At 38.1% G+C, this 144179-nt stretch overlaps 2 protein-coding genes across 4 annotated transcripts; one reads left to right on the top strand and one right to left on the bottom strand.

Annotated features, from left to right (window-relative positions):
* The first annotated feature begins 143 nt into the window (after positions 1 to 143).
* Pou3f2 (POU class 3 homeobox 2) lies at positions 144 to 1724 on the top strand. Its single transcript, XM_070010069.1, has one exon. The coding sequence runs from the start codon at positions 388 to 390 to the stop codon at positions 1717 to 1719; it is 1332 nt and encodes a 443-aa protein (XP_069866170.1). The 5' UTR covers positions 144 to 387; the 3' UTR covers positions 1720 to 1724.
* A 38660-nt stretch (positions 1725 to 40384) lies between these two features.
* On the bottom strand, positions 40385 to 111121 carry Fbxl4 (F-box and leucine rich repeat protein 4). Of its 3 annotated transcripts, none has more exons than XM_070011070.1 (9): positions 110975 to 111121; positions 93747 to 93864; positions 92513 to 93094; positions 86752 to 87097; positions 83289 to 83533; positions 75404 to 75566; positions 52855 to 52926; positions 48356 to 48668; positions 40385 to 41337 (listed from the first exon to the last, which is right to left on the bottom strand). In XM_070011070.1, the coding sequence occupies exons 3-9, from the start codon at positions 93022 to 93024 to the stop codon at positions 41174 to 41176; spliced, it is 1815 nt and encodes a 604-aa protein (XP_069867171.1). In that variant the 5' UTR covers positions 93025 to 93094; positions 93747 to 93864; positions 110975 to 111121; the 3' UTR covers positions 40385 to 41173. The 3 variants fall into 3 exon arrangements, with proteins under 3 accessions (XP_069867171.1, XP_069867172.1, XP_069867170.1); XM_070011069.1 differs by having other exon boundaries at positions 40386 to 41337; positions 75404 to 75617; XM_070011071.1 differs by lacking the exon at positions 52855 to 52926 and having other exon boundaries at positions 75404 to 75617.
* Positions 111122 to 144179: the final 33058 nt, after the last annotated feature.

Genomic DNA, 144179 nt, shown 5'->3' with positions numbered 1-144179 from the left:
GGAGAGAGCTGGGGAGAGCAGCGCGAGGGGGGGAGCGAGCGCGGAGCGAGTCAGAGTGAGCTGGAGCGAGAAGGAGGGAGAGGAGAAAGAGAGCGAGGGCGGGCGGGCGGGAGGCAGCGGTAGCAGCAGCAGCAACAGTAAAAGCAGGAGCAGCAACAGAAGGCGTCGGAGCGGGCGTCGGAGCTGTGTGCCAGGGGAGAGAGAAAGAGGAGAGAGAGAAACAGTGCGAGAGAGGAGAGAAAGCGAGAGAGAGGGGAGAGAGAGGGAGAAAGAAAGAGAAAGAGAGAGAAAGAGAGAGAGAGAGAGAGAGAGAGAACCCGAGGCGGAAAAGTAACTGTCAAATGCGCGGCTCCTTTAACCGGAGCGCTCAGTCCGGCTCCGAGAGTCATGGCGACCGCAGCGTCTAACCACTACAGCCTGCTCACCTCCAGCGCCTCGATCGTGCACGCCGAGCCGCCCGGCGGCATGCAGCAGGGCGCGGGGGGCTACCGCGAGGCGCAGAGCCTGGTGCAGGGCGACTACGGCGCGCTGCAGAGCAACGGGCACCCGCTCAGCCACGCTCACCAGTGGATCACCGCGCTGTCCCACGGCGGCGGTGGCGGCGGCGGCGGCGGCGGCGGCGGCGGGGGCGGGGGCGGCGGCGGGGGCGGCGGCGACGGCTCCCCGTGGTCCACCAGCCCCCTGGGCCAGCCGGACATCAAGCCCTCGGTGGTGGTGCAGCAGGGCGGCCGCGGCGACGAGCTGCACGGGCCGGGCGCCCTGCAGCAGCAGCAGCAGCACCAGCAGCAGCAGCAGCAACAGCAGCAGCAGCAGCAGCAGCAACAGCAGCAGCAGCGACCACCGCATCTGGTGCACCACGCCGCCAACCACCACCCCGGACCCGGGGCATGGCGGAGCGCGGCGGCCGCGGCGCATCTCCCGCCCTCCATGGGAGCGTCCAACGGCGGCTTGCTCTACTCCCAGCCCAGCTTCACGGTGAACGGCATGCTGGGCGCCGGCGGGCAGCCGGCCGGGCTGCACCACCACGGCCTGCGGGACGCGCACGACGAGCCTCACCACGCCGACCACCACCCGCATCCACACTCGCACCCGCACCAGCAGCCGCCCCCGCCCCCGCCCCCGCCGGGCCCGCCGGGCCACCCGGGCGCGCACCACGACCCGCACTCGGACGAGGACACGCCGACCTCGGACGACCTGGAGCAGTTCGCCAAGCAGTTCAAGCAGAGGCGGATCAAACTGGGATTTACCCAAGCGGACGTGGGGCTGGCGCTGGGCACCCTGTACGGGAACGTGTTCTCGCAGACCACCATCTGCAGGTTTGAGGCCCTACAGCTGAGCTTCAAGAACATGTGCAAGCTGAAGCCTTTGTTGAACAAGTGGTTGGAGGAGGCAGACTCGTCCTCGGGCAGCCCCACGAGCATAGACAAGATCGCAGCGCAGGGGCGCAAGCGGAAAAAGCGGACCTCCATCGAGGTGAGCGTCAAGGGGGCTCTGGAGAGCCATTTCCTCAAATGCCCCAAGCCCTCGGCCCAGGAGATCACCTCCCTGGCGGACAGCTTACAGCTGGAGAAGGAGGTGGTGAGAGTTTGGTTTTGTAACAGGAGACAGAAAGAGAAAAGGATGACCCCTCCCGGAGGGACTCTGCCGGGCGCCGAGGATGTGTACGGGGGGAGTAGGGACACGCCGCCACACCACGGGGTGCAGACGCCCGTCCAGTGAACTCCAGCGGGGGAGGGGGGGGGTAAGAGGGGGGAGGGGAAGGGAGGGGAGGGGCAGAGCGCGGGGCTTCCCCTCTCCCTTGGTCCTCGGTCCTTTCCGGGGACCACTGTTCCCTCTCTAACTTCTGATTGTTCTTTTATTTTTTAATTATTACTTCCCAGTCCCTTAAGAAGAAAAATAATTAATAATAATAATAATAAGGAGAAAGGAAAGCAACCAAGATACTGGACTCAATCCTCTAAACCTTAGCAGATGTAATGAGGTGTTTTGACCTTTGCAGGCGAGTACCCAGGCAGAGTAGAGTGTCTCCTTGGTAGAGTGAAGTGTGTGTGTGTGTGTGTGTGTGTGTGTGTGAGAGAGAGAGAGAGAGAGAGAGAGAGAGAGAGAGAGAGAGAGAGAGAGAGAGAGACAGAGAGACAGAGAGAGAGACAGAGAGAGAGACAGAGAGAGAGACAGAGAGAGAACTAAGATAAATACCTGGCAAAACTAAATAAATTACCAAAAAGACAAAAAATCCACCAAACCGCAATAAACACAGAGCTGCAGCTTCCTGGTGCTTCAAGTTGGCACATGCTGCTGTGTTTATTTAATGTGGATTCCCCATCGGGAAAGGGGGGGGGAGACACACACTCTTTGGATATAGACAAAAATTTAACCACACAAATTGCACTGCAAGAAAATTGAAGTTTACGCCAACAAATTTGTAAAACTCTATTTCTCTTGATGCCCACCGTTGATTTTGCATTTGCCATTTGGGGTTGTGTTTTGTTTTTGCTTTCCTCAGCAGAGAGCTGGAAGCCAGCTCTGGGCAGCTCTCCATTTCCAATGTTTTTGTGTTGCCCCTTGTTCTTGTTGTTTGTGAACTTTGCTGCGTACCCTCAAATGTCCCATACAGTGATTGGTGTAACATTTATTTACTCCTTTTACCAAAGCAAAACGATTGGCCCCATGCAAAATAAATAAGTGTTTGCTTTCAGGAAATGTGTATTGTCTACCCGCTTTATCCAAGGCAAGGATCTAGTTTGAAATATTGAAATAAGAGGCAAGCATTGCTTTGTTTTGTTATCACCTACCAAGTAAACTTCATTTTCAAGCAGTGTTTCTGGGGGATGTTATAGAGGGATGAAAAAGAAAAATCGATAGTGAGTGACTGCTTACTTCATTTTATCAGACGAGCCTATTGTGAAACAACTCAGAGGAAATATGGAGATTAAATTTATTTCCAGAATAGTCCAACTGAAAGAAAGTGGCACTTTGAAGAGAACTGGGGAAATATATATATATATCTTTAAATATCCCTGTATAGTTCTCTGCCTTTAGGTCTAATAACTTAATTAAGAGGAATTATTTGTGCTGACAGCAGTGGTTAAACTTTGTTCCTATAGTAGATTTTTTCCTAATATAAAGAAAATAACCCAGAAACTTAATGATGCATAGACTGTGTTTCTTAGCACACAAATACTCACATGCATCCATAGGCAGTAGGCTGGTTTTGTCTTCTCTGCTTCATTTGTTTATCAAGTCATATTTAGGGTTTCATACTATCTTCTCCCAGAATTCATTACAGAAAATATCAGTTTGACTTGATCAGCTCTGCTCTCCTTCGTTCATTGAATAAGCCAAATAAAGTGTGTGTGGGGTGGGGGTGCCATTTTCAATCCTTCCTTTCTCCCCTTTGTTAATAGTTTTAAGTGCATTTTTTGACCTTATCTTGATGGGAAAAAAAAAAATGATTGGCTCCCAACACAATAGACTCTACTGGGAAGTGTAGATGAAAGAAGAAGAAGAAGAAAAAAAAAAAAAAACTTGTAACTGTCTTGAAAATAAACACCACCAAACTGTGATGAGTTACAATTTTAAAGATCATAATCAGCACAAAAGGACACTATAAGGGAAGACAATTTTTTTATTAACCTTTGAAAGTTGTGGCATTTTTTTCCTGGTTAGGTATTAGCTAAATGTTTATTTTAAAAAATTAAATTCTTACTACCCTAAAATTATGGGTCAGAATCAGATTAGCACTGCACTCAGTAGGTAAGGTGGTATGGAATATGCTTTATACAGTATTGTATCTTTCAAACACCTGTGATTGTTTCATTTTCGCTGTTTTGGTTTTGTTTTGTTTTTTGCAAGATAAATGGTGACTTATCATGGGCATGGGCATATTTATTTGCCTGTTTTCATTTCTCCCAGTGAATGTCACAAGGAGATGGACATGGAGCTGCTTCAGGGCGCATCATACTGCCTGTTTCTAAGGTGTAGGAACTGGTCTTCAGTGAAGCAATCCAGAGCAGGGCAAATAGCCAATGAATGGTAAAGGGAGGAAATGAATTTTCAGATACTTATAACCAAGTATGTAAGGTCAGAAGCTGGAGTTCAGGGGATGTGTCTACAGCTCCCCAACCTCTCCTAGGTTTACTAAGATAAAAGTTACCGCTGAACCTTACCACTATGTATATATGTTTAATATATGTCTTTTGAAATGCAGAAATAGTTTAAATGTTTCTTTGTCTATTTTTCTTTTTTTTAATGCTACCCAGGGAAATATTTTCATATCATTTTTAAGTGGCCTGCCTCAATGTATATTTATTTCTTTTGAAGCAAAAAGGTTCTGGAAACTGTTTTTTCTGTAGCTTTAAATGAGTAGGTGAGCAAAATCTATATGGGATGTAATTTTTTTGTTCAGTCTCTTTAAAAATACTTTGTTTTGGTACATTTGGTTGTGCTTGTGGGGAAAATAAAAACGCAGAGATCCTTATATATTTATGTTAAAGTAATATTTTATTATTACATAAAACAGAAATGCACAATACCTTCATAGTTTGTTCTAATTATTGAAATATCTTTATTTTATTTTTAAAGATAGTGCCAAGTTTTAAAGGGGGAAGAAACCCCTAGACCTTATACTGACTGAGTTGAGTTGTGTGTAAAACACTTCCCTTCCTTTATACTTTATAAAGTTTTGGAATAAATTTTATGCATACACTGCCAGGTTTCATGTTTATAACTTTTTTGAGGCTTTTTGTTTTGTTTTGTTTTAAATGAAGACTACTGCTCTGACTTACTTTTCTTTGAAAAAGCTATCATCACTCTCAAACCTTCCAGTCACCATGCCTGTCTCAGTAAATCGAAATGGTTATCAAGTTTGAGCTTCAAGTTTGTTTGCTTCTTCTAGGTCCAACAGAGATGTTTGCCTTGTAAATACAGTCAGATATTCCTGCATCTTCCTTCTAGGTTAACTGTACTTTCTCCACTTGGACTCATAGAACATCAGTGCAATTAGATGGAGTTTAATCTCTACCTACCTGTTTTCATATAATTTGGGGTTTGCAGAAAAGCGAGGCTCAGGCAATTTATTTACATACTTAATACATGCCTTTCAACAACCACAACAAACTCAGCAATATGTTATGAGCATTTACCAAATGATTAGAAATAGAGCTTGATCCTTACATCTGTAGGTTTCTAGAAAATGATAGATTTTATAGTGGCTTTTATAATGATGCCTTTTTCTCATTTTTTAAAAAAAATCTCCAAAATAAGAAAGGAAGGGAGAATACATAGGAGAGACTCAAGCTATAATTTGAATAGCAGATTGTCTGAGACTATCTTCGATGGAACACTGCCCTTATACAAATCACTCCTAAGGTTAGTGAGAATCCCAGACAATGTTGTGTTAGTTTACAAGTTTGCTGATGTAGTTAAAGTCCTCCTTGGAACACTGGCTTAAGTATAAATGTTCATTTAGAAGGGTACTTTCTGGGCTTATTACATGTGATCATCTTTTCTAACTCCTAGTCAATATTACATGGGTCCCAAACAGATTCAACCAAATGATCTTATCAATAGTCTGAACGAGAAGTGACAGAAAGAAGAAGTGCTTTGTGACCGCAGACATGCTGATGGGTAAAATGTTTAAGCTAGGTATAGATTTGAGTCCTGGGTCAATATCCCTCCACTGTAGGCAGAAACCAAGCAGCATCTGCCCTCTGCAGGGCATTTCAATGGACCTTGAGAAGACATTTTTGTTCTTGGCCAAAGGGGCTACTAACTGGTAAATACCACATGTGAACCAAACACTCCATGTTCTTGTCCTATGCCTGCAATTCTAATTCTAAAGCTCCTCAGGTAGTTTCCAGGCCAGTTTTGGAATATATTATCCACTAACGTGAAAATCTCCTCATAGCTACCGGGGAGAGAGCTAGCTGTGAGGCAGTTTTCCCTAAGATTTTTGTCTTAGCCACAATGACAAACCTTCCCTTTCCCCTAAAGACAAGGACTCAGATTGCAGCTGTCCTGATCGAGCGCTTGTGTTTCTTCAGCATGTGCTGTATTTTAGATTTATGATATAAGATGGGAGAGAAATGATCATGTGGGAAAGAGTTATGCGAAGGTCATAGGAAGGGAATGGCCACAAATAATATTATGCTCGGCATTTCTAAACATCCTCGGTTCCCACAAAATAACTTCCTTTATATTTCAGATGGCAGCAACAAAAGCACTCTTCCTCTCTTCTTCCTGTTACTGCCAGGAGAGATCACACATTGGCAAAATTTTCTGATGAAATGGCTTTGATAAGGGTATTCATCTTCTTATTTCTTTAAAGGCACCAACTAAAGAGATGCAACAGCCACAGTAAGAGGGAAGGTACTTGGTGTACTGGGTACCTATACATAGGATGCTGCATTTATTTGTCTTTTATTTTCTTTGTTATGGAAGCATCTTGGATAGGGCTGGGGAACAGGGTGAGATGATCTTTTCCCACTCCTCTGTGTGATTTGTCTTTTGTTGATTTCTCAGTCAATTCATGGAACTCTGTTCTAGATCCTATTGAATTCCTACACAAGTTAAATAGTGAGATAAAGAATGGAGCTTGTAAAGAAAAGAAAGGAGGATGAAGTGAGAGTGGCTTGGAGTCTGCTTGGATATTTCAGAGGAAAAGGCCAAGGGACAGTGTTTGTGTAAAACACAGATGCGCCTGGAAATACAATAGGACTAAATGAGATGTATAGCTAAGTTTTCTATAGATGTTTTCCTAGTTTAGGAAAGTTTACTTTTTTAATGATGCATCATCACTTAATAATGGACAGTTGTGATAAAAAGGGAACCAGGGCTTCTGAAATCTATTCTAACTACTTGACTGAGGATGGGAAACAATGTGAACATGGCAGGGACCTGCCACCCAGTTAGCAAATCCTGGAATCACCTGACCTTGTGTTTGCAGAACTTGGACCAGCATTATTTCCATGCTCCCTTATCTAGAGATGAGTACTGGACTGGCACTAAGTGTTGTTGTTGTTGTTGTTTAATGTTTCACTTGGTGATGGAGATAAATTATCAGAATATTTTTACATTGTTCTGGTGTTCAGTGGGAAGCAAGGAGATTTATTCCTGTCTTTAAAGTTAACTTTATCACGCAGTACCTTTCCTTTACCTTAATAACACCTCTCTGCTTGGCTTAGTTGTTAGAGGTTTTAGAAATTATCAATATCCCATCAAAACAATCCTAGACTCTTATTGTTCCTAGACTCCTGATTGTTGGAAACATTGAGATGTATTTCTTTTTCTAAAAAAAATGTCTGAAATGTCATTTAATACACCAGTAAAAGTGCATCTATATCTTAAAGTTTACTTCTTCCACGTCTTTTTGAGTTTTTATAGCTCTTTGTCTGGGACTGGGGTGGGGGGGGGGGCAGGGGGCGGTGGAGGACTTCCATATGCGATTTGTTCGTGAGGAGCCGGGCTCTGGGTGTCTGTTATTGGCGGCAAACAGCTCTCTGCTCTCAGAATGAGGAATTGTTGTATAGTAAAAGAAGGAAATAAAGGCCCTACAAATACATAGTTTTCGCCGATTTTAGAAAGACAAGAGAGCGTTAGGACCCCGCCTGAGAGAGAGAGAGAGAGAGAGAGAGAGAGAGAGAGAGAGAGAGAGAGAGAGAGAGAGAGAGAGAGAGAGAGAGAGAGAGAGAGAGAGAGAATTTGATTGTTATGAATTAACTCTTCATGTGCCAAATGTCAATAGGAAATCTTGCCGTGGAATGAATTTGAACCTGCGCCCTTTTAAAAACTGGAACATATATTTTTCCTTCCATCAGTGTTTCCTCTAGGATTGTTTTTTTTTTAAGCCACACACCAAAAATATGTGGCGAAAGAGTGGCGAAAACCAAGTTTCTTATGGGGTTGTAACACAAACTAGCCACTGTAAATCACTGGTGTTAAGATCCCAAATCTATGTGGAAAGTGTAAGGAGCTCTTTTCCTCCTGTTTAAGAAATCGTCTTCTGTCAGAGGAATTTTTATGTGCTCTTTCACGTCCCACAGCACATGGTTCTGGAGAGAATTATTTGACATTAATAACTTTTTGTTGGTGTTGTTCCCCTAACAAATATTTCTTCCGCGTTAGCACAGGGACTGGGCAGGCAGGTGAAGGTGCCACCGGCGGGCACCGAACTCCTAGCTCAGCTGCCAGGCCCTGGCCGCGTGTCCCCCACCTTGGAGAACCAGGACAGCTTTCCTGCAGGCGGGGGAAGGGGGGGAGGACCGCTAACCAGCTTCGGGAAGGGAGAGAACTAAGAGGGGAAACTCTCAGCCTTGGCCTGAGCTCCAGATTGCGCCTACCTAGTTTTCAGGTATTCTCTCTGGCATCCAGGCTCCAAATCTCCAGCCCCAGTTGGAAGAGTCCACAGGCCCCATGTGGAGGTCTATTTTAACTCTTTCTTCTCAGGAGGGGTGGAGGGGCGGGGATGGGGAGTGGGCTGTGTGAACGATTGGCAGCTTGGCCGGGTGAGACTGGGTGTAGACGCGCGGGGCTCCAAAGAGGGCACTGAGGTCTTGGGCCCGGCGCCCTGAAGACAGGAAATGTAGGGGCAGAAGTGGGCAGGCAGGGCCCCTCGGGTGCAGCGCTTGGTTAGGACCCGCGGGTGTCGGGATGAGGACTCAGAGGACAGCGAATCTCCGAGCTCCCTCACTCTTTGCTACTTAAGTCTCCAAAGTTAGGCCCAGGCGTGACTCCCAGCAGGAGGGAAGCAGCGGCGGGAGAAGGTGGCCCAGGAGAAAGGTGGCGGAGAAAACGCATTGGGGTCTGAGGAGTAGACTCCCTGGGCTTTGCCTGGACTGTGGAGGAAGACACTGAAAGGGCGACCGCCCCCAAACTTGGGGATAAACTTAACGAAGCCGATGCTCTTCAGCACCCACCCATCAAACTTCTGGCTGTTTCTCTCCCCAGTTCCCCAGTTCTGTTGGAAAGGAACCCTCTCTCTAAAGGTGGAAGCGTAGAGAAAAGGGGTTTCCTCCCTACCCCCCTACCCCCACTCCTTTCAGATCATCCCCTGCTGAGCCCAAAGTCAGTTTGGGCTGGAGGAAAGTCTGTGCCCTGGACACAGGCGCCTACGAGGCCCTCTGGGCAGTGGTGGGCACAAGGTAGAACTGAAAGCGGCCAGCAGTATGGGGTCCCGCCCAGGAGCAAGAGGCCCGATCTCCGCTCTGGGGCGCGGACACCCGAGGTGGGGTGGGGGGAGCAGATGGACACCCTCACCCCGGGAGAAGTCCCCCCAATGGCGAGGGGTGGGGTGGGTGGTGGGGAGCAGGTCTTAAAAGTCTTACCAAAGGGCACTGGGAGTTCCAAAGGGGACAGGATAGCTTGGGGCCTGGGGTGCACGGCGGGACCGCGGAGGCTGGAACTAAGCCGGGCGATGGAGGGCAAGAAGCAGGGCGCAGGTCTGCGCTGGCGCGGGGCCGGCTCCCGCCGCGCCCGCCCGCGGGCCGCTCACCGGGCCCCGGGGCCGGCCCGCAAACAAGGATGCTTCTATTTACTCGCCTCTGTCTGTGGATTTCTAAGACATTCAGCAGGCACAATCATTAAACTAATTTGTATTTGATTGTTTGGGCGGACGGAGGGTAGTTTTATTGCGCTAAGCATTCAAGCAGGCACGCATCGCTGATTACCAGTATACATTAAATAAAGTTGTTTGTACACATTGTCTTACCACATATAGGCAGAGGCTTATTATTCTAATTACTCTAATTAGTGCATTGAAATGTTTTCTACTTGATTTGAGGAGACAGTGATTAGTTCTATTACTTCTTTTAACTCGTATTTTATGGAAAACTGTTGACGCATGTTCAAATCACTTTATTTTGCCCTTAGAATATCACGCTGACCCCAACGCAGTGAACTCCACGGCCCTTGTAGGGGGCCCCCAACTTTGATGTGGGCCTCGGCTTTGGCAGAAGCGCCCGTTATTTATTATTTTCCTCCCACCGGTGCAGCCTCCTCCAGTCTCCCAGCGCGAGGGGGACCCCGCTCCCCCACACCCCACCCTGCACCCCAGACGCGCGCGCTGGCCCTGACCTAGGCTCAGCAGATGCGGATCCCAAACCCTGGGTCCCCCCGCAGCCCTGGCCGGCCGCCCGGCCAGCTCCCTCACTGCCATTACTTTTTTTTTTTCTTTTAAAGACTCCCTTAAGCATATTTTCCGTGAATCTGTTTCCTGAGCTTTAATGTTACTATTAATTGATAAGATCAGCTCATCAAACATACTATTTCGATAGGGAATTGTAATTAAAACCTTAATCCTGTTTGAGATTTTTCCCCCCTTTAAATTCCTTTTTCTTATAGAAGGGGTACAAAGTTCACTATAAAAAGTATTATAACAGGAAGATTAATTCGTTATCTAAATAACAATCTCTGCTATTGATCCAACGTACTTTCCGCCACCTTTTGTGTTAGTCTGGGGAGGCCCTTTAAAAAAAGAGAGAGAGAGAGAAAGAGAGTAGGACAAAGCAGAAGATTTGGACCGCGACTCGCAGGCTGCGATCTACTGGAGAAGACCCGGGGTCTGAGGTCCCTCCGCACCCCGGGAACCCGGGCGGAGCAGAGTCTCGAGGCGGGCCCTGGCGGCCCGGACGGCGCCCCCCTGGAAGCGCGGCGCCCGGGTCGGCTCGGGGCCTCCTCGGAGCTTTCTCCTCTCGCAGAGGAGATCTGCTCGGGCTCTAGGTAAATATTCCACTGGTTCTGCTTTTACGCTTAATATTTAAACTCGGATTATCCAGTCTCCAAATGCGCGTTCCTAACCTTTGCGGGTGGCTGGGATTGTAATAAACCCTGGGCGGGCCGGCGGGCGCGCTGGGCTGGGCTGGGCTGGGCTGGGGCTGGGCCGGGCTGGGCTGGGCCCGGCTCTCCGCCTCGGCTGCGCTCGGCCGCCGCCTCCCGCCCCGCCCCGCCCCCGGCCCCGGCCCCTCCGCCCCTCGCGCCCGCCCGCCCGCAGCAAAAGCCGCGCGGGAATGAAATGAGCGCCTCCCAGCAGCCGAGGGCTGAGCAGCCCGGGCGCTTGCAGGGGAGGGGATGGGGCGGAGGGGGGGGGGTGGGGGGGAGGAGACCGCCCTTTCTCCTGGCTGTAGAGTCCTGGAGTGCGGAGGGAGGGGGGCTGCCGATGGAGACGTGCTACCCCGCGGCGCCCCGGAGGAGAAAGACCCGAGCTTCCAGGAGTTCCCCCTCCACCAGGCCTCGGAGAGGGGGGGGCGAGGGGATATGGGGGTGGAGGGGGATTGGACAGGGTCTGCTGTGTGTGCGTGTGTGGTGCGTGTCGGGGGAGCAGACACTGTCTACACCCACATCCTCTCGTGGTACACACACACCCTTTAAAAAGAGGTCGTGGCCCCCGTTTGAGGAGAAGCCAGAGCCTTTCTGCAGCGAAGAGGACCGTGGGTGCGCCCGGGTCAGCCGAGGAGTCCAAGAGTTTCTTTTTTCTAAGAGCTTTCCCCCACTCACACCCTCCTTCTGCCCCGCTAACAAAGTCTTCTTCCCCCACGCACAGACTTGTTATGTAACAAAGTCTCCCAGGCTAGTTTAACTGGAGAATAAAGGACACCCGGGCCCCACCCCTCTTCCCCCCCCCCCCCCCGCCCGGTGCATCTGTTCTCACCCCCAAGAAGGCTGCACACTTTAACCGAGTAGAACTTTGGCGCCCCACAGTGGCATCAACTTGAAACGACTCTCTGATTTTAATAGTCAAGTGGGTTCACATGTTTTGTTTCAGATCACCCCCCACCCCCACCCCCGTCCTCCTTCTCTTCCTCCTTGTTTTACATCCTTTCCCCAGTCCTTCCCAGCCAAACGACTCTACAAAGGTGACTCTATGGCTGTGACTCAAACAGCAGTTTCAAATACATCCAGCCTTAGGTGCTTTCTGAGTAGAGATCTGAAAAGTTTCACCAGAAGGGGAACCCTACTAAACCAGCCAAGTTCCCAGTGAAAGGCGGGATGAAAGATTCTCACCCCCAGTCCTTAGTTCCCACAGCTTGGGACTGTAACAGGCAAATATTTTGCTTCTTCAAGATCCCCTCCTTCTCGTGGGCATCAGAGCATAAATGACCAGTTTAGAAGCCTTGGTTAACCGCAGGAGGATACTTTAAATTATGAGAGCACCAAAATGCAGTATTTTAACCCAGTCCCGGCTTTATTAGACTGCTTTCTGTAGAGTAGGTCTGTCCAGTTCAAAAGTGACGGCTTTCTTTTTTTAAGTGGTCAATTGAACAGAGGATCTATGGAAGAACTTCTTAGAGTAGGGAAGACATCTCCACTGGAGCTGCTTTTTCCCAGATCCTGGGGAATTAGTCCTTCTCCCATACTACTTCCCATAAGTAGTGTTTCCTTCCTTCTGTTTTTATCCCAAGGGGGGGGGGAGAGAGAGAGAGAGAGAGAGAGAGAGAGAGAGAGAGAGAGAGAGAGAGAGAGAGAGAGAGAGAGAGAGAGAGAGAGAGAGAGCACAAGACTGGACTGGCATTAGGCATTTCTTCATGTGCAGAACATGGGAATACCACTTTTTATTCTCTCCACCCAGGCTGCAGTGAGGCTGTAGTGAAAGCATTAAGTAAGGCACACATCTAAGGGAAGGTGTTGTGTTGCTAACTCTAGTAGAGTGACTGTCCAGCAAGAAATGCTTTGTTTTGTTTTGTTAACTTAAAAACATCCATAAACCTTGTGTCCGCCCCTGTGGGCAAAAGGACATGCAAAGATAGCCATCTCAATTGCATTATCCAAAGAGGCATCCAGTGAGCTTTAAAATGGGGCTGTTACTCACAGTCGGTATTTTAGGCTGTTCTGGTCTTAGCAGGTAGATGAAATCGTCATTAGGGCCAGGGACGCCCCCCCACACCAGGAATTGTCGTTGGGCTACTGGGCAACGAGTAGCCCAGAGCTCTGCAGAGCGCTCCATTTCGTTCACATCTTCAGCCTCTTGATATTGACAGCATCCTTCTGCGGGTGTCATTTAGAGCAGCCTGCGGTGGTCGAGAAGAGAACCCCGAGATCGCACACTCAAAACCAGCCTCGCCCGCGAGACAGCCACGGCAGCACCAGCTGCGCAGCCCAGGGCCATCCCTGGGGGCGGGGTGGGGTGAGCTGGCCGCGTCTCAGGCCCTCGCCACGGAAATCAAGATGGTTCTGATCCGACACGGTTCTGGAGCTCCTGCCAGAGACACAGTGGTACCTCGGGGATGCCCTTCACACTAAGTGCTTTCCATGCCACTGAGCTCCCCAGAGGCCCTTCGGCGGGCTGAGCAGGGGATCCTGCTAGAGGATCTGGCTCGAGGAACAATGACCCAGGCCAGGCCAGTCCCTCTCTTGCCTGGCCTGCGCAGGGAGGCCTTGGAGCCAGCACGGCATGGACTCCCCCGACCCCGTTCCCCCCACCCCACCCCCGCCCCGCGACCCTTCCTCCTTTCCTTCCTCTCTTTTTGTGTTGGCAATCCGGGCCGGCTGAGGCTGTGCTGGGATCAAGGTTATAAAAACCATCCTGTGTCCTCAGAAGTACCCGTGGAGGAGGGAAAGGCCGTTCTGATGCTCTGCGCCCCGAAGTCCTCTCCCCCCCCCCCGCCCCAGCCAGGGGGTGGGGTGTCCTGAAATGCCACCTGGAGAAGACCGCAGCAATCCTACTGCAAAGGGATCTGCAGCAGCAGCGCGACCTCACAGCACCCGGTTTCAGAGAGAGGGGGTGGGACAGAGGGAAGTTAAGGCAGGATCCAGAACGTCCTGGCAAACAGTTCCACCTTGAGCCAAGGACTTTGCACTAGAGGATGACGGGGAAAGGTCAAACCATTCCTTCCCCACCCCCAAACAGCCAACTTGCTCTGCTCCCCGCCTTGACCAGGCCTGGGCGCCTCACATTTGAACCCAGCCTACTCCAAAGGATGCACCTGAGTTCAATTGCTTGGGTTGTTTTTTTTTTAAATTGGGATAAACAGAGCTCAGAGGGGGGACTAATTTAATAAAAAGAAGAAGAAAAAAACATTAAAGAGAACGAATTCTTTGGCCGAAAGAATTGAGCGGTCAATCTAGGTAGAAGGGAAACGGGCACCTTGCAAGGCAAGGCACAGAAGCTGGGAAAGGCAGCGCAGAAAGGTGAGCAGGCTGAGCCAGGGAACACGAGCTGGCGCCTGGCAGAAAAAGGCTGCTAAAGGGAGAGCGCATGTGGAGTTAATTGGTAAGTCTTGAAGAAGTTTTAATTAGATTCAGAAAGCAATGAAGAGCATTGCAGAGGACAGATCCAGTGAGAATAAGGCGTTGGCACAGTGCGTTGGATCGTGGGAAAAGGTTGGGAGGAAGAACGCATCGAGCTGAGGGAGGAAGGAAGCCGCTGGCCAGCACCTGACTCAGGGTGGTCCCTGAGGACAGTCTGAAAAAGGCAGACAGGCTCTAGACTAGGCACGGCAGTGCTCTAGGGGCTGCAAAGAGAAGTAAGACTGAGGAGACCAGGATTACATCTGGGGGTAATCAAATGAACAAGGACAGAGTAGAAAAAAAGGGAAGTGGAGAAATGGTGCTCAATTTTACATTTGTTATCCTCTCTCTCTCTCTCTCTTTCTCTCTCTCTCTCTTTTTCTGTCATACACACGCATAGCATAAAGCTATCAGGATAACAGGGTTACACAGTATTTTTTTCATTAAACTTACTCCTAATAAAAAGAACTTATTTCAAATCGGTCTGTCTCTGTCTGTCTCTCTTGCAGTACTGGGGATTGGTCTCAGAGCCTCACACTTGACAGTCACACCTCCCACCCTGCTACATCGATAATTTTCAAGATAGGGTCTTACTTTGTACCCGGCAGGCCTGAGCTTCCATCTTCCTACTTATGCTTTCCTGTGCCACTAGGAATAACAGGCACAGGACACTTTGCTCATGTATTGATGGAGGTGGACACTTGGAAACTTCTTTTTATTTGGGCTAGCCTAAAGCCTCAGTCCTCACAGTCTGTGTCTCTCAAGTAGGAGGGGTTACAGGCTTGAGCCACCAGGCCAAAGCAGGGCAGTTTAGGAAATAAAATTTTTTTTATAAGGACCTACCACGTTGATCCCTGTCCAATGTCTAGTCTCTACAACAGAGAATCTGAAGGAAAGGAAAATGCAAGCGACCCAGAAACCATGCAGTTTCCACACCTAGGAGGCAATACCCACAATATTGGGATAGAAGAATCACAGCCAGGCTTCTGATGACTTCCTATGGAGCCTGCTTGAGCCAGATCTCTACTTTTTTTCCAGTTGTCTGCTGCATGTGTTCTGTCTAGATCTTTGTTTTCAACCTTTTTTTTTTTTTAGAGCTGGATGTGGTAGCATGCACCTAGAATCCTAGCTACTTAGAGGAGATTGAGGCCAGAAAATTGAGATTAGTCTGAGCAACATGACTACTAAACATTCTTTCAAAAAATGTTCAGCTAACTAAAAGTATGAGAGTTTAATTTGAAGAAAAAACATTTAGGGTTGATGTTAAAACACACACACACAAAGCTCAAGATTTTCTAGTGTTTAAAATATAGGAATTGTATCCAGGCACTGGTAGCTTATGCCTATAATACTAGGTACTCAGGCAGGAAAATCTATGAGACTCATATCTCCAATTAACTATCAAAAAGACCCCTAAAAAGCTAGAAGTGGTCTCATGGCTCAAGTGTAGAGTAAAAAAGCGCTCAGGGAGAGTTTCTAGGCCCTGAGTTCGAGCCCCAGGACTAGCATAAAACTATATATAAACTGTATACTGGATCATTTTGAATTAGGGATAGGAAAAGGAAAGTAGTTCACATAGAAGGCAGCTGAATATAAATGTGTCAGGATAAGTAACTTATGTTATCTAGGTTTGAATATAGAATATGAGAATAGGTGAAAGCTTTTCTTCTAAAATTAGGAACACATCAAGTATGCCCACTCTTACCATTATATTTGAATGATACTATAAGTCTTAACCTAGACAATTAGGACACCAAATTAAAAACTAAGTTTAAAATTCTCTGTAGATTATATGGTTTTATTTATAAGAAACTTTAAAGACTTCACTAAAGAACAATTAGAATGAGTAACAATGCATTAGTGTTACAAGATATAAATCAACATTCCTAAATCTATAGCATTTCTATACACTAACATTTTAAAAAGAAATTAATAAAACAATATTAAACATTAATATAAACAGCATTGTTTTATATTATATTCATAAAACAATATATAACAGTAAATATTTAGGATTACATCCAACCATTAAGGTAAAAGATCAAGACTGAAAACTTCAATATTCATAGAAGTAATTGAAAAATACTCAAATGGAACTGGGTGCCAGTGGCTCATGCCTGTAATCCTACCTACTCAGCTGGCTGAGATCTAAGGATTGATGTTCAGGCCAGATCAGGAAGGAAAGTCCATGTGACTCTTATCTCCAATAGATTATCAAAAACAAAACAAAGCTGGGAAGGTGGCTCATTGGTAGAGTGCTTGCCTTGCATGCATGAAGCCCTGGGTTTGACTCCTCAGCACCACCTAAGCAGAAAAAGCTAGAAGTGGTGTTGTGGCTAAAGTTGTAGAGAACTAGCCTTGAGTTGAAGAGCTGAGGGATAGCGCCCAGGCCCAGAGTTCAGGCCTCACGATCAAAAAAAAAAAAAAAAAAAAAAAAAAAGCTGGAAAGAATAGCTGCAAAATAACTAAATAAATAAAGACAGACACAAATGGAAGTATTTCTTATATTCCTGTGTTAGAAGAAATGATGTTGTTGAACTGTCCATACTCTCCAGTAAATCTATTTATTCACTGAAATCTCTATCAAAATTCCAATAATATTGTGTGGGGGGAGAGGGGGTGGGCAGGTCCTGGGGCTTGAACTCAGGGCTTAGGTACTCTTCCTGGTTTGTTCTGCTCAAGGCCAAAGTTCTACAACTTGGGCCATAGCTCCACTTTCTCTCCTTTTTTTTTTTTTTTTGTCTTTAATCGGAGATCAGAGTCTTAGAGTCTTTCTTGTCCCAGGCTGGCTTCAAATCATGATCCTCAGATCTCAGCCTCCTGAGTAGCTAGGATTTCAGGCACCAATGGAATTTTTGTAGGAAAAAAATTAATTTATGTAGGATTATGAAAGACTCTACATTAGCCAAAGCAATCGAGCAAAAAATAAGTTTTGTATTTCTAACTCTGAGTATACAAATAGCATAGTACTAGCATAAAAAACATATAGACTGATGGAATAGAATAGAGATCTCAGAGATAAATCTGTGTATTAATGGTCAACTGACCCTCAATAAAATCACCAAAAAACACAAGAGAAGAAAAAATATCTTCAATAAATGGAGTTTGAAAAATAATATCCATCATGGAGAGGAATGAAATTAGATCATTATCTCATATTATCCACAAAACTCAGTTCAAAATGAATCAAAGACTTTACTGAAAAGGGTTGAACCCACAACCTTACAAATACTGAACAAGCACTCTATCATTAGACATTATAGACCCAGCCCTTGGACCAAAGACTTAAAAATAAAACCTGAAGCAGTTAAACTACTAGAAGAAGATATAATGAGAAAGCTTCTTGATGGTGGTGTTTAAATACCCTTAAAAACATGTCAACAAAACAAAAGTGCACTAATGAATTTACATCAAAAGTTAAAAACTGCCATACAGAAAAAAGGAACAATAAGCAGAGCGAAGAGACAACTTATATAATCAAAGAAAACACTTAGAACCCCGATATTTGAAAAGGGATTACTATCCAATATACATAAAGAACTTGAACACTTGTTAAGATTGTTAAAAATGGGCAAAGGATATGAACAGATATTTCTCAAAAGCACACATACAAATGTCTGACACATACATGAAAACAAAAGCTCAGGATCACTAATTATCAAGAAAATGCAAGTTAAAACCACAGAGGGATTTGTTAAAATGGCTATTACCAAAAAAATTAAAAGAGTTAGGCATTGGTGACTTATGCCTATAATCCTAGTTACTCAGGAGGCTGAGATTTGAGGATCATAGTTCAAAGCCAAGGCAGGCAGGAAAAGCTGTTTCTCTAGATCACCACCAAACAGCCCCAAAGTGGTCCAGTGGCAGAACACTTTCTTGAGTAAGTAAAGCTCAAGGACAGTGCCCAGGCCTTGAGTTCAAGCCCCAGGACCTACAATTATTTTTTTTAATGTCTAAAGATAATAAATGTGAGAAGGACATAATGAAAAGGTAACCCTTGCATACATTTGGTAGGAATTTAAATTAATTCAACCACTATGGAAAATAGCATGGAGTTTCCTTAAACTAAATACATGCATAAACAAAAAATACATGCATATTGCCAAAGGAAATATAGTTGGTACATTGCAGAAATATCTTTCATCCCATATTTATTACTCACAATATTTGTTATGAAATCAACATAAGTGTCTCCTAATGGAGATGAATGGGTAAAGGGAATATTATAAATGCTCAAGTTTAGTTCTAATTTGTTAAGGAAATTGAAGAATTTGGGAGTCACTGTGTAAGCATTTTTTGAGAGATACACACACTGCTTCTCTACACATTTTATGAATGTACTATGTTAAAAAAAATCCAAGTGAAATTCTGGAGAGGCTACTGGTATGAATTAGAAGTTATATGTCTGTAGGGGAGGAGTCATCAGATGCTGCCTGCCTTTCTTCTGGCATTAGAATAACCTTTTAAATTGGAAGGAAGAGAGAAAGGTATTATCAAATAAAACCACCTGGAGGCTGAATGATGAAAATTATCTAGATAATATTTTAAAATCCAATGCAAAAGTTTCATTTCTGAAAGATCTGTATGTAGCATAGATTTGAAAAGTATCTGAACCAGATGAAAAGTACAAGATCCCTTAGACTTTTGAAGCATTTAACATGAAAAAGAGGTGAAGAAAAATATGACAATGTTCTTCATGCCTAACACACAGATTAAGAACTAAAACATTGCCAACACGTTATTCCTCCTGCTTTTGAGAAATGTCTGTTCATATCCTTTGCCCATTTTTAATAATCTTAACAATTGTTTAAGTTCTTTATGTATATTGGATATTAATCCCTTTTGCTGTACAGCAGTTTTTACTTTTGATGTAAATTCATTAGCGCAGTTTTGTCTTGTTGACATGTTTTTAAGGGTATTTAAACCCCACCAGCAAGAAGCTCTCTCCTTATGTCTTCTTTTAGTAGTTTAACTGCTTCAGGTTTTATTTTTAAGTCTTTGGTCCAAGGGCCAGGTCTGTAATGTCTAATGATAGAGTACTTGTCCAGCATCTGTAAGGTTGTGGGTTCAACCCTCTTCAATAAAGTTTATAGTTCCTGGTTGGTCATTTTCTCTCTTCTGTAACCACCTGAAGGGGTTTTCTTTTGTTTTGTTTTCTTTTACAATTTCCATGCATTCCTTATATGTTCACATATAGATCTGTATTCTTAAACGTCTTCTATATTTTAAAACCTTATATAAATGATATAAAACTTTTTTTAGATCAGTTATGGGGCTTGAACTCAGGGCCTTAGTATCACCCCTGAGCTTTTACTTTCTTTCTTTTTTTTTTTGGCTCAAGGCTAGCACTCTACCACTCTGAGTCACAGCTCTACTTCCAGTTTTGTGGTGGTTAACTAGAGATAACAGTAAACAGACTTTCCTGCCTGGGCTGGCTTGGAACTTCAATTCTCAGATCTCAGTCTCCTGAGTAATTAGGATTATACATACTTGGCTGATATAAAACCTTTAAGTAAACCACACTTCATAGAAAATTAAATTCTCAAGTGCAAAAAGAGAAGCACCTATACTGCTATGCTTACTAGACTTTAATAATGCAATATTTTGGTTCAAAAACTGGTGTTTTTTTAAGGCACTTGTGTATTCAAAAATTGTAATAGAGAGCAAAACAAAAATAAAAATGAATACTAATCATAATATTTATGTTTTGTCTTTTTTGCCATGTGGAGGATTGAACCTAGGATATACTTACTTATCAATAACTACATCCTAAAATCATATCAGAAATATTTAATTCCCAATGAAAAGTATGTGTGTGTGTGTGTGTGTGTGTGTGTGTATTTCACAGGTATCAAATGGTTAGAAAGAATTATACAACAGAATTGGGAATCAAATGGTGTATTCCTTTCTTCTTCCAATTATAAAAGACATCCAACAGTTTAATAGCGTGTTCCCAATGAAAATCACATGTGTCCCATCCTGCATGTTTCTTCCATGAGTTTTATCACTCCTCCCATCAAGTGGTTAGGCTATTTCCACCCTCAGAAGTCCTGCCTAAGTCTTTATTTTACTAAAGAAAATAGAGCTGTGGAAATGCACTTAGACAAGAAAAACAAGAAGTGCCAAACCCCACCAAATTATAAAAAATATACATCAATTTTTGGGGGGGCTCCGGTCGTGGGGCGTAAACTCTGCGCTGGGCGCTGTCCCTCAGCTCGTCAGCTCAAGGCTAGCGCTCTACCACTTGAGCCACAGCACCACTTCCAGCTTTTTTCATTTTGCTTATGTGGTGTTGAAGAATCGAACCCAGGGCCTCAGGCATGCAAGGCAAGCACTCTACCACTGAGCCACCTTCCCAGCCCCAACATCAATTTTAACTGTACAATTTGATTCAGTTACAATGACAATAAACAATCTAAGTAACATGTGAATAACTTTATGCTATAGAGATGGCATATTTGTACCATAGGCAAAATCATAAAGAAATTTTCAAGAAAAGAAGTCTTACCAGGAACATGTCATAAAGGTTCTTGGAGTGCTGTCCTCAGCCAGCTTAGTACTCTAAAGCATGCCAAATGTGAGTGAAGGACTTTACATTGAATAGAAAATTTCTAAGATGAGATAACACTGTTTGACACTTATTGCTAAGTGTCTGGGAAATGTTGAATGACTGTGATTATCAACATTATGTATAATTGGTACAAGGAATTTAAAAATCCATGAACATAAATACATACCAATTTTCAGGAGAACAGAAGTATTTGAATATTATTTTTAAGGTAATTTGGTGAAAGGTCTTAGTTCAAGGAGAATTGAAAGCTAAAATAAGTAGTATAAAAAGGATCTGGCAGTATTTACTAAAATGAGGACGAAGACTGGCAGGAAGAAGTGTGATAGCACTTTATGTATGGAACAAATGGAAAAGACAAAAGAAACTTGCCCTTTATAGAAGATGGGTAGGAGGAAGAATTAAAATAGTAAAATATGAGTCATGGTGGTATATGTGTATAATTCCAATACTTGGGAGGTTGAAGCAAGACAATTGAGAGTTAAAGGCCAGCCTGGGATACAGCCTGGGATAAAAAGTTGTATGTAATAGTAATGATGGTTAGGGCTCTTGTATTTTCAAGTAACCCAAACAAAAATCCAACACCTTCACATGCAAAGCACAGTGAAAAGCAATTCATTGTATGATAAAGACTTCTGATGAGACTTGCTCTAAAGGACAATGGAATCATGTGGCTGTAATCTCTTTTATCTCCTACAAGGTAAATTCATTCTGGTGACCTGCTTGCTTGATGGTATAAGAGGCTCATAAGAGGCTCATATTATGTACATCTAGCAGCTCCAGATTGAAGAATTTCCCCAGAGACCCAGAATTAGTTTTATTGCCCATCTCTTTAAATAATCACTGTGGGAGGGCATTATTGTTGCTGTTGTTGTTAATGTTCATGGTGGTAGTAGTGGTACAGTGCTGTTTCTGCTCAGCCAATTCACATGCCAACCCTGAGAACCAATGAATCAAGTCACGCTCACGCAGCACAACCTGTGAGTCAGAGAGAAGGGTTTTCCCTAAGAAAGTCAGGATGGTAGTTCAAAAATATTAAAACAGCTGAATGTGGAAAATTAAAAACAAGAGGAAAAAGGTTGACTTGAATTTTCTTTTAATATAGTAATACATATATACACACATATATACACACACACATCTCTAGGCTCAGACCTAAAACAAAAGGACTATTTCTTACTACAGAGGTACTATACCTTCCTCTGAAACTATTCCTAGAAGACTAAAAGCTTTTAGCTGAAAAAGTTGATTTACTTGAAAATTCCACAACATTCTTAACCAAAAAATACTATCTGCATAATTACATTAAATGGCTTTTGAAATACATTACCACTAATGATGCTAATAGAGTTAGTCCAGATGCAAACTATAAAAACATCCATTATCTTTTGTCCTTGAAGGAACTTCAAAAATTGCTTTTTTTTTCTTGTAGAAAGCCTACTTATGCAATACTGTGATTTCTTTTATTTGTAAACAGCTCCATAGAGCCTCAATATCTCACAGAACTTTCAGAAATGGCTAAAATATACCATTTTGTACTTTTTCCTTTGGCCCAGTTTATTGAATGAATGTGATGACCAAAATATTTAAATCTTTTATTTTCCTTCCTAGCTTGATACTCAGCCTACAGATATTATACACAAACATACTTTCTAGAAGAAATTAAGTTTGCATTACTGGAAATATATATTAGTTTTATTGTACATCAGTGTTATGTTAGCTTATAAAGTTAAAATAACTGCAGTGATAAAGTATTTAATTGAAATAACTTAGATCTCAAGTTAATCAGAAAACAAAAGTGCTACAAAAGGACAATTATTAAAAATTAGTTGTTTGTAGCAGCACATTTAAAATCCAACGGTAAGGTGGCTTAGTGATAGAGGCGTAGCCCTGGGTTCAATTCCTCAGTACCAGAAAAGGCTGGAAGTAGTGCTATGGCTTAAGTAGTTAAGTGCTAGCCTTGAGTAGAAGAAACTCAGGGACAGTGCCCAGGCCCTGAGTTCAAGCCCTAGAACTGGCAAAAACAAACAAACAAACAAACAAACAAAAAATCCCCAATGACTGGTACATCTCAAAGACACAAATTCTTTTTACCTTTGAGTGACCATATGACATAGGATTAGCCGTGCCATGTATTTTGAGTCTAGACATATAATGCCTTTATTTTTCCTCATTATAATTTGAAATTCATATGGTTTAAAAAGATCTCTGCTAGCAATTGTATGAGCTAGGGCTCTTCTGAGAAAGAGAATCAATAGGATGTATATGTTGGAGATAGATACTTAGTATAAGGAATTGGCTTATATGACTATGGAGACTGGCAAGTCCAAGATCTTCAGTATTAGTGGGCAGGCTGGAGATCCAGGAAAGCCAAGCCAGTAGCGCTGTTTGAAGGCAGGCAGGTTGAAGAGCAAGTGTTCCAACGAGAGTTGGGAGGCAGTGTGCTGTAGAACTAGGAAGAGCAAATGAATTTAAAGGCAGTATACCAGAGGAATTTCATCTTGCTCCAAGAAGGCCAGTCTTTGTTGTCTATGGTCTGGCAAAAGATTGTATGACACCCAGCTATTTTATGCTCAATCTGCATTACTCACAATCTGCTAATTTAAATTTGTTGTTGTTGCTGCTGTCTGTCTCTTTTGAGACTGGGTCTTGCAGCAGTACCAAGTCTAATTATCAAATGCTCTGCCCACCTCAGTCAGCCTCTTGAGTAATGAGGATTTTAAGTATGTGATCATGCATGGCTCAGCTGAAATGTTAATCTCACAGAAACACAGAAACATCCCAAATGTTTGATCCCAATATCTGTATATTTGGTAGTTCAGTCAAGTTGAAAAGTAAGATCAATCACCCCAAGTTCACCCCTTGTCAAGCTTCAAGAAATGAAAAAAATGTAGCTAATGGGTCACTAAGAGTAATGTTAGGGATGCTACTCCCATTGTCATCCTTAGTTCCTGGGTCTGAATCCTAGGTATGGAAAAAATAACACCAATATTGGACACTCCTTCAGAACACAGACAGTTTCCTACAGAATCTTGCCCCAGAAATTCAGTGTTGCCTTTCTGCTGGAGTTTTAAAAAGGCCATTTCAACATACTAGCTACTTCAGAATGGTGCTGAAACATGAGAAGACAAGTAAATCCCATGACCCCAACACCATGTGCTGTGAAGTGAGTTCCTTGATCAGAAGCATATTATGTTGTTATTGTGGTGGGCGCAAGACATTCTGTAACTACAGGTGCAGAAACATTGTTATAGGGGAGGTAAATCCAGACCTGGAGTAAATGTTTATTCCATGTTGGATGGGTCCAATGTCATCTACAGGCCATCAGGTATAGTTACGCAAGTAACAGCTGGGGTTGTTCACAGTAATTTAGAATACGTTTACTGGGTATAGAGTGTGATGAGTACCAATAAGACTTGGGAGAAGTAGACTTTTCTTAGATTAAACTGAAGAGATTCCACAACCTTTAAATAAATTTGACTTTAAATAAGTTAATGATCATTTACAGAATCTTCTGGGCCCATGACTGAGTGTTTGGTATTAAGCTTAATTCCTTAGGAGGGGTGTTTACCTAACAAATCTGAAAGTCATTGGACAGTCTAGTGACACATGGGGTACTTCTATATAGTGTGTAATGAGTAGAAACATGTAGGTCAGGAAGACATGGCCAACTGTTTTAAAGAGCATACTCTTATGTTCAACACTATTTTTTTTCTTAGTTTCAATTTATATGGTATAAAAACCTCTGTCACCATCTATTGTTTTAGAGGGCATGTATCAGAGGATGCTGAGGAGCAAACGGTCCTCTCACTGTGCTTTTAATCAAGAGCAAAGGTATGCTTTTCAAGAGGAAATCCTGAGTTATTACTCATTTGTATACCTATCCCAGATGTTTGCTCCATGAAGGTAAGTGCCAGTTTAACAGGAATGCAAATCGAATGTCTTTCACTAACATGGAATTCATAGTAGGAGTTTCATATTTCAATTAAGTAATTAAAACTTGTTGAAATTAAATGTCAACTTTAAATTGCCATAATTCAAAATAAAGTGTTACATATAATTGAAAAACAGACTAGGAAAAGATGGAAAGAATGGAGTTTGTGGAAAGGATGATAAATCTGAAAGTAATAAAATGGCTTTCAAAATTGATGGGAAGTTAAGGGGAAATAAAAGTACCTTTAAAAACATTGGCTAAGTTATAAAACTTGGGTTGTAATAGTCTTGACGTGTATTGGGGATAGGCCAAGCTGTAGATAATCTTCAATAGCTATCACATGCCAGGTACTAAGTTAAGCCCTAGCAATCTGTGTACTAAACAAAGTCTTTGTGTTTATATAGCTTAATATAGAGAGGTGGATAAAATGAACACTCAATGTTTCAGAGAATCCTGAGTGTTCTAAATGAAAAGATAGCAGGTTTTAAAAACTAGTGGTTGATGCATAGAGGAGAATGTGCATAATATTGTCATAAATATAGTCATGTTGACTAATAAACAGAATAGAGGATACTCGGAAATGAAATTAGGTAGCAATTAGAGCCATCTAATTCTTGACAAAATGCCAAAAACATACACTGGAGAAAAAACATCCTCCTCATCCCACCATGCCGGGAAAGCTGGAAATCCACAAGCAATACACAAATAAAAATGGAACAAAAACCTGTCTATTCTTTTTGCCTGTACAAGAACTGTTCCATATTTTCAGCCATGAAGAAAATCCGAACCAAACCTGAATTGTGATCTCATCTCACCCAATCTATCATCAAGAAAACCAAAACCCGGGGCTGGGAAGGTGCCTCAGTAGTAGAGTGCTTGCCTCGCATGCATGAGGCCCTGGGTTTGATTCCTCAGCACCACATAAGCAGAAAAAGCTGGAAGTGGTGCTGTGGCTCAAGTGGTAGAGCACTAGCCTTGAGCTGAAGAGCTGAAGGACAGCGCCCAGGCCCAGAGTTCAGGCCCCACAACTGACAAAAAAAAAAAAAAAAAAGAAAGAAAACCAAAACCAGTCAATGCTATGTAGGAGGCAGGGACAAAGGAACCTTACACACTATTGGAAATATAAATTAATGCAGCCAGTATGGAAATCAATATGGAGGCTCTTCAAAAAACTAGCACATGATCATCTGTACTATTCCTGAATATATACCTGAAGGAATCAGAAGAACATGCAAGAGAGTTATCTGCACATTCATATTTATTTCTACACTATTCACAATAGACAAACTATGGAATCAGCCTAGGTGCTCATCAATAGATATATGAATAAAGAAAATATGGTATACATGCACAATGAAGTATTATAAAGAAGAACAAAATCATGTTGTTTGCAGGAAAGTAGATGGGAATAGAGATCATCATGTTAAGTAAAATAAGGCAGACTCAAAGGACAAATATCACATTTCTCTTATATGTGGAATCTAGATCTTTACAAAAGGATGGGAAGCAGAAAGAAGACTTGCTGATAAGAGGAAAAGGGACCAAAAGTCGGAGGGGGCAAGAGAGAGTTATGGGTAGAGGACATGATCAAAATATATTTTTTATTTAGTATTATTATATTTAGTACAATTAATGTGCTAAAAAAAACTAACCTGAAAAAACAAGTAGTTTTATGGGCTAGATCTAATACCAGATTCTCCAAGAATTTATAGACTAGAAAGTTATATTGTCTTCCAGGTTAACACTCTTACAGGTTATTCTTACAAATAATGATGTGACCAAACTTCAGGGTAACAAGTGTAGTTTGGGGATTTGTATGTTTTGAAGCCTGGTTAGGTTGAATATTAAGATTAGAAACAAGTATTGTGCCCTACTACATTATCTCAAATCTACTTTTAATAAGGTGGGACATGAATAAAGGAAAATTAAAATTCCAATGCACTGTCATAATTCTACGAAAAACAAGGTGTTAAATAATCATAAAAATTGAAGGATATGATTTAATTAAATGCCAATAAAGCTGCACTACAATGAGATCTGAGACAGTATGGGAGACAAGTTTCTTATTTTACAGATGAAGAAATGATGACTCAAAGAGAAATAATTTAAGTAGCACACCTTAGATCATTGTGCTACATGTTTCCCATCTATCCCTTCTTTTGTAACATTACCAATGACTAGCTTATTTCTACTAGTTTTTCCAATTTCTCATTTATTACAGAATTAGGTAATAGTGCTTTTTTTTTGTTTTGTTTTTTTTTTTTGGGTAAATCATGGGGCTTGAACTCAGGGGCTGAGCACCATCCCTAAGCCTTTTCGCTCAAGCCTAGAGCTCTACCACTTTGAGCCACAGCTCTACTTCCAGTTTTTTGGTGGTTAATTGGAGATAAGAGACTCAAAGATTTTCCTGCCAGGGCTAGCTTTGAACTGCAATTCTCAGATCTCAGCCTTCTGAGTAGTTAGGATTACAGGCCTAAGTTCTCACTTTAGGAAAATATTTTTATTTCCTACAAAATCCAAAAATTAAAGACCCCTCTAAAACTTCTAATCTTAAACCAATGTAATCACTAATACATTTCATTTTTTAAAATGAGATGTTATTTCTTTACATATTTTTTTGTAGTACTTTAGCAGCACCTGGGGTATTACTGTTCAGACTGATTAGTTCCCAAAATCTTTGGTTGTTTCTTTCAGTAGCTCCTTATAGGAAGAGTAGCCTTGCTCTGTAATGACTGGGTTTAGCCACATAATTTCTGGCCAACAGAATGAAAGCACACTCGAGGATTGTATCCAAGCAGACACTTTTCAACGTAGTTCATGTTGCTGCCAGTTCTCAGGCTCACTGCCCTCTGCCATCAGACAGGCACATGCCAGAGTAGGCACATACCAGAGCCTTTCCCTTCAAATGAAGTCCTGGATAGAATACACCTGAACTTAAACCACTCATCCCATGTTGCATGACTGACAAAGACATGTGGGATATCACTAATGTTTCTGTAAATGGATCTGCATCTGGGTCAAAACTTTGCTATTAAAAAAACTCTGATACTCTGATATCAAAAGCAAGAATTGTGAAGTTCCCAGCCAGACCTTTCTCATAAAAAAAATGTGTAATTATCTTATCAATATAACTGTGATACTTTAGCACAGAATGTTTACATATAGTTTAGAGCTCAGAACACAATACATATTTGAATTATGGTCATTTATGTTTGGGAAATAGGTGTAATGAATCTACATGACAATTTCATAATGTAAAATTGTGCCAATGTATATAGAAAATGTCACAATTTATCTGGGGATATAATTTTCAAAGTCCATGAGAATATAGGGGACTTAAAAATCTGTATGAGCCCACATACAATGTTCTATCAACTTACATGATTTATGTTAGATTTACATCAGCAAAAGCATTTTACTAGTGTTTCAAAGCTTTTCTTCCTAATTCTCTTCTTTTTTCTACATGTGTAGCTATCTTTCTTGTTCTTACATAACATATGTAGAACTCATTTTCATTCTTATAATGTTTCTATTGGCAAAGAGGAACTTTACAGGTTTTGAAGAACTTGATTTCAGATAGTATCACCACTAGAGGTAAACTAGATATACTATGAATCTTTTTTTTCCCCAGAAATTATACGATCAATGTTTCATAACCATCTGGCAGTGGTTACCTAGAGCCAGTTCAGGCCAAATCAAAGAAGAAAAAAGTGTGCAAGTCTCATTCCAATTTCAAATTAAATGACTTTACTTTGACAACCTCAAATCATCCATGGTATTTGCATAACAAAAACTGGAAAACAATACAAATCAACCTTTTTGTCTCCCATAATGAGTTGGTTAAGCACTTATTGGTGTACCACGAGGCTGAAAAAATTCACCTTCTTTAACATTGGTTTAGTGTTTAAAATATTTTAAAACAATTTGGATTATGATGGAGGATTTATAGTTATGAAACTGAAACTAGTGGCTGCTAGTAGTTTTAAACGGTCTGGCACGGAGAATCTGACATGTTGCCAGAGAAGCTATTCATACTTTCTACTCATAGTCTAGACCCTTGTAAAGTTAGGGCAGGAAATCAGATCTCAGCTTTTGGTAAGGAGTGTTTGTAGATCAGAAAGACATTTGGTCAGCCAGAAACAGAAGAGTCCCCTGCCATTCTAATAGCATTTCTCCTTTCTGGGTAATTGCATATGGTCATAGTTGTGATCATACTTAAGGACACACATGGTCACATTGAGAGTGAGGATAACATACACCAGGCACATACATTGCAAGATTGTAAATATTTCTAATTTCAAAAAAATTAGGAAATTTTATATTTTTAGCTCCTTTCTTTTTCTTTTTCTAGTGCCGGGTAGGAAGCCAGAGCCTCATGTTTTTTTCAGCTTGCCTGGTTGGCTGTCACTCTATGACTAGAGCCACACCTTTAGCCCTGCTTTTTTCTGGTTACTTGGAATCCTCCTGTCTCAGTCTCTTGAGTGCTGGGATTACAGGCAAGTATCATCAAGCCTAGCTTTTTTTTTTTTTTTTTTTTAAAGAACTATTAAATGAAGATACCAACATTAAAATCTACCCATCCTTCACTTGCGGTTTCCCTCAGGTAAAATATTTCAGGTAATAAAATGAGTCAGAGTTCGTGTATTAATGGTTTTTGCTGTAATCTTCTCAACAATTTATAGATATTCTATAGAAAGCTTTGCAGAAATAGAATTCCTCACTACAAACAGCATAACAGAACAAGCATGTTTAATGGAGACACTGAATTAGGTATATGTAATTACATATATTCAAATTGGGGTCACCTAAAAGTATTAGAAGAGGATCACAAAGGCTCAATAGCTATGTGAACATGATCATATAAAATGATGTGTATCAAAATGAACTCCACACTGGGCACCTGTAATCCTAACTACTCAGAAGGCTGAGATCTGGGGATGGTAGTTTAAACCCAGCCTGGGCAGGAATGTCTGTGAGACTCTTAACTCCAATAAAGTACTCAGAAAACCAGAAGTGATGATGTACTTAATGCACTTAATGCACTAGCATTAAGCATAGAGAGACTGAGGGACAGAACCCAGGCCCTGGATTCAAGCCCTGGGACCAGCAAAACAAACAAAGAAGATAACCAAAACAAATTCCAAGAAATGTAAATGAGGATTTTTGTTGTTTGGCTTTTTCCCCCTCTCCTTTGTTGCTGTACCTTTTGTCTTTTATATAACTTTGTTTTGGGGATGGCAAGGGGGAGCACAAAAATGGTGGGGACAAAGGGTGAACAATGCAGCATTGATACTGACTAGACACTATGTTGAAAATGAACAATACAACCTGGGGAGGAGGGGCTGGGTCAGGAGGGAAAAACTGGGAGAAAGGAAGGGAAAGGTGACACTGTCCAAAAAGAAATGTACTCATTACCTGACATGTAACTATTACCCCTCTGTACATCACCTTTTCAATAAAAATAAAAAGAACAACAAAAAAAGAAGAAAGTATCTCTTTCTTTGATTCATAGCCTCTAATGAAGCAAATACTAGTTATTGTTACTATACTTTAAAAACATTATTGCCCCGTATTGGTGGCTCATTGGTGGCTCATTAAATCCTAGCTACTCATGAGGCTGAAATCTGAGGGTCACAGTTTCATCCAGCCCAGGCAGGAAAGTCCATGAGACTCTTTTATCCAATTAACCACCAGAAAACAGGAAATGGTGCTGTGGCTCAAAGTGGGTAGAGCTCCAGCCTTGAACAAAAGAGCTCAGGGACAATGCTTAGGCCTAGAGTTCAAGCCTCCAATGGACAAAAATAAATAAATAAAAACACATTATATGTTAAACATTTAAAAATAAGTCACTGGTACCTTTTCACTTTTACTTTCTTTTCTTTTTTTTGTTACTAGTCAATAGATCATTTGAATAGTTTATGGGCTAGTACAACATATCAGAAAGTGACAATCATCAGATGCCACAAGCAGCTCCTATATTACTAGACTCATTTTAGGTCACAACATCTTAGGATACTAAAAAATATACACATACTTTAAAAATACTTGAGTAAAAATTGGCCATAGCTATTTAGTGAACATGAAAAAGCAACCACGCTCAGCTTTTTTTTTTCCCTTGGCAGGGATTAGACTTGTCTTCCAGTACTCTACCACTATACTGTGCTACACCCCAGCCTGGACATAATCACCAACGATTTCAGCTCTTCTGAATATCTAAAGTTTTTTTTTATTATAAACAAATTGCAATGTACTGTACAATATTTAGCAAATATGCTAAAAGTAACCCTTATGAATATATCTTTTATAATATGGAATAGAAGGCAGGTTAATGGTATTTCCCAAAGTGTGCTCAGGACACCTAAGTTTCCAAGATGCCAACAGCTATTCCACAGAAGTCTAAGCAAGCAGACAAACTCTAACTAACCCCATCTTCATGGTGCCTACTACTATCTTAAAGTCTAGAAGTTTTCAGCTGTAAATGTAAGGTCCATTCCTGGACGACGAACAGACCTCGCCCAGTACCTGCGTTACCTAGGCAACTGGGACACCTGGAAGAGGTCACATCTGCATCCGCTGAGGTCACATCTGAATTTGATGTGGCCACACCTTTCCCTACCCATACCCTACATAAGGGCTAGCCCAGGCCCAGACTCTCTCTTTTTTTCTCTCTGTTCGTTTCTAGCTCTTGCTGCTCTTTTCTTGCTCTCTTGCTCTCTCTCTCTTTCCCAGCCACGTGGAGTGCCAACCTTGCCTGGTCCCAGCAGGTCTACCCCTTACCTGAATACCACGTGAGTGCTACTGTTCTTACCCCTCTCTCTGCTCTTTTCTCTCTCTTTCCTCTCTTCCCAGCTCTCTCTCATCCCCAGGCCTTTCCCAGCCATGTGGAGTGCCACCCTTGCCTGGTCCAAGCAGGTCTACTGAATAAACCTACCCCTTATCTGAATACCACGTGCGTGCTGGTGCAGTTCTTACTCGGCTACCTCTTTTTAAAAACCTAACAGTAAAGACATTAGCCTTTTGTTTAAACTATTCTATAGGATGCTTTTTTCACTCGTTGTTTTATTCCCCCTCTCTTGCTTTTCTTGTTTTTGGTTGGTCTTGCGGCTTGAACTCAGGGCCTAAGTGCTGTCCCTGAGCTTTTGTGCTCACGGCTAGCACTCTACCACCTTGAGCCACAACTCCACTTCCAGTTTTAGGTAATTAATTGGAGATAAGAGGCTCACGGACTTTCCTGCTACGGCTGCCTTCAAATCACAATCCTCAGATCTCAGCCTCCGGAGTAGCTAGGATTACAGTGCCCTACTGCTCTTCTCATTAGTAATTAGTTGCACCCAGGAGTGTCTATCTATATACACACTGGATCTTGGTCAGTTAACGCCTCCATTCCAAGCTCAGCAAGCATCATTATTGCTTTTGATGCACAAATAAAAGCATTTGACCTTATATGTCCTCTTTCACCCTCTTGTTTACTCACCTCCCTCCCATTAATATGTAAACCCCAAGAATGACATTTCAACTTCCAAATATTCATTTTTCCTAAAATATGTTAATTAGCAAGGATTTCAACATAGTTTTTCAATAAATCATAATCAGGCTGGTCATACACACATATAAATGTATACATAAACACATAAGGGTTTATATGAAGATTATAAAAAGTATATAAGGTATTTAAAGTATATATAAAGTATATAAAGATTGAAGTATAGTGTATGTTTACACACGTTATCTGAGATTTGGCATCTACATGAGAGAAAATATGACTTTTTTCCTTCTGAAACTTGCTTAGTTTAAGAAGATGGCTTCAAGATCCATCTATTTCCTTACAAGCAATGTAAACTCAATTCCTTTTTTGTGACTGTTTACCTCTTCCCTCATTTAAATGAGGTGGTGATATATTTGACTGGGACTCTGTAACTGACTCAAGAATATCTTTATATTTTTCTTTTAAAGAAGGCAAAATTACCTGGAACACTTCCCTGACCCTTTCAGGCAGAATCACCTTGTGTGTGTGTGTGTGTGTGTGTGTGTGTGTGTGTGTGTGTGTGTGTGTGTGTGTGTGTGTGTGTGTGTGTGTGTGTGTGTGTGTGTGTGTGTGTGTGTGTGTGTGTGTGTGTGTGTGTGTGTGTGTGTGTGTGTGTGTATGTTCACACATATATGTGATCACATTTTCTTGATGCATTCATCAGTTGTAGGGCTTTTGGTTTATTTCAACAGCTTGACTATTATGAACAGTTTTGCAGTGAGCACAGGTGTGTACATGCCTCTATTATATCCTGTTTTGCATTCCTTTAGATGAATGTCTAGAGTGCCATCACTGGATCATAGAGTAGTTCTGGTTTTTGTTTTGAAGAACTTCCATTCTTTCCTCCATAAAGGATGTACTAGTTTATCTTCTTATCTTCTTACCATGTGTTCCTTTTCCCCACATCCTCTCCAGCATTTGTTGCTGTTTGTGTTCTTGATGATGGCCTTTCTGGCTGAAGAGAAAAGGAATCTCAATGTCACTTTCCTTTGCATCTCCTTCATGAACAGGGATTTTGAATTTTTTTCATGTATTTATTAGCAATTTGTACTTCTATTAAGAAGTATCTGTTCTGTTCTCTTGCCCATTTATTAATAGTTATTGATTCTTTAGTATTTTTTGGAGTTCTGTATTCCTGTTGTCAATCCTTTGATAGATGTATATCAGGCAAAGACTCTCTCCCATCCTGTAGGCAATTGCTTCAGCCTAGTGACTAGTTCTTTTGTAGTGCAGAAACTTTTTAGCTTGATACAATCCCATTTGTCAGTCCTTGCTCCTGTTTGCTGAGCTATTTTCTTTTCTTTTTTGAGGGGTAGTGATTTGTGGGGCTTGAACTCTGTCCCTCAGCTCTTCAGCTCAAGTCTAGTGCTCTACCACTTGAGCCACAGCACCATCTCCAGTTTTCTGAGTGGTTTATTGGAGATAAGAGTCTCACAATTTTCCTGCCTAAGCTGGCTTTAAATTGTGATCTCCAGATCTCGGCCTCCTGAGTAGCTAGGATTACAGGTGTGAGCCACCAGCACCTGGCTGCTATTTTCTTTTATTCAGAAAATTACTGCATGTGCCAACAAATTCTAGTGTTTTCCTTATTCTTTTCTGTAGTAGTTTTAAAGTTTCAAATTTTACATTAAGATCTTTGATCCTTTGAATTGCTATTAGTACAAGGTGAGAGACAGAGGTCTTCATTGCTTTTCTTCTAGACACATTTCAATTTTGTAAACTGTCTGATAGGTATTGATATTTATTCTCTATACCAGATTCTTCTACCCCAATCTGTACCCATTATAAAACTATCAATATATTTTTGCTGTCACTATACAGACTAAATAGATGGATAAATCCCATTGAGGCCAGTCATTCTTTCCTGGATCACCAATAGTTTGGGCATGACTAAGAACTGTGGAACCACCTGTAAAGACAACTGGTAATGAAGAGTCTGGGTTTTAAGAATATTTATCTTGCCCATGTAATTGTAACCCCTCTGTACAGTATTTTCACAATAAGAAAAACATTCTGAGTTTGAGGAACTTCAGAGGAAAAAAAAAGAATATCAAATATACTTTGTATAAAAAAAGAGAGGAAAGAAAACATTGGGTCAAACAATGATAACACTAAGAATGTGGAAAAGTGTTTTGTTTTAAAGTTTAATTGCAGACTTACTTTAGAGTTTAAAATGCATGCAAGCTGATGTTATTTTTATAGTGTATAGATGGATTGTTCGGGTTCTGCACTTAAGACCATGGTGAAGCTTATTCTCATCTTGTCCACAGCAGCTGTGATAATCCTGTTGTCCCAAACCTTCTATTCTATGCAGCAGTATCCGAAATAATCAGTTTTGAAAGTGAACTGAAATTCTCAATCTTATTATTCCAATGTACAGAATAACACGGACCATAGAAGTCATTATACACTGAATATTTTATGCCAATCAGATGTAAAACCTATTTGTTTTTTGTATGTAAAAGTCTTATTTGTAACAAAAGAAACTGCTTTATCTTTGGCACAGTCTACCTGATTATATGACTGTGTTGTTTTTACATTTTTCCTTACTGCTTTTACAGCTGTGTGTTCTTTCATTTACTTTACAAAATGTACAGATTAAAATCTCCCTTGGAAAATGTCAATTTTGACAAAGCTATTTTTGTCCTTTCAAAATACAGTCAAATAAATCACTAATCATATTTATACATATACAAATTTAAGTCAAAAATTTACATTTATAGGCCAACATAAATGAGTATATTTTCTGCTGTGTGCCATGGAACACAGCCCCTCCTCCCCAAACTTTTGCGGACAGTTTTTTTTCATCTGTACATATTGGCTTAAAACTAGCCACCCTATAGGAAAGACTACTGATTATCTATTGTGCATATTTTAAGATCTTATTCAAAGCAATCTATACTGAGACCATTATGCTCTCAAAGAGGGTCAGGGATAGATCTTTTCTATTATTAGGCTCAAGAAAATAATTTACCTTAGCCAAACACCAATAATTATACACAAATTTAAGTCAGTTATGTAAAAAATGAGTCATTTGGCTCAGATTTTAATGAGAAGCCATATCAATCGTTTCTCATTATGATAAATTCCTTAGTTTTCTGTAAGACTAAAATACTGTTCTTCACTTTAAAAGCTAAATAGTAAAAGGGAAAAAGTGATAGGTAAGGGCAGGTTTGAGTCTGGTTTCTAAAATTAGAAGTAGACAAAACTGAATTTACTACCTGACTTGAAAATAACCAAGGACTAGGGTTGTAAATTTGGCCCACAAGCCAAATCCAGGCTGCTACTTTAGAGCTATATTAAAAAAATACTTTAAAGCAAAGTAAAAGAATAATAGCATTTTATAACACATGAAAACCATCTGAATTCAATTTCCAGTGTCCATAAACAATACTCTACTAAAACATGGCCATATCATCCATACACTGCCTACGACTGCTTTCACAACACAGTGAGAGAGAGAGAGAGAGAGAGAGAGAGAGAGAGAGAGAGAGAGAGAGAGAGAGAGAGAGAGAGAGAGAGAGAGAGAGCGAGAGAGAGAGAGCACCAGCATCTCCCAGGTGCAAGTTATACTCTCATCATCATTCTGCTCTCCTGTTTGGCAAACTACAAACTGAAATGATGGACTGACAGCTACGAGAATTTTGGCTGCCATCTATATTGCTAAAGCACACTATTCTTATTTTTTACTATGCCCCAACAATGTCAAAACAGAAAAAAAAAAAAACAAGAAAACTAAACTTCCAACTAGTGTGTTTTATAAGGCACAGAAAAGATTATTTTGTTATGAAAGAGATGGCAAAATAAAGGAAAGATGTAAGATTATCAGAAAGAATATTCCTTATCCATATTTTCAATTCATAGGAATTCAGTGCCTAGAAAAACAAGAAAATTCAAAACAAGATAACTTATCACAGAATTTGCAAAATGAAAAAAAAAAAACCCACAATCAAATTAAGTGACTCATTTGTTAGCCAAGGGAAGGAAGCCTTTTACCAAGAGTAAGTTAATTAAACTGTGTTTGATTGCATCAGTGGAAGAAATGTATCCAGAATAAACTGGCTTATGACTATTGAATTACTCTTTTGGCAAAAACAGTTGAATTAAGAACATCAATAGTCAATAAAATAATAAAAGAAAGGTTGTCATTGGCTCTTGTTGAGTCAACAAGTATTGCTAACTTTCCCTAGTTATTGTTTATTTGATGACTCAATGCCAAGGCTGAAATGACTAAAAAGTTAAGTTCCTGTTAATTATTTGTGTGGAGCATTATAAACAAGAATACTTTCTAAGGGAACCATGAATATCATTCAGACTGCTAAGATGTATTATAAATTAGGTGGCAGTAAAAATGTGTGCAGAAAAGGCTCACTCACCCTAGTTAAACTTATGAAGCCAAGTTTATGAAAATGTAGACATTTAAAACTTATGGTTATTTACTTCATTCTTCTTTTTTTTTTTTAATCGGTCATGGGGGCTGAACTCTGGGCCTGGGTGCTGTTCTTCAGCTCTTCAGCTCAAGGCTAGTGCTCTACCACTTGAGCCACAGTGCCACTTCTAGCTTTTTTCTGCATATGGTGCTAAGGAATCAAACCTAGGGCCTCATGCATGCGAGGCAAGCACTCTACCACTGAGCCAACTTCCCAGTCCTTCTGCATTATTCCTTAGTAAGTACCCTGTAGACTGCAAATCACTGAGTCTAGTGTTATCAAACCAATGAACTCAGTAGTGAACTTCATGTGCTCTCCCTGACGTAATCATCATCAGCTCCTTTATCTTTTGTTAGACATGGACACTAAATTTCCTGATTTACCCTCCATAGAGCAAATATAATTGGCTTAGAGGTAGTAGGTTGGTCATGAATTTTTGAACTCAAGGTTGACCCAAGAATGGCTTTGGAATTTCATCTTTGCTTCAGGCTTGACAGCATTTTGTAATGAATTCAACCAAAAATTACATAGCAAAAAGAAGTGTTTATACGTGAACACACTGAAGCACTGGGTTGACAACATGGTTTGAATTACAAGTGCCATTAAGATTCTTTATAGCTTCCTGTCTTCTCAAAGGGAAGTCAGCAGTAAGATTTCCACTCTCATACAAATTTTCCGTTGAAACTGCAGTTCCAATTGCATATGAGGGCCTCAATCCAAGTATTAGTATTTATGTCTGGAAATCCATTTAACCTAAAATTGAAGAGCTGCCACCAACCCTTCAGCTGGAACCTCTATACCACTCAGCCATCTCTCTAGACCCTCTAATTAGCCTTTACGACAGGAAACCCGTTACCCAAATTAAGAGAGATGTTATCCTCCTCAATTCTTCTCATTCTTAGAGCCACATTACAAAGTTGTTCTCAATTATCATGTTTTGAATTTTGTCATAAAAACATTGTGAAACCAGATACTGAGGGCATATATCTATAATCCCTGCACTAGGGAGGCTGCAGCAATGGCTTAAAAGAAACAGGCCACCTTGGACTACATATATAGCAAGTACCCCATCTCTCTCTCTCTTTCACACACACACACACACACACAGACAGACACACGGTAGACATTGGTTTTCTCTCATTATTTCAGTAACTATATGATAATCTGTTTTGCCTCTTAGTCCCCAAAGCTTCATATTGACTATCGTGTCTTTTGAAAAAGACAATTTCTGACCTGTGATCTAGAGCCAGAAGCCATCATGACAGACAGTTAAAAGCACAAGTCAAATACCCTGTTTCTCAAGTTAGATGGCCTAGGTTTGCATGCTTACTCTGTCTGTTCTTTGCAGCTAATTTGGCTATCAGCACATCTGTCAATCTTTCTTTGCTTCATTTTCCTCACCTGGAAATTGGAGTAAGTAATGGCATTGATATTGTAGTGTCACTGTGAGAACTGAGCACAAAGTAAGTATTTATCTAATGTGAGCTGCTAGTTTGATATGAAAGTAGACATTATCTAGTCATCATGTTACATATCTCCCACCAATTGAATAAAGCCTGTTTTCAGGGATGAAAAGCCCAGTGCATGAAGATAGAGAACACTCATGCCCATATCCAACGGCTTGCTACCTCTTTCATCAACCAGAAGAACGGGTGAGGCCTACAATGACCAGGACAGTCATTCTCATACACATGCTTTATGTGGAAGAAATTGTATTAATCTTTGAACATTTTAAAACTTTAAATTTTTACATATTTATGTTTATAAAAGAATTAATACACTGGTGCTACGAATAATTTATAACAGTCACTTGAAAAGTGTGACATATGACAACTCAATAACAGGTACAAATAATATATTTTTATTTATTTGGTAAATATGCACCAAACGTTATGTCTAAATTTCAAGCTTAAGAACTCAAGTACTTTCACATGTGCACTATGGACAGATCCCTCAGAAACTGCCTAAAGCTATATGTTAACTGCCTATGTGCTTTTCCTTAAACAAATATATCTTATACACTGGGAATTTAAAAGTATTTCTATCTAAAAATTGCTTTCTGCAATGATGGAAATGTTTTATATCCACGTGTTTAAAATGCTAAGTACTAGCTGGCCTCATGTGACTACTGAGCAAATTCAAGTGTAGCTAGTACAAACTAAGAAATTGCATTTTAAATTAAATCTAACTAAAATTAAACAGCCAATTGGATAGCAGTTCTGCATTTCACTGTAGGGCATATGGATGTGGAAATATAACATTTTTGCCTTGAATGGAAAAATTAACTTTATTACACTACAAGGTTAATATCAGTTTCCTATTCAAAACAGACTTGCCTTTTAATGTCACAAGGTATTTTCTAATAGCAAAATTAGTTCATTCTTTAACAAAAAATGTTTTTAATGTTTCATCCATCTCTTTATGAAGAATTCTAATTATTTAAGGCATTGAGGCACAAGACAACACATTAAATAAAAGCCACAGAAATAATTTTTATGTATAAAGATACATACTATTCGGAAACTTTAAAACTTTCTCTTATGGTATTTTTCTTCTTTTTTTTTTTTTTTCCCATGCTGCTCCTAGGGCTAAAACTCAAGGCCTAAGCCCTGTTCCTGAGCTTTGTACACAAGGCTAGTGCTCTACCACTTGAGCCACAGCTCTACTTCCAGGTTTTGGTGATTAACTAACTGGAGATAAGTGTTTCATGGACTTTCCTTCCCAGGTTGGCTTCAAATCATGATCCTCATATCTCAGCAACTTTTTAAGGCATCTGTCTAACACTTGGAAAGCTACTCCAATTAGGAGTCTAACTTGTCTTTGATTATGCCTATATATTTTTTTATTGTGAAAATACTGTACAGAGGGTTACAATTACATGGGCAAGATAATGAGTACATTTCTTATCAAGCACTGTAGCCTCCTCTTTTGTTTCCCCTTCCCATTCCTTCTCATCCTCCCCCCCACCAAGATTGTAAAGTTTGTTTTCGACATAACGACTTGTACATCTCATTGTTGCAATGGGTCCACCTGTATCCCTATTTAAATGATTTGTTTTTTCCCTTCCCCTCCACAAATTATACCAACATCAAATACAGTGAAAGCAGGGGTTATACTGTGGGGGAGGGACATACAAAGCAACAAAGAAATCATCTTATAAATGTGTTAGAAACAATTGCATGAAAGAAAAAAAAAACATCTGAATACATCTCTTAGGGTTCATTTCCCTAACATCAACTTATCTGACCTTTTCTGCTTGACTCAGACATATACTAGATATTGCAAATAAGGGAAACCATGGGACCTATGTTTCTTTGGGCCTGGCTTACTTCACTTAATATAATTTTTTCCAAGTCTTTCCATTTCCTAACAAATGGGGCAATGTCATTCTTTCTGATGGAGGCATAGAATTCCATTGTGCATATATACCACATTTTCTTGATCCATTCATCTACTGTGGACATCTGGGTTGGTTCCATATCTTAGCTATAGTAAATAATGCTGCAATAAACATAGTCGTACTGGTAGTTTAGTGTGGTCTTGTTTGTGAACATTTGGGTAAATGCCCAAAAGTGGAATTGCTGGGTCATAGGGGAGCTCTATGTGGAGTCTTCTGAGGAACCTCCATACTGCTTTCCAAAGTGGTTGAACAAGTTTACACTCCCACCAACAATGCAGTAAGGTTCCCTTCTGTCCACATCCCCTCCAGCATCTATTGTTATTAGAGTTCTTGATTATAGCCATTCTAAAGGAGTGAGCTGGTATCTCAATGTTGTTTTGATTTGCATTTCTTTTATTATGCCTATATTTTTTATTGGTATTACCTAGTAGTAAAGTAGATAATACTAATCCACATGGGAAGACTACTAATTTTGCAGTTGGACTTAAAATGTGTTATTTTAAACAGACAATTTTTGATGGTCAAACAAATATCTGGCCTCAATGAGCTTTTAAAATATTTTACCTGTGGTGCTGGAGGTTGGCCCTAGGTCCTTGTACATGATAGGCATATGTTCTAGCTCTGCACTAAATCCCCAGAGACTATCTCACCCCATCCAAACACACCAAGAACACTGACAATTCTCATATACTAAACACAATACTTGCCAGGCCATAAAGTTTAATAAGGCATTCTTACAGGGAGGCATGAAAAATCAACTTTATTCTTGCACAAATATGACACTTTATTCTTCAAAGTATTCCTTTAAAAATAAGTTAGTTTTTCCACATTATTCTTTTATTAACATATAACTATTGATCAAAACATAATATCACTGATTCACATAATGTAAAAGTACTAGCCATTTAACACATTGTTGAAAAGTACTTGCAATATTTTATGAGAATATTTTACATTTTTACTAAATTCAGTGGACAGTTTCCTATTTTTCTTTAAAATCTACAAATGTCTTAATTCTCACATTACAAAAATTAAATAAAACAAAAACAATAAAATCCTACAAAAGCACACTGATTTTAATGACAGGACATATATGAAATCACTGTGTAAAGCTCTTTTTAATGAACACTTTTGGAAAGCTTGCATTGAGTTCGAGAACAGACCTGTTATCAATCTGTGAACAGAAGGACACGTCAAGTAAGCAGAGATCTTTACAAGACTCCAGCAGTTTTCTTAAAGATGCTGGACTTACCATTCTTGTTCCTGTTTAAAAACAAAACAAACACAAACTTTAAATACAGAGTTTGTAAAATGTTCTAATGAGTCCCATAATCATTTACTTGAAACTAAAAAGAAATGGTCTTTTAAAGCTTAAAAGCTAGTGAAGTAAGCCAGGCCCAAAGAAACATAGGTCCCATGGTTTCCCTTATTTGCAATAACTAGTATATGTCTGAGTCAAGCAGAAAAGGTCAGATAAGTTGACGTTAGGGGAATAAACCCCAAGATAAGTATTCAAGTGGATTTTTTTTCTTTCTTGCAATTGTTTGTAACACATTTATAAGATTATTTCTTTGTTGCTTTGTATGTCCCTCCCCCACGGTATAACCCCTGCTTTCACTGTATTTGATGTTGGTATAATTTTTGGAGGGGAAGGGCAAAACCAAATCGTTTAACTAGGGATACAGGTGGACCCACTGCAACAAGGAGATGTACAAGTCGTTATGTCGAAAAACGAACTTAACAACTTTGGTGTGTGTGTGGGGGGGGAGGATCGGGTGGGGGAAGGGGAGGCGTATAGGAAGGGATGGGAAGGGGAAACAATGAGGAGGCAACAATGCTTGATAAAAAATGTACTCGTTATCTTGCCTATGTAATTGTAACTCCTCTGTACGGTATTCTCACAATAAAAAGATAATAATAAAAAGCTTTTTTTTTTTTGTCTGTTGTGGGGCTTGAATTCAGGGCCTGGGTCCTGTCCCTGAGCCTCTGTGCAAGCCTCTACCACCTGAACCACAGGGCCACTTCTGGTTTCTGAGTAGTTAATTGGAGACAAGGGTCTTATAGGGACTTTTCTGCCTGGGCTAGCTTCAAATCCCAACCCTCAGATCTTAGCCTCTTGAGTAGCTGAGATCATAGGTGTGAGCCACCAGCTCCTGGCTGCACATTTCACATTGAAATAGCTCTTAAAAATAAATAAAAACTGAACATTGCCAGTATATTTGGCAACTGAATCTTGTCAACTCTCTACCACTCTATCACTTTCATTCCTACCTCCCGCCCTCCACATTTGCTGGTTAACTTCAGGCTTCCCTACCTCTGTTACTCAGTGTGAAGAATGTTTCTCACATTTCACTTTTCCTCAACCTACAAGTCAAATTAGACAACCATGCCTACAGTAATTCAACTTCTAATCCAATGCAAGTGTAATTACCAAGCAACTAGTCTGCAACTAGTACTGAGCATCTATTTTAGGTACTGAAGATGCAAAGATGAGTAAGACACATAGTTGCCTTAAGGAATTGAAGGGCTGAAAGAAAATAAATACAACACAGTTTGAAAAGGTCTATGGTGAATGGTAGGTATAAAATGGTATTACTTGAAGATAAATGATGGACAATTTAGCCATGTTAAATTTGAAGTAATTAAGGGATATTTAGTTGGAAGCTAAATTAAATAAATTATATAAAGCAGTTAGCACAAGGAAAAAATAAGTACAAAAAATCATTTGATTCTAAGAGATTCTCTGTTATAAAAGATACATTGCTTTAATTTCAGATTTTCTGGGGGTGAAACAATCACAAAATCATATCACATAAGCAGTGTAGAATTAGGATTCTTCTCATTCTCTGAGAAGTCCTTTCTTTCCCCATCTTTGTTATGGGCTCCAGAGAAGTAACTATAGTGTCAGCCTGTCTGTCTGTGACTGGTCCCAAACAACACTAAAACTCCTCCAGGGAATTTAGAATTGGAATTCAGCAAAGCTTTCAATACTCATAAATCTCTGGCTGAGGATATAGCTAGCTTTTGAACTGTTGTGCTCAGAAAAGCAGAAGTAGTTATTAGGAGAAGAAAAGAACCAGTAAAACAGGAGAGGAGTACTGGATGATGAGATGGATGTGGTGGTGCCTATCTGTAGCCCCAGCTATTCGTGATATGGAGATTGGGAGGATCTTAGTTCAAGGACAGTCTATGTAAAACTCTAGCAAGACTCTATCTCAACAAATAAGCAAAGTGTGGTGGTTCACTCTACAGGAGACTGGTAGAAAATTCATAGCCTTAGGTTAGCCTCAGGCAAAAATTCCAGACCCTATTCAAAAAATAACAAGGAAGGAAGGGGGCTGTGTCTCAAGTAGTCAAGGAGCAAGCACAAGGCCCTAGTTCACTGCAGTACTGCTCCCCACTCCCACCAAAGAAAAGGTGTTTGTGACTGACTATACAGTGGCAAAGGGTAGGGTAGGGGAGAGGTGCAAGAGCAAGTATGCAGAACAGGAAAAGAAAGACTTTCTGAGATCTGCAGTTTCTACTCATAAGATCTGAGAAACATACCTGTCTTTATAACAGTTCTAGTTTCTTTATATATATATATATATATATATATATATATATATATATATATATATTCATTGTAAAAATACTGTACAGAAGGGTTACAGTTATATGAGTAGGGTAATGAGTATATTTCCTATGGAGCATTGGTACCTCCTCCTTTGTTTTTCCCCTACCATCCCTTCCCTTCCCACCTCCCCAGCTCCTCCCTCCTCCTCCCAACATTGTAAAGTTTGTTTTCAACATATGGGTCAACCTGCATCCCCATTTAAGCATTCCATTTTATCCCTTCCCCTCCCCAGATTACAAAAATGTATATACAAGATGTAGACCACCGGAATCAAATAGGGTGAAAACAGGGGTGATACCATGGGGGAAGAACATACAAAAGAAACAAAAGAATCACATAGTGCATTGTAAGTGCATTAACAACAAACAAGGAAGAAAAAAACCACTTATGTCCCTGTCTTGGGGTACATTTCGCTTAACATCATCTTACATGGTCATACGTACATAGCCTTTGACCTTCTCTGCTTGTCCTAGACACTTACTAGTCACTGCAAACAAGGGAAACTACAAGACCAATGATAACAGTTCTATTTTCTTTATACTATCTTTTTTGTTTGTTGTTGGTCTTCCGGACTTGAACTCAGAGCCAGATATCCTCGAGCTATTTTGCTCAAGGCTAGCACTCTAAGGAGTAGATACAGTTCCACTTCCAGTTTTCTGGCTGTCCACTGACAGTTGAACCACAATCCTCAGACATCAGCCTACTGAGTAAATAGGATTACAAGTGTGAAACACCAGCGTATGGCCCCACTAAGTTACCTTCAGTTATCTAAGTTACAAAGTAAGATCAGAGAATCTCAACCTAGACACTGAAGATATTTTTTTTAACCTAAGGTTCTAATTGCTTTCTATTTGCTAGTTTTGCCCACAGGAATATCTGAGTTTCCTGGTAAGTTACGAATTCCTTAAAACCCAAGACAATGGCTGTGAAGGGAATCAGATTGCAAGAGAAACTTGTCTGGAACTCCCCTGTCCAGTGCTTTGGAGCTACTGTACACTTCCCTTTTGTTACCACTATTACACACACAGTCAGACAGCTTTCTCCTTCATGACACAGGTCATATCTACCTTTTTCATCGGTATTTCTAATGCTTAGAACAATGCCCAACACAGTGTATGCTCAATAAATGTATACCATGTGAAAGAAAGTGGGGAGGATGATTGGACCTTCATTAAAAGAATTACACATAATATAATTTTTTCCATGTCTTTTCATTTCCTTATGAATGGGACAAGATCATTCTTTCTGATGGAGGCATAGAATTCCATTGTGAATATATACACCACATTTTCTTGATCTACTGAGGGACATCTAAGTTGGTTCCATATCTTAGCTATGGTAAATAATGCTGCAGTAAACATGGTTGTGCTGGTAGCTTTAGAAAGCCTTGTTTGTGGTCATTTGGGTAAACGCCCAGAAATGGGATTGCTGGGTTATAGGGGAGCTATATAGGAGCCTTTTGAGGATCCTTCATACTGCTTTTCAGTATGGTTGGACAAGTTTACCATCCCACCAACAGTATAGTGGCAATCTCTTTTGGTCACATCCCTTGTAGCATCTGTTGTTATTGTATTTCTTGATAATGGCCATTCTAACTGAGGTGAGGTAGAATCAATGTAGTTTTGGCTTGTATTTCTTTTATAGCCAGAGATGTTGAATAGTTCTTCATGTGTCTATTGGCTATTCTTATTTCCTCTCCTGAGGAAATAAGTACATTTTTCCCTCTCTTTTTAATTCATTAGCCCACTTATTAATGGGGGTGTTTTAGGATTTGTTATTGGGGTGGTAATTGTTTTAGCTCTAGGTATATTTTTGATTTGAAGCCTTTGTCTGTTGTATAATATCAATGTTATTTTGATTTGTATTTCTTTTATGGCCAGAGATGTTCATGTGTCTATTGGACATTCTTATTTTCTCTTTAGAAAAGTCCCTTTTTAAGTCTTCAGCCCACTTGTTAATGGGGCAATTCTTTCTTTCTTTTTTTAATGGGGCAATTATTTCTTTAAGGATTTGTTTTTGAGAGATTGAATTTTTTGAGTTCCAAATATATTTTAGATATGAGGCTCTTGGAAAAAAATCATATTAAGTAAGCCAGACCTAAGGAAACATAGATTACATGGTTTTTCTCATTGGTAATAATTAGTATATGTCTAGGATAGTCCTAGCAGATGAGCAGAATAGCTCAATAGCTATATACATATGACCATATAAGATGATACTAAGGTCTTTAAGGATAGAAATGTGCTTTTACTTGGCTTTGTATTAATAAGCGGTTTTGTTAATGTGAAGCAGTTATGCCACTAGACACTCATAATCTACCAATGACAAAAGAATCACTACTAAACTTAACAAAGAATTCTCCTTTTAAAAAAAAGGAAGATTCTAATCCTATGAAACTAGGAACACTGAGGGAAGGATGGGAAAAAAAAGATGAAAGAGGTGATATTGATCAAGATGAATTGTACATATAAACAGATTCATTGAATGGCAGCCCATTCATACAACTACTTAAAGATATAAAAGTATAGTGTAAAAAAATTAAGAAGAAGATTCTTACACTTAGGAATGAAGGAAAACAAATAATAATAAAAGTAAAGAAAATACAGTATAGTGGTTAGAATAGATTGAGGTTCACATCTAGACTGCAGCCTGACTAGCTGTGACCAAGTCAGCAAATCTGAGCCCATTTCTTCATGTGTGGTAATAATCAGTTGTGAAGGCTAAATCAGTTAATATGTGCTCAGAACATATAGCATACTACCATGTTTCAGTTATTGTTATTAATTAACACTGATTGCCAATGCTCACTGTGCTCTTACATTTAATATGAAACATTTGTATATATTTGCATGGTGGTTGACTTCTATCAGCAATTATTTATCACATAATAGAGAATGACACTTCCTTGGTCTTATCCCCATCAAGGCTGCCAATGTTTATAAAAAGAGTCATTATTCTTCTTATTTTTTCTTGATGTCTCTATGAAGCCATTCTTAAATTTCATAGGACAAAGTTGGGCTGCCTGACAGTCTATTATAGTGCTTCTCAGTTCTGAGCAGTGTTTAGAATCCATGTTTCTCAACAGAATGGTGAAAGGACAAGGGGGGAACCAATGCAACAGTGATACTCACGAGACAATATGTTGGAAATGATCTGTACAATTGTGTGGGGCTTGGGATGGGGAGAGAAAGAGGGAGACAAATGAGGGTAGGGGTAAAAGTTCGTCAAGAAATGTACTTACTACCTTATAATTGTAATCCCTCTGTATACCATCTTGACAATAAAAAAAATTAACAACTACAGAAAAGAATCCACAAATTCATTCATGGTTCTTTAGCATCTCCTCCTGACACTGACTACTTTTCATATTTAATGTGACTATTTTTTTTGAATTGGGAAAGAGTTATGGACTAGACTTTAACCACAAATGGCACTATCCTCTGTAGGGAAACTCGCATCTATTTTAAAAGGTCTTGGTCACTTTTCCTTGTTCTTCACTTTCATAACTCTTTCTTAAACTTTTCAAAATATATCCCTCCTAAGCAGTTTAGGATAACTCAAGAACGAAGATCGCTAGAAAAAAGAGAAATCATCAAAGTAAGTTTTTTAAAGAGACTGATGGTAGGACTGAAACCTTAGATTTGAGCTCTTGTTCTGTCCTTTTAATAATGGCAGAGACACAGTGCTTTCACCTATAAAAATGCAATGAGACCACTCCCTGAGCTACTGTACATCAAGTAAAATACAATACACATTGGTATTCAGTCCAAAGTGTTACATATCATAAGGAAGAATTTCTGGTTTAAAGTGGCTTGAATAAGTCATATGCAACTACATACACACCATCTACACATGTATTGTAAACCTGAATGTGGATAGATGTTAACTAAAAATCCAACCCAGGTATCGAAAATCTTCAAGTTTTTCTTGGGGTGAATGTTTAGGATATAAAAGTACTTTATGGACTAATGTACTAGTTCTAATATATTATCAAAAACTATAGTTCAAGTGATATGAGTGAAAAAGTAGCAACTACATGGCCTATGCCCACAGTGGCCTCACTGGTACTTCTGGCTAAGGTGAGTGAGTCATTAAGTACCAGAGTATTTTAGGCTAGTTAGTACAGAAATAACCCAAGAAATTTAGGACTGTGAAACATTTCAACACATCTGTCTTGGAGTAGATTATTCCTAAAAGCAGAATTATTGCAGATGGAGATTTCACAATAACCTTCATCAAGAGTTTAACATTAAGAAGCTTAAGAAAACCCTAATTTGAATTCATTATATAAATGGATTCATTTCTTCTTTTCTATACTTAATAAAAATGAAAAAAAACTCATTTAAATTCTTACTTTTCTAAGTAGACTGGTAATTATTATTTAGAGTTTTTGACAGTTTGAACTATAAAGTTATAGGACTGTCCTCATTATATTACATATGTATCTAACATATGTAACATAATACATGTATATACATATGTATAAACACATGTAAAATGAATTCCTATGCCAACTGATCTGTCTTGCACATTCTATCAAACAAAGTAATCTTATCAGCACAAATAGTTTATTGTAAGCAGTTTTGGTTTCCTTGCAAAAAGTGAGAGATTAAGTTTTATGTCAGGAAATAGAGTTTAAAAGAAATTTATACATTGCATCCTTACCTAATATGTCCAGTTGTCGTAATCTGGTACAATTAGATGCTAGCTCTTCAATATCTGTGTCACACACAGACCTGTTAGCTGTAAGAAAGAGTTTCTGCAAGTTTGGCAGCTGGCGTGCTAGTTTAGTGAAGCACCCGGTGCTGCTCTGTAGAGTGGGGCACCAGCCAAGGTCAAGTTCCTCCAGAAGTGGACACCCAGAAGCCAGTTCTGCTATTCCATTCTCCGTAATGTTCTTACACCTCCACAGATCCAGGGTCCGAAGCTTTTTACACTTGGCTCCTATCATGCTAGCTATCACATCATAGTCTTCTATCTGGAAATGAAAACAGTTCCAATCTTTTATGTGGTATGCACAGAAATGGAAAGTGTTCAGAGCAAGTTAAACTCTCCTAGTCATCTTATTCTTTTCTTCCATGTAAAAATACCCATCATTGTTCAGACAGATTTGTCCACTCAAGTCACTCATCTCATTATTTCCTAAAACAACAAAGGACCACTTACTTTAAAATTGATGTAACAAGCTCAGAGAAACAAAGAGCTCATGTTTTCTCTCATATGTGGAAGCTAGACCTAAAAAAATACTAGGACATAATAAATTATACAGATCTCTAGGAATTCACATACAATGAGACCAAAGGAGGGCACTCTCAGGAGAGAAACGGAAAGGTACAATGCCTATGTACACCTGATCATACAAAATAATATTTATCAGCGACAAAGGAGAAAAAAAAACAAGAACAAAATAACAAAAACATCTTGCTTCTGTTTCTTGGAATTCATCTAGATAAATATCACTTTATGTATCATATGCACATAGCTATTGAGCCTTCTGAGCCTCTCTCTTTTGTGTTGTATGTAAATTTATCTGCTTTGAGGAAGGTAAAGAGCAAGCACAGAAATGGAGAGACAAAATGTGGAAAAATGCAGCAGTGATACTCACTAGACACTATGTTGAAAATGAACTGTACAACTTTTGGAGTGGCTTGGAGGGAAAAACTGGGAGAAAGCAAGGGAAGGGGTGACACTGTTTAAAAAGAAATAAACTCATTACCTGACTTAGGTAACTATAACTCCTCTGTACATCACCTTTACAGTAACAATGAATAAAAAATAATAAAATAAATAATTCCTATGAACCAGTTAAACCATAAAAAAGAAAAGATTTATTGAAATGAAATCCAGGAAATGGAAACTATGGGTATTTTTGTTAGTGTTTATTTGTTTTTGGTGTTTTTGTTTTGTTTGTTTATATGTTTTTTGGAGTATAAGGAGGAAGCACAGAAATAGAGGGACAAAGGGTAACAAATGCAGCAACAGTACTCACTGGACACTATGTTGAAAGTAAACTATACAATTTGTGGGTGGGATGAGGGGGAAAAACTGGAAAAACTGGGAAGGGGTGACATTAAAAGGAAATGAACTCTTCGTTTGACTTATATATAATTGTCACCCTTTGTTTTTAGAATTTAATCCAAAAGAAGTCTGGTCTTCAGTCTCTCACAAACAGTTGAGGATTATGTGCTATTCATTTCTATCATTTTGATTTTGCTATCATTTTGATGTGACTCTTTGATAGGATATAGTTTTTCCTATTTTATCAATGATTAATATATTTAGGTAGATACGTAATATATCTCTGATAAATCTATATGCTTTGGTAGTCTCTAAAACTGTGTGGAAATGCTGTGACAGTGCTAATTAGAATTGTCTGGGATTGAGTGAGGCATGTACAGACTGAATACACACCACAAAAATAATTTTGCTTTTACTATTTTAATCACTGTCAGTATTGGAGGTGTCCAATTAAGGACATCTCCTAATTAAGGATTAAACATTTCTCTTCTTGGCTTTGTGTGCTTTAATAATGTTTAATGTTTAATAATGGTTATTTCAAGAGGTTCATTTGGTTTTTTTCTATTAGGTATGAGAGTTGTCACCAGAAGTCAAAAGAACAGAAAATAGCAAGTATTTACAACTACTTTTTCCCTTTGTTTATTTGCTTATTCAATTTTCAACAAATATTTATGCACCTACTATGTACCAGAACCATACAGATAAAACAACAGCAAATCAAAAAGCAGACAATTTGTTTACATTGTTGGAAAGATGCGGAGTAAATCAATGAGCAAACATAACCCAGAAAGCAGCAATCAGTGTGAAAATCTTAAAGGGGTTACACAGGAATGTCAGGAGTGGTCAGATAGATGGTAGTTGCTGGGATCTCCAGGAATGAGCTTGGTGCTCTAAAGAAACAGCAATGAATCCACTCTGGCAAGGGTGGTGAGGGAGAGGACAGGCTATGGGGGCAGAGTTATACAGGCACCTGGAACCAGTTTTTAAAAAATGGAACTGAAGTTTTAATTCCACATAACAGGGACGGCAACAGAAGGTTTTAAACAAAGGTGTGATATAATATGATTTACACCAAAAAAAAAAACAAAAACCTGTCTGGTTTCTGTTCAGAGGATGGCTAAAGGTAGGTGGGAACATCACTAACTATAGATCTGATTGGTGCAGCCAGTCAATTAGTGTCATAAAAACTTAAGAGCTAGGGGCATGATGGTTCAAGTGATAGAGTGCCTCGCTAGAGTCCAAATCCCAGTTTAAATCTATTTATCTAAAAACTATCTATCTATCTATCTATCTATCTATCTATCTGAGAGAGAGAGAGAGAGAGAAAGAGAGAGAGCAAGAAAGAGAGGGGAAGAAAGGAAACAGAGAAGAGAGAGGAGAGAGAATATTAAAATTTTTGAAACTCATGATTGCAGTTATGCTGAATTTGTACCAGGACAATCTTGGTGGTATTCTTGCCCAATATACTATACTATATGAATTAACTGCAAGAATTTCTGTGGTTTTTTTTTATGTTTTAGTTTTGGCAGACCTGGGGTTTGAACTCAGGGCCTCAGACTTGTTAGGCTAGCACTACACCATATAAGCTATTAATCTAGCCCTTCTTTTTGCTAGTTACTTTTGATTGAACATGGAATCTAAGAAACTTTTCTGCCGGATCTGGCTTTACATTATAATCCTTCAAATCTCAGTTTCCTAAGTAGCTAGGATTATGGATGTGAGCCGAGAGTTTTTTTTTGTTGAGAACTTTTCACAATATTATTAAACACATCAAGCCTAAACATATTCAGAGCTGGGAAAATAAAAATCAAACCACATAATTTTTACTGTAGTGATGGTGACCTGTCTTTCTTTTATTAATAACTCATTCTTAATTATAGAAGTTATATAGAACTTTTTCCCTTAAAAAGAATACATTAGATACATTTCTTACTTATTATCTTATTTAAAAAAATGACAACTGTCTCTGTGTAACTATACTCAAGAAGTTAAGTGACTTGATTAGGATCAAATAATTAGCAGGAAACCTAAGAAAACATAAACAAGGTCTTATAATTCTCTAGTTAACTTTTAAATACTTGAAGAAGCACTACATAATACAAATCATATATGGAATTAAAATTTTTCTGGTTACATTTTAAATAGTAAAAAGAAATAAGATGAATTATCAATCTTTTTTTGTTGATAACACTACAATTGACACATTGTAAGTTTTAAAATTATTGCAATGTTTTGCATATTTTTTTTTTCCAGTCATGGTGCCTGAACTCTGGGCCTGAGCACTGTCCCTCAGCTCTTCAGCTCAAGGCTAGCGCTCTACCACTGGAGCCAAGCACCACTTCCAGCTTTTTCTGTTTATGTGGTGCTGAGGAATCGAACCCAGGGCCTCATGCATGCAAGGCAAGCACTCTACCACTGAGCCACCTTCTTTTGTACTAAGCATTCAAAATTACATCTCAATTTGTGTTAGAATTATTTCAAGGGCTCAGCTGCCACAGGTGGTTATCAACTACTAGACTGGATAGCACCATCTGAGAAGCTAATTATGAAGTTAATGTACTTCAGGAGGTTCCTTGATTCTTTCTTTTAGACTATCAAAGGGATCATTTAATTGTTTTTTCTTTCCCCTTCCTGGGACTGAATGGTTAGCAATACAGAACTCAATTCAATAAAAGTAATTTTATTGTAAATTTTGCTTGAGCACTTTGCTTTCAGACTACAAAGTCTGTCATATGAGTAAGTGCTAGATAATAGGAAATATGCCTCAAAAAGCATTACAACCTCTAGAAAGGGTCCTCAAGGGAAGATGGTATATCTTCTATCTTCTGCTATAGCTTGACTGAACCATGAGGCAAAATATGTGACTGACATTCTTTAAGAAAATTTAAGCGTGGTAAATGGCTTGTCTGAGATAACATCTGGCTGGGGCAGAACTGAACCCTTTTCATTACATTTTACTTTCCTTGTTCTCATAGATAAAGGCTCACTCTCCAACTTAAGAAAAAAAGTTTAAATGTGGGAGACAATATTGTTAACCATAAATCTAAGAATGAGTAGATGTGGATCATAATGGGTCAGCACAAAATTCACTCAGGGGAAGCAAACAGAACAAGCAAGCTGAGTGTAAAGGACTTTCAGATACTAACCATTACACAGCTGCCCAAACTGAGGTGCTGCAGCTCCGAGCAGAAGTTCAAAATGCTGAGCAGTGCTGTTTGCTGCCATCAGGGACCACATCACAGGCGGATAAGGAAGGTGAATGAAAGTGAAGCAAAGAGAGGAGGTCAATTAGACATTAAAGGCTGTCACTGCTTTTTCTGAAATATAGCTCAAAACCGAGGCTACAGATTCCACAAATGCCACTTAATGAGTCCCCAAGTGCCCACCATTGATTGGCTTGGAGTCAAGATAATCATTACTAGTTTCCATGTAGCTTGTCATTTTGTATATGGTTTTGCATACAGTGAATATACCTTTATTCCTATAGGATCTCTCTGTTTATTTCTCAGAGGTAAAATTTGAAGGTCTAGTTAAGAAGACAAGTTAACCTACCCTTCCTCAAAAAAGAAACAAAAATGGAAAGAAAGAAAGAAACAAAGAAAGAAAAGAAGAGAAAATAGGAGAAAGAGAAACCAAGACCTACAGGGATTAGTGACACTCCTGAAGAACAGTGACAGCTCTAGCATTCACTGATCAGCTGCAACCTGATGGAACTGCCAATAGAGTCACCCCAAATCAGATCTGAGCTTGTGACTTTAATGTCAAAGGATTCTCTTTGCTGACAAGGATACCAATAGTCATTGAGCACCTGTCAGTAGCAACATGCTGGCTGAAATATACATAACATGCATTTTCTACTCATGTTCCTGCCATTTAAACCTGTCTACCCAATGCAATGAGAACGGTCTCACCACTAAAGAAACCCAAAGGCATAGTGCATTACAAAGTCAAGACAACTATTTTTATTTAGATACTGGGGATCGAACCCAGGATGTTGCACTTGCTAGGCCAAGTGCTTTGCCACTGAGCTACATCCCAGCCCGCAACTAGTTTTTAAATAAGTATTTTTTTATAAGTCCTCATTTTATTTGGTTACACAACTGACACAAAAAACTGTAAAAGATAAAACAATGTAAAATACTATATTTCCAGGTTTTTCTTTGATCAAGCTGAAACTATCCACTCACATGCAAAACGTCTATCTGAACATGTGAAATAAATCCTGCTTAACAAAATTTAGCTATTATGAAACCTCTGTTAAATCTTCCAAGTATTCAGAAATTGAAAAGTAACAGTTGAAAGAGGGGTGAGCGAGCAGTATGCCAATGACAATACAAAACATCTGGCCAAATCTGAGATAAGATTCTCACTGGGAATATAAAGTAATGAAGTATTTCACATAAAATAAGGTTATTTAAAGCAAAAATAAAATAACTGTTACAATGGGCCCTAAAGGATACTACTAGACTTCAGTTCATTTCTCCACTGAGCACTTCTTTAAATTTAAGGGAAAAAGCCCCATGATTTTATTGATTGTATATTTAAATTTTAACATCATATAACATGTATAAGACAATGTAACTCTCAAAAAGTGAACATCACAAGGATATATAAGTCTAGTGAATTTTGAGATTCTCCATAATAATATGTAGCTATATTACTAATAGCAGCATAGTACTGGGTTTATTTTTATTAATGTATCAGATCTTCATAAAACCACTTCCTAATACTTTCCTATAAGCAAGATCTAAGACATACTAGAGAATTTTTAAACAGCACCCACCACGTTCTTGTAAGAAATCCTAAATGAAATTGGCTGTAGTTTGGTGATAGACTGCCTACCATGAGCAAGGACCCTGGTTCCCAGCACTGGAAAAAATACGCTCTCTCACACACTTAAATAATTTATATAAATTGCCTGGTAAGTTATTTGAAATTATTTATTGAGGCATCCCAACTATAAGGGTAAGTACAGGATCCAATATGATATTCATATGGCTAACACCAGATGTTAATGGCAGGCCACTTCCAGTATTAGTTAATTTTGATAGTGTTATGTATCAGCCTCAGTGGGCTCCAGGGTTTGGAGATGCTTGGCCAAAATATTATTCTGACTGTTTATGTACAGGTGTCTTTGGACAGTATTAACATTTAAATCAGGAAATGGATTAAAGTACATTTCTCTCGATAATGTGTCCTACTCTCATCCAACTCAACAGATCAACTAAAGGCTGATCCTTCACCAAGTAAGACAGAATTCCTGCCTGATGGTTTTCAAATTGGAAATAGGCTTTTCTCTTACTGAACATCAGCTCCTCCTAGGTCTCTAGCTTGCTGTCTCAATCCTGCAGACTTTGAGACTTGTCAGCCTCATTCCACATGAGCCACTTTTTATAATACATCTTAATAAGATGTCTTCCATTAGCTTTGTTTCTCTAGAGAACCATAACTACCTCAGCTATAAAAAGGTTATATTCCCTGTCTTGGCTACTCCCCTTCCTATTTTCACTTGGAGAAAGGCAGCTGCCATGTCATGAGGACACTAAACCACCCTATGGAGACTCATGTAGAGAAAAAGAGAGGCCTCTGGCCAAGATCTCAAAAACAGCTCTGCCAATAGCCATATATGAGTAAGTATGGAAGAGGATCTTCCAGAAATAGTCCTGCTTTGAGATACTGGAACTCCAACCTTCTTAGAGGCCTTTTTGGTCTCCTTAGAGCTAAAACACCCATCTAAAATAATCAAGATTCATGAATTACAGAAACTGTGAGATACTAAATGTAGTTTGTTTTAAATCACTACATTTTAGAGTAATTGATATAAAACAAGAGATAAATGATACACTCACTAGTATATATAGTTAGTGCTACATAGGCATTAAGTAAATGAAGAGCATTCATTTGAAAAGCCTATTAAGTACAGACATTTGTAATATACACACACATACACACACACACAAGCTTATGGCAGTGCCTGGCACTTACAACCTTTACACACTTGAATATACTCTTCAAATTTCTTTTCTAATTTAGCTATTCACTCTTTCTGTTTAACTTAGAATTTATCCCATAAATTGACACAAAATTCCAAGGAATTTAATTCATTTTCTAGCTTTTAATAAGTTTTTATTAACTACTTGTTTTGTTGGTTAGTCTACTTATGTTCAATTGTTGCTAGTTGTTTTTTAAAAATATGATTTCTTTCACTTCCTTGAACATACACCACCTGATCCCACACGCTTTATTCATCCCTGTCTAAGGGTCTTACAGACCTTTTCCAGATCACTCTGCTCAGGCCCTGGGGATACTGCAGAAGCAGTAGAAGGCTTACCTTAGTTCTGATCATGAGGCACAACCAAGATCAGCCAAGTCACTATGTCCTTAGTGGTTTATCTACCTAGGCCAAATCCCTCCTTTCTCTAATGAGTTTCATTCAAACCCCTGGAATGACCTAGACAGCCATACAATACTAACAATTAACTCAAACTGTTTATCCATTCCTAGGTTCTCTTGATGTAGTTTGAGATGAATTCATTGATAAGTCAGTATTTCTAATTGAAAAGAAGACCGAAATATTTCTTGTAAAGAATACCATTATTAGCTTTCCTGGACTGTACTTCAGAGGAAGCTTTTCTGTTCTTATTGTCTTTCTTAAAGATTGTAACTTTCAAGGCACAGGACTAACTGCATGTCTTCCTCACTCATGTTTGAACTAAAGGTCTAATCAGTTGCATCTAAAAAACAATGAAGTAATAATAGGTGTATTCTTTCTCTAGGAGAATTTTTAGTTAAAAAAATACTTTTTTCATACCTAAATACATTTACACTGGAAAGTATTTAGAATAAGTTAGTCTTTACATTAAATTGAGAATTAGATAAATAATAGTCAAGAGAATTATATTTTTTATTCCTATCTTAAAAAAGAACAAAAGAATATTCATGATAAATGACATTACTCATCTTTGCTGACTAAGAGATGAGAGATAAAATGAATGGATGTGATGGATAATGGAAGAGATGCTATGAGAGGTGTAACAGAATCAAAGGTAAATAAAAGGAGTGATGGGTAGTACTGAAATGAACAATTATAACTTACAATTGTTTCATGGCTTTTTCAAGTAAAGCTTATTGGTTAAAATCCAGAGACCACCAGAATATCCAGTTTAAGAGAATTATATTAAGTGAAGTAAGCCAAGCCCAAAGAAACATAGGTCCCATGGTTTCCCTTATTTGCAATATCTAGTATATGTATGAGTCAAGCAGAAAAGGTCAGATAAGGTGATGTTAGGAAAATGAACCCTTAGATATGTATTTTAACGTTTTTTTCCTTTCATGCAATTGTTTCTAACGCATTTATAAGATTATTTCTTTGTTGCTTTGTATGTCCCTCCCCCACAGTATAACCCCTGCTTTCCCTATATTTGATGTCGGTATAATTTGTGGAGGAGATGGGGAAAAACAAGTCGTTTAAGGATACAGGTGGACCTGTTGCAACAATGAGAAGTACAAGTTGTCATGTCGAAAACGAACTTTACAACTTTGGTGGGGGGGGGGGGGGAGGCTGGGAAGGGATGTGAAGGGTAAACAAAGGAGGAGGCTGCAATGCTTGATAAGAAATGTACTCATTATCTTGCCCATGTAATTGTAACCCCTCTGTACAGTATGTTCACAAAAAAATACAAATAAAAATTAAAAAAAATAATAAGTTCAATTAACTTACAGCAAAACCTGGAAAAAAAAAAAGAGAATACCCATATATACACCTATGATATCAGTTGCTATTCCTCTAAACCCAGTTAACCCATTTCCTCTGTGGGGGCTTGAATTTTGGGCCTGGGCTCTGTCCCTCAGCTTTTCAGCTCAAGGCTAGCGCTCTACCACTTGAGCCACAGTGCCACTTCTGATTTTCAGATAGTTAATTGGAGCTTAAGAGTCTCAATACTTGATAGGAAATGGATTCATTACCTTGCTCATGTGACTGTAACCCCTCTGTACAGCATCTTTACAATAAAAAATATATACTTAAAAAAAGAGTCTTATGGATTTTCCTGCCCTGGTTGGCTTTCAACCATGATCCTCAGATCTCAGCCTCCTGAGTAGCTAGGATTACAGGCCTGAGCCACTGGCACCCAGCTTTAAAATATTTTTGAATATTTATTCTCTATGCAGTTATTGATCACAATTAAGGCACTGCTAATGATACCAAAGTAAATATAAGAAACAATGAAGAAACAAGGTATTCCTTTCCAGGTATAAAACAGCCTGATTTTAGCCGGGCGCCGGTGGCTCACGCCTGTAATCCTAGCTACTCAGGAGGCTGAGATCTGAGGATCGCGGTTCAAAGCCAGCCCGGGCAGGAGAGACTGTGAGACTCCTATCTCCAATAAACCACCAGAAAACCGGAAGTGGCGCTGTAGCTCAAGTGGTAGAGCGCTCGCCTTGAGCTAAAGAGCTGAGGGACAGCGTCCAGGCCCAGAGTTCAAGCCCCACGACCGACAAAAAAAAAAAAAAAAAAAAAAAAAAAAACAGCCTGATTTTGTTGAGGCCACAGGCTCAATAGATCAGAGCAGGAGTTGGGACAAACGATGACTCATAAGCCAAATCTAGTGTACTATCTATTTTTTTGCTTTTTGAGACTTCAATTTATTTTTAACATTTTAACATGGATTATTATTATTATCCTTAAGTAGTTGTACAAAGACATTCCCATTCTACAAAACAGTATATGAATATAAGGTTGTCTGACAACATTGTCACCCATTATTCCTAACCCATCCCTTCTCTCACTCTTTTTAAAAGTTGAGATTAGGTGATTATACAATCACCTAAATTTCACATATTTCATAGTATTATGGAATAGTGACACTTAGTTAAAGTCACAAGCACATTTTAACCTTCACAAGGCAAATTGTCATTATCATGGTCTATAAAGTTTGTGAATTTTATGAGATTTAACAATATAAATTATTTCTTCCACATCGGGTGATGTTTACATTTCTTTCCTTTTGCTTAGTGTAAGCTGTTCCCTCTTTCCCTATCATTCCTCCCTTCCCATCGCTGTCTTTGGGTTGCTTAGCTCTTTTTCTTCTATGTCCAATGCAGCTGATGGGACCCTCTGTTGTATGTTTTCCCATTTACCACTTTTTCTGTATCCTCCTCTTGGCTTCCCTCCATTGCATGCTTATATATTCCATATATATGGTCAAGAACAGGGAGTCATTTAGTAATGATATAACAAAATGAGTGGCTGTCCTTTGTTTCTCTAGTCCTGTTTACTTTGTCATATCTTCTTGGATTTTTGGCTTTAGCATCCACCTATCAGGGAGACCATGTGCCGTTTGTCTCTTTGTTCTTGGCTTACCTCGCTCAAAATGATTTGCTCTAGTTCCATCCATTTCCTGGCAAATGCCATTATTTTGTCCTTTCTAATGGCTGCATAATATTCCATTGTATATAGGTACCACAGTTTTTTGATCCACTCATCAGTAGTGGGGCATCTGGGTTGTTTCCAGATCTTGGCTATTGTGAACAGTGCTGCAATGAACATGGAGGTGCATGTGCCCTTCTACACTGGTTCCTGTTGTTCAGAGCAGATGCCTAGGAGTGGTATGGCTGGGTCATAGGAGAGGTCTATATTTAGCTTTCTGAGGTACCTCCAGACTGCTTTCCAAAGTGGTTGTATTAGTATACATTCCCAACAGCAATGCAGTAGGGTTCCTCTTTCTCTGCATCCCGTCTAGCATGTGTCATTGGCTGAATTTAGGATGTGGACCATTCTGGCTTGGTTAAGCTGGTATCTCAGTGTTGTTTTTATTTGCATTTCCTTTACAGCCAGGGATGATGAACATTTCCTCATGTGTTTCTTTACCATTTCTATTTCTTCTTCTGAGAAGTCTCTTTTAGCTTCCTTGCCCATTTCATGATTGGTTTGTTAGATTTGTGAGGGGTTAGTTTCTTGAGTTCCCTGTATATAATGGATATTAGGCCCTTATCTGATACATTGCTGGTTAATATTTTTCCCCAATTAGTTGGCTTTTTTTTCTAGTTTGGTTGCTATTTCTTTATCTGTGAAGAAACTTTTTTTTCCCCCAGGGCTGAGGACCGAACCCAGGGCCTTGCATGCCAGGCAGGTGCCCTACCCCTGGTGTAAACCCCCAGCCCCCTGTGCAGAAACTTTTTATTTTAAGGTAGTCCCATTTTTCGAGTCTCTCCCCAATTTGTTGTGACCCTGGGACTCTGTTTAGGAAGTCCCTGTCTGTGCCTATAAGTTCAAGTGTCTCTCCTATGCTGTCCTGCAGTTGTACTATTTTTACAAAGACAATTTTATTAGAATGTATTCAAATATTGTCTATAGCTGATTTTGAACTTCAACAATAGAAATGAGTTTCTATGACAGAAACCAACAACGTTTAGAGTATTTACTCTCTGGCTATTCACAGAAAATGTTTGCAGATCCCTACTTAAGCAAAGAAAACAATTCACTATAATGAGCACTTGTAACACATGTATAACACAAATATATGAATTAAACTGTATTAAGTGTACAATGAAAAATTCACTCCAAAATTGAAATTAAAACTTCATAAACCTCTTGTTTTAGACTTTTTTAGGTCCCCAAGTCTAAAAATTCTACTGCATAGTTCTGTGAAATTTATTCAGTTGGAAGAGTAGTACATAATTTAGTCAATATCTTTTGTAATGTAAGGCAGCACATTTTCAAATGAGTTTGTAATTTTCAAATAAAAACCAGTCTTACCCCCACTCCCACAAGAAATGTACTCATTACCTTACTCATGTAACTGTTACCCCTCTATACAGCATCTTTACAATAAAATAAAATAAAATAAAATAAAATAAAATAAAAACACAAAAAAGTTGTACTCAATTATTTTAGGAAGAACTAAGGAATGACAGGATACACGACAATTTCTTCAACTATACTCCAGTTTCAAAATACATGCTAGGTGTATGCTGCCATCTGGAATAACGGAGAATTATTTTATGTTCCACTTAAAATCTACCTACTAACACTTTCAGCAGCTTCAACCCCAATGGATAACTATTTGTAAAAAACCATCCAATGTTCCATCCTCCCCATGGGTAAGGAGGAAGACAGGGCTTTTAGCCAGTACCATACACATAACTAAATGTTTAACTGTCAATCACATGATACTCAGCCATACTCAGGTAATGAGATACCAAAACAATTGAAGGAGTAAATGGCAATATAACAGCTTGTGAATAGGGAGAAAAGCAAAAGACAAGCTAAGTGTGAGTGATTTTGCAATTAGGAAAAAACAAAAACAAAAACAACTGCAGAAGCATATATTTCAATGGTTATAAAAAGGAAGAAGACTGTTTCAAGCTCTGTTCATAGTGGCCTTTTTTAAAAAAGTAATTTTCTCATAATGTCCTTATTGATGCTGCCAAATACTCAGATGCTATAATGACTACTTCTAAATTTCAACCTTGTAACAGTGTGATGGACAAGAAATGTGAAAGTTTCGGGTAAACAGGTAAGAAACATCATTAGTTACTACTAATATTTTTTCTTGTTACGAAGAATAGGCAAAAAGGTATGAATTCAAATGTCCCCTGAAAGTATTTTAAAGAAATGCTACCCATAAACCTCAAAATTTCCCATCCAGTAGACGTCTAAAGTCCTAAGCATAAACACTAATTGATATTTAGTATACTCACATATAACTACTGAATAGTCCAGAGTTTTGCTTTAACAGTTATTTGTGTATATTTTATAATATACTAATATCATGTATAATCAATGTACATGGTACACTTTGCTTTCTTAAAATACATTTATAGTTGTTATACCTAGTTTATAATTTGTTTTGATCACTGTTAAAATTTTTAGTTATCTCGAATAAGGAGTGAAACTTGTAATTATATTCTCAATACAAATGGTTGGGATCCCAGGTTAGTATTCTCTAATCTAGAGCATGATTTCTTGAAAGGATATTGACACAGGGACCTGTAACAAGTTTATATATTATAGTCAATCTAAAATATGACCAGTGGTATCATGTGAGCACAAACAAATGTAATTTCACTGATCACAATATATTTCAAACATGAGAGAGCACTATCTCCAAGTAATAATTTTATAAAAGTATATTCACTAAGTGAAAATTCATGAATTTAAGTAAAAATATCTCCAAAGAAATCCTACAAATTGTCATTCAACTATTGGAATTTAAAATATACCCATACATATGAAATATTTCTTCTCTCATAATTTATATGCCCTGGTATTATAATTTCAATAAATATGTAGAAGAAACAGCATAAAAGCTGACAATTTGGAGAACTATTTAAAGTACATAAACTAATCATATGTAGAATAATCATCATTCAAGAATATTTAAGTGATTATTTTACAAAGATATGCTATGAACCATCTATTGCAAAGTGTACATATATAATACTGTACAGATTATGCACTGGTGCCAAATCACAACTTGAAAATATTGTTGCTTACAAATTAAAATTTAAGACTCACATTGAGTTGGAAAATTTAGGATTCTAACTTTTGTCTAAAATGACACAAGTAAAGCTTTTTTAAACATGTCTTTGAGGGGAAAGTAGTAGTTAACTATCTAAAGTTAACTATAGATGTTTTATAAGTACACTACACCACAGACCCAGACTGTTAATTCTAAAGTACCAATTTCAATATAAAGTTCAGATACAAATTCCAATAATGCATAAGTGTAATGAAACAAAATCTAAGACTTCAATTTACACCCTTGCCTTGCCCTGCAGTCTCATTTCAGAACAGATTTATTTCATGGTTACATCTCTCCTACAATAATAGAGTTGACTGCATCTCTCCTCACAGATGACTAGACTGATCAATTTCTTTAACAAGCCATATGGATGGTAGCATGGATTTGTAGTCAAAGAGACACTGGCAGTTTACACACCAGCTGGACTTGTCAGTAACCTTATTGAATGTACAAAGGAAGAATGCTTCTATCAGAGGGGTAAGGGCTAAGCTGTCATAGAAGCATGCAAGAGAAGTCTGAGACATACGCTGTTTGACACAGTCCATCTAAATGATGTCCAGCTCAGAAAGTGTTCTGGTCTGATTTCTTCCCAAAGCACTTCTTGCCTCTCTGGTAAGATGATGGTATCAACCTGTTTTGTGTTGACACTTTTAAGCATTTCAGTCACATAACTGATTCTCAGTGCTCTCATTTATGTTCACCCAATTCTTGTAATTATAATTTGGCTGCCCTAGGACGTGGCAACAGTGAGAGGATAAGTTACTTTGCTATCTCTAATGTACAGCATCCTTCCCATGTGGATATCTTAAGCCTAATTCACACATCAACGTTATGACTGCAGTTGGTAATGAGTCTACCTCCTGAGAGTGACAACTTTGCTGACAAGTCAGGTCCTGTGACCCTGATGGAACCACGAACTACTCACTGAGGTCACACTCACCCACTGCCACCAAAAGCCAAGGATTTCCTATGGAACTCCTACAAGGCCAATCAGGACAGAGTAGCAAAGAAACATATACCAAAAACTGTAAGAAAGTTTATTTGATCATATGTTGGTACATTCAACTTGGTTGGTTATTCATCTTATGTCTAAGAATAAATTCATTACAACATATGTCTATCTTATATGTTCCCTAGCTGTTTTAATCTTTTAAAAATAAACTAAAATAATAAAATGACTGCTAATGACAGACTGAATTAGACAAAGGAGGTGACTACAGTCAGTTCTTCCCATTTTGTTTCTCCTCTTGGTCTTAATAATCAGCATTGGCTGTTATGAAAGAAGCCATTCCCTTTCATTTGGTCTTACAGTCTCAGTTCATTACTTACATTGGCTCTATTAAAGCACAGGCCACCACTGTAACTGCACAAAATGTGATTTTTTTTTTTTTTACATCAAATAAGAAAGCAGTAAGGAGACCACCAACCTGAATCTCAGAAAACAAATTCATGGCATGAAATTAAAAGACAGTTTCTATCTTTTGCTGGAAAATCTAGGTACTCTCATCAATAGACAGGGCTGTGTGAATGTTTGCTTACTTATGCATTCTGGAATAAAACAAAAACAGGAGTTCTGCTCTCCAACAACAATGAAGATCCCCTGCTTTTGTCATGTGCTAGCTCATGAAGATTAAGGTAAGGGGGGACTTGAAACTGTCGTCACAGCCTCTTAGGACAAGTAAACACAGTTGCTGAACCATACTTGTGGATTACTGTCATATACTAGGCCCCCACAATACCTATAATCAGTTTTTTCACTTCTTCAGATTCTTTCAATTTATGCTCTATCATTCTTGAAGTGAGGCAATCAAAACTGGATGCAGGTGTTCCATTTGTAACTCCAACTTTTAAAAAACACTCTTGGTTTTCTTGTCTGCTGCTAAGCAACAGAATGACATTCTCACTGAGATGCTTGTCACGCCCCACTCTCCCTACTCCAGACATTTTCCCCCCCCAAACAAAGGTAAACAAGAATCAAACTTCTAAGACTAACCCAGACTGTTCTGGTAAATACAGAGGACTTAATCTTTTTTTGGGGGGGGGAGGGGGTCTGGTTGTGGGGTCTGAACTCTGGGCCTGGGCGCTGTCCCTCAGCTCTTCAGCTCAAGGCTAGCGCTCTACCACTTGAGCCACACCACTTCCGGCTTTTTTCTTTTTGCTTATGTGGTGCTGAGGAATCGAACCCAGGGCCTCATGCATGCAAGGCAAGTGCTCTACCACTGAGCCACCTTCCCAGCCCAGAGGGCTTAATCTTAAAAGGCACTTCTTCCATGCTTTGTTAAAAAGCAATTCTTGTGCCCTCCTTTAAAAGCTGTTTCAGTGTGCTAGGGCAGCCAGGTAGGGATGAGGAAATTTAGGCCCATGGGCCATATTAAGCCAGAAAAACCATAATGGGACAGACTTGTAATATTTCCAGACAGCTGTCCATACTTGACTGCCTGTATTCATAATTGTATATACTATGCAAATAATGTTATCAATATTCAAATGGCCATTGGCAGAAAAGTTTCCCCACCTCTGTAACAGAAACTTATTTACTTTCTCACCTGGGAGACAAGAAGTGTGAGATCAGGTGTAGTAGAGTTGTTTCTTCTAAGATCTTTCTTTTGGGTTTGCAGATGCCATTTTTCATGGGTGCCTTCACTTTGTGTGCCCTGTGTTTGTCTGTGTCCTAATCTCTCCTGACACAGACACCAGCCATATTGGATTACAACTCACCCTGAGGACCTCATTTAACCTTAATTACATCTTTAAAGATCCTGTCTCCCAGTGCAGTCACATTCTGAGGCACAGCAGGTTAGTACTACAACATAGGAATTTTAGGGAGTTACAATTCAGCCCATTAGACACTAGTTAAGAATAGATTGCAGATATTTGTCTATTTAGGGGTAATTTATGTTCCTAAGTAAAGGGTCATTATGTTTCCAACTTATTTTCAAATGGTTCAGAAAAACAATTATGCTTATAGTGGGGAAATCTGGGTAAAAGCATATGGGAAATGATCTCTCCCTTTGTCTCTGGTTTTCTTTTCTTTTAGATGAAGTCAACTTTTTTGAAAGTCTGAAATTGTTTCTAAATAAGGTTTTTTTCTTTTTAAGATTTTCAGAGTTCAATGAATTACCTTAAATAGATGAAATGAAAGCCTTCTTTCATGAAAATATATCATCCTAATGGTTCAAGAAATGTTTGCAATCAATTTTTATCATAATAAGAATGTTAAGAATAAATAATGACCAGAGAGATGGAATCAAAGTTTGTAATTATTTCCCTCTACAAAGTAAAAGAAATCACAACTTTTTTCATATCTCTTTGAAATTTCCATCTTTTCCTAGTTAGTCACCGGAAAGGACCCACAAAAATCAGTTAAAACAACTAAAACAAAGGAACACAATAAGCAGAGTCTAAATCTCAGCTCAAGGGCTTCCCAGCACAGGACATCTTCTAACTAAGCACAGATCCGAGGTGCTTCTGGTCCGGCATGCACTTGGAGCTTAAGTACCAGTTCACTCTCTGTCTTATTAATGTAGAAGTATCTTTTGTTCCTTATTAGGCATACATTTACTACTTTGCAACTGCAGGAATTAAAAACTCATGCCACTAATTCCGTCAAAAGTTTAGGTTTATTTCTGGGTTCTCTATCCTATTGCACATTGTGTGGTGTGTGTGGTGTGGTGTGTGTGTGTGTGTGTGTGTGTGTGTGTGTGTGTGTGTGTGTGTGTGTGTGTGTGTGTGTGTGTGTGTGTGTGTGTGTGTGTGTGTGTGTGTGTGTGTGTGTGTGTGTGTGTGTGTGTGTGTGTGTCTATCCTATTGCACATTGTGTGGTGTGTGTGTGTGGTGTTTGTGCACGTGCATACTAGTACCTTTTTTTTTATATTTATTTATTTTTAACCATAGCTCTGTAGTATAACTTGTGATAGGGTACTATGGCATTTCCAGGATTGCTTTTTTTTTTTTTTTTTTTGCTCAGGATCTCTTTGACTATTCAGTCTTTTGTGCTTCCATATGAATTTTGGGATTATATTTTACTAGTTCTGTGAAGAACAATATTATACTTCTAATGAGGACTGCAGTAGCTTGCTTTTGTTAATATGGCAGTTTCACAATATTAATTCTGTCAATCCATGAAGGTTGGATGCATTTCCTTCTACTGGCTTCTTCAATTTTTTTTTCAGTGTGTTACAATTTTCATTATAGAGGTGTTTTTTTAATGTTTTTTTTCATCTTAAGTTTATTCCTATTTTATTTTTTGGTGGGAACTATTATATACGAATAATTTACCTGAATTCTTTCTCACTGAATTTGTCAGGGGTCTTGTTACTAACATTCCAGAGTCCTGCTTATTATTAGAACTAACCAAACAAATCCTTCTACCAAATGAGAACAGCCATAGACCACCCTTTAGGCTGTATTTTATACTGGATAATAATGTGCAGTACATTAGTTACAATGTTGTATTTCCTTACCAATTGCAAATTAGAAAATGAATAATAGCAAGAGAATTCACTGTATTAGACAGAGGCAGCCAAACTACTACAATATCATTTTTTTCTATGATCTTAAAAATTTTACAATTTTAATTACATCACCATAGCCAGTCTAAATAGGGCTCTGTGCCCACTTGACAAATTATTACTCTTTTGGCACCTTAATTTCAACATTTATAAAATAAGAATGTTATCTATTCTCACTGGACTGGTTAAAGAATTAAATAATAATGCAAAATGTTGAGTTTCAGTAAGTTTGAAGCTTAAGTCTAAAATTTAGGTCTCTAAAATCCTCTACAGAATTAAAAAAAAATTATTTGGTGATACTGGGTATGAACTTGGAGCTCACATGCAAATGTTTTACCACTTGGGCCATTCTTCCAGCCCTTCAAAGTCCTCTAAATCATTTTTCATTATGCACACAGACTTAACTCTTACAAAATTAAATAAGATGTCTCATGTTCATTAATATAAATTGAAAATAGGTTTATGAAAGTAACACTATTATATATATATAGATATATTTGACCTCTTGGGTTTATATTCCATAATATTCTAGAGTCAATATTTTGTAACACTAATTTTTGTTTTAGATTTTTGTAGAAGGTAGGAAAATGTGTAAGCCAGACATGGTGGGCTGACCATATTTGCCCCAGCTATTAAGGAGGTAGAGATCAGGAGGATCATATGTACAAGCAAAAACTTAACAAAAATGCTATAGTCCAGACTGACCTAGACAGAAAATGCAAGATGCCATTTGAAGAAATAACTAAGACAAAAAAGATTGAAAGTGTGGCTCAAATGGTATAGCATTTACTTAACAAGAGAAAGACCTGAGGTCAACTCTAGTTGAAAGAAAGAAAAAGAAAGATACAGAAAGCAAGAGAGAAAGAGTGAGCGAGAGAAAGAAAGAGGAAGGAAGGAAGAAGGAAGCTAGCTAGAAAGTAAACAGGGAAGGAAGAAAGAAAAGACAAAAGACAAATGAGTAAAAGTAGTTTTGGGAGCTGGGCACAGTGATATACACCTGCATATACACCAGTGATGTACACCAGCTACTCAGGAAGCTGAAGTCAGAGGATTAGTGGAGCTCAGTTTGAAGCCAATCTTTTATTTATTTATTTATTTATTTATTTTATTTATTTTTTGGGTCCGGTTGTGAGGCCTGAACTCTAGGCCTGGACACTGTCCCTCAGCTCTTCAGCTCAAGGCTAGCGCTCTACCACTTGAGCCACAGTGCCACTTCCGGCTTTTTTCTTTTTGCTTATGTGGTGCTGAAGAATTGAACCCAGGGCCTCAGGAATGCAAGGCAAGTGCTCTACCACTGAGCCACCTTCCCAGCCCATGAAGCCAATCTTTTAACATAACAACAATAAAGATAAAAGTGGCACTAGTAATTTAAAAGCAAACAATACATCCCAGAAAGTTCAATTTCATTCATTGTTTTTCTTCTTACACTTCCTTAGAGAAAGTGGAGACATTTAAAATCAGCTGGGGCTACTTTTGTGGGAGATTTAGAGAGAGGCCAATTGTCTAAATCTTGTTTTCTCATTGTCCAATTGCTCCTACTACTAACATCATTAAGTGTAAGATTTAAAGCTTGTGCATAAGGGACAGAAGAAGGAGGTGAATAAATGCTTGAGTGACAAGGGAGTTGTTCACACACTGACAGGAAAACCAGGGCAGTCGCTTCTTCTTGGTTTCAAAGAAGCCAGATAATTGTCGCTAATTGTTTTTTCCTGTGAGTTTCTTTGTGCCCACTGGAGCCTGGGATGATTATCCAAGAAGGAAAATACAGAAATGAGTGCAAGTTTAGGGAGAACACCTAACAAACACAGTGGGAAGCATTACAAGTAAACCCTGCCTGGTTAAGTTTTTCTCAATTTCAAATTTTCCATTTGTATCACTTAATTTTATTTTTAAATTTTATTGTACATCAACTATAGATAAATGAAAAACAATACTATAAACTTTTCACCACAACTAATATTAGAAACATTGTTTATCACTTCTATGGCATTCTAGCAGATGGCTTATATATTTAATAGAAAGTAACATAGGACACCACTTAAATTTCATCTAATTTATTCACACATTGACTTTACAGCAACTGAAGAAAATTATCTACACTTTGGTAAAAATGTATACATTTCCACTCTTGAGACATAATATCTCCTCAATCTTGATAAATCATACTTTAAAAACTATAGTGATACACCATAAGTCTCTTGAGGCAAATTAATGAAAATGCAGACTAATGACTAGCTGACAATTCCATCATGTTAATATGTAACATTTCAAAAGTATCTTATTGGACACATTTTCACAAATCATCACAAATGCAATATGCCTTACTAGTTTAGATTTGAGAATGGAGAGTCCTAAAAGAAAAAGATTTTATATCCCCACAAATAGTGACTCATTTGATCACAGAACAATAAAAAATAAGATGATAATCTTTTTTTTTTTTTGCAGCAAAAGCATTGGTTATTTTAAAATTTGAAAATTGTTTTGGTTGGTTATTTGTAAATAATTCACATCAAAAGTTTGCAACCTATGGGTAGGATCAGGAACGTAGAACTGGGGGAATGAAGTTTTTTGGTTTTTTTGTTATTTTATTTTATTTTATTTTATTTGAGAACATACTGTACAGAGGGGTTACAATTACATTGGCAGGATAATGCATACATTTCTTACCAAGCATTGCAGCCTCCTCCTTTGTTTACCCTTCACCTCCCTTCCCAGCCTCCCCCCTCCCCCCCATCCAATCATACCCCCCTCCCCCCCCCCCCACACCGACATTGTAAAGCTTGCTTTGACATGACATTTTGTAATTCTCCTTGTTGCAACAGGTCCACCTGAATCCTTGAACGACTTGTTTGTCCCCATCTCCTCCACATGTTATACTGACATCAAATAAAGTGAAAGCGGGGGGGGGGGGGGGGTTACACTGTGGGGGAGGGACATACAAAGCAACAAAGAAATAATCTTATAAATGCTTTAGAAACAAATGCATGAAAGAAACGAAAACATTAAAATACATATTTAAGGGTTCGTTTTCCTAACATCACATTATCTGACCTTTTCCGCTTGACTCATACCTATACTAGATATTGCAAATAAGGGAAACCATGGGACCTATGTTTCTTTGGGCCTGGCTTACTTCACTTAATATAATTTTTTCCAAGCCTTTCCATTTCCTAACAAATGGGGAAATGTCATTCTTTCTGATGGAGGCATAGAATTCCATTGTGTATATATACCACATTTTCTTGATCCATTCAAGATGATAATCTTGATTCAGTATTTGAGAACACTTCTTTTATCCTGGGTATCAGATTTGTCACCAACAAGGCTATAACTAATACCATGGTATTCTTCCCATCAAACTAGTTTATCTCTTGAACTCTAGCTAAATGGTACTTAAGTCAATTCTACTACTAAAAAAGGAAAATGCCATGATACTTTTAAAAGGGGATTATATTTAACAATGTATATTTTAATTTATATTATTTCCCATTTATTCAAGTTATTCCAAATCAAATAGTTTCCTAATTCACTTTGTCAATTTGGTATAACATAAAGCTGATAAAATAGAATGAAAACACAGATCAATCTCATTAAGAACAACAAAAGCACACATGTAAAAACCCTTACAAAGTACTTACATGAGTCAAGTACAGTTTTACATACTTTAAATATTATACTTAATGATATTAGTAGTAGGAGCAATTAGAGAAAGAGAAGGAAAGATTTAGGCAATTGGTCTCTCTCTAAACCTCCCAAAGAACTGGCCCCACCTGATTTTAAATGTCTTTGCTTTCTCCAATGAAGTGAAATAAGAAAAACAGAATGTATGAAATTGAACTTTCTGGGAGGTATTGTTTGCTTTTAAATTACTAGGGCCACTTTTATTTTTATTTTTATTGTTGCTAAGTTAAAACAGTGTGTGTGTGTGTGTGTGTGTGTGTGTGTGTGTGTGTGTGTGTGTGTGTGTGTGTGTGTGTGTGTGTGTGTGCGCGCGCGTGCATGCGCGCGCGCATGTGCACATGTATATACACACATTGGTTCAAGGGCTTAAACTCAGGGCCTGGGTGTTATCCCTAAGCTTTTGTGCTCAAGGCTAGCACTCCACCACTTAGACCACAGCTCCATTTCTGGCTTTTTGGTAGTTAATTGGAGATAACAGTCTCACAGGCTGGCTTCAAACCATGATCCTCAGATAAAAGTCTTCTGAATAGCTAAAATTATAGGTGTAAGCCACCAACATGCAGCCAAGGTCTAAAATTTTAACATACATTTTATAAAGTATTCTCTATTAAATAATGATAATAAAGACTACTTATCAGAAAGCAACACCAAATACCATATATAACAAACACAGGGAAAGATCAACATCGTGAAAATGGCAATACTTCCCAAGGCTATCTACAAAATCAATGCGATACCAATCAATATTCCAACCTTATTCTTCAAGGAAATAGAAGAGGCAATACAAAAATTCATATGGAACAATAAAAGACCCCGAATAGCAAAAAACAATCCTTAACAGAAAGAACAATGCTGGAAAAATATCAATACCAAATTTCAAAACAGCTTGGTACTGGCATAAGAACAGACCTCAGGACCAATGGAATAAAATTGAAAACCCAGAAATGAACCTAAAGACCTATAGCCATCTAATCTTCGATAAGGAAGCTAAAAAAATAGAATGGAAGAGAGACAACCTCTTCAGTAAGTGGTGCTGGCAAACTTGGTTAATCACTTGTAGAAAACTAAAGCTAGATCCTTATATATCACTCCAAATGGATCAAAGACCTCAGTCAAAGCAGACACTCTGAAAACATTACAGGATGGAATAGGAGAAACCCAAGTCTCCTTGGCATAAGCCGAAATTTTCTTAATAGAGACCCAGATACACAACAAATCAAAGAAAGGTTGGACAAATGGGACTGCATGAAATTGCAGAGCTTCTGCATGGCAAAGGACATAGCTAGCAAGTCAACAGAAAGCCCACGGATTGGGAGAAGATCTTCACTAGCCATACAACAGACAAGGAACTCAAAAAATTAAATCCCCCAACAACAAATTCTCCAAGAAACAACTGCCCAATAAATAAGTGGGCTAAAGACTTAAAGAGAACCTTCTCTGAAGAGGAAAGAAGGATGGCCAATAGACACATGAAGAAATGCTCAACTTCCCTAGCCATAAAAGAAATGCAAATCAAAACAATATTGAGATACCACCTCACCCCAGTTAGAATGGCTACAATCAAGAATTCTAATAACAACAGATGCTGGAAGGGATGTGGACAGAAGGAAACCTTACTACATTGTTGGTGGGAATGTAAACTTGTTCAACCACTTTGGAAAGCAGTATGGAGGTTCCTCAAAAGACTCCACATAGAGCTCCCCTAGAACCCAGCAATCCCACTTTTGGGCATTTACCCAAATGATCACAAACAAGACCATACTAAACAGCACAACTATGTTTATTGCAGCATTATATACCATAGCTAAGATATGAAAGCAACCCAGATGCCCCTCAGTAGATGAATGGATCAAGAAAAATTGTGGTATATATACACAATGGAATTCTATGCTTCCATCAGAAAGAATGGCATTGCCCCATTTGTTAGGAAATGGAAAGACTTGGAAAAAATTATATTAAGTGAAGTAAGCCAGGCCCCAAGAAACATAGGTCCCATGGTTTCCCTTATTTGCTAGAACTAGTGTAAGGTCCATTCCTGGGCAGCGAACAGACCTCGCCCAGTACCTGCGTTATCTAGGCAACTGGGACACCTGGAAGAGGTCACATCCGCATCAGTTGAGGTCACATCTTAACCTGATGTGGCCACACCTTTCTCCCACCTGATCCCACTTCCCTTTACCTGGACACACCCTTCCCTGCCCCCTACCTTATATAAGGACTAACAACGGGGCCAGAAGGCCTCTTTTGCCAGCCACGTGGAGTGCCAACCTTGGCTGGTCCCAGCAGGTCTACCAAATAAACCTACCCCTTACCTGAATACCATGTGCATGGTGCAGTTCTTACTCGGCTACCTCTTTTTAAAAACCTAACAATTAGTATATGTCTGAGTCAAGCAGAAAAGGTCAGACAAGTTGATGTTAGGGGAATGAACCCCAAGATAAGTATTCAAATGTTTTTTTTTCTTTCATACAATTGTTTCCAACATATTTATAAGATGACTTCTATGTTGCTTTGCATGTCCCTCCCCCACAGTATAACCCTTGCTTTCACTGCATTTGATGTTGGTATAATTTGTGGAGGAGAAGGGCAAAACCAAATCGTTTAACTAGGGATACAGGTGGACCCATTGCAACAATGAGATGTCCAAGACATTATGTCGATAAACGAACTTTACAACTTTGGTGGGGGGCAGGAGGATCGGATGGGGGGAGTAAGTAAAGGGGGAGATGGGAAGGGGAAACAAAGAGGAGGCAACAATGCTTGATAAGAAATGTACTTGTTATCTTGCCCATGTAATTGTAACTCCTCTGTACGGTATTCTCACAAATAAATAAATAAATAGGAAAAAAAAACACAGTAAGCTCCATGAGTTATCTGTTTAGTAAACTACTGAATTTCAAGTATCTAGAACAATGCCTGGCACTTAACAGGTACTCAGATATTTAGTGTATGAATATAAAAAAAAATAAAGAATCCTGCTACATTAGGAGTAACACTGATAAGAAAATCCAAAAGGACATAAATAAAAGAAAAACTATTATAATACTTATAAGCATTTGTTATGGTAAGCAGAAACAGGTGTATTATTTTTAATTAAAATTTTCTTTATCCTAAACTAACCAGTTAAAATAAAATGAAAGGGAAAAACACCTGAAACTGTAACATGCAATAGAAAACTTTAACTAGAAAGTTCTAGGATCTAAGTGAAAATACTGTTTAACATGTTCTTAGATGTAAAATAAAACCTGTATGAGCAGATGAAACACATATTAGAGAGCAAAATGAAATGCAATGAGTGCACTTTTAAGTAAACTCCTTGCTAAAAGACACTTTGAAAGAATGACCACCTTTCACTTCATATAGTAAAACACTCTAGAAAACTGCCCTTGATATCACTACTACCTATTAGTATTTAGTTTATATTGCAGATACTAATTTTACATGTAGTTTTAGTTTTCATAAATGACCCAATGAGATCTGTATCTTTATCACCCTGAATACCTTTAACAAAAAAACATTTAGACAGGCATTGGTCTGCTGTAGTGGGAAACTCATTGGCATATCATTCTGGAAAAGTATTCCTCATTCATTCACTTAATAAATACTCAACAGATAGCCAATCTTCACTAAATTCTACTCCAGATGGAAATGTGGCAATGAAAAAGATAATAAACATTATACATCCTAATATTAGGAGATAGAATACAACCAAAAACTAAAAGTAACTTCATAGCAAGAGGGATGAGAAAAAGGAAATAAACTAGGAGAGAAATCACTTTCTGTGAGTAATCAAGAATCCATTTAAACAATGGAATGAGCTAGAAAAGTAAAATATTTCAATATAAATTATTAAAACTAAGCTGGGAAAACATTCTAGATTAAGCAGAAAAGTGAAAGTCCTGAGCTGGAACCAAGTATGGAATGGAAAAATAGGTCAACATTCTTGGAGTCCAGGGATAAGATATGTGAAAGGAAGTAGGTGCTTACTACAGGTACATATACGAACCCAACAACACTTCTAGGACTTTATTCTACAAAGATAGCCTGCATATTTAAAAATATGTAAATCTGGGCGCCGGTGCCTCATGCCTGTAATCTTACATACTCAGGAGGCTGAGATCTGAGGACTGCAGTTCAAAGCCAGCCTGAAGAGGAAAGTCCGTCCATGAGACTCTTATCTCCAATAAACCACTCAGAAAACTGGAAGTGGCACTGTGGCTCAAGTGGTAAAGTGCTCGCCTTGAGCTGAAGAGCTGAGGGACAGTGCTCAGGCCCAGAGTTCAAGCCCCGCGACAGACAGAAAAAAACAAAAAGCAAAAAAACTGATGTACAGGGCTATATACATATACATGCATACACATAAAATAAGATATATGTAGGGGTGAGATTCCATGGTGTCACTCCTTTGAACAATTAACAGTTTAACAAAACAACAATGGTATTTGTTGTTGTTGGTGGTGGTGGTGGTGGTTGTGGGGCTTGAACTCTGGGCCTGGGTGCTGTTCCTGAGCTCTTCAGCTCAAGGTGAATGCTCTACCACTTGAGCCACAGTGCCACTTCCAGGTATGGGAAATTTTAACCCCAATGTCTGGTCATGGATATATTACACTATCCTCTCATTTCTCTAATTCATTCCCTGCAATCATTTCAGTATATATTACACTATCCTCTCATTTCTCTAATTCATTCCCTGCAATCATTTCAGTTCACCCCAACCTGCTGGCTCAGTTCACCTGTTCACACAGAAACAGCACAGCATCACCAACATTTTGAATGAGGGGAAGAAAACATTTCTTTATACTTTAAAAACATTAATACATTCTAACTAAAAAATGATGGAACTAGCTCTAATATTTTCTTGTAGTTAAATGAACACAACTTTTATTTTAAAAATCAGAAACCACCTTGGAAACAATGAAAGGCAACTTAATATTCAGTTGACTGTTAGACTTGGAAAGCTGCAAATGAGTTATTCTTACCTCTACTTTTGTTCGATAAAGAATGAGTCGTTTCAGGCTGCATAATTTGGCAATGTGGTTGAAAGCTTGAGGTGGCAGTTTATCACATGATGAGAGATTTAAGTCCTGGAGATTTGGACACATCTCAGAAATAACTTCCAAGCAGGTTTCATTAAGGAAGTGGCTGCAAGACAGTTCAAGACGTACTAATTCAGATCCGCAACCCTTCAGAAACCTGTGAAAACAATACTCCATGTGAATTTCATAAAATTCAAACATATTTTTCTAAGAACTCTGAAATTCCATCACCTCTTAGCAAACATGTTTAGAAAAAAATGTATTTCTATTAGAGAAAATATAACTTGTTTCGCTTAAATTTCCATTCACTGCATACTGAAAGATTCATGGTTAGGCTAAAATAAATCAACTTGAGAAGATAAAATGGATTTGCATTATATAAAGTCAGATAATGCTAACTGGAAAGTTCAAAAAGCAAAATACATACTTTTACTTACCTGTAACTTACTCCTGAGTTGGTAAACTGAAAAAATAAAACTGTAAACTCTTCAAGAAAACTACCCCCTAAAATGTCCCTACTCGTTAGTGGGTAATGCATTTTGCATACTGCATACAAAATGACAGCTTTAATTAAATGATCTCAAAACATTCAACTAGCTTTCACTCAATTCAGAAAATTTCTAATTGGTTTAAATGCCGTTACCATTTAGTGACTGACCTGCTTGCTGTTGAAACCATTATGAAACATTCGATTGTAGTTTCTCATAAAATACGTTAAGAATACTCTAAAATGAAGGACACAAAATGCTTGAAACCAGAGTACTTATCATAATTACAATTGGAAGAAAAACAGTTCTGTCCATAAACTATCACCTGAAAACAATCTAAAAGTAAACATGAATCTATGTTTGAATCTATGAACTTTTATTAGCTAACTAAGCAAGTCAAATTGCAAACAATGCACCAATTATTCCAGCCTGGGTCTCTTGACATAACCTTGATGTTGGTGCCATGTCAGCAATATTAGCACTATTAATTTATGACGTAGCATTTTTCTCACATAATTTGAAGAGCTGACAACAATATACAAAATACAGTTTAAATAAATCATATCACTTGTGTAAATAGAGGAACACTACACTAGAAATCAAAAGATGGATCCCACCCCCTTACCTCTGCCTAGCAATGATGTGGGAACAAACATTCACCCTTGTCTCAGCATTTCCCCTGCTGTAAAAGTCAGACTTGAACAGCACTGAACAGCACCAGCCTTGTGGTTTTTCACTATCAAACAGTATGTGGAAGCAGTTTGCAAAGGTCAAAGTGCCCAAACATATTCAAATATAGGTTAAATATTAACTAGCATAAATATAAACAATAACAAAATTAGTTGTTATAGGTTCAATTACTGCAAATAACCCAGTAGATTATACATATTATTTACAGCTGAACTTTTTTTTTGGGGGGGGGGGTGTGGTCCTGGGTCTTAAACTGGTCCTGGGCCTGGGTGCTGTTTCCTAGCTCTTTTTGCTCTAGGCTACCACTCTACTACTCAAGCCACCGTACCACTTTTGGCTTTTTCTGCGATTAATTGGAGATATGACTCTCGTGAACTTTCCTGCCCTGGATGGCTTTGAACCACGATCCTCAGATCTCAGCTTCCTGAGTAGCTAGTGCTACCAGAACCCGCCCGGATGAACACTTACTTTTAATTAATTGCAGCCTGTGTTCTGTTTTCTCTGAATTCACTTTTAACTACTAAATTCAATGGACTCTCTTCATCAGTATTTATATTATGTGGTTTATTTGTGATATTTCACATGACTGCCCATGCCTTCCTTAGAAAGATGATTGATGGCTCTCACTCCTTGATCTTCTCAATGAGTTCTCACCACTATTTCCTGTGCCTGCTGAATGAGCTAAACGGCACTATGCATGGAGTACATTCATTCATTTAGGCATGCCACTCATTTATTGAGTTCCACTCTTATGCAAGCAGTGATACAAGTACTGGGAATATAGCAGTAGACAAAAAGTAGTCCCAACTTTCATGAAGCTTACATTCTGGTGAAAGAGGGAGACTAGAAACAAATGAGTAAAATAAATAGTGACAGAGAGAGTGAAAAGAACCTGAAGTGAAAGGATGAGTAAAGCAGATGTTGGGAGGAAGAATATTTCAAGCAAAGGGAAGGGTGAGTACCCTCCTGGACAGGATGACAAATAGAGCAAGGAAGAGTAAGGAAGCTGTTTCAGAAGGGACAATGTGAGGGGGAATGAACAGATCAGAGGCTGGTTGGAAGTTCAATACCACTAAGAAGACTTGGATTTTTATTTTGGATAGGATTCTGAATCACAAAAGGTTTTGAGTAGAGCAAGGACACCACTTCCTTGTGTTTGTTAGAATCACCCTGGGTTTTTGTGTAAACTAATTTAAAGCAATAAGAATGAAATTAGGGGAATCATTTCAACGTTCAGGGTAGAAGATAGGACCCTGGACCAACTGATAGCACCAAATGTGGTAGCAAACTGTCTGGATCTGGACCTTTTTCAAAGGGAGGAATATATGCCAAAATATGACATATCTCTCACATAATGAATGGAACTCTAGCACTATCCCATTATAATTTTCCTTTAGCCTGAATTTCTTTATTTACCATTATTTTATATTTGGTTTATAAGCTGCTTCAACACCTTTGGCAATTGAAAGAGATCCTCACTGCACACAGAACTTGCTATGATATCAGATAATCCATTTGAGGATAGTCAGTTGAGTGAATGAGCTTTTCCAGGTTCAAAATTCATTCATAAATTATTTTTCCTCTGTTTTTGAACAAAGTTCTAGTGATGAAAACTATTTTTTCCTTAATAGGGTCAATCTATTCTCAAGAAATATGATGAAAATAACATTTTTATTTTACTTTTAATCTGTAAGTAATTGTGGTTATTTATAAGCTAGAAATATGAAAATGGATACAGTTATAAGAGTTAACAAATGCCCTATTTTTATTTGATAATTCAAACTTATTTATATATTACAAAAGTTAAATGAGCATATTAACACTCTTAGAATTGAAAGCTTTAGGCATCTTATCTCTTTATGGCCTTTATTATTTGGCAAAGCACTTTGATCTACATTTCTTTTTCATATCTGACTTAGAATGACTTGAAATTCCCTTTTCCTTTTTGCTTTCATTATTGAACTTTTCTCCTGCAAAGAATTTATAGAGTACAGTCAAGCTAGTCACCAGGAAGCCAACTGTTAAGAGACAGAAGAAAACTTCCAAGTTGATTTAATGAATGATAGAATTTCAAAGTACAATAAAGACAATGACCGTAACCATACTGCCTTCTCATTTTTTCTTCTTTACTCTCAGGAAAGAAGAATAGTGTGCATTTCACTCTGAGAAGATTATTTGGTCAATATATTTCCATGATCTCTTCCTAACTTCCCAGTTCTGTACTACTTCCCTTTTCATAATATCTCTATCCCAAGAAGGTAGAAATAGCAGTTGACTGTGTAGTCAAACAGAAACCATTTCTTTCCTTATTGGACCACAGTTACATACATAGTTGTATTGTTATTCAACTAGTAATTCATCTTAACCATGGTGTCTCTCAAAAGAAAACTACAGCTTCTATATTTTCTGAAGCCTAGTCATTCTACACTATAAATTCTCATGAAGTATTTCCTGATATTGAAGTTTTTATGAGTCCTAAGTTCAGATAAACAATCCTGAACTACATCTTCTACTATGAGGAAAAGGAGTCTCTGAAGAGAGAAATAAAATTATCCTCATGAGGTAAATTAATTTGTCCAAAGGAATACAAGTACATAAGAAGTAATTTACTAAATAGTAATTTGCACCCTAAAATAATTAACATCACACGAATGAGTGATTTGATCTGAGTTTACTCATCACAAATAGTAATCCTTATCAACCTGCCTCAAGCATAAAGGTAAGGGGAGAATTAGATGTAAATATCCATGGCTTCTGATTCCTAATCTTGTACTTTGTGACCTGATCCCACTGAGCTTTACAAAACAGTGTATTTAAGTAATTTTAATTCAAAATAACTTGGAACATTATTTAATATGTGGTCCATAACAGAGCCATTAAAAAATTCCTTGCTTTTCTATGGCACTATCTAGCAATGCTAGAAAGAGGGGAAAAGAAAGTTTTACAGTTGTTTCTATTTTCTTTGAGTTGACGATCTGATATACAAAATATAAAAGATAGGCAGGCAACTAAATAAATATATGGATGGGCAATAAACTCCTTACACTACAAAACTGACAAAAATATCTAATAATGTTCTTGAGTCTAGAAACAATCCAGGAATATTTCCTGAAAAAAATGAATCAAAACTACTTAAGTAGAAGGGTCAAAGGTAAAAACCCACATATAACTGAGGTAGAACTCAGAGTGATTCAACACTGTGAAGAAAAATGGCACTGTTAAAGTGGACTTAAGACTTTTTGAACAGAATTATGTGACTTAGCACAAGCAGGGAATGAGGCAAAGACATATCCAAGAGAAATGTATTACGAAAAAGGAATTATAATTGATGTGATTTTAATGAGTAATGAAATATATGAGCAGTGAATAGTCAAGTCACAAATCTGTGGCTGCTTTAGGATTTTAATAACTGATTAAAAGTTTTAAGTTCTCTTTATTCCAATTGAATCTACTCCTTGGCTATTCCAAAAATACAAATGTCTAAGAAGTTCTTTAAAATCCAGTCAAACAGTTCTAACTTATAAGGATAAAACTTTTTTGGCAGTGAAAGTAAACTATATAAAACTTTCCCAAAGACCTGCTCAAAAACAAGCAGCTTATCATCATTGGTCTCTAGTTTTAAAATACCTTTTCTTTTAAGTATTATAAATAAGTCTTCTTCACAGTAATGAGCATAAATAGACCATACTTATTCATAGATTATTCATTAATAATCAAGCCATGAATATTTATTGTTTATTCTGGGACTGCTGCCTACAAGCCATAATGACTGTCAATTCAGAGTCAAGTCAAGGGGCCCACAGCAATCAGCAGGCAAAATTCCAATATGCCCCCACCCACTAAATTTTTTCTCTCTCTCTAAACTTTCTCTTCTTAATAAAAACAGTGACTATGCTTAAATGAATGCTAGCAAAATTTATGGTCTTACTGGCTGATATATTACAGCAAAATATGGAAAAGTTAAATTTATGTATGTGCTTTTGTGATTATTCAAACAGCCCCACAGCGACTAACCTGGGTGAATTGAAAAGTGGAAGAGGAATTGCTAGTGAAAAAGTGGATTGGAGCGCTAACTTTGCAAAAGAAGATCTTTATCCATTACCATTCTAAATTTTAAAAGACAGTACTATTGGTATCTTCCCACACTGTTTCTTCACATGCATCTGAGTAAGCCACATACAAGTGTTTTTTTTTTTTAATTGGATGAATCTTTGACATTTTCCTCATTGCTGTCATGATTTTACGTGGCACTTTGCCCAAGAAGCTGAACTTCAGCCATTCACTACAAATGATTTTTTCTTTTAATCTTATAACAGTTTTAAAATTTAATTTTATTGTCATGGTGATGTACAAGGTGATGTACATAAGGTAGTGAGTACATTTCTTGTCAAACATGTTACCCCCCATTTTTCTCCCACTTTCCAATGCTTTAACTGTTAGTTGCTACCTTGTTATTTTACTTATAAAAATATGTAAAGGAAATGTTTACATGTTTATCTTTGTATCTTTATCTTCTCTGTAGAAGCAAGGAACTGCATAATATAACTCAAATATATGCTACATGGTCCAAGGAATATGTAAAAGCATAAAAACAAATAATAAATTAACAAACAAAAGACAAGTAAATTCTTCAACAGTGGAAAACACTGGGGAAAGAGCTCTATGTGTAGTTAAATGTCTGGAAGTGATAATATAAAATGAAAAATAATTTTCACTGATATCACTTGTTTTGTCTCATATTCATTTTGCTGTGGTTTATGAATCAATAGACATCCTCTCAATATTCAGCTATAATCAAATTCAGTTCTCCTTGGTTTTATTAGAATAAAAATTGTAGTTAAAGTGTTTGTTCTGGTGTGGAAAGAAGTAGAAAGGACTAATTGGTGGGATTCAGATGATAACAAAGTACGGAATGTATTTTGACCTGAAGTATTTTGACCTGAAGGACACTAAATGGTCTCGAAGCAGCTTCAGAACCAAGGTTTCCTTGACTTATCTGCTCTCAAATCCCTTTGATATTTAAGAATTCTTCTTCCTCAAAGACAGGTCATAAAAACTAGATCTTTGTTTCCAACACTTGCTTTTGTGCTTTAGAGCTGGCAATAAAGAAATTCTGACTGATCGCTGACAATAGGTCATAAGGCCCTTATCCAGAGGAATCCTGCCCCATATTCAGAAGGAAGACATGGTGCTACAGAGTGGCCAAGATGAATCTGAAGAGGAAAATCTTGCTAGGCTTCCCCACTCAGTCTATACTATTAGATCACACATTTTTGGTCCAATCATATCTCTATTTGCCTGTCCTTGCTTCACCAAACCTAAGTGTAGCATCAGGTAACTTCTCTTTCATCCTTGAGTCTTCATTCTGAAGGCTCTTGTACCATGTAAAACTGTGATTAAGTAAACTTGTTAACCTTTTTTCTTGTTAACCTGTCTTTTGATATAGGGGTTTCAGCCATGACCTTTATGATAGACAGGAAAGGGGTCACTATGTCTCTGAACCTACAAAAGTGTTCCATTGGGCAAATGTCACTTTTCTAGCAATATATCCTGTCCCATGGATCTATTTCTGGCAGAAAAGAAACCAAGCACACCCAAGATATGCTGTGGGCCATTCCTGCTTGTGTTTGTTTTAATTTGATGCATGTTAATATCTTGTCTTGAATGTCAGTGTTGATGCATTGAACACACTGTTACCAATGCACATATTATGAGTTCATTCAAGTTATTTCTTTCTAGAACATTATCTTTGTTTCATTATATGAGCCACAAGGAAATAAAGATCCATATACAAATTTCTAATTTATAGATAAATATATAAAAATGAGTTAATCAGAAATATGTGTTGTTCACTTTCAGTTTGTAAAAACAGTATAAAATAGTAATTTAGTAGCAAGTAATTTCCCCAAAGTTTCTAGTTCATTATCTAACTTCATGAAAATTATGGGATTGTAAAAATGTACAATGAGAATCACTACCATCAAGGTTAAGAGAAAAACACCTGTTTGTATCATAAGAAAAACTATTGTGGCATTACTAAATGAATATGCACTTATGCAAGCTTTCAAATGTTTAACAGGTGACATTTAATAGTAAGGAAACTAAATGCTTAAATAGAAAGGAACAGAAAACACCTGGGCAGGTCTGCAAGTGTGGTCGTCTAGTTAGCATGCAATTGCATTTTCAACATAATTAGTTTAAATGAGCTTCTAAATTTGGGTGATGTATTGCACATGTAATTAAGATTTAATTAAAAATGTTCTGTAATAAATTGTTTTCCATTTCTGACAAATCACATTAGAGAGGTAGATTTTGATTTGGAAATAGTTTTTCGTTTAATGTGTTAATCATCTGTGCTGGAAAGATGAGAAAGGAAAATAGGAGTTCTGTTGAAAGTCACTTGAGATGTAAAAAATAAGAGGTGAATGTATAGTTTCACTTCTTGTAATTATGAAATTCAACTGGAGAAGATGGAAAAACTCATTGGATTTTATCAGCAGTACCATTTTAAATAGTAGCTGTATTTATTACTTATTTCTATAAAATATATAGTACACAATTAAAATTTTTTTATTATGAAAACTCTCATATAACAAGTATGGTCTGCTTATGAAAGCACTGTCTACAAAATGTAGACATTTAGTACTAACCTGCTAAATCCTGCAACAGAGATGAAGCCCCTATTGCCAGTCCAGGATAAATTGAGCCACTGGACAAGAGTGCATCGAGTCTGCAGAAATTCTAAAGAAGTGTCATTTACTTTTGCCCAGTAAGGTTGCAAATTGAGGTGGATGTATTGTAGAGGATCACAGCAATGCTGGTTCAGCAGTTTGCAAGTCTGTGCTAATCTACACAGGTCAGGTAATGTAAGATGTTTCAGAATCAGTTGAATAAGCTACACAAAAGAAAGAAAGAAAATTAATCATGAGTGAAACAGTATCATTTCATTAAGCGCATAGTATGGTCTAATAAAAAACAATGCCACTTCTAATAATATTTTCATATACTAAACTAACATTCACCAAAATTATCCAAATGGAAAGAAACCATAAATACATGACTATGCTGCATTTCAAGATGGTTGAAATATTCAACTCATGTTGACAACTCATTTTCTTAGGATACAAAGATATTTTTATAATCTGTTAAATAATAATTTATTTTCAGACTCAACATTTACTATATGGCAAACTTTGGTAACATAGAAGAAAACTTTCCACTCTCAATATTCTTAGAATTCAAGAGAAATAAAGTATATTTGTTAAGTGAGAGAAATCAAGTATATTTGTATCAAGTATATTTAGGTTAAGAGAGGTTAAAATTTTAATGTAGGCATTTAGCTTTTATTCTACAATTATGCTCATTAATATCAATGATCTTCAGTTTGCTTTCTCAGCTCAGCTTAGTCCAAATCCTCTTACAAATTTTCTTTGTAGTAACTTTCCATCTACTGACCCCTAACCTGTTCACTGACTTGTTCCCACTTGGCACAAACAAAAAGAAGACCAAACACTGAAGAAAGGTAAAAAACAAGTTTTTTATTCTCTTCCCTCAATTCTAATACTTCCTTCTCCCCACAGATAAGTTCCATTAACAGTTTTTGTAATATTGTCTTGATAAATGTTTGTGAATTTCTTCAACACGTATCTATTCTTAGATATGCACTAAAAGAAAATGTACCTGGTTCCACATCCTTCTTTTCTCATTTAATGATACATGTTGTAGATCTCCATCTACACAAACAGACCCACCTCATTCCATTTTGCTAATGTGACATAACTTATTGATGTATTTTCTTTTTTCCTATTGCAAATAATATTGCACTATCATTCTGTGTATGTATTAGTTATATATGTTCATCTTAGAAAACTGAAAATATATCTTTAGAATAGATTATATGCATTTAAACGTTTTGACATAAGCACAAAATTGCTCTTCTAAATATTCCATCAATTTATCTTTCAGCAATCAGTATATAAAATTGCCATTCACCTACATACTAGACAATAATGACATCAAAACGTTATCATTTGGTGGCAAAGCAAAAAAAAAAAGTGGGAAATGTATAAAACCATTCTTCCCCTTCTGCTCCTTATTTTTTTTTTAATATTTTTACTTTTTCTAGATTACAGAAATTTAGCCTTTGCCAAAATTTCCCTATTAGTCTCTATTACACAATTCTATTGTTTTATTTATGAATTCTACCATTTCTTTCTGCCTGCCTGCCTTCCTTCCTTCCTTTTTGTTGGTCGTGGGGCTTGAACTTGAACTCTGGGCTTGGGCACTATCCCTCAGCTCTTCAGCTCAAGACGAGCACTCTATTGCTTGAGCCACAGCGCCACTTGTGGTTTTCCAATGGTTTATTGGAGATAAGAGTCTACGGACTTACCTGCCCAGGCTGACTTTGAACTGTGATCCTCAGATCTCAGCCTCCTGAGTAGCTAGGATTACAGGCATGAGCCACCAGCGCCTGAATTAATTCTACCATTTCAAAATCTAGGTAAAATAAATTTCTAAATTTTTAACATTGTATTTATTGGAATATGCTGATTGACTACAAATGAGAATCATGACTAATACCACCACCACGTTATCATTCTTTTCCAGAATTTCCTTGATTATTTTAACTTTTTAGGCTAATTTTTCAATAAAAATTCTGCTAGCGTTTAAATCTGGAGCTTACTGAATATACAGTTACTTTAAGGAAAACGAATACTTTTGTTTTACTGTGTCTTGCTACTGAAGGGCATATAGTACCAATTACTGCTTAACAAATTTTTAAGCTTCCAAAGAAGTGATCCATTCTCCAGGTGATCTGTTTCTACTACTTCTAAGCTAGATCCTAGACCCCAAGAAACTACACTATCAGTGTCCCATGATCCTCTCTCCCAATTCTCCTTCTTTCCTCCTCCTCATTAACTGTTATCATTTCATGCAACTTAAGGTACTGTTACTGTAGTAAAATGTGAAGGGGATTTCTAGGTTGGTTAAAATTTGGGTAAATTTCTCATTAAAAATGAGATTATACCATCTATAGCAACACGGTAGTTTTCAGTGGGAGACATAAATGCTTGGTTCTTTTTCCCCATACCCCTTCCTGGATATTTGGAAAGGGTAAGAGGAGGTTTTGGAGACACATAACTAAGGAATACTACTGACATTTGATGTCCTGGGTAAATATACTACTGAAGCACTTCCATAGAGACACACTGAAAACAAGACATCAGACTAGGCACTCAGTACTGGCCTAGTCCAAAAATTAAAGTTAAGCAAATATAGACTAGCACTGGTTCTAAGAGAATTCAATGTATATCCTACAAAATTAAGAAGAGTAAGGGAGGAGGTGGGTAGGAAAATGATGGGTGAGAATGTTGAATGAGGTAACATTAAGATGCATTGTAGCAGGGCGCCGGTGACTCATGCCTGTAATCCTAGCTACTCAGGAGGCAAAGATTGTGGTTCAAAGCCAGCCAGGGCAGGAAAGTCCGTGAAACTCTTATCTCCAATAAACCACGAAAAAAACGGAAGTGGCACTGTAGCTCAAGTGGTAGAGCGCTAGCCTTGAGCTGAAGAGCTGAGGGACAGCGCTCACGCCCAGAGTTCAAGCCCCATGATCGACAAAAAAAAAAAAAAAAAAGATGCATTGTATTCATATATTGTTTTGTTAAATAGCAATCCTTTTGTACAAATACTTTAAAAAGTTAGTTAAAAGAACAAATGACAAAACTACAGACTATTAAGTAATATGAGCACTCATCTTATAATATTTCTCTATTTTTAGCAGCACATACTCTTTAACATAAAGAATATAAATACTGCCTATACTTACATTGTATAATTATGAATTCAACTGAAGTAGGTTTTGTTATCTATTTGCATATTTGGTTATTATTAATAAAATAGTGTATACTTCATAGTTTACCCCAAATAATTAACATCAGTGGAATACAAAGTGGTGAACTTAATTAACGTAATTTTGTCTATTTTTTCTGAGCACTAAAATATGCAAGACATCAGATTGCACACACCTTACCAATACTGCTATTCCTGATATCAAACAAAAATAAAATAACTAAAATTTAAAAATCTGTTGCATTAATCTGTTTGGCTTACCTCATATGGTAGTTTATCAAAATATCCGTTATTCGGCCCTTCCCTTAGGGCAGCACTGTTAAACTTTTTGTTTAGACTGTCCATTCCACAACCATCCTTGTCTTCATAGTCATCATCATCTAGATCATTCATGTCAACAAGTGAAGTCTTGAGAGAAAGCAGTGGCTTGTCCTTCATACCATGTAGCACAACTGCATCTAATTCAGTGTAATAATCCAGAAGAGAGCTATTTATTTCCAGCCGTATAAGATTTGTGGGAAAATTTATCTGCTTAATACAAGGTTTAAACTGGCGAGCCTGGGAAGCATTCACCTTCGTAGGTCTCTCTGACCAAAGGGTCTCCCATCTGCCAAAAAGAGAAACTACCCTATAATATAGTTTAAAATGAGATCTACTTGTACCTTAGAGTGATGGCCTATGACTAATACATTACACTATAAAACAAAGGCACCAATAAGGTGAACAGATTAAGCACAAGAATTGTTTCTAAGATATGAAAATATTTAAAAAGCAAAGTATCACAGACACTATTATTTAAATTACTTTACAATTTCCCCCCAAAATACAATCTCATTTTTTGTACATTTTACATTCATCAATTTCAAGACTAGAGGCAGAGGTACCTGAAGAATAGCATTCAGTTTGACAGAATAAGTAAACCCTAAGTGAGAAAGCCAAAGTAAATCCCAAGTGCACAGGATAAAGCTCTCTTATGTGCAGCATATCCTTAACCAACTTTAGAAACAAAACTGATCATGTATGCCTCACAAAGATCTCCTACTCCAGCTTTTTTATTCCTGTTACTGGTTTCACACAAACTTAAAACTTTCATGATATCTTGAAGTGGGGCAGTACTAGGTATTGAACTCAGGGCCTTGTGCTTGCCAGGTAAGTTTGCTCATGGAAGTCTTATTTTTTTTTTCTGCTTTATAATTTTTATATACTTATTAATAATAATGAGGTTTTTACCCAAGAAAACTACCGGCTCATTTCCTTGACAAAATGACCTTCTGAGATCTAAGTAAAAATTGATTACTACAGTAAGGAATTTAGAAAGTGAAATAAAAAAAGAATGTGGAACTCAAGAAACAAATTGAAACAGTGGAAGCCACTCAACATACAATTACCCTAATGGTCATTAGACCAAGAAAGCAGTATAGACACACTCTTGGAAGAATAGTACTGGTAATTTGTACTTCAGTGGCTCAACAATCAGATAAAAAAAAACAATGATGTTTAAATTTTGAATGTTTGGGACTCTAAGAAATACTTTTCCTGCAAACAAATTCTTGAGCACACTTGTTTGATAACTCCTAAAACATGCAGAAAACTGTAGGCTTAATTAAAATGACAGCCAGTATAGCTCACTGGTTCCTACACAGTGAACCTGGTGGAATTTTTTATACTTAAATGTGAAAATGGAATGTGTACTGGCACATACACTCACACATGTGCACACCCATTATTATAAAAATTCCAACTGTTTATTCAAGACTCTGACCATTCTAATTTCTTGATATAGACTGAGGTTTCTTTTGTGAAATGATAGTGATAATAAGAGATGTTACTATTTGTCTTTTTTTTTTTTTTTTTTTTGGGGTCCGGTCGTGGGGCCTGAACTCTGGGCCTGGGCGCTGTCCCTCAGTTCTTCAGCTCAAGGCTAGTGCTCTACCACTTGAGCCAGAGCGCCACTTCCGGCTTTTTTCTTTTTTTGCTTATGTGGTGCTGAGGAATCGAACCCAGGGCCTCGAGCATGCAAGGCAAGTGCTCTACCACTGAGCCACCTTCCCAGCCCTCATTTGTCTTTTTAATGTCTGCTTATTTAGCAAAGTAAACAACAAGTTTACTAAGTTTTTTTTTATATTTTGTAAACAATACTGTATTTTTTAGATTATAATGGCTGGCTCAGCTTCCTGTTCACTTGTATCCCCTTGTCAGGTCCTGTGCCCACTCTCTAGAAGGGCTTGCTTCACTCCTTGAGGCTGGCAGCTGCAACATGGTTCACAGAACTACCTTGGGCTCCTAGAGCTTCTCCATCTAGAAAGTGATATGTGTCTAAAGATTTTTAGTTCCCCTTATTACCCCTCAAGCCCATAGTAGCCTAAAGCTGATGGGCAGACAGACTGGTATAGGAGAATAAAATGTCAAATGAAATTGCATCTCTGTCTGAGTTCTTTTTCTCTACTACTATGCTTTACCAACAAAGTAATAACATTATTCTCCTCAAGCATTACTTTAATAAATAGCTGCACAGGAATGGTAATTTCAAGTTCTGCTTCTGAAAAGTTTAGATGCAAGATGTCTTTATGAACCCCAAGATAGGGACATAAGTGGTTTTTATCTTTCTTGCTATTGTTTCTAAGGTATTTATAAGGTATCATGTGAATTTTTTGTTGCTTTGTAAGTTCCTCCCCCACAGTATAACCCCTGTTTTCACTGTATTTGATGTTGGTATAAATTGGGGAAGGGAAGGGAAAAAACAAAATGTTTAAATAGGGATATAAGTTGACCCATTCAACAATGAGATGTACAAGACACTATGCTAAAAAACAAACTTTACAATTTAGGCGGGGCAGGGGGTGGGGAGTGTAGTAGAGGAGGTGGGAGGGAAGGAATGGTAGGGGAAAAACAAAGGAGGAGGCAACAATGCTTGATAAGAAATGTACTCATTGGTGCTGTAGCTCAAGTGGTAGAGCACTGGCCTTGAGCTGAAGAGCTGAGGGACAGCGCCCAGGCCCAGAGTTCAAGCCCCACGACCGACAAAAAAATGAAAAATAAAAAAAGAAATTGATCAAAATACTCTTCTCCTCATCCTCACTCCTGCCCAGTAATGACACTGATTTGATTTGTCTCCTCATAAAAATAATCAATAAAGACACAGAATGGATTGTATGGTATTTCTGCCAAAAACAAATCCATTGGATAGAATTATGGCAAAACAGCCAATAAAGCTGAATATCCCGATCTTCTACACAATAACTGGCTTCTTTGCACTATTCAAAGGTCATAAAAAGTCAGATGTCAAATGAAGGGTATTAAGTGTATGTTCAAAAGGTGTTAATAAACTCTGTAACTGGTAAAAAAAAAAAAAAAAAGAAAGAAATGTACTCATTACCTTGCTCATGTAATTGTAACCCCTCTGTGTAGTATTTTCACAAAAACCACTAGTTTAGACCTTAATAAGATCCTCTCACGTTTGCAGTCCTCATAGCTTACTCTTTATGCTCTTGGATTTTTCTCACTTCTTTGAACATGATGCTCTCATCTTTTCCACCTTTCTTACCAACACTAGAGCCTCCTTCATTTTCAGTGAATAATTATTTCTCCCCTGTGCCCCACAGATCAAGTTCTGCCCTCAGCCAGCACATGTTCACCACAATCTGACAGCTCTTTTCCAGGCTGGCTTATGAGTGTAGAAAACAAGAGCCATCTCTGTCTTACTCTCTGTTTTGTTGCCAACACTGAATTGTCAGAAAGGATTTCAATGAGTATTTCTCATTGTCTAAATAACTTCACCAGAATGAATGTGGGCAGAAGAAACACACACACACACACACACACACACACACACACACAACACACACACACACACACACACACACACACACACACACGGTATTGTTCACAATACCAAATCATACAATTCATAATCAGAAACTTATATATACCTTTCCCTACACTGCTTTTCTCTTAAAATTTAATTGCTTCTAGGAAATAAAGCTAAAAATCATCAAAGCAAATTAGAGACACATCTGTAAATTATATTTTAAGATTAATCACAATCATATGTTAATAGCTTTGACAAACCAATAAACATGATTTATATGCAAAATCAGTTACATGGTCATTAAGTTTAAGAATGGACTAAAAACATTACATGTTTCACAGCTCTCACCTTCAAATCTGTTCAGTTCGGAGAAAAAAGTGTGTGTTCTTTTAGAAAATAATCAAAAAAATGTAGTGTGCTTTTAAAACAATTTTCATATAAGAGAAGATACTGTCCAATTTTCCTCTGGAGGGAAAATCTGTATACTGAAGGATACTGGTTTTTGGTGTGCTTTTTAAAATAACTCATTTATAACATTATGCACAATAAATTATCAAAGTTGTTCAGAAAGGAACAAGTAAACAGTCTCAAAGCTGAGTGGAGCGTACTTTGTGTTTTTGTCCTGATAAGCTAAACAGATGTTCATTCAGGACTGAGGACAGAAACACCCAAGAAGCAGTGTGCCCTAGGAGTGGTGGTCATTCTCTAACTGAGTCCTCCTACACTGGCAGCTGGAGTCCCATAGTTCATGGGCATCTGTTAGTGCCCATGACTAGATAAGCTCATAAAGACAGAGTTATTTCTTTTATACATTATTCATCAATGTGTCCTCAATATCTACAATGCCCAGAACGTAGTGAACACTACAATATTTAACAAATAAGTAAATTAGGATGATAAAAGATCTAAAAACAGAGACAATTAACAATAAAAAAATGGGCAAATATCACGGTCAGATAGTTCAAGGAAAAGAAAATATTAGTAACTTAAAGAGATAATAATTTAACAAAGTTAATGTAACAATTTTCACCAAATAATTTTCAAAAATAACAATTAACATACACCGTGGGTGAGGCTTTAGCAAAACGCATACATCCTTACATTATCAATGAGAACATAAGCTGGTACAGAAACTTGGAAGAGAAATCTGGCACTATCTATCAAAATTACAAATGTGCATACATTGGCCAAGCAAGCCTCCTAGGAAGCTCATCTCACAGATAAGCTTCGAGAACTGGTGAAGTGACCTGTGGTAAGGTGATTACTGCACTAATGTTTATAATAGCAAAAGGCTGGAAACTGCTAAGTGCCAATGGATTGGGGACTAGTTAATAAATGGGGGTCTTCCCATGCTATATATTACTTGTAGCTATAGGAAAGAATGAGGAAGCTCTTTTTATATTTATAGGACTAGATGCAATATATACTACTAACAGAAGCAAACAAGGCACAAAACAATGTGAATATGTTTATCTTGTGAATAAAACAAAAAATAGACACATCTGTATCAAGGAACTGTAAAAAAACAAAGTAAAGCTGATAAAAGCAATTTCTTGAGGGAAAGTTTAGGTCCTAGGCAGACAAGGAACAAGGTAAGTATGATGCTGCATTATGTACTTAGATTATTGGCCTATGTGATATCAACTAATCAAATACTGTTATTTTTTAAAATCGTAATATGGAACTACAAAACAAAGAGACAGAGGGGGAGGCTGTTATGCAAATTAATGAACACTTATAGGAAGAATGCATAAATTACTTAAAGGAATACTTATTTTTTAATACATATGCTTATTACAGAATCATCCACTTAGCACTAAAACCAAGCTTTCTATAACCTCCTTTAAAGTATCATTCTACAGTCCAATTTTGAGTTGTTTGAAGTATATAAAAGAAATAACATGATTCCTATTTCAAACTATTTTACAAGTCATATTCTTTACTAACATTTCAGACTGCCCATGGCCCTGTTAACTCAAATTGTGATTTGAACTATGGTAAATTCTATGACAAGCAAGTAACAATCTGAGAATACTATAATGTGAGATGTTAAGGGTAGAAAGCATGCATTATTATCTTTTCCCTTTTGGAAAATTAAGGAAAAGTTTCAAAATCAAAGTTGATTAGTAACTTAAGAAAATGCTTCCAACAAAAATTAAAATCACCAAAATATTTTAAGCCATATAACCTAGGTTACTGATAAAGGACTCTTACCTTACTTCAGCTGGGGGACTTGGAGAGTAGGGATTTGCTGAACAAGCCAGAATTCTGATGACTGCTCCAGGATGATATGTCTCTAGAACATGAACAGCTGTAGGATACACCTGTTGTTCAAAGGTAAGTTCCACATAGTCCTGGCTCTGAAAATTGGGTGGTGTCCTCTTGAATGGCAAGGAAGCACTTGGACACTGATCCCACCATGTTCCATATGTTCGAAACACAGCTGTCTGAGTAAAGTCACCAGAACTTGGGAATACATTCGGTACACCTGCCAAGTTCCACATGGTGTAGGACATACTATTCTCACTTCCGTAATGGGAACTGAAATCCACTACTTCTTTGGCATATTGGACCACCTCTGCATTAAGAGGGGAAGTCCGGCTGTTTGATACTATAGTTCTATGGCTGTTCATCATTTCTCCTCTTGTAGCTGTCATGGCTCGGCGCCGAAGGCACATATAATAAAACATAGTCAGAACTGTTAACATGGGAAAGACTGGTGACATCTAGTCGTGAATTATGAAGCTTCAAAAGGTCAGGTGTCCTCAGTAAGACGCATGAACTCTGAAGGATGTTCTAAAAAAATGAATGGCGTGGTGAAGTAAAATGATTTAAATAAGCAGAAAAATGCATGATAAGCTAACAAAGCAGCTTTATCCCCAGTATAATTTCCCAGAGTGAAACTTTGCAAAAAAAAGTTAAACTATAAAGGTGATTCTATGGAACAATTTATCCAATAGATGTTTAATACACTTAATATTAAATATCTATCTAATTTTATGCCAAAAGCAAAACAAAAGTGATATTCTAAGGCAATGAAAGATGTATGAACCCCAAAGCCCCATATTATACAAATTTATAACAACTATTCAAGAACCATCAAGTCCTTGAACTTTGAAAATTACAATTATTTAAACTATGTGGCAGATCACCAAATTACTGCTGTGAATCCAAACAAAATCTTATGCATTGTCATAACTTCCTATTTTAACAAATGATTCCCTGTTCTTAATTATTCTTCTCTTCCCAACATGCTAAGTACAGATTCTACATTATGGGAAAAGAGTTTTGTGAGCTGACAGTTAATTCAGACCAACTAAATTAACTGCCTTACACATCACAGATCACCAGACAGTATTTAATTTATAACTCTTAGCATTATTTGTTAGGGCAGTTCTCGGTTGGCTGGCATCTGGTTGGTTGCCAGCAACTCTTGGAAATCACTCACCCCAGATAGAGTGGTCACGGGATACACAGGGGAAATACAGAAGTTGGCACTCATCCATGTGGCCTGAAATTTGCATGCTGCTTTTAGGTATAAATGCTGAAATGTGGCATTCTTCTAGCTATAAGACAAAAGTTTTAGAAAACACCTTTTTAGTTTCTAAATCAGAAAGCCAAGCATGCCTCCAAATATTTTAGCAAACTACCACTTATAAGACACATAATTTTTAAATCAAACAAGCCATATTTTCCCCTTACATTTCTATTTAAACATTTTTGTGATAGAATACAATACAAAAATAAATCCTGTCTCTAAAGAGGTTTTAGACCTATATAGTCTTGTTTCAAAGTATGTCTATAGACAAAATTTTCTGGGGCCAACAGTGCTTTTAAAATTCTGGTTTAGGGGCTGGGAAGGTGGCTCAGTGGTAGAGCGCTTGCCTTGCATGCCTGAGGCCCTGGGTTCGATTCCTCAGCACCACAAAAGCAAAAAGAAAAAAGCCGGAAGTGGTGCTGTGACTCAAGTGGTAGACTGCTAGCCTTGAGCTGAAGAGCTGAGGGACAGCACCCAGGCCCAGAGTTCAGGCCCCACGACGGGACTCAAAATAAAAAAAAATTCTGGTTTAGATCTGCAGTTTCTCTGTTGAGTTTTTGCCCAGTTGATCTATTTTGTAACCTGTGATAATCAAGAAGACCCCAAGAGACGTCAGCTTCCCCACAGGCTGCGCTTCTGTCTAGCCTGTTCCATTCATTTACAGCGCAGGTCTGGGCCCTGCCCTAAGTAGGCAAACTCCTGTCAACATAAATAAGGAAATTAAGCATACTTATTTTGGTATCTGTAAAGTTTTGGGATTAACTTTTCCTAAATAAAAAAAGAAAATTATTTAGCAAAGCAGGGTTCAACTCCAAAACTTCTGCACAAAACTTGTTACCCCCATCAATGTCTCTACCACTCAAAAACCTACAATAGTTTTCTCTGACATACAAAATATAATCTAAATTCCTTGATTTGGTATTTTAAGCCTCTCCCAACCCAGAAAACCCAGTGAAGTTCCAACAACCCTTCACATTTTTAAGTTTCTATTGCTCTATTATTTCTTTTTTTTTGGGGGGGGGGGTCCAGTCGTGGGGCCTGAACTCTGGGCCTGGGGGCTGTCCCTCAGCTCTTTTAGCTCAAGGCTAGAGCTCTACCACTTGAGCCACAGTGCCACTTCTGGCTTTTTTCTTTTTGCTTATGTGGTACTGGGGAATCAAACCCAGGGCCTCATGCATGCAAGGCAAGCGCTCTACCACTGAGCCACCTCCCCAGCCCTGCTCTATTATTTCTTTCTGAACCAGTTCATTATATATTAATAATGACACTGCACCAAATGACACTGCATTTGTATCAGACCTAGTTCTACCAAATTCTATGTTAGGATTAAGGAGAGTCCAGTGAAACATCTTCATTTCTTCAAGCACTCTTGTTTTGTTTGTTTGTTTGTTTGTCGGTGGGTTGTAGGGCTTGAACTCTGGGCTTGGGCACTATCCCTCAGCTCTTCAGCTCAAGGTGAGCAAAATCTACCGCTTGAGCTACAGCGCACTTCCAGTTTTCTAGTGGTTTATTGGAGATAAGAGTCTCATGGATTTTCCTTGCCTGGACTGGCTTTGAACTGTGATCCTCAGATCTCAGCCTCCTGAGTAGCTAGGATTATAGGCGTGAGCCACTGGCACCCTGCTTGCTTCAAGCACTCTGTATAGTGTAGATGCAAATTAGTTGGCTTGATAGAATATCAATGAGAAAGCAAAAAAACAATGTATGAGTCTTACTTTTACAATCTACATCCTTCTTCCTTTCAATGCCACCTAAGTCCCAACACACTAATATGCTAACAACATATATGAATGAAACTGTAAGTAAAATGATGAGATTGAAACAAGAACACACAGTTATAAGAAGAGGAAAGTCAAGAGCAGGAAACAGGAGTAGAAGCTAACCTGAGTCATCGAATTAGTAATAGTTATAATGGTTTCAAGTAAATCTATACAGGGTATTATCTCAAGACACAGGGTACACTGGAAGGACCTTCATAAAGCTAAAACTCAGCAAAGATCACCCTGTCCACAAAACCTAGCTCATTTCCAGGAAGCCTGAATAGGTATGATATTAACTAAAACAATCCAAGGAAAATCACCAGAGAATATATAGATACTCTGAGGCCAAAATTCACACTACATTTGTGGTTTAGAATCACCATATTCTGAAGTCCAAAAATGGAAAAAGGAACTGAGTACTTAGTTGGTACAATGTTAGGATGTAGTAGGAACAAATGTGAAACCTCTTTGCAAGGATGTTTAATAGATCAAACCCTTACTAAAGATTCATCACACATACTACTACAAAAATAAACTACAATGAAGTCACTTGATAGATGCACCAAAGGGAGGAATTTATATCCCAAAGAACAAGAAACATAAGAACCTGGAATTTCTGGAGAAAAGAAAGTACTTATTAAAACTGTCAACATGCTGCATACTGACATTGGGTAGATGCAGGAGTTGTATGACTTTTGGACATCACTTCTCACTCAACAACTAAGATCCTTCTAGCTGGGCACCAATGACTCACACCTGTAATCCTAGCTATTCAGAAGGCTGAGATTTGAAGATCAAGGTGAGACACTAGCCTGAGCAAGAAAGTCCCTGAGACTATTTCCAATAAATTTTCAAAAAAGCTAGAAGTGGAGCTGTGGCTAAAGTGGTAGAGCATTATTAGCCTTGAGCAAAAAGCTTAGAAATAGCACCCAGGACCTAAATTCAATCTTTCAGACCGAAGGGAAAAAAATCTTTCTACTTTCAAAGAAAAAAAAAAGTACTTATCAGAAAGCAGAAACAGTTTAATAAAATAAAAGACCTCTTCAAAATAAGATATTATCACTCATGTGAGCATCACAACCATTCTTGGCAAAAAGATCACAGCAAGCGGTGAAGTAACAAGCTACAAACTTTACAACTGTTAGCAAGTTTTCACCATGGCAGGTCAGCAAGTCTGTCATATGCTATCTTTTTTTAAGATGTATTAAAGTTAAGTAAAATTAAGAAAACATATATAAAAACTGTTCATACACAAAGTAAAATGGATGCTGTTTTTCCAACGCTAAATAAAAATAGTTCAATCCTTGGAAAACTAAAACTAAAATGATTAAACATCTTTTATTTATTTATTAAGTTTTGTGCCAATTAGTACTGGGGCTTCAACTCAGGACAATGTATTGTACCTTAGCTTCTTCACTCAACACTGGTACTCTATCACTTTTATCATAGCTCCACTTTCAGATGTTTGCTGGTTAATTTGAGGTAAGAGTCTAATATATTTTCCTGCCCAGACTGGCTTCAAATTTCAACACTCAGATATCAGCCTCTTATATAGTTAGAATTCCAAGTGTGAAACAGTTACACCCCCAGCTCTCAATACCCATGTTCATGTGATGGTACTGGGGCTTGAACTCCATGCCTAGGGGCTGCCCCTGAGCTTTTTGCTCAAGGCTAGCACTCTACCAGTTCAGCCAAAGCTCTATTTTTGGCTTTTAATTGGAGGTTAGAGTCTCAAGGACTTTATTACCCAGGTTGGCTTTGAACCATGATCCTAAAATCTCAGCCTCTTGTGTAGACAGGATTACAGGTATAAGCTACCAGCACCTGGTTCTAAGTGTGTTTTTTGTTTTTTTGTTTTTTTGGGGGGTCTGGTCGTGGGGCCTGAACTCTGGGCCCAAGCGATGTCAGCCAATGTACTTATTCAACCTCGTTGATTCTAAAGCCCTTTCCAACACACTAAGATGACACATAAAAGTGTTTCAGGCATAGAGAGGAACACATGCAAAAGAAAGGACAGCTTCTTTCACTTTTCCCTGAGAAATGAATGAAGCTAAGAAAGGAAAAGTCTTAGGACTTGTGTGGTAGCCTCCACCAATGCAGAAGTCAGCACTCTCCATGGACTATCAGAAACATTGCCAAGGCACCGAGGTGGTATGAACATTCAAGGAGGCAATGAACCTCCTGGAGGGCAAAACAAACCTCCAAAGGGCAATACACCAACTGCAAAAGATACAATAATTTGATCTTATGAAGAAAATAGGATTCAAAAGCAAACAATTTTCCCCATTTGGACAAACAAATATTAATCTGGAACACTAGGTTTTCCAAAAAGGTTGATTATTAAATACAGAGTTAAAAATACCTAGGAATTAACTTAACCAAAGAAGTGAAGGACCTCTATGATGAAAACTTTAAAATCTTAAAAAAGGAAATTAAAACAGAACTTAGAAAATGGCAAAACCTCCCATGTTCCTGGATTGGAAAGATTAACATCGTGAAAATGGCAATACTTCCCAAGGCTATGTACAAATTCAACGCGATACCTATCAAAACTCCAACCTCATTCTTCAAGGAAATAGAAGAGGCAATCCAAAAATTCATATGGAACAATAAAAGACCCCGAATAGCAAAAACACTCCTCAACGGAAAGAACACTGCTGGAGGAATATCAATACCAAATTTCAAACTCTACTATAAAGCCATAGTAATCAAAACAGCTTGGTATTGGCATAAGAACAGACCTCAGGACCAATGGAATAGAATTGAAAACCCAGAAATGAACCTACAGACCTATAGCCATCTAATCTTCGAAAAGGGAGCTAAAACAATAGAATGGATGAAAGACAGCCTCTTCAGTAAATGGTGCTGGCAAAATTGGTTAACTACTTGTAGAAAACTAAAGCTAGATCCTTATATATCACCCTGCACCAGAATCAACTCCAAATGGATCAAAGACCTCGAACAAAGCAGACACTCTGAAAACATTACAGGATGGAATAGGAGAAACCCTAGGTCTCCTTGGCTCAGGCCGAAATTTTCTTAATAGAGACCCGGAAACACAACAAATCAAAGAAAGGTTGGACAAATGGGATTGCATGAAATTGCAGAGCTTCTGCATGGCAAAGGACATAGCTAGTAAGATCAATAGAAAGCCCACGGATTGGGAGATCTTCACTAGCCATACAACAGACAAGGGTCTCGTATCTAAAATATACTTGGAACTCAAAAAATTAAATCCCCCAACAACAAATCCTCAAAGAAACAACTGCCCAATAAATAAGTGGGCTAAAGACTTAAAGAGAAACTTCTCTGAAGAAGAAAGAAGGATGGCCAATAGACACATGAAGAAATGCTCAACATCCCTAGCCATAAAAGAAATGCAAATCAAAACAACATTGAGATACCACCTCACTCCAGTTAGAATGGCAAAAATCAAGAACTCTAACAACAACAGATGCTGGAAGGGATGTGGACAGAAGGGAACCTTACTTCATTGTTGGTGCGAATGTAAACTTGTTCAACCACTTTGGAAAGCAGTATGGAGGTTCCTCAAAAGACTTCACATAGAGCTCCCCTATAACCCAGCAATCCCACTTTTGGGCATTTACCCAAATGTTTACAAACAAGAACACACTAAAGCTACCAGCACAACTATGTTTATTGCAGCATTATTTACCATAGCTAAGATATGAAACCAGCCCAGATGCCCCTTAGTAGATGAATGGATCAAGAAAATGTGGTATATATACACAATGGAATTCTATGCCTCCATCAGAAAGAATGACATTGCCCCATTTGTTAGGAAATGGAAAAACTTGGAAAAAATATTAAGTGAAGTAAGCCAGGCCCAAAGAAACATAGGTCCCATGGTTTTCCTTATTTGCAATATCTAGTATATGTATGAGTCAAGCGGAAAAGGTCAGATAATGTGATGTTAGGAAAATGAATCCTTAGATATGTATTTTAATGTTTTTTTTCCTTTCATGCATTTGTTTCTAAAGCATTTGTAAGATTATCTCTTTGTAGCTTTGTATGTCCCTCCCCCACAGTATAACCCCTGCTTTCACTATACTTGATGTCAGTATAACTTGTAGAGGAGATGGGGAAAAACAAGTCGTTTAAGGATACAGATGGACTATTGCAACAATGAGAAGTACAAGTTGTCATGTCGAAAATGAGCTTTACAATGTTGGTGTGGGGGGGAGTGTGGGGGGGTGGCTTGGAAGGGATGTGAAGGGTAAACAAAGGAGGAGGCTGCAATGCTTGATAAGAAATGTACGCATTAACCTGCCCATGTCATTGTAACCCCTCTGTACAGTGTGTTCACAAAAAATAAATAAATAAAATAAATACAGCGTTAGGGAGACATTTTCTTTTCTAGTTCATTTAAACAGCTACCTAAATTTTAAAGTAACAGATAAAAAGAGTCTATTTGTGGCTTAACCAATCACTTGCCAACAGTGACTATGAGGTGGGAAATTCTCCACTGACACACTGAACTTTTATATGCACACACAATCAAGAAATACAAACAACAGCAATTTTAACTTGTGTCTTGAGACTTTCATATTCCTTGGGAAACAACCTGCTTTATATGACATGATTTTTATTATAATACAGCTTCAACCACATCTTTCATTTTATAAAATGTTTAACGAAGTTAAATAATACAATTACCGAGAAAGCAGTAACAGTGGAAAAGCAAAATTAAGAGGTATAGACAAGGGAGAACATATGTTTACTACTGAGATTTGGAGTGAGAAGGGGAGTCGATGAGGCGGAGAAAAGCAGGATGGCAGGCACTGCAGAGAATGCACTAGAAGAGGGAGAAAGAGGAAGGAAAAGGATGGCATGAAATAAACAAAATGAAGCAACTGAACAATTTAGAGCTGGAGCAAAGCAAAGGCGAGGCTCATAGTGTGATAGAAGTTCTGGAAAACAAGTTTAAAACTCAAAAGAGGGTTCTCAACTTTAAAGTATAAGACATGAAAAAGGTGAAAATGATAAACAATAAGCCACATTGCAGACAATTCAAAGCACCGTAGATACTTGCAAAATAACCACAGAAACATGTCAATGAAGTGAGAGAAGAAAAGGAGGCACAGAATGAAACTCAGTAGACTGCAAAGTATAGTAACAAATATAGTAACAAACAAAATATAGTAACAAATATAGTAACAAACAAAATATAGTAACAAAATAGAGTGACAAAATATAGTGAAACCCCTCAAAATCTTAAACATTTACTATTTCTATTTGTACTGATACTAGCTAAAAAAGACTATTTTCATTTAAGTTCTTTGGTCAAATTTAGAAATCCAAATATATGGGAATGGGGCTGGGAATGGGGCTTAGTGGTAGAGCCACATGCTCAGTGGTAGAGCATGCTTAGCAGGCATGAAGCCCTGGGTTCAATTCCTCAGTACCACATAACAGAAAAAAGCCTGAAGTGGTGCTATGGCTCAAGTGGTAAAGCACTAGTCTTGAGCCAAAGAATCTCAGAGACAGTGCCCAGGCCCTGAGTTCAAGCCCCATGACAGGCAAAAAAAGCAAAGCAAAACTAAACAAAACAAAATGAAAAAACACACAAATATATGGGAATGGGAAAAAGGTAGAACTATACTAAAAACTGTTCCACCTCTCACCTCTTTCCTGCCTATTCCCAGGATACTTCCACAATAACACATAGTCTCATACACCTTGCCTCCCTGGTACCTGTCAGTCTCCTCTTGTGGATCTACTTCTTCCTCATTCTTCTCAGGGAATTAACAGTACCAAAGAAGGCTGTCTTTTGGAAACACAGTGTACAAAGTTCTAGCTATGTTCACTTCTCTCTGCCCCCTCCCTTTCACTTCGATGTGTGCACAACTCTTACTGTAGACCCCTCAGAACTCCAACCATGTCCTCAACAGCACTGTGACTTCATGCCTTGGCACCTACCTCAAAGTGGATTGGAATGTCCTCTCCCCTCCTATACGATTCTCGCTTGGACTTCAATATCAGTTTCAGAGGTTATCCATCATTTCTCTGTATTTTGTTAGATAGATATCAGTACTATTTCTTACCAGCCAAGGTATTTATAAATTCAGAAATGTGTCTTAATTAATTATAACTATACCCTCAGGGCCCAGAGCATGCTAATAAACACTCAATAAGCACTTCTTTCTTTTGTGGAAACTGGCCAAAAGAATCATACTAAATAAACTTAAAATAAACATAGAAATGAAACCAGTGACTCTTGAAGACAAGGTACATGTAGGAAAAAAACTTCTGTATCTTGATACAAAGAAAAAGAGAAAGAAAATGGATGGTAAGAATGGAAACACAATGGGTAAGAATCAAATGTATGAACTTCTTTGAAGCCATCCAAGATGGAATAGTATCCATATTGAAATTTTACTATTGAAAGAGAAGGTTAAAAAAAGTGGTGATTTCTGTGAGTACAAAAGCAGCCCTTGAATATATAAAAGAAAACTGACTATGACCACAAAGAAACTCTGATTGAAATTAAAGAAAGATTCATGAAAGACATGATTGGAGAGGTAAAAGAACGCTATTTTCTCAAATACTATATCTATCACTCCTAACTTGTAAGACCATAGGTTGATTACAGTTTTCTAGGAAAACTACAGATGAAAAAGTTCTTTTAAAAATTAATAACCACACTTAGGAGGAGGCAGAAGCAGGAGGACAGCAAGTTCTAGGCCAGCATGGGCTATATAGAGACCCAACCTCCATAAAATTACAAAAAGAGGGGGAAAAAGCAAAATCTAAAAGATGAGAGACTATGAAAAGAAGTGAGCCTATAGCAACTGAGAGTAAAAAGATTAATAATATTCTGTACTAGATATGCTACAGGGGAGCAAAGACCCAGTATTAGCAAAAGCATCCCTTTTCTTTTTTTTAATTTATTTTTTATTGTGAAAATATTGTACAGAGGGGTTACAATTAGATGGGCAAGATAATGAGTACATTTCTTATCAAGCATTGTAGCCTCCTCCTTTGTTTCCCCTTCCCATCCCTTCCCAGCCTCTCCCCGTCCCCCCACCCAATCCTCCCCCCCCCCAAAGTTGTAAAGTTCGTTTTCAACATGACAACTTGTACTTCTCATTGTTGCAAGGGGTCCACCTGTATCCTTATTTAAATGACTTGTTTTTTTCCCCTTCCCCTCCACAAATTATACCGACATCAAATACAGTGAAAGCAGGGGTTATACTGTGGGGGAGGGACATACAAAGCAACTAAGAAATAATCTTATAAATGTGTTAGAAACAAATGCATGAAAGAAAAAAACATTTAAATATATATCTTAAGGTTCATTTTCCTAACATCACCTTATCTGACCTTTTCTGCTTGACTCATACATATACTAGATATTGAAAATAAGGGAAACCATGGGACCTATGTTTCTTTGGGCTTGGCTTACTTCACTTAATATAATTTTTTCCAGGTCTTTCCATTTCCTAACAAATGGGGCAATGTCATTCTTTCTGATGGAGGCATAGAATTCCATTGTGTATATATACCACATTTTCTTGATCCATTCATCTACTAAGGGGCATCTGGGTTGGTTCCATATCTTAGCTATAGGAAATAAGCATCCCTTTTCTTAATTACAATTATTTACATTCCAATTGTACTACATGTTTAAAACTAACAGATTAGAAAAATGTAACTGTAGAAAAATATAACACTGGGCATGATATTTTAAGACATTATTATATCTTTTTCTTCTTCTAAGTAAATTCTCCAGTTAAGCATTTTATTATTTATGCTTACACAAGGACTGTTATTGTTTTGGTAATGTCTCCCAGAGGCTCAATGTTGAAGGCTTGGTTGTGTGCCCATTACACTATTTTGAGGTGCAGGACCTTTAAGAAGTGAGGCCTAGTGGGAAATAGTTGGATCATGGAAGAAGGGAGAGTCACGTTCTCTAGGGGGACATCAGGACTCCAGCTCTCTTCCTCTCTCTTTGCTTCCTGGCTATCAAGAGGAGAACAGTCCTAGTCTACCACATGCTCCCATTACAATGTACTGTGCCACCACAGGCCCAAAGCAACAGGGCCAACTGACCCTGATTGAAACCTCTGGGACACTGAACAGTAAGTCCTTCTTTTAAAGTTGGTTATCACCAGAATTTTATTAATGACAGGAAGCTGACTAACAAAGGCCCAAACACAAATGGAATTTCTAACTGAACTCTATGGGTCAACATGAAGAACTGACTCTTACCCAATTTCACAATTTCTTGAAAATATGGCCAAATGAAGCAGAGGAAAGTAAAGGAACCAACCAAGATTTAAAAAAAAAAAAAAGTAGCTGGGCACCAGTGGCTCACGCCTGTAATCCTAGCTATTCAGGAGGCTGAGATCTGAAGACAATGGTTCAAAGCTATTCTGGGCAGCTATTTTGGCCCATGAGACTTATCTCCAATTAACCACCAGAAAACCAGAAGTAGCGCTGTGGCTCAAGTGGTAAAGCACTCATCTTAAACTGAAGAGCTGAGGGACAGTACCCAGGCCCAGAGTTTAAGCCCCACAATCAACAACAAAAAAAGTAAAGGTAGAGGAAAAATTTTGAAAATCATATGAAAATAGTACTCTCTACTAGTTAGCAACACAGCCCTCAAAAATGCAAAAGTGTGATAGAGAATCTGGAACACAGCAAACTCTTTAAAAACTAATATTGTACCAAAGAACAAATGGTAGCCACTAAGCAAGAGGTGTCTATAAAACCAGAGTACAAAGGATTTATCAAAAAACAAGAACTAGTACTCAGAATTTAAAACTAGGAACTGGCAATTAGTTTAATAGACACTGTTCTCCTTTCTCTAAATTTCTTTAATATATAAACTTCTGAAATATTTTCCCATCAAATTTTGGTAGAAAAAAAAAACAGGAAAAATAAATTAGATGAATCAACATCCTACAGAAGAACTGTAAGATGAAGGGACTGGTAATTTCTTGATATGAGGCATTTGGAAACCCGTTTCTTGCTCAAGGTGCTATCTCACCCAGTGACAAAAGTGGACAGATGTCTAATTACGCAAATAATACAAACTATCTTAAATACAGATACCTTCCTATTTTATTACCTTCATTTTGCCTTTTCCTTCACTGTTTGATGTTGGGTATGAATGAACCAGTTTTTGGAAAGAACTATACGTTTAAAACTTTTCCAGACCCAGAGCCTACATTTAACTAAAAGAGTAAAATACCATGCCAAACAAAAAGAGTACCTTCAACTATTAAAGCCATAGTAATGATGTGAATTTACTGTAGCCAAATACTGTCTATACACTTCTGTACACTAACATAGATAACATCTATTAAATGAAATATAGGGGATTCGTTTATGTTGCCTAACAAAAATCCAAATGCAATATTATATACAGGTCTGTTGTGGTTAGCCTTTATAGCTAAAACAAGAATTAACTAAAATGATGGAACATTATTAAACTAATTTTGAGGTACAATTTGCATTCCAAAAATGTACCCTGGTGCACACTAGCAATGGCTATGCCGAGTCTCAATAGCCACAATAGTAGTGCTATACCAAATCAATAAGAAAAAGAGGAGCACTTCAATAGAAAATAAGCAAAGGATATGATCATGTAACAAGAAAAAAATGAATGGTCAATAAAAATAGGTATTGAATCCATCAATATGCAAGCAAATGTGATATTAAAACATTAATAAGATAGCATTTTTCATTCATACATAAATTACAAAATGTAGAAAACAGCCATATCTTCACAGCAGTAACTAAGACAACACATTACATGTACTGAAAAGGATTTACAACTTCTGCATGTCTTATAAACAGTGCCACTGACCATCTTTCAGATGATCTTTTCAATTATATATATCCTTATATATATATTGTGTGTACATATATATACATAATCACAAAACCTCACTAGATGGTCTCCCTCTGGATAGAAGGCAGGCTTGTTTCCTATACAGGAAAATGTCTCCCTCTAGGGCAATGTCAGACAGGTTACCCATAGCAAGCTCAGTAATGAAGACTCAGGTTCCCTAAATTCAAAATCCCTCTTTTTTTTTGGAGGGGGGGAGGTCTGGTCATGGGCCTGAACTCTGGGCCTGGGCACTGCCCCTCATAAATTCAGCTCAAGGCTAGTGCTCTACCACTTGAGCCACAGTGCCACTTCTGGCCTATTTTCTTTTTGCTTATGTGGTGCTGAGGAATCGAACCCAGGGCCTCATGCATGCAAGGCAAGCGCTCTAACACTGAGCCACATTCCCAGCTTCGAAATCCCTCTCTTGTAATACAACCTACTTCATGTGCTACTGTTATCTTGCCCTTGTGCCATCTCTGTGGAAACTGGGCTCCAGGGTTCAGAAGATGATATTCTCTGGTTACTGCCCTTGCTATACTTTGTCTCTGCTTTGGAGTTCTCACATCTGCTGACATCCATGAACCTCTTTTATCTTCTGAGTATACAATCTCCAACTCTTGACCATTATGGCAATATGGCAAAAGCAGCACTCTTACAAATTGTGTAAACCTTTACTCCTAGAAACTATCTTTCTCAAAGAGAACTATGGCAGAATTTCTGAGAATTTAAAATGTACATACAGCCTTTGACCTAGCAATTTAAGTATTTACATTAACAAAACAAACAAACATGCAAGTACAGTAGTACATAGCAGTTCACCCTTCCTCTCCAGGAGATATATTTTAACACCCCCCATCCCCCATCTGTGGATCACTGAAATAGGGGTTAGTAGGCAAGTCTATAAGCATACATTATTCATTGACTAACTGGTTTTGAACACACATGGTCAAAAAAATTGAACATATTTTAAAACAAAAAATTTTAATTTGAATGTACACAGTATGCATCTCAGTTGATGTAGAGTTCAAAGTTATATGAACAATATCATCTGTTGTGTTAAAATTATCATGTGATATGTTTCCTTGTCCTTGATTTTGTAAAAATGCCTCCCAAAAAGTAAATGTGCCCCCCCCCAAAAAAAACAAAGTAAAAGTTATGGCAAGCTTCCCAAACCCATATTTTATGATGGCTTAAGGTGATAAACTGAATTTTTTAGATTTCTTGAAAGGCAGTTGTTTTTAGCAGTAGTTGGGCCATGTTATGGGGAAAAATGAATCACATATCTTCAGTATTGGACATAAAAGCATGAAATAATATCTAGATTTTGGTGAGCAGTATCAGTGTATACAGAAGTCATTTCTGTATACAATAGTAATTTCTGTGACAATAATGTAGCCTACTCCATGTGGTTCCAAGTTATGGATGCCAGATGTATGGTATAGGTAAATTTGAGTAATATTAGAACATTGAACTTTGAACATTCATGACTTTTCCTCAGTGGTCTCCTTGGAACCATATACCTATGGATACCAAGGGTCTACCGTACATATATACCTAAACTTAGACCTCTCACTTAAAGGAAACACTTGACAGCTTTAATTGTATTTAGCTTATCTGACTTTCCAGCATCACTACTTGTGAACTTTGGATCCACTTATAAATAAGGGTGACTTCACTTAAGCCTTATAAAATCATGACAGTTAATCTGATAACCATGTGTCTCCTAAGTGACAGGTAGATGGCAAAAACAATATGAATATGTTGGGCAATATGTGATTCATGGAGCATAAAGGTATGACAATGCATATACTATACAGAATAGTGCACTATTTAAAATTTATGAATTGTTTAGCTTTGGGATCTATTTAATATTTTTAAAATGAAGTTGATTATAGATAAGAGAAATCATAGAAAGAACTGAAAACAAGGGAGACGATTGAACAAACAGAAATGATTCTATAATTCATTTGTACAATTTCATTTGTTATAGAAACAAATTTGACCAAAGAAACATAGGTCCCATGGTTTCCCTTATCTGCAATAGCTAGTATATGTATGAGTCAAGCAGAAAAGGTCAGATAAGGTGATGTTAGGAAAATGAACCCTAAGATATGTATTCAAATGTTTTTTTTCTTTCATGCATTTGTTTCTAACACATTTATAAGATTATTTCTTAGTTGCTTTGTATGTCTCTCCCCCACAGTATAACCCGTTTTCACTGTATTTGATGTCCGTATAATTTGTGAAGGGGAAGGGGAAAAACAAGTTGTTTAAATAAGGATACAGGTGGACCCATTGCAACAATGAGAAGTACAAGTTGTCATGTTGAAAATGAACTTTACAACTTTGGTGAGGGGGGGGGAGGATTGGGTGGGGGGGGCGCGGGGAGGCTGGGAAGGGATGGGAAGGGGAAACAAAGGAGGAGGCTACAATGCTTAATAAGAAATGTACTTATTATCTTGCCCATCTAATTGTAACCCCTCTGTACAGTATTTTCACAATAATAAATAAATAAATAAATAAATAAATAAATAAATAAATAAATAAATAAATAAATAGAAACAAATTTGAAGTATCTTAAATATCAAGAGAGGAAAATAAAGCTTGGCACTGGTGGCTCACAACTGTAATCCTAGCTACTCAGGAGGCTGAAATCTGTGGATCATGGTTCAAAGCTAGCCCAGGCAGGAAAGTTTGTGAGACTCTTATCTCCAATAAACCACCAGAAAACCGGAAGTGACACCGTAGCTCAAGTGGTAGAGCACTAGCCTTGAGCTGAAGAGCTGAGGAACAGCACCCAGGACCAAAGTTTAAGGCCCACAACTGGCAAAAAATAAAAATAAAAAAGGAAAACAAATTGTAGGCTATTCCTATAATAAAACACCAAAAAGAACTTTAGAAAAGGTAATTAACTTACACTGATGTGAAGAGATGTTCACCAATTATTGTGGTGAATAGAAGCTGCAGAAAATGATATATGGTAAACTATCATTTATGAAACAAATGTACATTTATACATACTGACATCTGGATGGTGAGAAAGTTATCATGATTTTTTTTTTTTATGGCAGTACGGGGTTTGATCACTTGAACAATGACTCTAGTCCTGTTTTTTGTGGGTTATTTTTGACATCAAATCTCACTTTCTCCCTATATACACTCTTGAGCTATGATTTGCCTACTATAGGCTTCCTATCTTTGCTGGGATCACAGGGATGAACTACTACATCCGGCTTCCTTTTGTAGAAATGGAGTCACACTATTCTGCCTAAGCTGGCTTGGAAAAGTGGTCCCCCTCAGCGCCCCCACCCCCAGGCCAAGTAGCTAGGGCTACAGGTACAAGCCACCAACACCTAGTTCATAGTGATGATCTTTGTGAAACTGAGTTGCTGATTCATGGGCACGTAACACCTTCACTTGTTCCTTTAACAATTTCACGCAATGAATGTATACACTTACTTCATGAATTAGTAAGATCTGTGTCAATTAACAATATCTGAAAATTTATATCTGAGATATCCAGTTAGGATGGTAAAATACAAATGGGCAAGAGGCTCTCATCTGACTAATCACTTCAATAGACATTTATCTCCCATCAGTGCTGGAAACAAGTACAGAATGTCTTATACTTGGGCTGAGGAAGAGACACACACTACACACACAAAACACAAAATCAGGTAGCTTCTCTAAGCTGCTGGGAAGCAACTCTACATGGGTAGTTCTGAGTAAGTAACAGAGGGGATTTATTTATTTAACAGTGGTTACTAATTCAATTGACTTCATGAAGAGGTACAAACCTAAGCAGAGGTGTGGAGGACAAGACACCAAGTGAGAAAGTGATTCAAATTGTGCTCACTAAAATTCATTCCAAATGTATTTAGTGATTTCTACAAAATGCCTGACATTTTAAAACATCAGTAGACATTAAAACATATTATAAAGATAGAGTAACAGAAGCAGTATGGTATCATCACAAGAAGTCAGATATAACTGATCAATAGTTCAGAAAGAGCCTCAAATTACAGAAATTAGTGCTCCTGATATAGGTAGGTGGGGGGTAGTATGTAGATGGATAGATGGATTGATCGATAGACAATAGACAGACAGATAAACAGACAGATCTATAGGGCTAGATAGATCCTTATACCAGGGAAAAGCAGAATTTAACAAATGATGGAATTGCTCACCACTACAACAAAAAGGTAGACCTTACCTCATATCTCACACCAAAATTGAGTAAGACTATTAATAGTACCAGAAAAAAATGAGGGCATTCACAAACCACTTATTCAAAGGATCCATGGTTAGCTTGGCATATGTTGACTAGGCCAAAATTAAAGAGGATGAGCACAACAGGGATTACTACTGTAAAGGAAATAATATTTTAAACTACCACTGTATGGGGCCTAGACTGATCACGATACAGTAAAAGAAACGATCATTTGTACACGGCGCTGACCCCTCTGGTTTTCAAGTCAGTGACTGAAAGGAAGAACATGAAAGTGCAGGGCTTAGAATAGCCAAATTTGGGGACGGCAGGTGGTTTGTTTGTTTTTAATTTAGTACGCAGAAGAGTGGGGAGAAGTCAATTCAACACTTAAGAGTGCGCATCTTCTGAGACGACCCGCATTGCCAACTGGAAGGACAACGACAGTGCTCCTGGTCCCTAGAACTTCGCGTTCGATAAAGAAGAGGTGCCCCTCTACTCCACCACTAGGGCCACAGAAGCATGAAGTGACTTTGAAGGGGGGGAAAAATGTACCCATTTTCCTGAATTTAAACCAAGGACTGCACGCCGAAAATCGAACTGTGTTTGGAAAGAGATTAGAACCGGAGAGACCTTTGAACCTGCGGGCAGAGAGCTCTCCAAGGACCTGCAGTCACGTACAAGGAACTGTCGAATGCAACAGATAACCACGATTTCCTATCCCTTAATCTTCCGGAGTACTCGCAGAGTTCCGTTGAGTGACTGCACGCCGGGGCTCGGTGACCACCGTCCCTTAGGGAATTGCCAACGCGCCCCCCCACACACACACACACTGCAGACAGGCTGACCCGGATGGATCGATGGTCCTCCTCACACCTGGGTCCACCCCTAAACCCAGGAAGGAGGCCGCCGCCGAGCACGCCGTGGCAGTCCTGAAGAAAGACGGACCGCGAGCCCCAGCTGTCACGTGGGTCCCCGCGTAGCAGGGACCGGGCAACAAGTCCGCGGCCCCCAGCGGCGCACGCGCACGCGCGGCGGCGGCCAGGGCCCCGCGGGCCTCACCCCTGCGCCTTGGCAAGCCGGCCCTCGGGCCCAGCGGACGCCCGGGCCCAGGCACCCCGCCGCCCCCACCAACCCCTCCGCAAGCCCCGCCGGCGCAGCGCGGCGGGCGAGGGAAAGGAGCCCGCAGGGGGAAGGTGGGGGGGCCTCGGCCCTGCTCCCAGGCTCCCCAAACCGCGGCGCCCCGGCCCCGCCCCCGCGGCGACGGAGGACGACAGACGCTCAGGAGGGAGAAGGAAATAATGAGCCGTACCCTGCGGGGTCCGGGAGAGGCGCGCGCCGAGGGCTTCACCCCGCCCTGACCCGGGGGCGCGGGAAAGGCCTGGGCGCGAGGGCGGCTGCCGGGCTGTGGCGCGGCGGCACCACGGCGGCCAGCCCGGACAGGCGCGACCCGGAAGGAAGAAGCGGAGGCCAAGGGGCGGGACAGATGGAAGGGGCGGTGCTCCCCGGTGGGTGGGGCTGGAAGGTGGGCGGGGCTTTGCCTTGGGGGCGGGCGAGGGCGAGTCCAGGAAGGCGGCACGCCCAGGCCGAAGGCAGCCCTATTCTAGAAGGAGCTGAGCCAGTGGTACTCTGTAAATGGCCTCATTACTCGGTAGTAGGCGGTGGTTGCAGATCTTCTGCCTCATCTCCTCTGAGCACCAGCCTGCCAGCTGCAGTGTAGTCCTCTGCTGAGGCTTCTTCAAAGTTGGTGACTCAGGTGGTGGATTATGGCCTGGGACCCCTCTGCAGAGAAACTATGGAGCATGTGCCTTATGCACTCTGAAGACATGTCAGCACTGTAGCAAACCACTGCAGCCTCACATACAAAGCCACTCCGCAGGAGCATTTCTATCTAGCATTCGAAGTCCAAGACCATTTATTACATCTGATGAAGATGCCACCACTGTTCTGTTAGTTAAGGTTAAATACTTTGAGTAGGTAGTGCATGATACTTTCCTTGGTTAAATCATATTCATCTTATTACAAGGTTTCTGTTAGAATGGAAAACTTAAAAAAAAAGTTGAGTCACACATTATGTCCTGTCTAATTGCTCACAGAGGCAAAATAGTAAAAATGTGTATTATATACATACAAGCACATAGATGGAGCCAATATAGGATGTGCAAGGTAGTTTATATACAAAAAATGGAAATACGATAAAGGAATTGGAACTTAATCCATATCCCTCAATTTTCAGTTGGCTATTGCTTAGTGACTTGCTTCCTAAGAATAGAGTATTGGAGAGGGGAAAAGAGCAACTTTATGGGGGGAACCACATAAATACAACTCTGGCCAGACAAAGGTTAACACCATCAGTGATATGTCAATAGCAAGCACCCTGAAATGGTGCAATGTAAAGGGCATTGTCTTGTTAGCAGTAAGGGGAACAAATGAGCAGTAATGGGAAACTCTCTGTACTGTCATTGTAACTTTTCTGTGAATCTGAATCTATTTTTAAACAGAAATTTGATTAAAATAAATTGATTTATTAATGAGTAAATAAAACTGACCCTTTTAATACTTGCTAGTGAGGCCTAATTGCATTGCTGGCTATCGGGAGCTCAAATCCTGTTTACAGGAGTTTCTCATTCCTAATGTAATTTCCAAATAAATGTTTTACTGAAGTATTAAATATACTCAGAATATGACACAAAATATGAGCATAGGCTTTGATGAAAAGGGAACATATTTATGTATTCAGCATTCTTCTAAGAAAAAGATAATTACTAGCACTGGGAAGTCCCTTATAGATCCCTTTAAATTCTTCCGATTACTCCTTCTCCAAATTAACCATGATCCTGACTTTTAACACTAGAATTTAATTTTGCTAAGTTTTGACTTTAAGTATATAGGATCTTATATTATCTACTCTTTGGAATCTGTCCTTTTCTATCAAATTATGTTTATAAGAGTCACTCACATTATTGAGTGTAGAAGTTGTTTCTTCAGTTTCTATTACTAAGCCAAAATTTATTATGCTTTTGATGTACAGTAAGCTGGGTTTTTTTTAAAGTTTCAATAATTGCATATGCTGCTGCTTTTCGCATTCTTGTTCATCTTTTTTGAAATATTTCTATATCCTTTCATCTCAGTGTTTAAGAGGCATAACAAGTGTTCTTGTTCATTTTGGTCAGTGGTTTTGTTGTTTATTTGCTTGTTTGTTTGAGCTGTTAGAATTTGAACTCGAGGCCTCAAGTATTTTTATTCTTAATGACACATATTAACTGCTCAGAAAGTAAATAAATTCTCATTTAAAAAAGGAAAAAGCCTAGGGGAAAAGTTGCATTTTTGTGACAAATGAAAGGTTAGTCATGACTGCCCAAATAGCCCTTCCTCCAACCTTTTTATTTTAAGGTCCACACTGTGGCCATACTTGTTCTGCTGGTAAGGAAAGCCAAGTGAGCCCAAAGAAAAGAGTGATGCCTATCTCACAAATGGCCCTGATAGAATGGGTGAACTAATGCCTAGTTATTAAATGGAATGTTATTTGGGGCTGAATAGCATCCCACACTGTATCAGCACTATTACAAATAAAGAAAGCCCCAACAAGGCTTAATTGTGCCTAAAGTCACCAACTCAGCAACCTGGTTATAATCCATTCTATGTTAGCCTCAAAGGTCCCAATGTGCTACTTAAATGAAGAGGTGGGCAAAGAAATAGCAGGTTCAATACTTTGTCCCAAACTCTTGAAACATATCAACCCCTTCACTATTTTCAAGTGATTTTTCTTTATTTTAGAATGACATATCTATAAGTTGTAAGATTTAAGGATTATGAGCCTGCATGAAAATAAAGTATCTTATCTGAGATCTCATTCAGAAGACTGCAGAGGCCTAAAAACGTCTTCACAGTGAGTTCCCGTAAGTTCCCAATAAGTTCTTCTCTCTAGTCTCTACTCAAGAATTCTTAGAAAATGTAACTCCAAGCCTGGCACCGGTGGCTCATGCTTGTAATCCTAGCTACACAGAAGGCTGAGATCTGAGGACCATGGTTCAAAGCTAGCCCCGACAGGAAAGTCCATGAGACTCTTATCTCCAATAAACCACCAGAAAACTGGAAGTGGTGACATGGCTCTAGTGATGGAGTGCTCACCTTGAGCTGAAGAACTCAGGGGCAGTGCCCAGACCTAGAGTTCAGGCCCCATGACCACCAAAAATGAAAAAAAGAAAACATAACTCCATACATTTTCAACCTAACTCAGCCAATATACCCAACCTTTCTAAGAAATTTTCAAAGGAACTACTTTGATGGAAAGTAGAGTTCAAAAATCTTGACATGCCAATAGGCAAAAAGCATAAATAATGGCCAATAAGAAATTAATAAAGAGCATAAACAATAGCTGATCAGAGTTTCTTTTTTGATCCCATTATAGGCCATAATTTTATTTAGTTATTTATTTTCATTTTAACGTTAATAGTTCATGATATTGTTCTAAAAATAGTCACAGCCTTGATGACAAAAATTATCCAAATTTTAAACAGGTACAAAGACTCACACTCATGAAATCCAAACTCCCCCTCCTTTTTTATACAAATGAGGGAACAGATTCAAGAAGAGATTGAGCCAATTCCTTAAGTCCTAGTTAGAGCTGTCAAGGAAACTTAGTTCTCCATTTTTAAATCAGAGGGTTTTGTTTTAATCATAATGCATTACTTTACAATTCAGCAAAAATTAATCATGTTCTTATATTACCATATCTTTGAAAGAACTGAGTACGGTATATGGAAACTGAACTTGATCGTAGGAAGATCTGTCTATCTAGTCTGCCATGTTAATAAGCTGGTGATATTGTATAAGTTACAACTTCTCTGAGCTTGTTGGCACTTCTATGAAATATGCCTAACTCACAGCCACTGAAGAGATTTAAATGAAATCATGTATGTGAAAGTACTTTATGAGTGATAAAATAGTATGCAAATGTATGAAGATTATTAAAACATGTCGAAGATCAGTAATTGAACCTTTCCAGTGCAAAAATGTCAGAGTAGGACCTTCAAGTTCATGTGAGTATAACTTTTAATTATAACCAGAAAAGAATGAAGCCCAAAAAGACTAGATAATTCATCCAAAGATAAATGGCAAGTGACTTTCAAAGCCAAAACTTGAATGCAAGTCTCCTATAGCTTCCAATGAGCAATTTCCAATCTTTTCAATTAGTGAATATGGAATAAAATTACTAAGTTGGCTTAAAATAATATGATAAAATAGTAAAATGATTTTAAAGGCCTGCAGAGTATCTTGAAGTATAGTTAAATAAATGAAAATGTAACCAATTCTGTTGGTGCTGTTTTCATTTGTACAGTTTCTTTTTCTGTTGTTTGGATCATATATTTGATAAATGAGCAATAAGAAAGTTTGTCTGGTACGAATAATGGAAGAACTATCACAATGAGATAGAGGATAGACTAGTCATCTTTCTGAGTGACTTCATTTCTAAAATGAAGGAACCCAAAGCGAGGAAAATAGAAAGTTTATTCATGGTCAGAAACTCAGGTCTCAATGAGGTACACTTATTTTCCTTCCTAATTTTTCCTTTCTGAAAGGTATAAGCTTCTTTAAAAAATGTTAGGGGTCTATTCAGTGACATGGTACTGTACAAAAGAACCCCCCCAAAAAAACAAAAAAACAGAGATTTTGCATCTATGCAGGCAAACCAAAAGTGTTGTGACTATCAGAGAGTTTCAGTACAAATCATCCATGTAATAAAAGTTTTTCAATGTTAACTCTTATTCTCAATGAATACTTTTTTTTTAATGCATTGGGCCAAACCCAAGGCTCAATTGCTGAGCTACATGCCAGCACATCAGTGGTGATTTTAAGTGGCTAAATTACCTATTTACATTTCCACAACCATTACTGTTCTTTCTTTTTATTATTATTATTTTTTCTTTTTTTTTTTAAATTTTATTTTATTTTATTTGAGAACATACTGTACAGAGGGGCTACAATTACATGGGCAGGATAATGCATACATTTCTTACCAAGCATTGCAGCCTCCTCCTTTGTTTACCCTTCACCTCCCTTCCCAGCCTCCCCCCTCCCCCCACCCAATTATACCCCCCTCCCCCCCCACACCGACATTGTAAAGCTGGTTTTGACATGACATTTTGTACTTCTCATTGTTGCAACAGGTCCACCTGAATCCTTAAACGACTTGTTTGTCCCCATCTCCTCCACATGTTATACTGACATCAAATATAGTGAAAGCGGGGGGAGGGACATACAAAGCAACAAAGAAATAATCTTATAAATGCGTTAGAAACACATGCATGAAAGAAACGAAAACATTAAAATACATATTTAAGGGTTCATTTTCCTAACATCACATTATCTGACCTTTTCCGCTTGACTCATACCTATACTAGATATTGCAAATAAGGGAAACCATGGGACCTATGCTTCTTTGGGCCTGGCTTACTTCACTTAATATAATTTTTTCCAAACCTTTCCATTTCCTAACAAATGGGGAAATGTCATTCTTTCTGATGGAGGCATAGAATTCCATTGTGTATATATACCACATTTTCTTGATCCATTCATCTACTGAGGGACATCTGGGCTGGTTTCATATCTTAGCTATGGTAAATAATGCTGCAATAAACATAGTTGTGCTGGTAGCTTTAGTGTGGTCTTGTTTGTAAACATTTGGGTAAATGCCCAAAAGTGGGATTGCTGGATCATAGGGGAGCTCTATGTGAAGTCTTTTGAGGAACCTCCATACTGCTTTCCAAAGTGGTTGAACAAGTTTACATTCCCACCAACAATGAAGTAAGGTTCCTTTCTGTCCACATCCCCTCCAGCATCTGTTGTTGTTAGAGTTCTTGATTTTTGCTGTTCTAACTGGAGTGTACTGTTCTTTCTTCATGCTAACTCAGCCTAGGTTTCTAAAACAAATATCTGGTGATAATAATTTTCCAGCTTATTCTAAAAATGAATAAATGCATCCTGTTTTTGTTATTGAGCCATGAATATTTTATATAGAATTTATACAGTAAACATAAATGACCAATAATTTGTGAAGCATAATTTAAAATGAAATCATATATGTATATATAGATATATTTCTCCATATCTCTCCTGAAATCTTGGTGAAGGGACAACAATAACCTGACAAAGAGCTTCCTTAAAAGTACATCTCCAAGCTGGGCACCGGTGGCTCACGCCTGTAATCCTAGCTACTCAGGAGGCAAAGATCTGAGGATCACGGTTCAAAGCCAGCCCGGGCAGGAAAGTCCATGAGAATCTTATCTCCAATAAACCACTCAGAAAACCAGAAGTGGCGCAGTGGCTCAAGTGGTAGAGCACTTCCCTTGTGCTGAAGAGCTGAGAGACAGTGCTCAGGCCCAGAGTTCAAGCCCCATGACCAACAAAAAAAAAGTACATCTCCAAGGCTGGGAAGGTGGCTCAGTGGTTCAGTGGTACAGTGCTTGCCTTGCATGCATGAGGCCTGGGTTCGATTCCTCAGCACCACATATGCAGAAAAAGCCCGAAATGGTTCTATGGCTCAAATGGTTGAGTGCTAGCCTTGAGCTGAAGAGCTGAAGGACAATGCCCAGGCCCAGAGTTCAGGATCCACAAGCAACAAAAAAAAAAAAAAGAAAAAGAAAAAAAGAACATCTCCAAATATTGTTGGTGATATTATAACAGTTCAGTTTCTTTCTTAATCAGTCACTTTAGTGCCTGTTTTTATTTAAAAAAAAAACAAAATCTCTTATTTCAAAGTCATTTAAAATGATTGGAAAATGATTTTTTTAAAACACTACATAATTTTCTACTTCCTGGTTATAAATTGGTAAAAAAAAAAAAAAGTGGCTAGAATTTTGAGGAAAAAATTCACTTTAATTCTTTTATCCAAATATTGCCAAGGAAAAACCTCCTTTCTGATACACTATTCTCTTGCTACTTTGGTCTTGCTTTTCATTGCATGAGCAATTTGATTGTTTTGGAGTAGGAATGTTTCCCTTCAAATCAAATGACTCACTCACAGACCAGGCCACTAATAGAAGAAAAGGGTGAGAAGCCAGGATGGGCTGTGGGCAGCATTCCCACTTCTGCGTGCCTCCTGGCCTCCTGCCCCTTAGAGTGCCTAGAGATCCCCTGATAGTACAAACAACTTGGAAATGGACCAGACAAGGTTTAACAATGGTCAGTTGGGATCAATCTGTTATGGAATCAAGCACTTTATTTACTTACTGAGTACATTACCATTAATATATTGTTAGACTATAAGATGAAAAGCCTTGGGCTAATTTTATTTATGTATGTCTTATTTCCCTAATGATGAATATGTTTCCATAGCCTTTAGTGCAGCTAAAGGAACACCTCAATGCAGTCATCCAAAAGTACCTCTTCAGGAAGCCCACACAAAGATTTAGAATTCAGAAGAATAAAGATCTGAGCTACTTCCTTAAAAATCATATTTTGAGTATGAGATAGGTAATTTTTGATCATTACAGCATCAGTCATTTAGTCTCTTACTAATGAGAGTTTATGTTTACTTACACTGAGCTGTGGATCTCATTTCAGATTACTTGGTGGAGTATTTTGTTCCAATTTTTGTCTCTATCTATGATATGCATCTAAGTTGGTATTCTGTGACAGGAAATACCTGAAAAAATATCATCTGTAGTAGAAAGAGTAAAAGTCTTGTAGGCCAACATATCTCAGACTTGAATGTGCTTATGAATTTCCTGCAGATCAAGTCAAAAATGAAGATTCTGATTCTAGTTAAGTCCTGAGTTCTGAGTTTATAATAACTTTCCAAATGATACAGATGCAACTGTAATTATCTCCCAAAAGCTTAAGGCCCTTTCACTTTCAGAATCATATCTGAAGTACAAAAAGACTATAATGAGCAAGTACTGACTTTAATTGAAGTTTTAATTGGAAACTTAGGCAAGACAGATGAATAAACTATTGAACATTTATGTTGATTCCTTTAGAGTTTGATTTCCCTGGGAGTGGAACTGGTAAGTTGTATTCCATTTCCAGTTTACTACAAAGGCAAGATAAAATCTATGAGATGATGGCACAAGTCCATCTCTTTAGTATCAAAGGACTAGCAATGGCCCAATCTTACAATTATCTGAGCTATCCAATAATCCATAGGAGCAGGATTAGGGGATAGACTTTTTTCAGGTTCTAGAAATGCATGAGCTTGATGAGTTTAATTTTCTATGTGTCAAAGTTCCAAGCAGTCTATCACATCTTCAGCTGTTCTATTCTGGCCTGACTCTGTTCTCAACAAGTGTGAGTAAAGCACAATACCTTGGAAATAAGGGCAAAAGAAAAACATTAGAATTGTTATTCAGAGCAATAGCTCAAAGTCCAGACAGCTCTAAAGTAAATCTGAGCAAGGTCTTTCTGTGACTTTGTGACCAAAGACTTAATGTTCTCATACCATTAGTGGGCTCTGGCACTTTGTCAAACCTTTGATATTGACTAACTACCAGTAATTGCTGATTTATGGGGAAAGTTTTCTCAGTCTTGTTTCCTTCAGGAATCTAATATGCCTTCATCTTTTGGAAACATGTTGAATCAGCCAGTTCACGTTCCCTTGTAAGCTATGCTGCTTACATATCAAAATAGAGGGTGTCTTGTTCCCTTACCTGTTGCTGTTGATATGACTTTGTACTACTTTTACTTCTCTTACTTTTCTGTTTAAAAGACCAGTTATACTTTTGTGCATTCAGGAAAAGCGATGACCAGAGTATAGCATTGAGGAAATAAATATTCTTTTGTCATTTTCAAAGTCTCTTTGCTTAAGTAGGGAAAGGTAACAATATATAACTGCTAGGACACCTAAAATGCAACTAGTCCAAGATGGCAAATGATATGCTTTTCCAGGGCAGAATTATTTGGATGAGCTTGCCTTTTATTTTCCATTCCAGGTCTAATACTAACTCTGACTTATATCATATGTATTCTTTTTCTTATCTTGCTCTGGCACCTCCCTCTCAAGAACTCACTAGGCACCAAAATTATTGTCTAGGCCAAGAACCTAGACAACTCTCTCATTTTTACATCACTGTCAGTGCCCTCCACCCCTTATTTCATTTTTGGCAAGCACCTAGGACTTCCAGAAATAGCATCTGTCAAAACTTTTACCCTCCATTTTTGTAGAGAAGCTATATTACCAGTGAGTACTCTGTGCCTATGTTCAGTGTTTCTAACTATCACGGATTAGAAACCTTTGCATCAATTTTTTAGAATGTTTATTATCAAGCCACCACTCAAAATGGTTGGATACATAAATGAGCCCCAAGTTTCCTTCTATATCCTTTTACAGAATTGGGGTGCCAAAACTATTGCAGAGTTATCTCATCTTTCATTTTCTATTCTGTCTCATTCATTACATATGTCATCAGGAAGGAAGCAGAGGTTGGTAAAAACACCCCTGAGACCTTTGCATTACTTGGAAATGTCCACGTATAGAAGGATATTTTGTTCTGCATATTTCTGGATTCAGGAGAGTGCTAATTGCTGCCAGGATGTCTGGAGTTGATTTACATCTATTCATGGCAGTGTGACCTTGGCTGAATTATTTCACTTTTTTGATATTTTGTCAAATGTGGATAATGATATCTGCTCTTAAATGTGGTTAATCAAAGAAAATATGCAAAAGAACTGTGCTCTCTCCACAGGGAAGGTTCTAGTCTATGTAAACAGAAAGTATTATTAAGATAGTGATATTTTCAGACTGAGTTAAGTGTGATTGAATTTTACACCATTAAATGTGCATGTTCATTGATTTTGTTACTGGTGTCTGATTCTTGGTATGTTAATGAAGACCTATGTATAGTTTTCTTGATTAACTCATGGCTCAGGATATTACTTCAAGTACCAAACCAGATTCAGTTTTTGAGTCATTGCATCCAATACCTCAATTATTCATTTTAGGAATTAGTATAAAATTAGCACAGATTCCAGTTCATATGGAAATAAATGGTTATATTAATTGGAAAGCTGTAGCTCAAAAAATCTTGCATAATAAAAGGATTGATATTAATATCCCTGAATGGAAGGTATATAACATATTGTCAGTAAGGTATAATTCATGCGTACTTGTTCTAAATAGTAATTTGCTGTAGTTTATTTTACATCCAAAGTAGAAGCTACTTGATATATGTAACAAATACTTTGAAATAGCAAAATGTTCACATATTTCTTAAAGGAAGCTACATTAAAACAACATTTCTTCAAACCTCCATCCTCATATCTCAGCCTCCTGAGTTATCTAGGATTATAGGTGTGAGTCACCATTTCCTGGTTTTGTCTTTGTACTTCCTGGATTCCTTTTTTTCTAATTTTTATTATATATATGTTTTTATTGTTAAAAAAACACTGTAAAGAGGGGTTACAGTTACATGAGTAATGAGTACATTTCCTATTGAGCACTGTCACCTCCTCCTTTCTTCTTCCCCTATCCTCCCTTCCCTCCCCACCTCACCAGCTCTTTCCCCTCCCCCTCCTGAAGTTGTAAAGTTCATTTTCAACATAGTGTCTTGTACATCTCATTATTACAATGGGTCAACCTGTATCCTTGTTTTAGCATTTTGTTATCCCCCATATTAGAAAAATGTATATACAAGATGCAGGGCACCAGAATAAAAAACAGGGGTTATACTGTGGGGGAAGAACATACAAAAGAAACAAAAAAACATAGTATAAATACATATATTATAAATACATCAAAAACAACAGTAAGAAAGAAAAAACCACTTGTGTCATCTTAGGGTTCATTTAGCTTAAGATCATTTGATATGGTCATATGTACATAGCTTTTGGCCTTTTCTGCTTGTCCTAGACATATACTACATATACTACTTATTGCAAATAAGACTGCCTGGATTATGAACTGGAAGATTTGAAAGGCAATGGCTGGGCTCACTTGAGGGCTAATTCACTCACACATCTTTCAGTGGGAACTGTCAGCTAGGAGCCTCAATTCTTCTCTATGTAGCCTTTTCCTTGTGGTGTTCTTTCCAAAAATTCCATTTTGACTTCATTACAATTAGGTAGCAGAATTCAAAGCATAAGGACCAATGGGAATAGCCCTGTCTTTTCTAGGCCTTTTTCTGGAAGTCATCTAGTGCTACTTCTGTCATATATTTCTTGTGAAAATATGTTTACAAGTTCCAGAGTCACGGCAAGAAAATATATACCTCACTAAGCATGCTAAGGTTTTGAAATATATGTAGAACCAGAATTGTTTTCATAATAGCTATATTTGGAAAATACAATCTATTATAAGTTACTGGAGGACTTATAAAGCAAATACTATGTGTATCTATTTCTTTCCTTTTCTCTGTCTCTCACACATTCTTTTTATCTCTTGTACTTGAATGAGGAGGGAATGGGATTTAACAAGAAGCCTGTTCTCTGCTTAGGAAAATTATTAATAAAGTTTATTATAGGCTTTCAAAATTCAAACTCAATGTAGATTAATATTCTTGAAGCATGGAAGAGATAAGTGATAAATGTCTTTGGAGAGGTGGTTTGTGATAAATCATTGAAGGCTTTAAATGCCATGCTGAGAATTTAAGTCTGTAACTGGCCTCAGGACTTTGTTCTGTGGCAGTGAAGGAATGGCTGCATGTCTTTGATCAGTGCATGACATAATCATTTAAGAAAACGCCTCATTTTGAAGGCCCTGGGCAGGATGAATCAGAGCAGAAAGCTTGGCAACAAAAAACAGTAGAGCTTCTCTTAACTGATTTCCACTTAACTGAAATGTCTTATCGGCCCCTGTTCTTAATGTTATTGCTAAAATATACAGACTAGGCCTGTCATGGTGCATATGCATACACTCAACACTTAGGAGGCTGAGGAAGAAGGACTGTATGTTAGAGACCAGCCTGGCATACATAGCAACATCCTGTCACAAAAACAGCAGACAAAAACTGAACTAAAATCCACAGACTACCATATAAGGACCTCTGGTTGCTGAGATGGTAAGACACTCAATACTCCTTGAATTCCTGCTGCATTCAGGTGACTCATTCATTTAACAATGGTCAGGATATTTATTCCCAAATATGTTTATCAACTTTAGTTAGAATTACATAGTTGAATTAAAAATCTTAAAAGCAAAAGAAAGAGGATGGTTGTTTTTGAGAAAATCAAACTACCTCCTTTGGGGAAAAAAGTTTAATATTGTAGTAGGGTTAAGATTGAGAGAGACAAGGGCAAAAATTAAGGAAAAAAATGAAGACCAAGTAGGATTCTCTGGACCTTTGTAAGAATTATTTCATAATAGTAATGCTTTTAGAATAAGTAATACAGTTATAGCAGATGGTTAAAGCCCATAGGACTAGATTTAGTGAAACCAAGTCCAAGTCTATCATCTCTTCTCCCAGGGTCTTTATGTGTCTCAGTTTCTTATCTGCAAAACTAATACTAGCAACTTCATAGTATGTAGGCAAGATTTATAGTTAAAATGTTTAAGTACATAAGAGATTATCTGCCAAACAGAAAATGCTCTCCAAAAGCTGTTATTGTTATGTATTCTAGATATGACTTTTAAAAAAAGGAAAATGCAGAATGCCAATAAACAACCATGAAGAGTCCAGAAAAAGTTAATAGTTATAGTAAAAGATAAACAAGAGAATGCAATTAATGTGCCTATAAATAAGTACATGTGTTATGATTTTTGTAATTTCCTGATGAAAAACAGGGAGTTGTAATTCCCAAATCTGAAAACAAAATGGACCAGTCATGGGTCCTGATGGCCTTGGATAAGAGAGTCTTCTGAGTCTTGAAGGTTCAGGGCAGGTGGATGATATTGTAGATAGAGGACAAAGATAAGGATAATGGAAAGTCAGAGCAAAGAGAAAGAGTTGCTGAAAAAAGATTCAACAATACTTTAACAGATTCAACAATACTTTATTGAAAAGATGTTCATCAGAAGGGAGGCCCCAGTTTGAAAAAGAATGATGAAAACACTTTTATTTTTTTCCACAAATGGTTAACAAAGACTTCAAAGGCAGATTTCTAATAACTTAAATTCTCAAATCTAAGTTTATCCGTGTGTTTCATTAGAATGTTTTGTAGAAAATATGTGTCATGATTATCAATAATTTTCCATGGCATTATTGGTCATGAGAAAGTATAGCAAAACTTACCAAGGAAAGTTAGCTTCAAGGCAACATGATCATTTTTATACAGCTCAAGAAATTAAAATATAGATCCTTGCATCTTTTTTCCTCCCCTCTGAAAATTTTCTATTAATAGTGAAATGAACTGAACTTGGGACAAAGAATTTGGCTACTGAGAATTTTTGGTATTTAAATCTAGAAAATCAAATTCTTGTGTAGTTATTTGCTAGAACTTAACAAACCTCAGATACAGATGATTTACTTTCTTGCCTGAGAAAAGAATTATTTGAAAGGATGGATAATTGAAAACAACTGTAGAAAAAATAATTTTTTAAGTTAGGAATTCTAACATTATAACAATTTTTTGCCATCGTATAAGTTGTTAGTCGCAAGCTACATCAGTTACTATACTGCAAAGAGTAGATCTCCATTGTTAACAATAGCCAGATCATGGCTATCTGATCTGTAAGGAATATACCTGAATACTAAGGAACATTATATAGTCATAAAGAAAAAAATCATGTTACTTTCAGGAAAATGGATAATTTAGTAGAATACCATGTAAAGATAGCTAAGCCAAGCTCAAAAGATCAAATGCAAGTTTTCATTCAATTGTGGCTTGACCTCAGAGGCACATATTCATAAACATGTTCATATATACCTATACATGCCTATAGATAGATAGATAGATAGATAGATAGATAGATAGATAGATAGATAGATAGATGTATTTATAACATAATGCTAACTGGAACTATTTAGGAGAATGGTGGTGGAGGAGAGGAAAAATATGGAGGAGAATAAATATGAAATACATTATAACTATATATGTAGGAATCTCAATAAAAACTGTTGATCAATAGAGGTTTGGGGGAATTTGAGAAAGAGGAAGCAATAGAAAGGGTTTTGTGATGAAAATACATGCTTATCTGAAATACCATGGAGAAACCTTCTGCTGCAATTGATACACACTGAAAACGAAAGGAAGTTAAAACAGGCTGTGTTGGGGGGAAAAGGTATCAATACAGGAAGAAATGAAGATGAATATATAAAAGTGTACAAAAATAGAATGATGAAACCTGCTGACATTTTTAAGCAGTGTAAAAGGAAAAAAAAGAATGATTGAGGGGGTGAATTTGATCAAGATAAATTGTATGCATGTACAAAAATGTTCAATAACCCCACCCTGTTGTAAACTAACGCATACCAAAATATTATAGAACTGTAAAAAAATAGCAGAGTGGATCTGAGCTAACCCTGAAAAGAGGTCATGATTAAAGTTTTACTACTAGGATAACAATTCTTTGTAAATGATCTTTATTGGTATATATTAGTTGCACAATGGAGTTGTCAGAGTGACATTTTCATACATATAAACTATCTATATATAAACACATCAAACTCACACTTTCCATCTCTTTCCTTTGCCCTCTCTTTATTCTAAAACAATTCCAACATGTTTTATTTTCATATGTGCAAATAATCTTCTTCATTTCTAAATCATAAATAGAAATGTATATTTTAATTTATACACATATGAATATATATTATATTCTTTCTCATTCATCCACTCTATTCACCATCCTCCTTTCTTGCTGTACCTATTCAACAAAAACTTTTAATTTCTTATCACTCATTTTTGTCATATGCATTAATTGTACCAAGATGCTCCATTACCATGATATTTCAGATGTGTATATATTATATTTTTGTACTTTTTTATTGTAAAAATGTTGTACAGAGGGGTTACAGTTCCATGAGCAAGGTAATGAGTACATTTCCTATTGAGCATTGTTGCCTCCTCCTTTGCTTTCCCCCTACCATCCCTTCCCTCCCACCTCCACAACTACCACCACCACCACCACCACCTTCCCTCCACCCCCTGCCAAAGTTGTAAAGTTCATTTTCAACACAGTGTTTTGTACATCTCATTGTTACAATAAGTCAACCTGTATCCTTATTTAAGCATTTTAGAAAAATGATTTTATTTAAATGAAGAGTTTTTGTTGTTGTGCCATTGTAAGGTTTGAACTCAGGGCCTGGGTGTTGTCTTTGAGATTTTATGCTCAAGGCTAGTGCTCTACCAGTTGAGCCACAACTCCATTTTCAGCTTTTTCTTTTGGTAGGTTATAGAAGATAGGAGTGCCATGGACTTTCCTGCGTGGGGTGGCTTTGAACCTCAATCTTCAGATCTCAGCATCTTGAATAGTTAGGATTACAGGCATGAGCGATTGACACCCGTCTAATTTCCTTTTTCTTTTTTAACTTCAATGTTTCTAAGTCTTTGACCCTAAACCCATTTTCTGTCCTGTCCAAAACACATATATAAGTTAGAATACAGCTAGCAGATTCTAATCATGCCAAAGTGTCTAACCCAGCTCCAACCTCTCCATAAAATTTTAATATATACAACTGACTCTCAAACATAACCTTCTTGCAATGTTCCATAGAATGCTCATAGAATGAAACTTTCAATCTGTTAAAAGCTATTAATCATTTTCCTACTACCACCTATTCCTTTTCCAAATGATCTTAAGTAATGATGCCATTACTCACCTCAAGATTCAGAAAACACTTGATCTAGAAACCAATCTGAATATCACCCTTTACCTATCTCTCACATTCAATTGGTCTCTAAAACTTGCCATTCTTCTTTTAAAGTATCATTCAAAGTATTTTTTAATCTGATGTTTCTGTCCTCCAAACTCCTTGCACTAATCGCATAACAGGTATCCTTGCCTTCATCTTCTCTGCCTTCTAATCTATGCCTCACTTCACCACCATAGTTGTATTTACAAAGTACAATATGACCCTGCTCCACAAAGACTAAAACCTTCCTAAAACTATGGCCCTAATTTCTACAGATGGTACAATAATACCCATGACACATTGTGTTCTGCTTTCTGCCCCTGTCTCCAGATTCAACTCTATTCTCCATCCCCTGCAGTTTCAGATACAGAATTAGCACCAAAATTACTCCACCACCCAGAATTTATTATTTAATGCATGCACAATAGAAGATCAAGGAAGAAGAAATCACTGCTGGATCAATGTAGGGCGTCTCTATTTGTTTCAAAGAATCTCCTAAACAACTTTGATCTAAACTTTCTGAGTTTATTTGAAGAAAATTTATTTAGTATAATTTCTGAGGGAAAAAGTCTTCAAGAGGAATGTTTGAAATCTTTATTTTATTCTAAATATTTCATTGATGCATTTATAAATATTTGTTTCTAGTTAGCAGGCATAGTCTGTTTTTCCTTACATTTACTTCTAAGAATACTGTTGGTATTATTATAGTATATAGAAGATCAAAGCTCTAATTTATAACATTGTGTCTATAAGATAGAAATATTTGTCTAAGCATGACCTGACTTGCTTGTATGGCACAAGAACAAAGCATGAAGTCCTATATATCTTATACACAAAGCTAGAAATGAAAAAAGTACAGAAGATATTTAAAGAAGCTCTACAAAATACTATGCATACATCTATATGAATAAAATCTTAAAGAAATGAGCAGTAGTCTAAACAAATATAAATTACCAAAATTGGCCTTCAAAGAGGTAGAAAGCCTAAATAAATCAATTTTCATGAGAAAAAAAGTTGTCATAGAACTCTTAAAAATGTGCAGGGTCCAGATGGTTCTGGAAATGAATTATTTCAAACTTTCCAGGAACAAGTTGTCTCTATGCTATATAAACTTGTTCAGAACATAGATACAGAAGGAAACTGTATTCCTGTTTCAAAGTCAGTATCCATCTAATATAGTAAGCATAAACTTCAGTCTGACCACTCTTTAAAAAAGAAAACGAACATGCCTGTAATCCTCAGATCTCAGAAATCTGAGACCTGAGCATAGTGGTTCAAAACCAGCCAGGGCAGAAAAGTCCCCATAAGACTCTTATCTCCAATAAACTACTCAAAAAAACTAGACGTGGCTCTGTGGCTCAAGTGGTAGAGTGCTAACCTTGAGCACAAAGAGGCTCAGGGACAGCACCTAGACCCTGAGTTTGAGCCCCATGACCAGCAAGAGTAAAAAGAGAGAAGAAGAAGAAGAAGGAGGAGGAGGAGGAGGAGGAGGAGGAGGAGGAGGAGGAGGAGGAGGAGGAGGAGGAGGAGGAGGAGGAGGAGGAGGAGGAGAGAGAGAGACAGAGACAGAGAGAGACAGAGAGAGACAGAGAGAAACAGAGAGAAACAGAGAGAAACAGAGAGAGAGACAGAGAGGGAGACAGAGAGAGACAGACAGAGAAAGACAGAGAAAGACAGAGACAGAGAGACAGAGACAGACAGATGGAAAGGGAAAGAGAAAGAAAGGAAGAAAAACACAAAACTTCTAAATAAAAGAGAATTCTAATTACTTTTAATATCAAATGTTAAAGAAGTCTGAATAAATTAATGTCAAAAATACAAAGATCATTCAATAGTAGAAAACATTAATGAAACAGAAGAGGAAAAACTATATCAACACAGCATACTGCAGAACAAAAACAATTTGTTTTGATAAACATGAACTTATATATGTTTTCTTATAACTTATATATGTTTTCTTGTAACTATACCTTCTTCTAAAATGATATGAGATGTTATATAATAAACTCTGAGACACCATAGATATAAAAATTCCAGACTTTCTGTATGTTGGTGGAGTCTACTCCATTCTACTCACTCCCTTCTTTAAGAAATGCAGAGTGAAATGCAATATTTTCCCACAGCAATACCCTGGAATGGAGAAGTTATAGATAGACCACAAACGGACAGGGTGGAGAGCCGAGAACATTGCACAGATGTGGAAATGCCTACTCCTAGGAGAGCAGGCACCCACAGCAAGCATTTTCCTGAGTACATTGTGAGAGAGAAATACAACCAGTGGAAAAGCAAATGCTGATGGAAAGACTGCCCAAACACTGGAGCTGGCATTAACACCTGTGGTGTGAAGAAACAATCACCAAACACAGATGATAGGGAATTTAAACAGTGTAGGACCAAGAAAGGAAATCATTATTCTAGTTCAAAAGATAAAGAACAACAAGATGGGGCAGGGAAGGAATTCTTAGCCACATCTGGATCTGAACTGGGCATGCACTTTTTTTTTTTCTGGTCGGTTGTGGGGCCTGAACTCTAGGCCTAGGCACTGTCCCTCAGCTCTTCAGCTCAAGGCTAGCACTCTACCACTTGAGCCACAGCACCACTTCCGGCTTTTTTTTCTTTTTGCTTATGTGGTGCTGAGGAATCGAACCCAGGGCCTCAGGCATGCAAGGCAAGTGTTCTACCACTGAGCCACCTTCCCAGCCCTGGGCATGCATTATTGTTTTAGATATTTATTTCTAGTATGGCTCAATGTACAATCTGAAGGGAAAAAGTAGTGTATGTTATTCCTTGAAGAACTAAGAGCCTTGAGGACTATAGCCACTCCTTGGATTTTCCTGAATCGTGTCCCTTACTACTTCAAAGCTGACCTAGGCTTCCAGTTCTCTGACATTAGCCAATGACATTTGGGGAAGAGATTGTTACACGAAGCAAGGGCATTGAAGTGGAACTAAGCCCTGCTTGAGTATGGTATTACCATGAACTGTGCCAAACCTGCAGAGTCAACCATCTCTTACCAGTACAAGTTTTGTCCTGCACAAAATGATTTTTGAAATATAAAGATGTACTCTTTGGGGACAGGAGGGAAACACTGGTAGAGAGTGAGGGCGAAGGGTGACGTTGTCCAAAATAAATGTATGCTTTACATAACTTAGGTAACTAGAACCCCTCTGTACATCACCTTTATAACAATAAAAAGAAACTATTCTTGCTTATCACTACCATACTTCTCCATAGAGGTATTCCTCTCCTCACATTCTCTATCTTTGTGGCTCCTTCTACTTTCTCTACCCCTCTTAGACACAAATTGCATACCACATAGGCAGATATCAATCAGAGCAGAAGGAAGAACAATCTATAGGTAGCTGTGAGTAGCAGGAGGATGTATCAAGTAAAAGTAGCATGGAATGACCAGAGAAAAGTGAGAGACTAGGGTGATGAGCTATTAAAGAACTAAACTCTGTGTGTGTGTGTGTGTGTGTGTGTGTGTGTGTATGAGAGAGAGAGAAAACTAGAAGCAAGAAGATCATAAGAATTTCAGTCTAGGGCTGGGAAGGTGGCTCAGTGGAAGAGTGCTTGCCTTGCATGCATGAGGCCCTGAGTTCGATTCCTCAGAACCACATAAGCAGAAAAAGCTGGAAGTGGCGCTGTGGCTCAAGTGGTAGAGCGCTCACCTTAAGCTGAAGAGCGGAGGGACAGCGCCCAGGCCTAGAGCTCAGACCCCATGACCGGCAAAAAAAAAAAAAAAAAAACAATTTCAGTCTAAAGAATAAGATATAAGAGGACTTAGGATCAGTTGTTAGGTCCCTACCAACTTAGGAAGCAGGCTCAAATGAAGTTCAGAATTCTTGACCAAACTACATATATCAAAATTCAATGTATATATAACAAGTATTATTCATTTTTACAAGAAGACCTAGGAAAAAGGCTATAGTAACAAAAGCACAGTTGTAGAACTAAGTCTTCCCTTTCTACAGTAAAACTACAAAGAATGGGGGAAAGTCCAGTAAGCTTAATTTCTATACATGCTTTTTGTTGTTGTTATTACTGTTGCTACTTTCCCTTGTTTTGTTTTGTTTGAGACAGTCTTACAATGCAGGCCAGGCTAGCTTGGAACTCCCATGGTAGTCCAAGCTGTCCTTTGGCTTATGATGCATCTGCCTTTCCACCTTGTCATCCACCTGCCTCAAACTCCCAAGTGCAGATATACTTTTTTATTCTTCTATTAATACTTCTTTGTTTAATTTTTTATTATCTCTAAGTGGTTGTACAAAGAAGTTTCCATTCTACAAACCAGTATATGAATACAGTGTTTGATAACATTGTCACCCATCGCTCCTAACCCATCCCTTCTCTCACTTTTCTTTTCTTCTTCTTTTTTTTAAATTGAGATTAGGTGATTACATAAATTTCACATATTTCACAGTATTGTGGAATAGTGATACTTAAAGTCGCAAACACATTTTAACCTTCACAAGGCAAATTGTCATTATCATGGTCTATAAAATTTGTGAATTCTATGAGCTTTGACAGTACAATTATTTCTTGTACATCAGGTGATATTTACATTTCTTTCTTTTTGCTTATTGTAAGCTGTTCCCTCTTTCCCTCTCATTCCTCCATTCCCATTACTGTCTTTGGGTTGCTTAGTTCATTTTCATCTATGTCCAGTGCAGCTGATGGGCCCTCTGTTGTATATTTTCCTATTTACCACTGATTCTGTGTCCTCCTCCTAGCTTCCCTCTGTTGCGCACGCGCGCGCAATGCACACACACACACACACACACACACACACACACACACACACACACATATACATACCATATATGCGGTCAAAAACATGGAGTCATTTAGCAATGATACAACAAAATGAGTAATAGTCCTTTGTTTCTCGAGTCCTGTTTACTTTGTCGTATCTCCTTGCATTTTGGCTTTAGCTTCCATGTATCAGGGAGACCATGTGCCATTTGTCTCTTTGCTCTTGACTTACCTCGCTCAAAATGATTTGCTCTAGTTCCATCTATTTCTCTGCAAATGCCATTATTTTGTCCTTTCTAATGGCTGCATAATATTCCATTGTATATAGGTACCACAGTTTTTTGATCTACCCATCAGTAGTGGGGCATCTAGGTTGTTTCCATATCTTGGCCATTGTGAACAGTCCTGCAATGAACATAGGGGTGCATGTGTCCTTGTACGCTGCTTTCTGTTGCTCAGGGTAGATGCCTAGGAGTGGTATGGCTGAGTCATAGGAGAGGTCTATATTTAGCTTTCTGAGGTACCTCCAGACTGCTTTCCAAAGTGGTTGTATTAGTGTACATTCCCAACAGAAATGCAGTAGGGTTCCTCTTTCTCCACATCCCCTCCAGCATGTGTCATTGGCTGAATTTAGGATGTGGACCATTCTGGCTTGGGTAAGCTGGTATCTCAGTGTTGTTTTTATTTGCATTTCCTTTACAGCCAGGGATGATGAACATTTCCTCATGTGTTTCTTTGCCTTTTCTATTTCTTCTTCTGAGAAGTCTCTTTTAGCTCCCTTGCCCATTTCATGATTGGTTTGTTAGATTTGTGAGGAGTTAGTTTCTTGAGTTCCCTGTATACAATGGATATTAGGCCCTTGTCTGATATATTTTCCCAATTAGTTGGCTTTCTTTCTAGTTTGGTTGCTATTTCTTTATCTGTGCAGGAACATTTTATTTTAAGGTAGTCCCATTTTTCGAGTCTCTCTCCAATTTGTTGTGACCCTGGGACTCTGTTTAGGAAGTTCCTGTCTGTGCCTCTAAGTTCAAGTGTCTCTCCTATTCTGTCCTGCAGTAGTTTCAGAGTATCATGTTTGATGTTAATGTCTTTAAGCCATTTTGAATGGATGTTAGTGCATGGTGACAGACTAGGGTCCACTTTTAGTTTTCTGCATGTAGCCATCCAGTTTTCCCAGCACCAGTAGTTGAAGAGGCTATGCTTCTTCCACTGTATGTATGTCTTTGGCTCCTTTGTCAAATATCAACTGTCTGTATGTATGCGGTTTTATATCTGGGTCCTCTAATCTATTCCATTGGTCTTCAGGTCTCTTTTTGTGCTAGTACCAAGCTAGCTTTGTTGTTGTTTTTTTTATTGTGAAAATACTGTACAGAGGGGTTACAATTGCATGGGCAAGATAATAAGGACATTTCTTATCAAGCATTGTAACCTCCTTCTTTGTTTCCCCTTCCCATCCCATCCTCCCTCCACCCCCCTACACAATCCTCCTCCCCCACACCAAAGTTGTAAAGTTCATTTTTGACATAGGACTTGTACGTCTCATTGTTGCAATGGGTCCATCTGTATCCCTATTTAAATGATTTGTTTTTCCCTTCCTCTCCACAAATTATAACAACATCAAATACAGTGAAAGCAGGGGTTATACTGTGAGGGAGGGACATACAAAGCAACAAAGAAATCATCTTATAAATGTGTTAGAAACAATCGCATGAAAGAAAAAAAAACATTTGAATACATATCTTAGGGTTCATTTCCCTAACATCAACTTATCTGACCTTTTCTGCTTGACTCAGACATATGCTAATTATTGCAAGTAAGGGAAACCATGGGACCTATGTTTCTTTGGGCCTGGCTTACTTCACTTAATATAATTTTTTCCAAGTCTTTCCATTTCCTAACAAATGGGGCAATGTCATTTTTTCTGATGGAGGCATAGAATTCCATTGTGTATATATACCACATTTTCTTGATCCATTCATCTACTGAGGGGCATCTGGGTTGGTTCCATATCTTAGCTATGGCATCCCCCAACAACAAATCCTCAAAGAAACAACAGTCCAATAAATAAGTGCGCTAAAGACTTAAAGAGAAACTTCTCTGAAGAGGAAAGAAGGATGGCCAATAGACACATGAAGAAATGCTCAACTTCTCTAGCAAAAGAAATGCAAATCAAAACAACATTGAGATACCACCTCACCCCAGTTAGAATGGCTGTAATCAAGAACTCTAATAACAACAGATGCTGGAGGGGCTGGACAGAAGGGAACTTTACTGCATTGTTGGTAGGAGTGTAAACTTGTTCAACCACTTTGGAAAGTAGTATGGAGGTTCCTCAAAAGACTTCACATAGAGTTCTCCTATGACCCAGCAATCCCACTTTTGGGCATTTACTGGAATGATCACAAACAAGACCATACTAAAGGTACCTGCCCAGCTATGCTTATTGTTGGCTAATTTTTTTTTGAGGAGCTTTGCATCTGTGTTCAACAAATAGATCCGTCTGCAGTTCTCTCTCTCTCTCTCTCTCTCTCTCTCTCTCTCTCTCTCTCTCTCTCTCTCTCTCTCTCTCTCGTTGGGTCTTTGCCTGGTTTGGGGATGCGTGTGATATTGCTTTCACAGAATGAGTTTGGGATTGCTCCTTCTGTTTCTATTTCTTGGAAGAGCTTGAGGAATATGGGTATTAGTTCCTCTTTAAAGGTCTTATAGAATTCCTTAGTGAATCCATATGGTCCTGGGCTTTTCCTTGTTGGAAGACTTCTGATTGCTTCCTCTATTTCATTGTAGGTTATTGGCTTGTTTAATTGATTTATTTCTTCTTGGTTCAGTTTTGGCAATTTGTATTTCTCTAGAAATTAGCCCATTTCAGCTAGGTTTTCCTTCCTTAGTGAGTATAGAGTCTAGAAATAGTTCTTTATAATTGTTTGGATGTCTTGAATGTTTGTTGTAATTTTTCCTGTGGCATCCCTGATCATATTGATTTTGGGTCTCCTTTTTTTTAGTTAACCTTGCCAGAGGTCATTCAATTTTATTGATTTTTTTTAAAACAGCCCTTTGTTGTATTAATTTTATTTTAGTTTTCTTAGTCTCTATCTCGTTAATTTGAGCTCTTAGTTTGTTTCTCTCTCTCTGTCTAGTAACTTTAAGTTCAACTTTTTCTTGTTTCCCTAGCAATTTTAGTTGCATCATGAGATTGTTTATTTGGTCTGTCTCTATTTTCTTGATGTGTGCACTGAAAGCAATAAATTTGCCCCTCAGGACTGCTTTTGCTGTATCTCACAGGTTTCTTTGTGATGTATATACATTTTCATTGAATTGTAGGAACTTTTTAATTTCTTTGATTTCTTCTGTGACCCAGGTGTTGCTCAAAAGTATGCTGTTTAATTTCCATGTGTTTGAGTATTTTCTACCGTATGCTTTGAGAACTAGCTTGATTCCACTATGGTCAGATAGAATACAGGGGATTATGTCAATCCTCTTGTATTTGCTTAAATTCCTTATATGAACTAAGATATGATCTATTTTGGAAAAAGTTCCATGGACTGCTGAGAAGAATGTGTGTTGAGTTGTTGGGTGGAAAACTCAGCATATGTCAGTTAAGTTCACTTGAGATATGGCATCACTTAATTTGGAGACATCTTTGCCAGTTCTTTGGTTGGTAGATCTGTCCTTTGGTGATAGTGGAGTATTAAAGTCCCCTCATATTATTATTTGGATCTATCTTTTCCTGTAAGTCTGAGAGTATTTGCTTAACATATTTGGGTGCACCGGTCTTTGGGGAGTATCGATTGACAATGGTGATATTCTCTTCCTGGATTGTTCCCTGTATTAATATGTAGTGGCCTTCATTGTGTTTTCATAATGATTTTAATGTAAAGTTTATTTTTATCAGATATCAGTATAGCAACTTCTGACTTCTTCCTGTGAGGTGGGTCTCTTGAAGATAGAAAATTGATCGATTTTGTTTTCTGATCTAAACTGCAGCTCTTTTTCTTTTGATTGGAGAATTGAGTCCATTAATGTTTATGGTTATTATAGAGAGGTGTATTGTACTTCCTGTCATTTTCCTACTTTCCTAAGTCTTTCTTCTTTCCTTTCCTCCTGTGTTTACCAAGTTGGTCTCCTAGTGATATCTATCTGGTATGGATCCCTGATCTTGATCGTTTTCTTCAGATTGTAATCCCTCTCTTAATATCCTTTGTAATGCTGATTTATTGTTTATGAATTCATTTAGTTTTTCTTTACCATTAAAATTTTAGTTTCTCCATCAAATGTGAATGCTAGCTTCACTGGATATACCAGTGTGGGCTGGCAGTTATTGGTTCTCAGGGCTTGGATGGTACTTTCCCAGGCTTTCCTTGCATTCAGTGTCTATGTGGAGAGATCTGCAGTGATTCTAATTTTTTTCCTATTGTAGTATATATAGCTCCTTCTTTGTTTATGCTGCATGCAAGATTGTTTCTTTATTGCTAAAATCTATTTATACTATATTGTGCCTTGCAGTGTTCCTCCTGGGATCTTGCTTGTTAGGTGTTCTGTAGGCCTTTGTTACATATGTAAGATTTTCTCTTTTAAGACTGGGGAAATTTTCAGTGATGATCTTATTGAATAAGTGTTGCATTCCTTTATTCTGGTATTCCTCCCCTTCATCCACTCCAATTATATGAAGGGTAGATTTTTTGGCACTATCTGCTTGTTCTTGGACACCCCTTTGGCATATTTTGTGTGTTTTTTCTATATCTGTAACTTTTTTTTTCCAGTGCCTGTATTTTGTCTTCAGTATCTGATATTCTATTTTCCATTTCATTCACTCTATGAATGGCTTCCATTGTGGTATGTATGGAGGAAATTGAATTTTGCATGGAGGAAATTGAGCCATTTATAATTTCCATGTCTTTTCTCAGAGTATTAATCCAATCTTTAAGCGAGGTGTGTCCTGCATCTATTTTTGAGTGCATTTCTTGTTTGAAATCCTGGATCTCTTGATTTTGCGTTCCTTTGTTCTTTAAATTTCTGGCCTATTTATTTCTTTAATTCTTGAGTCATTGCCTCTATCATCTCTTGGATGTAGTGTTTGTCTTTCATTTCTTTTTCGCTTCCACTGGCATTCTCCCCTGGGTGGTTGCTGGTTGTTGGGTCTGGTTTGCTGTCTTGGCCGTTGCTGAATCTTGTAATTTTTCGCTGCAATATTCTCATGTGGATTCGGGGATTATTGGAGACCTATTCCAGACTCTGAATGTTTTGGTCAGTCGATGGCTACCTTTGCTAGATTCTGGATTTGTTCCTGGATCGATTGATGTAGGGTGGTTGAAAGTACTTTACCTGGCCGCAGTTCTGTTGAGGGGGGGGCGCTTTCCAGCTGCTGGTCTGACCCACCTAGGGCTTATTCTTGTGAGAATCTGGTGGGCAGACACCCTCTGCCCTCTGCTGGGGTATGTGCTCAGATCCTGACCAGTCAGGGACAAGCGGTTAAGATAGCTCGAGTTCCTGCCTGGGACACAGGTAAGGATCCTTCAACTGCATACTGGAGATTCCAGGCAGTTCCCGACTTCAGTCAAGGACCAGCAGCCTAGATTGCTTGTTCCCTCCTAGGAGCACTCTTGGTCAAGCCTGGTGGGCTGGGTGTGCACACTGGTTGCTGGCCGGATTGCACAGTTCCCAGCTTCCGTAGGACCTGTAGCCCAGGTGGTAGGGGGAGGGTTCCAAGTCAAGTTCGGGGGGGGGGTACCACCAGCACTGGTCTCCCGTGGCAAGGGGGGTGGGAGGGTGTACCCTGTGGGGTACTCACTTGACCTGCTGCTGGTTGGGGGCTGCGGCAGGTTGCTGTTTTTGTGCACTGTAGGTCGCTGGTCACTACCGTGGTCTGCGTTCATGGAGATGCTTGTGGGATGTACTGGGTGGTGTGTAGGCTGGGTCTGTGTTTCAGTCTCTGCCACTGTTTATGCTGTGCGGGTCGGTGCCACGCCAGTGTTATTTGTGCTGGTCTTCTACTGGTCAGACCACTGTGGTTCTGGGGTCCCTCCTGGCTGGTGCTCCAGATTAGAGCCAACAGATGCTGCCCCAGGTCCCTCACCACCACCACTGCAGCCCCAGTCTGGGCTGCTTCTGCAGGCAGGGGCAGAGGCACGCGCCGTGGGTCTGGGGTCCGCCACTGACGCTGTGGCCACCGCCACTGCCCCTCCGGTTCAGGCTACTTTCACTTTCTTTAGCATATTTCCTTCCACAATCTCAGGGTTTCTGAGGTGCTGGTCCCACCTCCAAACTTTTGGGCTGGACCCCTGGGTGTGGATTGACCTAGTCTCTTCTGTAGTGACTGGCCGGCCAGAGTCAGTGATAATCAGAATTACCTCTCTAGTTGGCGTCTTTATTAGAGATGCTGCTGTTTGGTTCACTGGAATTGTTAAACTAAAGGATATAAATGTGGAATTGGAGTTCATCTGAGAGCAATGCCCAATTCAGTACCCTAAGCTGAAACATCTGATAAGCCATACTCCCCTTTTCCCTAACCCTCTCTTCCCTGGCTTCTACATCATAAATGTCATCAAACACACAATGTATCATACTTACTCTAAAAATCTTCTGCTGGCTTATCTCCCTCTCTCCATAATCCAAACGGAATCCCCATGAATAGAGAACCATCATAAAAGACACCCCAGAGACAAGGAGCAGTGGATGCACTGGCCTCTTTTATCAGTGAGATCATACTGAAAAGTGCCATCTATGAACCTTCTCATGATGCCATATCTGCTGGTCCCTTCATGATGAAATTATGAGACTCCAGAAATTACTATTGTTTATCAGCTAGTCAATTTGTGGTAGTTTTGCTGTAGGGAAACAAGCAGAGTGAGCTAATGACAAACCCCCAACATTCAATGAAGTTGTTTGTTTGGTCATGCTTTGTATGTGTTACCCAGCACTGTGGCTAGGACATAGAAGTGTGTCCCTGTGCAATGCCAGTAAGGCAGTGATGGCACCTATCAGCTTGTGGCGATTATTCAGTTACCTTATATGTCTCTTCACTTTTTTGATCTTCCTTTTTACAATTAACTATAACTTTGAGTAAAACAGCATTTTGACTCTTGACACAGGTTCTAATGCAGACAAACTATCAGAGTAAATCACAAATTTTGATTTCAAATACTATCTTTTCATGTAAGTTTATAGTATTATCAACTGTTTCCTCATCTACTATTAACCTAATGCCATATGCTTAATCTAAATTTAGGGGACAGTCAGACAAAAAGTCAAAATATCATTAGGAGATGGCATCTGCTTTCAGTATTATTCCCCAAAGCACAGCCAGATGGGCTGTATGTAAGTCCTCAGTAGGCCACGCTCTTATTCCATATAAACAACTGTTCAGGATGATGAGGTGATATCAGTGACTCCCATGAACCCTAATGATCTAAAGTGAGCTTCTTGATTGGACGCAATGTTTTGTAGGAGGCAGTGAAGGTTAATAAGGTATTCAGTGAGTCAGTGAAAAGAGTTATTGGCAAAGGCAGACTGGGCAGGAAAAGCAAATCCAAATTCGGAATAATTGTCTATTCCCATAAGGATAATTGTTCTACTCTCTGTGATGGAAAAAGGCAAATGTGACCTACTTGTTAGTTGGATTCTGTCATTTCCCACTCAGCCCACTCTACAATACTGACCTCTTTGAGGCCCTCATCCATACTTCACTGTTTCAAATCTGTACTCTGGCTCAGGCTCTCCTCGCTGCCTGACAGGTCTTTCCCCTTCTTACATGACTAACTATTGCTCAGATACTTATATTTGCTGCTTTTTTTTTTTTTTACTGTTATGTTTAGCCAAGAAGAAACACTATAAATGTTCCTTGAATTGAGCGTAAGATAAGCTCACAAAGTAGACTGAGAATCAGACAAGAAACTAAACCTTCTATATTATACTGATTTAGAATAATTTCTGGAATAATTAGCACTCTAAGCTCTACATTTTTCTAAATTTTTAATTAATTTATTTATTTTGGGTCCGGTCGTGGGGCCTGAACTCTGGGCCTGGGCATTGTCCCTCAGCAATTCAGCTCAAGGCTAGCGCTCTACCACTTGAGCCACAGCGCCACTTCTGGCTTTTTTCTTTTTGCTTATGTGGTGCTGAGGAATTGAACCCAGGGCCTCATGCATGCAAGTCAAGCGTTCTACCACTGAGCCACCTTCCCAGCCCCTCTACATTTTATTTTTATGCCACTCCCCTTTTCCTAGAGAGATGGAGACTAAGGCCCATAATAAAACTTGTCTGGATAATTGGCAAGCCTGAGTTTTTGTGAAGGTATCCATTTGATTAGGAGGAAAAAAATCCAAAGTTCCTTTTTTTTTTTTTTTTTTTTTTGAACTTTAGACTGCTTTGGAGACAATGTTTTACAAGGCTGGAATTCTACCCTACAGAACGAAGCCATGTTGTAGATAAGCAACAATCCATCTCTCTCATCACCAGGATTTTGTGGTCTGGAATAGAGAGGACTGAGGAGAGAATGATGTTGTTTCTAATGATACTCAAGAACCTACTTTCACAGCTTAAGACAAGGCCAGACAAGGAAAAACAGTACCACACCATGTTAAAGAAGTTGAACTTCATTCTCGCTATTGAAAGAATTGACATGGGCCAAGGCTAGCTTAGATTTATTTCAAAATATGTTCAAAATACAATAAGGAATGGAAGAGTCAAGAATAGACTAGTTTTGGAGACTGCTACATTCATTAAAGAAAAACTGACTGAGCTAACTCTGTATCCATGGAAATAGAAAGAAATTTAGATTTAAAAATATTCAGCAAGTGAAAGTGACATTGCTAGAAAGAATCTACCATGACACCCATATTCTGAGCTAGGTAAAAGAAGGACAGAGAAAGCATGGCTAAATGCCTCTAGCAGAGAAAACAGAGGAATGAGCAACACCTAGCATGAGAGGACACATTCAAGGAGTTGTACACCTTTACTGAACTAAATATTAAAAGAGTTTTAAGAAGATTATTCTAAGTAATGAGTAATAGGCACTGGATAAAGGAGAAACAAAAAGCTAAAGAGATCTCTGTGGGAATATGACAAGGAAAATAAGAATTGTACTAATGAATTTGCAAAAGAAAATCCATATTAATATACTTCAATGTATTAAGTAAAAAAAAATGAGCTAGAGATGGTGTGTTTCAAACTTTTAACACTACAGTAAATTGCTATAGTACTATAGACAAGTAATGTTTTTAATTCTAGTAAGAAATATGTATTTGAATCATTAGTGTGCTGGTAAATTATCCATTTGGCACAAATTTTTCATTATATTAAAACTGGTATCCCTATTGGGTGGTGGGGAGGAGGGGAATAGTTTTCTTGCCCAGAATCAAACCAATTGCCAAATTACCATTTGTGCTGTCAATATTTAAGTGCCATAGTTTTTATGTATAAGTTGTCATTGCTCTTTGTGGTGATTTAGTTTGTGCTACTGTATAAAGCAAGGAGATTTAAAACCTTTGAACTTTTAGTTCAAGATGTTTGACCTTTTATCGACACTTAAATACCTGAAAAACATTTAGAAACTTTGGCTAAAAGATCAAAGTTCTGTCACTAAGGTTCCTGACCTTTCTGCAGTTCTGAGAAAGGGAATTAAGACTTTGGATTTTCTTAACGCACATTTGAAACTAAATTCAAATTTAGTTTTTTCTTTTGCTCCAGCCAACAGCAGTGTGAAATTAGTGACCATTCATTACTTTCCCTTTTTGCTTCTAGCCTCCATAACATTGGAATTTAGATCTCACTAATCCTAACACTAGCTGGGAGGAGTTTCCTTTGATTTGGAACCTCACTTTTGTCTTCATTTTAGTGAATCTGAACACTGTGTCTTCTTGTACTGCTTATTGGGGTCTACCCTGTGCCAAATGGTTAGAAATCATCAGCAAACAAATCCAAGACCTTTTACTCATGAAATTACACTAATGTGGCAAGTAGAACAATATCTACAATAAAAAGGTAAGTGAATGGTATTTAGAGCAGGTGATTAGCTGCCCAAGGTGTGGGGGGAATGTTGAGCAGGGTAGTAAGGATAAGGCAAAGAGAGGTGCAGAGAGGAGCTTCTATATTAAGTTTTAAGGTCAAGCAGATCTCAGGGAGAAGGTGAGATAACAAGAAAAAACTGAAGGGTAAGGGAAGTCACCCAAAAGATATTCAGGGGGCAGAGTATGGTGGTACACATCTGTAATCCCAGCACTTGGGTGGCTAAGACGATGGAGTATTCAAGGTCAACCTGGGCTAAATAAAGAGATCCTGTTAAAAGAAAAAGTATATAAAGAACATGCCATGCAGATGAAGCAGCAAAAGTAAGGACTCTACAGCAGCTTAGTGCCCATAACAATCCAGAAATAGCAAATAGATCAGTATGACTAGAAGGAAAAGAGACAAAAAAAAAAAAAAAAAAAAAAAAAGAGATGGGGCAAAAAGGTCAGAGAAGTATCAGGAAAGCAGGAAAGGTACAACACAGCAGGGTTTTGTGAATCATCGCAAGGACTTTGCCTTTACTCTTTGATTGATCTTTCTCATTATTGATTCTATTTCCATTTCCATTTCATTAGTTTCATCTCTGATCCTTTTTATTTCCTTCTACTGATTTTGAGATTGACTTGCTCATGTTTTCCTAAGACCTCGGGATCATTTAAAATAGCTCTGACTTTTTAAGGTGGGCACTCTTAGCTATGAATAGCCCTCTTATGACCACTTTCATTGTACTCTGTAGGTTCTGGTATGTTGTGCTTCTCCTTTCATTTGTTTCTAGAAATGTGTTTATTTTCTCCCTTTCTTTCTTTAATGACTCATATAGATCAATCAGTCTCCAAGTATTTGGCTACTCTTTGCTTCTAGTGTTTTTAAGGTCTTCGTTGTGGATACTTTGCCTTAGCAGAAGATATAAGTGATAGCAAACTTAAGAATTTCTAAATATTCAGACATACATGTTGACAAACTCCAGGTCACTGTTAATCTGACCTTAACTATGGAATCCTCTTTTATTTCTCCTTCAAATGAATGTTCTGTTGGATAAGCTATTTTTTCACCATTTTCTCCAAATAGGCTTGTCTCTTTCTCTCTCAGTGCCTTTGCATATTCATCTTGCACTGGGGTTTTATACTTTCCTCCTGATGGCAAGATGATTTCCTTTGCCAAGGTCTACCTTAGACCTCATCCATCTCCAGGATGTTTTCTCCAACTTTATTTACCCGTTTGTTACAATTTACTTAACTTGCTATCGTATATCATCATTACTTTGTTATATCATATCTTACCCTTTTCTTTTAGAATAGAATCTTCCTGAAGCCGCAATTCACATCTACTTCATCTGTATAAGCGGATATACACAAAGTATACATGTCAGGCCAGCCACTGATTATACAGAGATGAGGAAGATTTCCATCTTTATCCCTATAGAATGACTGGTAAGTCAATTGTGATGAACCTAGATAATAAATGTACAGGTATGACTCTGATAGTGAATCGTGAACAAAGGGAACTAACTTATATTAGATTCCAATTCCTGAGCATATTCACACACCTTGTGTCAGCCCTTACAATAGTGTGGCAGACAGAAGTTATATGTTAGGGAGATAAGTTAAACAAAGTCCAAAGGTAAACTGACAATTGCTGAGGTGGATAGAATCATTCCCAAGACAAGATCCATACCTCTGGCTTTTGCTTACCTGTACAATTTTTCTACTTGCCTATTATTCTTTACCAGCCCAAGAATATAGCAAAAAAATGTTCTATATCAGCTAAATAAAATAGTGATTTCTTTCATTTGTCTTTATGTTGACTTTCAAATAGCAGAGGACATCCACAGTAAACACACATTTCTTCATTATAAACTTCAATCTTGTCTCTCCTGACTGACTTAAAAAAATGAAATCTAGCTGTAGCCATATTTTTGTTACAGTTTCTAATATATGTTTGTTTGAAGATGAGTAAGGAAATGAAAATGTCAGGTTAAAATTAAGTGATTTTTAGTTGCTTAGTTTATAAAATAGAGATGCCATTATGAGCACACTGACAGAATAATTAAAAAATATTACTGTATTTTTTGAACATTTTGATCTAAGATACAGTTCAATGGTAAAGTACTTGCCTAGCAGCCCAGATTCCTGGATTTGACATCAAATTCTGCCCAAACAACCAACCAATATATGTATGACTGAAAATAGTTCAGTGAAAAAAATTATAGATTCCTCTGCATTCACACAAGAGACTATAGAGCCAGGCATGTGTGGTTCATACCTGTAATCCTGGCTTCTCAGGAGGCTGAGATCTGAGGATAATGGTTCAAAGCCAGTTAGGCAGGAAAACCTATGAGAATCCTATCTCCAATTAACCACCAAAAATATAGCCAGAAGTGGAGCTGTAGCTCAAGCGGTAGAAAACTAGCTTTGGGCACAAAAGTTTGGGGACAGTGCCCAAGCCCTGAGTTCAAGACCTAGGACTAGTGTGTTCATGCATATGTGCACACATGCACGCACGCGCGCGCGCGCACACACACACACACACACACACAATTATAGGAAACTTGCATTAGATTATTGAATGACCTCTCAAGTAACTGTTAGGGAAATAAATGAAGGCCATCCAAATGGGGAAAAACCAAGACTTCTTTTTCAGAGATTCCTGTATATTGTAGTAAGAGAGTTGGCCATCATTGTTTTCATTAAGGCAAAGACTCAAAGAAAGATAGAGGCATGGGAAAACTTTATAGTAGTAAAAGGAGAATTCTCAGGTATGTCCTGATGGATGGTTATTGGCATGCAGAAGCTGTAGGTAGAATGACTAGAAGTGGGATGTCATATGCAAATAGTATATAAGGGAATATGTTTGTTTTTCTCTAATAGGTCCTAAGCTGAGAAGAGAAACAAAAACTAGAGACACTTATTATTACTAGAGGCACTTAACCAAATTCTGGCCATCTGGGGCCATTTCTACAAAGATTATTGGCTTGCTTTATTGATCAGTTGCTAATGCTGGTGCTCTGAATGTTTACAAGTCTGGAATACAGTGTGTTCA

The sequence above is a fragment of the Dipodomys merriami genome, unplaced genomic scaffold (genome assembly GCF_024711535.1).
Source record: "Dipodomys merriami isolate MVZ:Mamm:240054 unplaced genomic scaffold, mDipMer1.0.p SCAF_8, whole genome shotgun sequence".
Lineage (NCBI taxonomy): Eukaryota > Metazoa > Chordata > Mammalia > Rodentia > Heteromyidae > Dipodomys > Dipodomys merriami.
The sequence above is the reverse complement of the archived record's forward strand: the minus strand, read 5'-3'. Positions and strand labels throughout refer to the sequence as shown.

Coding starts and splice junctions, on each gene's coding strand:
- Fbxl4 (XM_070011069.1), bottom strand. CDS start 93,024: ATGTCACCAGTCTTTCCCATGTTAACAGTTCTGACTATGTTTTATTAT. Junction 75,618..83,288: donor TCTGTTGCAGGATTTAGCAG/GTTAGTACTAAA, acceptor TTGTTTTCACAG/GTTTCTGAAGGGTTGCGGAT. Junction 48,669..52,854: donor GTTTGGGCAGCTGTGTAATG/GTTAGTATCTGA, acceptor TTTCATTTCCAG/ATAGAAGACTATGATGTGAT.
- Pou3f2 (XM_070010069.1), top strand. CDS start 388: ATGGCGACCGCAGCGTCTAACCACTACAGCCTGCTCACCTCCAGCGCC.